Source organism: Primulina eburnea, chromosome 8 (assembly GCF_022965805.1).
Source record: "Primulina eburnea isolate SZY01 chromosome 8, ASM2296580v1, whole genome shotgun sequence".
Lineage (NCBI taxonomy): Eukaryota > Viridiplantae > Streptophyta > Magnoliopsida > Lamiales > Gesneriaceae > Primulina > Primulina eburnea.
In genome coordinates this window covers 36,937,911-37,082,089 of record NC_133108.1, presented here as the reverse complement: position 1 = coordinate 37,082,089, position 144,179 = coordinate 36,937,911, and the positions used below count along the sequence as shown (strand labels likewise).

The window sequence follows — 144,179 nt, the reverse complement described above, 5'->3', positions numbered from 1 at the left end:
AGCTGTCTCCGAGATTTATTGGTCCATTTGAAATATTGGAAAGCGTGGGAGATTTGGCTTACAGACTTGCATTGCCGCCATACCTATCAAGTATTCATGATGTATTCCACGTATCTTTGTTGAGACGATACGTAGCAGATGAGTCTCACATCTTGCATCCCTCTGAAGTTCAACTAAATTCGGATTTGTCTTACGTGGAACGACCAGTGCGGATTCTCGATCGCAAAGACAAGGTATTGCGGAATAAGATCATTCCTCTTGTCTTAGTTCAGTGGCAGCGTAGAGGCACTGAAGAAGCCACTTGGGAGCTAGAGAGTCGTATGCGTTCGGAGCATCCAGAGCTCTTTTGAGTTGTACTGTAGTTGTACTATGGATGTGTGTGTGTGTTTTCCGTTGCAATCCAAAGATCAGTTGTGTTCAACAACAATTGAGATATAATAACAATGTTGTTCTCCTTTTTGTTCATCCTATAAACCTGATTTCGAGGACGAAATCTTTTTAAGGGGGGGAGAATGTAGTATCCCGATTCCTAATTTGAGTTAATTATTGGATTAATTATTTTCGGTGGGATCGGAAGGACCGAACCGGGTTCGGATCGTCCGATCATGGTTCGGATCGTCCGAGCCAGATGTCGGATCGTCCGAGCCAGGTGGCTGGACCCGTGGCAGACATGCAGAATTCGGATCGTCCGAGCAAGGGTTCGGATCGTCCGAGACAGGTGGCTGGACACGTAGAACGCATGCAAGGTTCGGATCGTCCGAAGTGGGTTCGGATCGTCCGAAGTGTACCGGATCGGAGCTTCCGAAGTGGATCGGATCGTCCGAACATTGGCTATAAATAGAGGCGCGAGGCTTCATTTCTTACTCGCCATTTCAGAGCGTTCCAGAGCGTTTTAGTCGTTTCTGAGAGGTTTCTAGTCTTTCCCGAGGTTCAGGCACTAGCAGGGAGCTACTGGCTTTGTAGCGGAGCTGTGCTCTAGTTGGGAGCTAGCGGCATCAGCGGGCTAGCGACGGACGAAGGTTTGGAATTGTATCATTATTATTTCAGGATTATCTAGTTAAGTCTGGTAGATAAGTTTTAGTGATGGTTTTCACTTGATGAATAGGCTTGGAATAGATCTGTTGGTCTGGTTTTCCAGTGGATTAGGATTGCAGTGATAGAGGTACGAAAGTACTATCCGAGATATCCCGGTCGAGTATACATTCTTATATGTGTTGCATGATTATGTGGTGCATTGATATATGTCATATGATGCATGCTATTATGTCACGCTGTATGATTCATGTTGCATTTCATGTTGAGCCGTATCTCCTTCGAGATAGCCTTTACTGTTGAGCTGTATCTCTTTCGAGATAAGCTATATCTTGTGGGGCCGCTCAGCCCTGTCTTGTGTTGTGGACGCATGGACACCGAGAGTACACAGTGGCCGACGGGTCCGGAGGGCTTCGGTGATCCGGGACATTTTAGGTCCACGTCTGTTCTTGTAGTGGATGCAGTGACCCAGAGGAGTACCGCGCGGCACTATCCACTTGGCGCCTCTAGACTGAGCATATTGAGATCCTTTGTTACTCCTGTTTCTTGACTACCCTGGTATCATATCATAGCATGTGCATTTCATATAGGTTTGTATACTCATGCTTTTGTACTGGGCGTTCTTATCGCTCATGTCCTCGGTTTTGTTTATCTTGGACACCCCATTCCCACGGGGCAGGCCTCAGGTTGGACAGCTCAGGAGGAGGAGGAGGAGGACGTTGAGTAGCTGGTTGGTTTAGTTCTTCGGTATCTTTTTGATTCGATATGGTTGTATCGTATATTTCATTTCAGTTGAGTTGTCCTGGATTTCCGATTGGGTTGTATAACTATCTTTTGGTGACAGTTTTCCGCCTTTATTCCTGATTGTTTTTAATTAAGTTAATCGCATGCTTAGTTCTTGATTAGTAGGTGATTCTGGAACGGGTCACTACATGTTACTACTTGGGCGGATTTGGTTACAAAGTTCTTGTCAAAATATTTTCCTCCTGCTAAATCTGCTCAGCTGAAAATAGACATCACCAACTTCAGACAGAGAGAATTTGAGGTATTATATGAGGCGTGGGAGCGATACAAAGAGTTACTCAGGAAGTGTCCGAATCATGGATATGCAGATTGGGTACAAATCGAGCTATTTTACAATGGTTTGGATGGGCCGACTAGAGGAAATGTGGATGCTGCCGCCGGAGGTACTATTTTTTCTAAAACACCTGATGAGGCTTATGATTTGCTTGAACAGATGACCATCAACAGTTATCAGTGGCCGAGTGAAAGATCTGGATCAAAGAAACCTGCTGGAGTGTATGCCGTAGATCCGATTACATCACTTACTGCACAGGTTTCGGCATTGACTACACAAATTGCAGCGATGAACAAAGCAAGCCAAGCTACGTCTGAAGTAGCACTGGTGACTGCTGAGGAAGAGCCAGTTATGGAGGAAGCTCAGTACATCAACAACCGTGGCTTTGGAGGTTATCGAGGTAATCCTCCCCCTAATACTTATCATCCAGGTTTGAGGAATCACGAGAATTTCTCTTATGCGAACAACAAGAACGTGTTGAATCCTCCACCGGGGTTCAATACACAGAAAGGGGAAGGAAAGCCATCTTTTGAAGATCTAGTGGGCACATTCGTGACTGAGTCTGGAAAGAGGATGGCGAGAACTGAGTCTCGTCTTGATAACATGGAGACACACATGGGTAATATGGGTGCCACGATGAAGTCCTTGGAGACACAGATAGGGCAACTAGCCAATGCTTTGAAAGATCAGAATCGAGGACAGTTTCCCAGCAATACCGAGGTGAATCCTAGGGAACAGTGCAAGGCTGTCACACTGAGGAGTGGCAAAGAAATCGGTGTCCAAGAACCTGAGGAGGAGAGTGTAGAGATTCTTGTTGAGGAAGATGATGGAAAGTGTACAAGTGTTGGAGAAGAGAGAGTAGAAGAACCTGAGAAAGTACTTAAACAACAGCCTTTACCGAAGGTAAATCTTCCATATCCACAGAGGTTCAAGAAGAAAGGGTTAGACGATCAGTTTGCGAAGTTCCTGGAAATTTTCAAGAAAATTCACATCAACATCCCATTTGCAGATGCATTGGAGCAGATGCCCAATTATGCTAAGTTCATTAAGGATGTGATGTCCAAGAAGAGGAAACTTCAAGAATTCGAGACCGTAAAGCTGACTGAAGAGTGTAGTGCAATACTTCAAAGGAAACTACCCCAGAAACTCAAAGATCCAGGGAGTTTTACTATTCCTTGTGTTATTGGTGGTTCTAGAGTAAATAGAGCTTTATGTGATTTGGGTGCTAGTATAAATTTAATGCCTTTTTCTATTTACAGGACTTTGGAGCTTGGCGAGGTGAAACCTAGCACTATCACTTTGCAGCTGGCGGACAGATCACTTACATATCCACGAGGGATAGTAGAGGATGTGCTGGTAAAGGTAGACAAATTCATATTTCCTGCTGATTTTGTTATATTAGATATGGAAGAAGACCAGGAGACTCCGCTTATCTTTGGAAGGCCATTCCTAGCTACCGGGAAGGCATTGATTGATGTGCACAAAGGCGAGCTCACATTGAGAGTAGGTGGAGAAGAAGTCGTTTTCAACATCTACAACACCATCAAGGGACCCAATGAGGTAAGTACTTGTAATAGCATTGATATAATTGATTCATGTGTATCTCATGTTGGTGCAGGTAAGTTGACAAAGGACTCTTTGGAGCGATGCTTGTTGGAATCAGCTTCTACACTGGATGAAGATGATTGGGACGTGCAAGAGGAGTTACATGCTCTCAATACACTACCTAAGGAAAAGTGTGATAACCAACTTGAAGAGTTACTTGAGGATGCAAGTAAGGAGGTACCTAAAGCATCTCCTGTATTGAAAGATTTACCGAGTCACTTGTGCTATGCTTTCCTTGACGAGGGGTCATCACATCCGGTAATTATATCTTCTGCGCTTACTAGTGATGAGAAAGATAGGTTGTTGAGGGTGTTGAGAGAATTTAAATCTGCTTTGGGATGGACAATTGCTGATATAAAGGGAATTAGCCCTACTGTTTGTATGCATAAAATTTTGATGCAGGAGTCCTATTCCCCCTACGTTGATCATCAGAGGAGGCTTAATCCTGCCATGAAAGAAGTTGTGAGGGCTGAGGTATTAAAATTGCTAAATGCTGGTGTTATTTATGCTATATCTGACAGTTCATGGGTGTCACCAGTACAAGTAGTGCCCAATAAAGGGGGAATAACTGTAGTCAAAAATGAGAATAACGAATTGATTTCAACTCGTCCAGTGACTGGTTGGCGAGTGTGTATAGACTACAGAAAATTGAATGATGCGACTAGGAAAGATCACTTCCCCCTTCCCTTTATTGACCAGATGCTTGATAGAGTAGGTGGTTATCATTATTATTGCTTTCTAGATGGCTATTCAGGTTACAATCAGATTGTTATAGCACCGGAGGATCAAGAGAAGACTACCTTCACTTGTCCCTACGGTACATTTGCTTTCAGGAGAATGCCATTTGGTCTCTGCAATGCACCTGCTACTTTTCAGAGGTGTATGATGGCCATATTTTCTGACATGGTCGAAGAAATAATGGAAGTGTTTATGGATGATATTTCTGTGTTTGGCTCATCTTTTGATCATTGTTTGCAGAATCTAACGCTTGTGTTGCAGAGATGTCAAGCGAAGAATCTAGTGTTGAATTGGGAGAAATGCCATTTCATGGTCTCCGAAGGGATTGTGTTTGGGCATAAAATTTCAGCTAGAGGGATAGAAGTGGACAGAGCCAAAGTTATGGCAATCGAAAAGCTCCCACCGCCGAAAAATGTGAAAGGAATCAGAAGCTTCTTGGGACATGCCGGGTTCTATCGTCGTTATATTAAAGATTTTTCTAAAATTACTAGACCTTTATGTAATTTGTTAGAAAAGGATTCAACATTTATTTTTGACGATGATTGTTTGCAGGCGTTTAACAGGATCAAGGCAGCACTGATCTCTGCACCCATCATGATAGTGCCTGATTGGAAGGAGCCCTTTGAGCTCATGTGTGATGCTAGCGACTATGCTGTGGGAGCAGCATTGGGACAAAGGCGAGACAAGATGTTTAAAGCCATCTACTATGCGAGTCGTACACTCGATGCAGCCCAACAGAATTACACAACTACTGAGAAAGAGATGCTAGCAGTGGTGTTTGCCTTCGACAAATTTAGAACATATCTCATTGGCACAAAGGTAACGGTTTTTACTGACCATGCAGCTCTTCGTTACTTGTTTGCCAAAAAGGATGCAAAGCCCAGGTTGATACGATGGATACTCCTACTTCAAGAATTTGACTTTGAGGTCAAGGACAAGAAAGGTTGTGAGAACCAGGTGGCAGATCACTTGTCACGACTAGAGCTGGAAGAAAGAGCTGAAGGTGGAGCTATCAACGAGTCGTTCCCAGATGAACAACTTTTCAAGGTAAGTGTTTCACATCCGTGGTTTGCAGATATAGCTAATTTCCTTGCTGCAGGAGAATTACCTTCAGATTTAACTTATCATCAAAAGAAGAAATTTCTTCATGATGCCAAGTTTTATTTGTGGGACGACCCATTCTTGTTCAAGAGATGCGCTGATCAGATAATCAGACGATGTGTAGCAGAGGAAGAAGCGGGTATGATTCTAGAGCAGTGTCATTCCTCACCCTACGGCGGACACTTTGGAGCATCTAGAACAGCAGCTAAGGTATTACAGTCAGGTTTCTATTGGCCTAATTTGTTTAAAGACAGTTATACTTTAGTCAAGTCATGTGATAAATGCCAAAGAGTTGGCAATATTTCTAGACGACATGAATTACCACTAACAAATATTTTTGAGGTGGAACTTTTTGATGTCTGGGGTATTGATTTTATGGGCCCATTCCCATCCTCTTTTGGTCAGTCTTACATTTTACTCGCTGTTGATTATGTGTCAAAATGGGTGGAAGCAATCGCCACCAGTACTAATGATGCTCGAGTTGTTGTTAAGTTTGTCCACAGGAACATCTTCACCAGATTCGGAACGCCTAGAGCCATTATCAGTGATGAAGGTACGCATTTTTATAATAAAATTTTTAACTCACTATTGGCCAAGTATGATGTGAAGCACAGGGTGACACTGGCATACCACCCGCAAGCCAATGGACAAGCAGAGATATCCAACCGGGAGATCAAACAAATCTTGGAAAAGACAGTGAAGACTAACCGGAAGGATTGGGCGATCAAGCTAGACGATGCATTATGGGCGTACAGGACTGCATACAAGACACCTATCGGGATGTCCCCTTATAGGTTGGTCTTTGGAAAAGCTTGTCATCTCCCTATGGAACTGGAGCACAAAGCATATTGGGCGGTGAAAAAGCTAAATTTTGATAAGCGAGCATCGGGCGAACAGCGACTGCTGCAGCTGAATGAGATGGAGGAGTTTAGGAATGACGCATACGAAAATGCCAAGATATACAAGGAAAATACAAAGAGATGGCATGACAAGCAGATTCTTCGCCGACTTTTTGAACCAAGGCAACAGGTGTTACTATTCAATTCTCGACTGAAGCTGTTTCCTGGTAAGTTAAAATCACGATGGTCTGGACCGTTCACAGTGGAAGCAGTGTACCCATACGGGGCAATTGAGCTAAAATGCAAAAATGGTGAGAAATTCAAAGTCAATGGTCAGAGGGTCAAGCATTACTTTGGAAATGAAGTGAGGCACATGGAAAACATCCCACTGGGAGAACCAAAGTAGACTGAAGCAAGTCAGGCTGATGACGTTAAACCAAGAGCTGTGTGGGAGGCAACCCACATTTATTTATTTTTGCATTCAATTTGTTTAATTTTTATTTTGATTCCTTCGCTTAAATTTTAAATTTCTCGATTCAAGTATTAATTTGCATTTTATTATTCTTTTGCAGGTAAAAAAAAAAAAATTGCGAAGGATTGGCCGAGGGCTCAGCGCACATGCGCCATTCCGAGCGCGCACATGCGCGATTTTTCCAGTAGCTTCAGCGCATATGCGCCATTCCGAGCGCGCACATGCGCGAGATGTACAGAGAGTTTGGCGCATATGCGCCAACCCGGGCGCGCATATGCGCCACATGCCGCATGCCGGGACAGAAGCTTCCGCGCATATGCGCCGCTCATGGCGCGCATATGCGCGCGTCAAAGTATATAAAAAAAAAAAGCTCCATATCGCGATTTCAGAACTCAGAACACAGCAAACCCTCGCCGCAGCTCCTTGCACACCGCCTCACGCCGTCGCTCCCTCGGAACGCCACGCCGCCGCCGACTCCTTCAAAAAGCCGCCGCCGCCGTCAATCGCCGCCGTCAATCTCCAACCACACTCCAACTTTTGGTATTTTCTTTGTGTACTCAAGGGTTTATTCAGATTTTTGACTCAAATCTTTACATTGGTGTAAATCTATATGTGAAATTGGTGAGATTGTGTGTAGTGGATGCTCTAAATTGAAGTATTTTGTGAGTGGGTGTACGTGCATTGCTTGTTGGATTAGTGGTTAGTGAAATTATATTGTTTGAGTATTGGGGGTCCGATTAGCTTCGATTGTGGTTTCTGTTTGTTGGTTGAGTTATTGTGTTGTTGTGAGCATTTGATCATTGAATTGACATGGCACCAAAGAAGAAATCAAAGAAGGGTGCTTCGTCCTCTTTGAGCTTTGATTCGCACAAATTTTGGAGTGAAGAAGCTCAACAGGTGTACGAGAACTCGATGACTCGGTCGATTATCCCAGAGAGGGGATTTAATTTATCGACGTTACGTGGTTTTATTGAGCGAGAATTGGAAAGAAGACAGTGGGTTGAATTTGCTCAACCACCTTTTGACGCTGTGATTTCTGTCGTCAGAGAGTTCTATGCCAATCTGCGGATACGGCATGATGACTCAAAGGTACTTGTGAGAGGAAAATTGGTATCGTTTGATTCTCAGACGATAAATACGATATATCAGATGCCGAGCCTTGAAGAGGACGAGTACAGTGCATTCTTAGACGATGGGGTCGATTATTCAGAGGTAATCCGGACTGTATGTCAGGCAGGCGCCGTATGGAAGATGAGCGCGAGTGGTCCAATCTCACTGAAGAAATCCGAGATGACTCCTAATGCAAGTGCGTGGACGTCATTCGTGTTGGCTCGAGTGCTCCCATCCTCACATTACCACGACGTAACCAAAGACAAGGTCGCGCTTGTCTTTGCGATTTTGATGGGCAAATATGTGAACTTGGGAAGATTGATATATGGCTCGATCATGAGAGCAGGCACAGATTAGCCGCGGTCGCCCTCCCGTGCCCTCACATTGTCACCGACCTATGCAGACATGCCGGAGTTGCTTGGTCGCCCGATGAGCAAGTTCTCAAACCGAAGGCTCCCATCGTTGCGCCTTATATGCCCCCCGTTGATTCAGATGACGAGGACCTGCCACAGGCACCGCTTCAACCACTGCCACCACCACCTGAGGGGGGCCGACAGCGCAGGGGAGACACATTGAGACGACTAGAGCTTGAGATGCAGGATCAGAGGAGATTACTAGTTGAGCAGCGCCAGGTGCTGGATTCGCTTCAGTACCGCACAGACTATGCCATGGGTTATATGATGGACTTCACGTCCGTCCTTGCTCAGCGGTTCCCGCCTTTAGGTCCAGATGATCCCATGTTTCCCCAGACACCTGTTTGGCCACCACCGTATCCACCACCACAGTATCCAGGACCTCCACCGCAGGCCCCACCCCAGCACATGGATGAGGACGTTGATGATGATGACGGCGAGCACTGACGCTCGTCGTGTGAGGTATGATTGTCCCGTTTTTTCTTGATTATACATTGAGGACAATGCATGTTTTAAGTTTAGGGGGGTGATTTGATTATTTGATTTGAGATGAGTCGATCTGAGTTGATTTTTTTGAATTTCTGCTTTAATTTTTGGTTTTGATGTTCATTTATTTTTTTTTATGTTATAAAAAAAAAAAAACAAAATTGTTTTCATTACATGTTAGAATTGTTAGGACTAGTCATGGATAAGCTATTGTGAGGCCGATGATGAAAATAAAATCGAGAGTCTGAAGCATGAATGTATTCGTTATTACTTGGGAGTCACATTTTATTGCACTGTCATGTTTGTTGATATTGTTGGTGCTCAGAGATTATTTGCGTGCCTGTGATGCCAATTAAACAAGAGAAGTCTGATTTTAGTAACCCTTACATGACATTAACTGACACTTTTGCGACCACAGAAATGATCTAGGCATTCTTTCGCAATATCTTTGGGGCCTATATTCTTTGCTCATTATCAATTGTTAGCCCATCGAGCTTCGAATAAATTTTTGAGATGCTTAACTTTTCTTTGTGCACCTATAACATATATCCTTTTGATTGAAAATTGCATGTGACTGGTTTGTATGAGTTGACTAATGGATTGACGGAATCTAGAACTTGTTTGGACACTTTTCGAGGCGAAATACGGATAATATGTGACATAGGAATGATTTAGGCGATCTTTGGAACCGTTCAAGCATTCGAGCCTACCTAACGAACATGAAATATCCCTAGTGTCCCATTTTGAGCTTGCTAAAAATCAAGTGGTGTGTGTCAATGACACACAATTAGCCCCCACTTGTATTTATTCTACTTCCCAAAACAACTACCTAATGAAGCTTATACACTTATTATCCTACCTAAATTTTGAGAGAAATAAGTTCATTGGTGTTGGAATGATTCAAACACTCCTTGAAAAGAAAAAGAGAAAAATTGAATGTACAGAAAGGAGTTCAAAAAAAAAAAAAAAAAAACAATGAAAAGAATGAATCAAAAGTGGTGAGAGAGAAAACATTTGGGAAATGATGGATATGAATGAAAAGAAAACAATAAATGGGTGAAAGTGATGAATTCAAATATTTCTCTCAAATTTTGATCCCCATACCTTTATTGTAGCCATGAGCCGTAGCCTAACGTTACAAGCCTACAAGACCTATTAACCTTGTCACATTTATCCAATATACTAGTGGAGAAAAGTTGTTCAAATCAAGCCTATGGATACCTGATAAACATGGTTAATAAGTATAGACTTTAATCATTTGCCTGTAAGCATCTCATTGTGTGACTTTAGCTTTGGTATACTTGTGATGAATATCTTTTGAGCCAAACAATCACCAATAAAGTCCTTTGTGATCTGTGTAAGTAAATGTGTGTTTTAATGAAGTGTAAAGTGCACCGAACTGAGGACTTCTTAAGTTTATGAGGCGATTTGGCACTGTGAATCTATTTGAGCATTCGATGAGGTAGATAAACATTGACATACCACACACGCACGTGACTCTCAAGTAAATATGAATCACATAAAAATAAATGAATCTGAGGCCACTGTCATTTTTTGCATATCTATGACTATAGTTGTTAGTGCTTATTTCTTGCTTGAGTCTGCAGTCTTATTTTTAGTTTTATTTTTGCTCGGGACTAGCAAAAGTTTAAGTTTGGGGGGATTTGATAAGTGCATTTTATGCACTTATATTAGTCCTATATTTCATATAGATTGTTAGTCTTTCTGGGCGGAATTACGCGTTTTTTGTTATTTTTGGTGTGATCGCAGGAACCTAAGTGAAGCCACTGAAAGGGCGTGAAAAGGAGCGAAGATGGTGCCTAGTAGAAGAAATGTGAGCCAAGCGAGCAATGGAATGCAGAAGCACCCGCGCACATGCGCCGCCCAAAGCGCGCACATGCGCGAACCATACAGTGAGCAGCGCGCATATGCGCCGCTCATGGCGCGCATATGCGCGAGAAAGAGAACAGGCGAGTCCACAGCATCGCGCACATGCGCCACATGTGCGCGACCCATCCAGAGAGCAGCGCGCATATGCGCCACTCATGGCGCGCATATGCGCGCAAGAAGGAAGCCCACTCCAGGAGACCCGCGCATATGCGCGAGTCTGCGCCGCGCATATGCGCGCGGCGCGACGTCTGAAATTAAAATAGGTTTTCGCGCGGACTTAAAGGGCATTCTGAAATTTTAGATAGCAGCCGTCACAAAGAGCAGGAAAAGAACGAAAAGGTCAGAGAAAACGAAGGACAGAGCGCGAAGAACGGAGATTGAAGACGCTTAATCCGGACACGGAGACGCACTTCCATCTCTCGCCAACACGTTCTTAATTCGGTTTCTTACTTTTACGTTTTAATGACTACAAACAGGTTTTGTTGTGATCTACTTTTGAGTATGAACTAAATTTTATTTTCTAGAGATTGACGTAGTCGAAGTCGAACCTATGTTAACGACGTTTTGATATTGCATTGAATTATTTCATCGTGTTTATTTGTGATTGCCTTTATTAAATGCTTTTGGATTATTGGCCATAATTCGAATGATAAAATAATTGAGATCTAACACTCGAGAGAGGTGATCGAAATTAGGACAGGGGAAATCGCATCGTCAGATGTTTATAGCGTGCAAAAGATGTATAACTTTGGCGAAACCATAATAGAACCTTGTGTGCATTTATAACTGTTGCATGATTTTGAATAGACATATTAAAATCGGTAATAGGTAATACATTTCTATTTAGCACTCGACAGAGGGAATAGAAAATATTGTGAGTTCTTGGTTAATAAATATGGTGCAAGTTAATTTAATGTTAGTCCTGGTTAATTTAGCATAGGGGAGACTCGACGAAATCATATCTCTAGATTTATTTACTCATTGAAATTCGACTGTGTGCTAGAATTACAGGATTCGTTATTTTATTTGAATTGATTTTAAACCAACCATTCGATTTGTCTAAATAAAGTTGAGCTATGTCAATTATGGTAATTAATATACAACTTTGAATAATTACTCCTCGTGGGATCGATATCCGTACTCTAACCAGTACTAAAACTTGACACCGTATACTTGCGGTAGTGAAAACACGCAACACCAATCATTGTTACACCTCTAAAAAGTGCAACTCAATATAAGCTCACCAATGCTATGTTTATTTTCCTATGTGGGACATTTCCCACTTGCCATTAACTAGGCCTTGCTTGCTTATCCAATTTCCCATTCAAAGATAAGCCCAATAAGCCTCAAACTCCAACAATCCCCCACATGAATGGAAATTGAAAAGATATTCAACGATTTTCCGTGATAAAGTTCAACAGTCGAATCTTGCATACGATAGGTAGGTATTACCCTTTGAACCTTCCCTTGTGAAAGCATAATAATTCACTGGTTGACAGTAGACATGATGTCTTTGAACTGTACAGCCGTTTGTGTGAGTTAAGATATACTCCACACAAGATTCTTCCTAATACTATTCAGTTCTCATGATTGTGTTCGTTTTGGCCATGAACACACTCCTGATTCTGCAAGAGGGTCTAGAATTGAGCCCTGCAATTCTTTCGAAGCGGCCCCACTTCTCTCTCACATTGGTGATTCTATATTGCTTCTCATCAGAATCATTAAAAGCCGTAAGCTTATCCTCAACTTTCACTGTTTCATAATAGGAATAGACTAGGGATAACCTCCACAGTGATTCTCCAAATTAATGCGATTAGGTTGTCCCATTGAACCTAGTTCTTGGGATCTCCAGTCAGCGTAGGTTGGGTTTTCTTTCGCACCAATTTATTCTATAGGCTTGAGCCCCATTCCCCTTGACGATTTCGCAACTAACTCTCTGTTTAACCCTTTGGTCAGCGGATCCGCTATATTATCTTTTGACTTTACATAGTCAACAGAGATAACTCCAGTTGAGAGTAGTTGTCTAATGGTATTGTGTCTACGACGTATATGCCTAGACTTACCATTGTACATTGTATTTTGTGCCCTTCCAATTGCAGATTGGCTATCACAATGTATGCATGTAGCCGGCACTGGTTTTTCCCATCCTGGAACATCTTCTAAAAAGTGACGCAGCCATTCAGCCTCTTCACCACATTTGTCAAGAGCTATAAACTCAGATTCCATCGTGGATCTGGCTATTACAGTTTGTTTAGAAGATTTCCACGCAATTGCTGCACCTCCTAAAGTGAATACAAATCCACTTGTAGATTTTGAGTCTTTCATATCAGATATCCAATTTGCATCACTGTATCCTTCGATAACAGTAGGATATCTGGTATAGTGCAGCCCATGATCACGAGTGTACCTTAAGTATCTTAGCAATCTGATAATTGCTTTCCAGTGTTCAACTCCTGGATTACTCGTGAATCTACTCAATTTGCTCACTGCATAGGCTATGTCCGGTCTTGTAAAACTCATTAAGTACATCAGACTTCCAATGACTCGAGAGTATTCTAATTGAGACATACTCTTACCTCGATTCTTTGATAGATGCTGACTGGTGTCAATCGGGGTTCTAGCCAATGCAGAGTCATCATTATTGAATTTCTCAAGTATTTTGTCAACATAATGGGATTGAATTAGGACTATCCCTTCTGATGTTCTATGGATTTTAATTCCAAGGATCACATCGGCTAAGCCCAAATCTTTCATGTCAAATCTTGAGTTCAATAATTTCTTAGTGGATTTGATCATCTTATCATTACTATCAATGATAAGTATGTCATCTACGTAAAGACATAAAATGACATATCCAAATTCAGTGTTCTTTATGTATACACATTTGTCACATTCACTGAATTTAAATCCACTTTCCATCATGGCTTTATCAAATTTTTCGTGCCATTGCTTTGGTGCTTGTTTTAAGCCATACAGAGACTTCACCAGTTTACATACCTTATTTTCTTGCCCAGTCGCAGAAAATCCCTCAGGTTGTTCCATGTAAATTTCCTCTTCTAAATCCCCATTTAGAAAAGCAGTCCTTACGTCCATTTGGTGTACTTCAAGATTCCGCAAGGCAGCAATCGCAAGTATCACTCGAATAGAGGTTATTCTCGATACAGGAGAATATGTGTCAAAGTAATCAAGCCCTTCACGTTGATGGTAACCTTTAATTACCAATCTGGCTTTATACTTATCTATTGTTTCATCTGATTTCATTTTCCTTTTGAAAATCCATTTACAACCTAGTGGTTTGCTTCCCGGAGGAAGATTTACTAATTCCCACGTATGGTTTTGTAAAATTGATTCCATTTCGGAATTGATAGCCTCTTTCCATAGAGGTCCCTCAGATGAACTAATTGCTTCCTTGAAGCTTTGAGGTTCACTTTCCATCATGAAAGTGATGAAATCCGGACCAAAGGATTTCTCAGTCCTAGCTCTCTTGCTACGTCTAGGTTCAATGTCTTGATCAAGCGTTCTTCATCAATTGTTTCATATAATCTTTTGGATGAACTTGGTTCTTCCTTAGATTTACATGGAAACATGTGTTCAAAGAACGAAGCATTTCTTGATTCCATTATCGTATTCTTGTGAATATCAGGTATTTGAGATTCATATACAAGAAAACGATACGCACTACTGTTTTGAGCATATCCAATGAAAATGCAATCCACAGTTTTTGGTCCTATCTTTACTTTCTTTGGAGTGGGTACTGCTACCTTGGCAAGGCACCCCCACACTCGCAAATATTGGTAGGAAGGACTTCTACCTTTCCATAACTCATATGGACTTTTATCTTGCTTCTTTCGGGGCACCTTATTTAAAAGGTAATTTGCTGTTAGAACAGCTTCCCCCCACATGTTCTGTGGTAAACCAGAACTTAATAACAACGCATTCATCATTTCTTTTAAAGTGCGATTCTTTCTCTCTGCAATGCCATTTTGCTGAGGAGAATAAAATGCAGTTCTTTCGTGTTTGATACCATGTTGAGCACAAAATTCAGCAAACGGTGATTCATATTCACCTCCACGATCACTTCTTAGCACCTTAATTTTCTTGCTAAGTTGATTTTCAACTTCACTCTTATATTGGATAAATTTGTCAATAGCTTCATCCTTACTTTTGAGGAGATACACATAACAAAATTTTGTGCTATCGTCAACAAAAGTAATGAAGTATTTATTTCCACCACGAGTTTGTACACCTTTTAAATCACATACATCACTGTGAATTATATCAAGTGGTTCACTATTTCTTTCAATAGTTCGAAAAGATGATCTCGTTAGTTTTGCCTCAACACAAGTTTCACATTTGTGTTGTTTATCAATTTGGAATGCAGGAATGCTTTTCATGTTTATTAATCTACGAATTGTATCGTAATTAACGTGTCCAAGTCTACCATGCCATAAACAAGAAGACTCAAGAAAGTAAGCAAAAGTATTAACTTTATTGATCACGGGATTAATAGCCATTATATTTAGTTTGAACAAACCATTACAAACATAACTTTTGCCAACAAAAATTCCACTCTTAGACAAAACAACCTTATCTGACTCGAAGACAATGCGGAAACCATGCTTGTTAAGAAGCGACCCGGACACCAAGTTCTTGCGGATGTCAGGCACATACAGCACATTGTTCAACGTCAGTTCTTTTCCCGATGTCATCTTTAGGACAACTTTTCCTTGACCCTTGATTTCAGAAGTGGCGGAATTTCCCATGAACAGCTTTTCCCCATTCTCAGATTCCTCAAGAGTTGCAAACATCTCCTTATCCGAGCAAACATGGCGAGTGGCACCCGTGTCGATCCACCACTCCCTTGGATTCGAACCCACCAGATTAACCTCTGATATTACAGCACAGAGATTCATGTTCGAAACCTCTTGAGATATGTTCTCTACCACATTTGCCTCTCGGTTTCTCTTCGGCTTCTTACATTCCGATGCCTTGTGACCCATGCCATCACAGTTGTAGCATTTTCCCGAGAACTTCTTCTTTGAAACGCCTCCTTTGGGTCCCATGTTCAACTTTCTGTTGGAGGAGGAGAAGGTTCTCTTTTTCGAGCTTTGTCCATGCTCGACAACATTTGCCTTAGCAGCAACAAGAGAGAACAATCTTCTTTCCGAACTCTTGTTGTCTTCCTCAATACGAAGTCGAACAATAAGCTCTTCAACATTCATCTCCTTTCGTTTGTGCTTCAAGTAATTCTTGAAATCCTTCCAAGCTGGTGGTAGCTTCTCAACAATAGCAGCCACTTGGAATGATTCGCTCAAAGTCATCCCCTCACTGTGAATCTCGTGAAGAATCACTTGGAGTTCTTGAACTTGGCTGATAACCGGCTTTGAATCCACCATTTTAAAGTCCAGAAAACGACCAACAAGAAACTTCTTGGCCCCGGCATCCTCGGTTTTGTACTTTCTGTCGAGGGATTCCCACAGCTCTTTAGCCGTTTTCTTTTCGCAAAACACGTTGTAGAGCGAATCTGCCAATCCGTTTAGTACATAGTTTCGGCACAAGAAATCAGAATGATTTCATGCCTCAACCGCACTAACAGATTCAACATCTCCCTCACCCTCGTTGAGTTTAGGAGCATCCTCGGTGAGGAATCTAGCCAGGTTCAGCATCGTCAAGTAAAACAGCATCTTCTGCTGCCACCTTTCGAAGTCCACACCAGTAAACTTCTCGGGTTTTCACCGTGACTTGCTGGAACAGCAACCGCAGCAGCACGTGGGGTACCGTGAGGGACAACTTGAGGAGGAACAATATGAACAGTTTCCCTTTGCACACTGGATTCAGTAGCCATATCTGAAACAGCACGTAATGAGTAATCTGTTTTAAGATTGTTACTCAAAATGTATATGCGCACAAACCGAAAGGTGCACGTAAACAGACAAAATGTAGATGCACAAACAGAAATGTGCACTAAAACAAGCGATGTAGTATCGTTAAGAAACAGTAGTACAATGCAAAAATAAAGCAAACCGAGGCCTGTATGAAATACAGTGTCCTTAAAACAGATTCGTCCCCTCCGGTGTGTGCTGCGAGGATGAACATGGACGTCTGTTGCCCAGGGTACAACGGAACAACCAGCAGTACCGTATCACAAGGCACCACGACGGCGAACTGAACGGCTGGCCAGCTGAAAGGCCAAAGGTCAGCAGCTGGAGCACCAAAGGTCCTTTCAGTTTCAAGTCAGCTGAAGCACCAAAGGTTTCAGTTTCGAGTCAGCTGAAACACCAAAAGTCTTGGTCCATATTTTAATTTCCGAAAATAAAAATAGCAAAAGCCAGGTGAACCTCGGTGGGAAATTTTGCCTTGATCGGTCCGATAATTGACGCGCCTAGGTCGCGCACGTACGCCTGCACACAAGTCAAGCCTTTTTCCACTGCAAATCGGGCCCATGTGCGCGCGAGAGAGAGCCTCTTGACTAATCATTGTTACACCTCTACAAAGTGCAACTCAATATAAGCTCACCAATGCTATATTTATTTTCCTTTGTGGGACATTTCCCACTTGCCATTAACTAGGCCTTGCTTGCTTATCCAATTTCCCATTCAAAGATAAGCCCAATAAGCCTCAAACTCCAACAGATTTTGCTCATATTTCCAATAAAAAGTAATCTTTTTGGTATAAAAAATAATTTTTTTCTATGGGTGATCCAAATATAATATATATCTTATAAAATTGACATGTCCGTCTCGCACGAGTTTTTGTGTAAAACTAAAAATTTAAAAAAATGAGGTAAACATGTTTGAACTTGTATATATTATTATAATAATAAGGTTTTAGCATCGTAATAATAATAATAATAATAATAATAATAATAATTTGCTTTCACTTTTTAAAAGTCCCTCTTGATATTGATTGAAAGATATAGCTCAACTGTTTTTAAATTCATCATATCGTTCCAGTAGTCTGATGCATGTTAGATTTGTTTGGGCATAAAATTGTTCCATTAGTCGATCTCATGAGTCAATTTTGTGAAACAGATATCTTATTAGATCATACATGAAAAAATATTAATTTTTATACCAAAAATATTACTTATTATTGTAAATATAGACATTATTGATTCGTCTTATGGATAAAGATTCGTCAGATCGTCTCACAGAATGACCTACTATTGTTTGGGAGCTACAATTTATTTTTTTGTTTTTTTGAGTAGATATCATATGAGATGATCTCAAAAATATAGTTTTGTGGGTCATATATACATACCAAATTCATACATGAAATGAAAAATAATAATTTTGACATAATAATAATAAATGTTTATGGTAGGATTGGGTAGGACACTCATCTCATACAAATAACATGGGAGAAGATCTCATAGTAATTTTATGTTGTTTTTTGTTTGTATCTGTCTCTGAATTGGTGATTTCCTCTTCTTTAAAAAGTAAAAGTTAAAAAAAAAATACTTCTTTGATTGGTTTGTTCGACCCTACCTACATGGATAGTGCTCCAAAACCATTGAGGAGTTGACACTTGTCAAATTTTGACACGTGTCAACTCTTCATTGTATAGAGTTGACACGTGTCAACTTCACTATTGTTTGGGGCACTAGCCATCTGTTCTATATCTGGTTAAATGAGATGGACTAATCATCAATGTCGCGGGAAAAGTTGGGAGAATAATTTTGATCAAAATTCAATTTTTTTTTTTATAAACGATCCTCCCCACATGTATTTGATTGTTTTCGAACACATAGAATGTCATTTTCTTAATAAATAAAAAACTGACCAATTTTATTTTGCTGACTACCCCAAATCACTCTAATTCTTTAGTTTATGAAGTATTAGCCTATGATTTAAGTTAATGAATTAATTATTTACTTAAAAAAAGAAGTATATATTTGAAAATTAATGTTTTTAATTGGAAGTAAAAAGATGTGATATTTGGATAACGGATAAAAACTAGTTTGGTGTTGAAATAACTTAAACACTTGGTAATTACTAATTAATATTTTATTTTCTTTCATTTTTTTCAAAATTAAACAAAAATAATTAGTAAGACAATTTAGAAACTCAACAAATAAATTTTTTACCGATTATATATATATATATATTTATATATATATATAAGTAAAAATAATCGAACAAACAATATCAACAAATATATACTGAGAAAAAGTCTGAAAATTCATAATTTATTGATCATGTTGGCTTCAAAATAAATTTATTGAATGTGATGTATTAGAAAGAAAAACGAGACATAATATGAGGCAAAACTCCATTGATGGATGAACAATAATTTCTCAATACAGCGAAGCTATGTTTCTGTAATCAGAAATCTGAGATTCAACATCTACAAGTCAACCTATTTATACCAACAGTAAAGAAGAGAAAATGCGACTAATAAAACGTGTTTAAGTAAAATGACTTCTAATATTCTCCCTCAAGATGGGGAGTGAATGTTTTCGATTCCCATCTTGATCATCAGTGCTCGAAGCCTTGAAGGAAGAAGGGCCTTAGTGAATATATCTCCAAGTTGTAAGTGGGAGGCAACGTGCATTACTCGGATAATGCCTGACTGTATTCTTTCGCGCACAATGTGACAGTCAATTTCAATATGCTTTGTACGCTCATGAAATACAGGATTGGGTGCTATATGAATGGCTGCTTGATTGTCACAAAACAGCGTCACTGGGATATCAATCACCATGCACAAATCCTTGAGCAAAGAAATCATCCAGACGGCTTCACAAGTAGCATTCGCCATGGACCTGTACTCAGCTTCAGCGGAAGATTTAGACATAGTTTGTTGCTTCTTTGATTTCGATGAAACTAATGAACTGCCCAACATCAGACAAGATCCAATGACTAAGCGACGTGAATTAGGACATGCAGCCCAATCAGAGTCCGAGATATATGCAATTTGGCTTCGGTCTTTGAACTACAGAATAAACCATGTCCTGCTGTACCTTTTACATATCTCAGAACTGAATACACAGATTGCAAATGAGCAGATCATGTTGTTGAGACAAACTGACTAAGTTTGTTTACTGGATAAGCCAAATCCGGACGTGTGATAGTGAGATAAAGTATCTTCCTACAAGCTTACGATAAAGGGACGGGTCTTTTAATAACTCTCCATCATCTTGACTGAGTTTCGAATTGGCATCCATGGGAGTAGTGCGGGGTTTACCCCCAATGAGTCCAGCTTCAGTGACTAACTGGAGTGCATAGCGACGCTGGCATATGTATATGCCTCGTGAAGATCTTGCTACCTCTATGCCCAAGAAATACTTCAAATATCCCAAGTCCTTTAGCTTGAATTGCATGTTCAATAAAAGTTTCAAACTCTCGGCTTCAGCATCATTGTTTGTGGCAATTACTATGTCATCCACATACACCAACAAAGCCAAGAAAACATCACCGTGTGTACGAAAAAATAAGGAGTTGTCCGCATGAGATTGAACGAAACCAATATTAAGAAGAGTATAAGAGAACTTAGCAAACCATTGCCGAGAGGCTTGTTTGAGCCCGTATAAGGATTTTTGTAGCTTGCAAACGGAATTAGGTGGCAGAGATTCCCCCTTTCGTTCATATCCAGGAGGAAGTGACATGTAAACCTCCTCAAATAAGTCACCATGCAAAAATGCATTGTTCACATCAAGTTGGATCAAGGACCAACCTCGAATTGCTGCTAAAGCTAACAAAGTTCGGACTGTAGTTAACTTAGCAACAGGAGAAAAGGTCTCAAAATAATCTACCCCTTCTTGTTGCGTATACCTTTTTGCAACTAAACGGGCCTTATATCGTTCAAGAGTCCCATTTGCTAGAAACATGGCTTTGTAGACCCATTTGCAAACAACAACGTGCTTCCCAGGAGGTAAGGAAACAATGGTCCAAGTGTCATTGCTCTCTAAAGCACACAACTCATCAGTCATGGCCTGACACCATTCCGGGTGCTGAACATCTTGAGAAAATGTGCGAGGCTCGTGAATGGATGAAATATTGTTGACAAAAGCTCGGTAGGAAGGTGAAAGCCGATGGGTGCTAATGACCAATGACAGAGGGTGGGCTGTTGATGACTCGGGTGAGCTGGAGAAAGTAGCATAGCAATGACAGTCACGTAAGTGACTAGGTTTGGTGGATACTCTTTTAAAATGGGATTGCAGGGGTAGGTCAGCAGCTGTTGAAGGTAAAGTAATATGTGTGGGAAGGACACTTTCAGAAAAGAAATGAGAAGAGGAGTCGGGTGGAGATGATTGTTCTGCAAACGGAAAAGTTTTCTCATGAAAAACAACATCCCGAGATATAAAAACTTCACTGGTGTCAATATTGAGGAGTTTGTAGGCTTTATAACCCGAGGGATATCCAAGAAATATAGATTTGATGGCACGAGGAGAAAATTTGGAGCGTTGGCTCAAAAGTGTAGAGCCAAAGCAAAGACACCCGAATGATCTAAGGTGAGAGTAAGCTGGCAGCTTCTGAAATAGCAACTCAAAAGGACTTTTATCAGAAAGGCGTGGGGAAGGGGTTCTGTTGATAAGGTAGACAGCAGTAGACACACAATCACTCCAATAGACCAAAGGAACATGTGATTGAAACAATAAAGCTCGAGCTACATTTAAGATATGCTGATGTTTTTCGTTCCACAACAGAATTTTGTTGTGGTCGTTGAACACATGAGTGATAGGACACAATTCCCTCGGTTTTGAAAAAAATTAGAGAAATTCAATTCAGGAGCATTGTCGGAATCAACAGATTTGACTTTGGAACCAAATTGTGTATGGACCAACTTGCAAAAATCAGGAAAAATCTGCAAGACATCAGATTTGGTTTTCATCAAATATATCCAAGTGTATATGTGTGATCATCAACAATAGTAAGAAAATACTTGTATCCTTCAACACTCAAAGGATGAAATGGGCCCCAAACATCAATGTGAATTAATTCAAAAGGAATATCACAAGTTAGGTTGTTGGGAGAAAATGATAGTCTCTTTTGTTTAGCTAAGTGACAAAGTGAACAATCAAGTACATCATTTGGATTTATTGAATCATCATGAACTAACTGGCTTATTACAGATAACCTAGGTGAAGATGGATGACCCATTCTATAATGCCACAATTGGCTATAAACAAGAGAAACATTACAGAAAATAGGAAGAGAGTTGGATGGATTCAGAACATAAAGGTTACCAACACGGCTACCCATCCCAATCCTCCTTTCCTCCTTGGTGGTATCCTGAATGACACAAGAATTAGAAGAAAAGGACACAGAACACTTTAGATGTTCGGTCAGAGAACTAACCGAAACAAGATTGAAATGGAAGCTAATAACAAAGAGTACATTTTCTAGTATCAAATCAGGGGACAACCAAACAGACCCTATATGTGTTGCTGCCACTGTGGAATTGTCAGGTAGTGTGACTGTGGAATTTGTGGCTTTATAGGAGTGGAAATATGCAAGAGAACAAATGATGTGTAGCTCATGTGTCTAAGACCCAATGGTTATTAAGGATAGAAGAATCATAGAAGGATAATGAAGAGATACCACTGAGACACGATGCAGATGCCTCATGCCTTTTAGAATCCATGGTGGTGCCATAACCAAGCTGGAGTTGGGTACTCAAGAAGGCAATAAGCTGCTTGCATTGTTCGGAACTTAATGACTCAGGTGCACTGCTGATTGGTTGTGAATTGACTGGAGTATCATCAATTCTAAGATGATTTGCTCGAACTTTAGATGCATGATTGTTGGATACAGAATGGTGCTTCGGCTTGTATTTGGGGTGACTTGGTGGATATCCATGCAAATGGTAGCATTTATCAATTGTGTGACCCGGATAATGCCAGTGAGAACATGTTGGCAGATCCAACTTTCTACCTTTATCACTTTTACCATATGAGGATCCCTTGACAATTGCAGTGCTCGGATGAGTAAACGAGTGTGAAGAATGATCCAGTGACGATCCAGAAAAATCAGAATGTATGGATCGTTGACGTTCTTCCTGAACTACCAATGAGAATATCTTCGAAATTACAGGAATCGGATCCATCATCAGAACTTGAGCACGAATATGAGCATATGACTCATTGAGTCCCATCAAAAATTGCATAACACAGTCCTGATTTTGGTACGTCACCCACTCTTTCATAGAACCACAATTACACATCGATACCGGCTGGAAATCCTTCCATTCATCCCACAAAGTTCTCAAACGAGTATAATAAGTGCTAACATCCATTGAACCTTGTTGCAAACCAGTCAATAGCCTTTTGATACGAAAAATTCGAGGTGCATTACTTTGATGGAACCTTTCGCGGAGATCTATCCAAATCTCATGTGCGGTAGCCATATACATGAGGCTATCAGCTATTTCTCGACTCATAGCATTAAGCAGCCACGAAATCACCATGCTGTTGCATCTAATCCGGGCATCATACAACAAATCTTCGAGAGGAGGACGCATAACGTTCCATCAACGAAAACAAGCTTATTCTTAGCAGTAAGTGCCATAGACATCGCACGACTCCAGGTATTATAATTGTTACCTGTAAGGGAATGAGATACGAGCACTAAACCAGGATGATCACCATTTTGGAGAAAGTACGGGCTGCTCGAATCATCGCTAATTCTCCCATTTTTAAATATAATAAAATTTATTTATGAAACCTAATATATTTAAGGCATTGTTTGGTATCTTATAAGTTAAATTATTGACAATTTTGATAACTCTGATTATTAATTGATGTGATAGCTCAACAATATTAGGATTAAAACATGAAATTACCAAATGCCGATCTAAAGACTTTAATGCAGTAAAATAAATAAATTTATAATAAAATATTCAAAGATATTATGGTCATTTTGTAAAAGAGTTGGTCTCATGGATTCTAATATGTGCATGAGACGGGTCAATTTTACCGATATTAACAATAAAAGTAATACTCTTAGCATAAAAAATAATATTTTTTCATAGATGACCCAAATAAAGATCCGTCTCACAAAATACGACCTGTGAGACCGTCTCACACAAGTTTTTGTCTTTGTAAAATACACAAATTTTGTCATTAATATATATCCAAATCAAACATCATATATTTTATCACACAATATTAATAATATGCATATCTTAATTATCTTATCAATCTTTTAATTATCTTATCATACACGTCAAATGTGTCTTAGAGTTATAAAATAAAAGATATTAAAAAAAAACTATTCGCTTGGACTATGGTGGAGGAAAGAGCGCGTGCAGTGTAGAAGGAGGGTTTCAATTTTGATTGTGATTATTATTTGTTTTTATGATGTGTATGCTACATATGAATAGGAGATCGATAAAATAATGAATATGTTTTTTGTGAGACGATCTCAAAGAACTTTATTTGAGATATGTCGATTTTGCTCATATTTCTAATAAAAAGTAATCTTTTTGGTATAAAAATAAATTTTTTTGTCATGTGTGACTTAAATATAATATATGTCTTATAAAATTGACATGTCCGTGTAAAACTAAAAATTTTAAAAAATGAGGTAAACATGTTTGAACTTGTATTTATTATTATAATAATAAGGTTTTAGCATCGTAGTAGTAGTAATAATAATAATAATAATTTTAATTTGCTTTAACTTTTTTAAAGGTCCCCCATTGATATTGATTGAAAGTTATAGCCAACTGTTTTTAAATTCATCATATGGTTCCACTAGTATGATGCATGTTAGATTTGTTTGGGCATAAAATTATCTCATGAGTCGATCTCATGAGGCAATTTTGTGAAATAGATATTTTATTTGGACCATTTATGAAAAAATATTACTTTTTACACCAAAATATTATTTATTACTTATTGTAAATATAGACATGGCCGAATTGTCTCACAAATAAAGATTCGTGAGATCGTCTCACAAAAGACCAATTATTGTTTGAGAGCTATAATTTATTTATTTTTTGTTTTTTGAGTAGATATCATGTGGGATAAATATCTCAAAAATATAGTTTTGTGGGACATATATACCAAATCTATACCAGTGTTTTTATAACCGGACCGTTAATCGAACCGGTCAAGCCTTAAAAAATGGTTCAACCGGTTCAACCGGTTCGACCGGACGGTCGAACCGGATCAATAAAATTAATATTTTATTTATTTTATATAATAAATAAAATAGTAAAATATTGATTATTTATGTTTTTATAGTTTTTATTTAATTTTTAAGATGAAAATTACAATAAATATCAAAATAAAAATCATTTTTCAAATTCAAAAATCCAAATTACACATAACATGTAACCAAATAGGGATGACCAAGTTTAAGTGCCCAATTAAACATCAAGATTAATTATAAAAAAAGTAGCAAACATCAAAAACCGTCGCTATGTAGCGACGGTTTTAAACAAACCGTCGCTAAATTGCGACGGTTATTCTTTAACCGTCGCTATATAGCGACGGTTTTGAAATAACCGTCGCCGATCTCTGGGCAATTTTTTAATAATTTCACAGACCCGGCCGGTTCCTGAAGACCGGCCGGTTTCCGGTTTTTCCGGTTGAACCGGGTTTTAACCGGTTTTTTCCGGTTAAACCTGTTTTTCGGATTTTTATTTATGTCCGGACCGGTCTGGAGGCCGGTTCACGGTTGAACCGGTCCAACCGGCCGGTCCGGTCCGGTTTTGAAAACACTGATCTATACATAAATTGAAAAATAATAATTTTGACATAACAATAATAAATTTTTATGGGTAGAATTGGGTAGGAGACTGGTATCATAAAAATAACACGTGAGACAATCTCATAGTAATTTTTATGTTGTTTTTTGTTCGTATCTGTATCTAAATCGGTGATTTCTGCTTCTTTAAAAAGTAGAAAAAAATGCTTATTTGATTTTAGAAGATTGTAAACTTCTGGTGATCAAAATTTTATTATTGAACTTTTGTTTGTGTACCGTGAGTACTGAATTTAGGTTGATCATGCCTTAGAAATGGTCATCTGTTCTATATATAGTTAAATGAGGTGGACTGATCATCCATGTCGTGGGAAAATTTGGGAGAATAATTTTGATCAAACTTCATTTTTTTTTATAAATGATCCTCTCCAAATGTATTTGATTGTTTTCAAACACATAGAATGTCATTTTCTTTATAAAAAAAAATGACCAATTTTATTTTGCTCACTACCCCAAATCACTCTACTTCTTTAGTTTATGAAGTATTAGCCTATGATTTAAGTTAATGAATTAATTATTTACTTAAAACAAAGAAGTATATAATTGAAATTTAATTTTTTAAATTGGAAGGAAGAAGATGTGATATTTGGATAACGGATATACTTGTCAAATTGGGTTAGGCCCGTCGGGCCGGCCCGCCTCGCTATAAAAATTGAGCGGGTTGGGTTGATAAAATAGCAGCCCGTCTGGAGGCAGGCCAAATGGGTTGAGCCCGTTTGGGTTGCGGGCCAAGACGGGTTGGGCCCAAACGGGGCGGGCTGGCCCGCCAAAGCCCGCCAAATTAACGTAGAATTATACATTTTTAAGTTTTATATAAAAATTGGAATAAGTCTCATGCGCCCCCATCACTCTCTTATCTTATTTATTTTTTATTTTTCTCATGGGCCTCGCCACCATCACTCACTCTGGTAAAATCTGAATCTCTGTAAATTTTATTCATGAATCTAAAATAAATTTTAAGCATAGCAGGTGTTTGTGAACCCAAGAGCGGTTTCGTTTGAAATCCGACGAGTTGCAGTGAAATTTTTTGGATCCGATGGAGGTTTGCTAATTATGTGTATTGTTGAACACATAATATTTTATAAAATTTACAACTATCTCTTTCCTTGACTTTATGTTCTCTTCCATGTCTCAATCTTCATGTTTGGTTTAATCAGTTTGCTTTTTATGGATTATGTTGTATGCTTTCTTAATTTCTTATTTCAATGTTTTTAAGTATTTTATGAAACTATTTGATTGAAATATATTTTTCTTCTATGTTTACTGCGATAATTTTTAGCATTTTTTTATTTAAAAAAAAATAAACGGGTCGGCCCGCCTAACCCGCGGCCCAAGGTGGGTTGGGTTGGCCATTTAGAGGCCCGCCAAAATGCGGGCCAGCCCGCCCCGCCCCGCCTAATGGCGGGTTGCGGTGGGTGGCGGGGCGGGCCCGTTTTGACATATCTAATAACGGATAAAAACTAGTTTGGTGTTGAAATAACTTAAACACTTGGTAATTACTAATTAATATTTTATTTTCTTCATTTTTTTTTTCAAAAATTAAAAAAAAATAATTTGTAAGACAATTTAGAAACTCAACAAATAAAAATTATACTGATTATATTTATATATATATATATATATATATATATATATATATATATATATATATATATATATATATGTAAAAATAATCGAACAAACAATATCAACAAATATATCTGAGAAAAAGTCTGAAAATTCATAATTTATTGATCATGTTGGCTTCAAAATAAATTTATTGAATGTGATGTGATAATGGTGGGAAATAATCTTAAATAAATAATAATAATGGTAGGATAATTTTTGTACGAGTTATAGTGAAGACAAAATTAATTTGAGCTAAATCTTGTGATATGCTTTCTAGAGTAGAGATTATTGAAAATGATCATTGAAAAGAGCTGAAGGAATATATGATGAATTTTCACTTTTCGATCTTTATCAAAGACTTTTTAGATACTAATAATTATGGCCGAAATGGTGGTGATTGCCTCACTTTCTTCTCAATTATTTCTTTAGTGTCTTTTTTCGACATTCATGAATGGTAAATTTTAGTTATTGAATTACACTTTTAGGTCATAAATTCAAGAGAGGTATCATTTCAAAATGTTTGTTTAATATGTGATATAACTGGGGGTGGAGAAAATATCGAATTTTCGGTATGCTGGTATTATTGTATCGAAAATTATCAAATTTACCGAAATTTTGGGTATGCTAATTATACATATAAAAAATTTCTGTGTAATCGTTATGCTAATTATACATATAAAAAATTTCCTCTTTATAACAAAATTTTCAATACGGTATCAATATAAATATTTTTAATACCGTAATTTTCGGCATGATATAATATATGTATTTTCAGTACGATACGACATATCACCCATACACACACACACATATATATATATATTTATATATATATATATATATCCTCATGAGTTTATAAGTTACTATTTATTAGCTTTAATATTCAATGTGAGATATTTGTAACATTTTCGGCCCCTTGAGAACTGACATTCACGGTGACACACTCATATATATATATATATATATATATATATATATATATATATATATATATATATATATATCCTCATGAGTTTATAAGTTACTATTTATTAGCTTTAATATTCAATGTGAGATATTTGTAACATTTTCGGCCCCTTGAGAACTGACATTCACGGTGACACACTCATATATATATATATATATATATCCTCATGAGTTTATAAGTTACTATTTATTAGCTTTAATATTCAATGTGAGATATTTGTAACATTTTCGGCCCCTTGAGAACTGACATTCACGGTGACACACTCTAGACGGCTTTCACTCACATTTCAGTATTCAGTGCATGTATCATACGCTTTAATCCAACTTATAATTTTTATTATCAATGCTGATCCAATTATATCTCTTTTCTAGGTTGCTTATTCTGTTATGTCAAATATCAATGAGAATATCAATATTAGGTTACAAATCTCAACGAGAATATCAATGTTGGGAGAAATAAATTTTATTTGAATGAAGTTGTTTGATATGGGAGAATATCAGGCTGTATCATACATTTTTTGGGTTTGAGACGAATTATAAACGACACCTCTTAAATAATAAAATACGATCATTTATTTTATCAATCAGATATTTTTCTAAAACAAAACATTTAACATAAAAATGAAATATAAAATGTCAAATAACATATAAGATGCAAAATAAACATGACATGAACAAATAACAAAGGAATTTTTTTTGTGCAATCACTTAAATATTATAATTTGTGTCGTTTTGGTAGCAAAAATACGATATAAATTTCTTTTACAAAAGTTTATTTTTGAATGGAGCATATTATACTAAATTTTTTTAATACTCCAATTAAACAATTTTTTCATGAAATATTTAACAAATAATTAATAGATATGGTTGTTAATGTCTTACACAGCTAAATATGCTTATTAAAACAAAAATATAAGAAATTTTCATCCCTTGTGACATTGAAATAAATTCCTTACGACATTTTTCATATTTTTAATAACTTATTCAAAAGTTTCAAATCAAGATTCACCAATAGATATGGAATTCAAAATATCATAAATACTCATCGCGTGATTCCTATCTATCAACCGATTCGTTGCTTTCTTACTCAGAAGCAAACATTTCGACCAGGCACGTATAGAAGGATACAAATAAACGAATATGACCTTTGCTTTTATAGCATTCATAGTAGCACATCTTCTCACATTATGAAATTACTTGACCGGATCATAATCATGTGAAAAATCAATACATTGAAATTTCGTTGGCACTCAGTTACGCCACATTGTCATCATGACATTATTCTATCGTATCAGTATAGTCTGGATTTCTTAGATAATTGAATTAGCTACGACCCCATAAGAAGTCTAGTCCTGAGGCGGAGGCGGCCTCTCGAGCCTTTCCTCAGGCCCGGCCATGATAAAGATTTGAGGAATATATTTCAAATAACACTCATATTAGATATATTTGAAATTAGGTTACATTTTAATTATTGGATTTCAAATATATTGAAATTTAAATTTTGTAGTTTTAAAGAAATATAAATATGAACTTCAAATCCACCATTTGCATGCTTACATATTGTTTTATGTTAATTATGATGTATTTCAAGTTCACTCAATAATGAAAGTATTTGAAATACAATTTAATTTGTGTAACTAATGTGTAAATAATTAATATAAGAATTTTAAGATTTGATATATAGTTTGATTGTTTTTGTTTTTTGAAAGGTAAGCTTGTAATTATATTAAGATAAATCGTTCATTACAAACTCGACTAACCAATGAGGAAAATCGCCATTCAACCAAACAAAGGATGAAGGAGATGACAAAGAAAACTTAGCCAAATTATGAGCAACTATATTAGACAATCTAGGCTCATAAACTATTCCAGAGATAAACGGGGCTTGTACCAAAACATTGATATCAGACGCACATGCTCCAACATAACCGAGATCATCTTGTACGGCATTGACTGCTTGCACTGCCAGCACAGAATCAGAAACGACCAGAACATCTCGAAAATTCTTCTCATAAACCAATTTAACTCCTTCACGAATAGCCAGTAACTCACCGTGGGCAACAGACAGAGGATGAGAAATCTGCTTCCCAAATGCTAGCAACAATCTCCCTTGACAATCTCGAAGGACACCCGCTATGCTGTATTGACTGGAATTATCATTAACACAAGCATCAACATTGAGTTTAAAAGTACCTGCATCTGGTGCCCTCCATCTCCTGTCATCCCTTACACTATGAGCAGAAACCACCTGTTGATCAATAGCCTTAGTTTTCTGAAAGTCTGTAAGAAAGGATAAGCTCCAAGAGACGTCCCCTGCCATCCTGGTTCTGCTATCATCATGGATCAGATTCTGTCTTTCTTTCCAGATTGCCCAAGTTTGAATAGCAAACTTTTCAAACTCGGCCTTTGATAGTTTTTCCCTCATCAACAAACAAAAATTAATAGTGTTGCTCATTTTTCCCAAACGGATGACATGATAGAGATCAGACTTTATCCAAATTGCCTTAGATGTGTAGCAAAAAAATAAAGAGTGGCACGTTGTGTCTTGTGTATTGAAGCAAAGCACACATGCGCCAGAAGTCGGAACATGATGCCTTTGGAGATTGAGATTTGTTGGTATAATATCATATGAAATATGCCACCAGAAAATACGCACCTTTGGCGGAAGAGAGAGACCCCACAGGAATGTCCACCAAGATTGCAACATGTGGACCGATTGGTGTTCCGGTTGAGCAAATAGTCCTTGTTGTAGGCGATATCCATTACGTACCGAATATTTCCCTTTTTCATCAAATAACCAGAATCTCGTGTCAAAACAAAGACTTGACGGTAGAGGGATCTTGAGGATCTCACCAGCTATCCATGGATTAAAGGTATTAGAGACTAGATCCACATCCCAAGAGGTCCTTAATCAAGGTGTCCACAGTGGAGTCATTACGGTTTATCCCCTCCATCACCCCTAAATTTGAACCCACACTTGGTATCCATTTGTCATCAAATATTTTTATTGACTTACCATCACCAATCCTCCAAAACAGACCCCTCCCAAGAAGCCCTTTACTCCAGAAAATTGATCTCCAAATATAAGATGGGTTACTACCCAAACCCGCCTCCATCACATCACCATGTTTAAAGTACCTCCCTTTAAGTAGACGACAGGCTAAGGAATCTGGGAATCTAATCAATCTCCAAACTTGCTTGGCAAGAAGTGCCCGGTTAAAATCCTCCATTCTTCTGAAACCCATACCTCCCTGTACTTTAGGCCTGCATAGAGAGTCCCACGATTTCCAGTGTATTTTTCTCTTCCCATTGTCCATACCCCACCAGAAGTTGGCACATTCCCTCTCAATATCAGAACAAATAGCCTTGGGAATTCGGAAGCAACTCATTGCATATGTTGGTATAGCCTGTATAATAGATTTAATCAAAGTCTCTTTGCCCCCGCTAGAGAAATATTTGTGTCCCCATCCCTGAATCCTCCGAACAACTCTTTCCACAAGATACTGGAACTGTAAACGCTTGCTATGTAGAGATACAGTGGGTAGGCCCAAGTAGATCTCATGCCTTTGAACAATAGGAATCGTGAGGCAAGATTTAATTGTCTCCATTAACATCGGATGGGTATTGGGGCTAAAAGAGAGAGCCGACTTTTCATAGTTAATCATCTGGCCCGAAGCTCGTTCATAGAGGTATAAACATTCCTTAACCCGAGCCACATCCTCCAATGTGGCTCTGAAGAAAATAAGGCTGTCATCTGCAAAAAAGAGATGAGAAACTACCGGACAAATTGGAGCAATCCTAACTCCTCGAATCAGACCCCTAGACTCGTAAGAGGTGAAGAGTCTAGAGAGTCCATGTGCACATAAAACGAACAGGTAAGGTGACAGAGGGTCACCCTGCCTCAATCCACGGGTAGGAGTGATAGGTCCAACAACTTCTTGATTAATCCGGAAGAAATATCTCACTGTTCGCACACACCTCATTATCTTATCAATCCACTCCGTAGCAAAACCCAATCTAATCATCAGCGCCTGTAAGAAATCCCATTCCACTCGATCGTATGCCTTGCTCATATCAAGTTTAAGCGCTGCATAGCCAACCCGACCTGATTTTCTTGTACGCATCCAATGGATAACTTCATACCCCACAATGATATTATCTGAGATCATCCTGTCCGGGACAAAAGCACTCTGAAATTCGTCAATCAGTTTTGCCATAACAGGTCTAAGACGATTAGTAAGAGCACGAGACACGATCTTGTAACAGACGTTGCAAAGGCTTATTGGTCTGAATTCTTTCATAAGCACCGAATTAGATTTTTTTGGTATCAAAGTTACTATAGTATCATTCAACTGATCAATAGGAGCCCCTTCATTAAGAATATGGAGTACTGCACCTGTAACATCATCACCTACAATATTCCAAAATTTTTGGTAAAATAGAGGAGACATACCATCGATACCTGGTGCTTTGTCTTGGTGCATATCGAATAGAGCTTTTCGGACCTCCAAGGTCGTAAATGGAGCACAAAGGGCTGAGTTCATAAGTTCATCCACGACCGGAGATAAGGTGTTTAAGACAGGATTCATTTCTGCAGCAGTAGGTGAACTAGATGTGAATAGGTTGCTGAAATAATCGTGTACAATATCTGCCATTCCTTTACTATCTGAACACCAATCTCCATGAGAAGAAACCAATCCATTGATGGTGTTCTGATCCCGGCGCCTCGATGCAGAGATGTGGAAATAACGGGAATTCCGATCACCATCCTTAAGCCATAATGCTCTACTACGTTGCTTCCAGTACATCTCATCTTGGGTAGCAAGTTTTTCGACTTCAGATTCAAGTTCCTGAATCTGTGCAATAGATGACCTCCAATTCCAGCTTTGTCGAAGATTATGTAATTTCGATCGCTTGTCCAGAAGCAGCTTGGAGATGCACTTAAATCGGTCATTAGCCCAGTGTCGAAGTGCACTCTGGCAACTCAGAATGCGGCCCTGTAATGTTCCAGAGGCTGTATCTGCTCCCCAGCCGGCTTCAACTACCTCGCCACAATCTTCCTCACAAAGCCAATATTTCTCAAATCGAAAAGTAACCCGCTTCTTCCAATCCCGTTCCCGAGACTGAGAATGGATCCCATTCAGATGTAGGCATAGGGGGCGGTGATCCGAATGATAGAAATCAAGTGATAAAACTTGTGCGGCCGGATAAAGTAATCTCCAGCTAAGATTTCCCACGTATCTATCAAGTCGCTCAAAAATAATGTTGTCTAGTGATCGTCTATTCACCCAAGTAAATAAATCCCCATGGCAGTGCAGGTTTTGGAGATCACAAAGTTCAAGAGTATCCCGAAATGCTTGCATTCTGTGAGAGGCTCTTCTCATACCTCCCAAATTTTCACTGTCGAAGCAAATCTCGTTGAAGTCACCACCTACTAGCCATGGTAAATTAAGAAATTCATGCAAACCTTTGAGATGCAAAAGGAGGTCCCAAGAAAAATGTCGGAGGGCAGCTTCAGGCTGCCCATAGAAACCTGTAAATCTCCACTTTCTATCATCAGCAGTTATAACACAATCTATATGTCCAACAGAAAAGGACTTAATGGAGACATCAATGGGGTCCTTCCAGAGTAGAGCAAGACCTCCGCTTTTTCCATGACAATCCACCGCAAAACAACCTTTAAAACCCAATGGAGTCGACCATTGCTTGCATCGTGCCTCTAGTTTTTGTCTCACTCAAAAATAAGAGAGTTGGGCTCTTATCGGCTACAAGTCGCCGCAATTCCCGGAATTCTCGGGGGTTCCCAAGCCCTCGAACATTCCAAATTATAACATTCATAATGATCGGCGGGGTTGCTGAGCAACCGCCGCCAATTTATCCTTAGCACTAGGTTCAATCCATCCCAAATTTAACTTTTTTTTTCATTGGTCTTGTGTGCTCCTGTGATACACTGTCCTCCTCAGAGATATCTATATGTCTTTTAGCCATTCAGGGAGGAGTCTGTGTCTTGTCCATAATCCGATCCTTACCTACTTCTCGTGCCCTGCGTTTCCAGTGCTTTGCCCCACCAACTGCTAGGCTCGGCAATATTGTGTTCTCACCGTGTGGTTTTCCAAGGAGTGGGGCAGGCTCGTGGACCATCAATTGGGTTTGGTCCATATTACTCGCAGACTGTTTTGCCAATACTACAAGTGCTTGACTTTCTGATTCCATAATGTCCTTATCTGTTTGCTCATAGTTTTCGGTTTCAGCATTTGATGGACTATTCGGAGGTGTATAGGATGGTTTCTCAGCACCAGAAGAGCCTTTCCTGGACCCACCAATATGAGTGGATGCACGCAGCCAGATCCCAAAAGCAAGTGTGGTTCTATCAGCCTCCTTGTCATCACAGTCTCGGATCGTATGCCCAAGTCGCCCACAGGCTTAGCAGAAATCCGGCAATCTCTCATAAACCAGTAGAACAATAATGTCTTCCTCTTCTCCCTTGGCTTTAATCCGAATGAATTTCATCAAAGGCTTCGTAATGTTAATTCTTACCCGAAGTCGCGCATAGCGTCCCAAGAAGACGCCATTTTCCCCCGAATCCACTTCCTCTACTCTGCCAATGTGTCGCCCGACTTTGGTCAACAATTCTTCTTGCATAAAGGCTAGTGGCAGATTATGGCATTGAACCCAAATATCTATTTCATCAAAAACCATGTCAATAGGATTTTGCCAACCCATTGGTGCCTTGAAAATCACCATGCTTTTAAAGAAATTCCATGGCCCATCTGTAAGCGCTCTGTTTCTATCTCTCTGGGATACAAAATCACAAACAAATGTATTGTCTCCCATTGCCTCAATATGTACCTTCCTTGTCGCTTGGAGAATGCGTGGCATTTGCTGACGAAACGCTTCTCTGTTAATAGCTTTTGGTGATAGAATCTTTGCTACCAAACAATTGGCCAAGCGTTCCTGTCCAACTCGCGTTTCTGAACCATCAAAGAAGATGGTGTCGCTTTCCTTTGGAGCAGAGAGTTTCAACTCTGTAACCAGTCTAGAAATCTCATCTGGATCCATAGCCTAGGTAATAACCCAACGTTCAATTCGAGGACGGTTGAATGAACGGATCAATCCCGCACAGCGCAGGAACCCAGCCCTAAGAGTCAAAGAACCCTAGAGAATTCTTTATTGTTGATTGATTGTTTTTGTTAACAATTAAACTATTATCGAAATCCATAAATTTTAAATGCATCTTCCTAAATGCAACCTAAATTAATTTGATATATAATAAATTTGAAATTCATTTATATTTTGTCAATGCAAACAAATCAAAGAATTTGAAATCCAATTGCAACTTTACATTTGATATGAAAATGACAACAATATATTAGCCAAATGTTGATTTAAAATGGATACAAGAGGTAAGACTTCTTTTCTTGATGATACCATTCCTCCATATCGTGCTTATGGAAAATGCTAATCATCTTCAAATATACAATTTGATAAATAAATAAATAAATAATATATATACAGGTTTTAAGAACATGTGTGTGTGTGTGTGTGCCAGAAGGAAAATACAAGAGAAAAATTGTATATCTGTGTGCAATGGGATGACTCCCAAGACTCGTTACAGGTTTTAAGAACATGTACAATGACGTTAGAAAGTTGGTGTTACGAAGACGTTAACTCAGCGTTGATAAATTCATTGTATGTTTTTTCAATGATAAAATGATGTCGAAATATTAAATTTTTTTTATTCCATTTAATAACTTTTTTATTTTAAAAATCATAATATAATTGCACATGATACATATAATTAAAATTAAAACTTACAAGAATTTTAAAAATTAATACAATCAAATTAAAAATTACACATGATAAAAAGATTGGTAATTAAAATATGTCTGTTGATATTTTTAAAGATTTTTTTAAAAATTTTAATCATTTTTTAAATTTTTAAAATATTTATAACGGCCAGATGGATCTATCTGGCCGTCGATTCGTAATTAAAAAAAAAAGAAAAAAAAAAAAAGTTGGTGAGGGCTTCACCACCAACACCGCATGCAGATAATTCTGCGTGCCGTTTCCTGGCTCTTTGGCCATGCTCTAAGAGTCCAAATGAACATTCTAGAATGAATGCAAAATTTGGGACTCAATTAATACAAGTTGTTCGATTGCAAATGTTTATGAAGTTTTACATCCCCTTCTTCCATGTGAATATATCGATAATTCAATTCATTCGATCTTGATCCAATAATTCCGATCGCACCCATATGCTTCGCACCAAATACATATATTCGTCCTTCCAATCAAATCCGTCGCAACATTCGTAACAATCAACTTTATGAACTATTTACATGACATTATCGTCTTTGTTATCGTAAAGATTTCATGTTATTATTATAGTAAAAATCTTAGTAATCGACTCGCACATACATAGGTGGAATAACCAAAAACCGAGTGGGGATCAGATGTGATGAACATAACATTAAACTAGTATAATACACTGTGAATGTAACAGATACTCACATGCTACAAATTGTGTAATACTCATTGAGTAATGAGTACAGTATCCTAATGCAAGAAAGAGACTGGATACACATGGACAAGCTTTCGCTTGTTTCTAGCTTAATCCTAGCAACTCACACACCAACCAATGATAACTCAATTAGTTTGAAACCTCGGAGCTTCTCTAGTAAATCTTGAAACCTATTTACAAAAACTTCAAGTCAACCAAGGACTCGCCCCTGCAACAACAAAATCGCAAGAGCGAAGGAAAGTATTTATGTATGGACGAAAAGAGAAGTTAATGAACGAGTATGATAGATAGGTATTTTGCCACAATTCGAACTATTACACAAGTGATGGTTCGAAAAAGTACCTTGAAAATTATTCACTGCCAAAATCTTCGTAGCTTAAACCCTCTGATATGGTGTCCAACCTCCTTATGTCTGCCGAAAACCGAAATACAACTATTTGAATTGTTTCCTTTTCTTCTTCTTGTTTTTTTTTTCACTCAGGAACTATGCCTAAAGCGAAAAACGAAAATACGAAGGGGGGAAATAAGCTTACCTTGCTGGTCATCCCTGAGACGTTGGCCCATGAAATTTGCATCGTTTCCCAGAAATGGAGATTTCGAATAGTTTTCCAGTATATCTGCAGAATTTAGTAAAACATACAAGTCATGACACGATGTGAATTGCTCGACAAATTGGAGTTCATCATTGCAGAACGCTAACCAGTACTGTTAGAAAAATCAGCTGTCAGGTCCGATAAACTGAAGTTCCGGGGGATTTGCCCCAAGAATCCAAATGTATTCATCTCTGGGTCTAACATAGTCTCATTCAGAGCGTGTGAACTGGGCTCTACACCATCAAAGTGAGGAACCGATGCTTCTCCTATCACAGTGCGAGATTCAAGAAGATTGCTCTCCGAACCAAACATAAACGGGGAATCACCTCCATAGCCAACTTCTGATTTGATTATCCCCCCATTCATGCCTCGCAACATTACCGTGTTTGAGCCATGGATCGACATCGTGTTTGATGTCACATCAATTCTTCCAGTATCACCGATCATATTGACAGCAACTTGCATGCATGGTTGCATGGTTGGTGCCCCATTAGTGTAAGCATTAGGTACGACACTAATTGCTTGGAGCATGTTTTCTGGCTTTATAGATAATCCAGTAGGTTGTGGGGCTTGGTACACTTCAACATTGTTTGGTGCAAAACAAAATTTCAGAACAATTACTATGATCACTGATAAATATAATTACGCAGTCAACGCAAAGTTCCAATATAAGGGATATTATCACTAAAAAAGTATTCCATTCATGCAAAGGAAGTACCTTAGCTTTAGGCATGTGTGTGTGTATTATATGTATGCATGCATGTATAGATAAAGTTATAATTCAATTGTACACTTCAAACATAAAAGTAAACAACACATAAAATTCAAAATCTAACATTAACTATCAATATGTTTAATTTTTATAATCAATATGTTATGCACTAATTATTTAAATAGTGGCTTCAAATCTAAATTAGGAAGAGAGATATTTACAGTTTTGCTTGTAGATATTGTCAGCAAATTAAAATGCAGAATCTAAACTTGTTCTTTCCTCAATTCTAGTTATACCTAATTTTTAACGATTTTAATAAAAAAAATTAAATTTCCCAAAAAAAATTAAAAAATTAAAGTATCCGATGCAGACAACACATGGCGAGAATCCAGATTTTTCTAATTCAAAAACTTTAATAGAAGTATTTGATACACACCTACGAAGAATCTGTAGCATCCAACATGATGCTTTGCCATGTTTTAAACTATCCGTGCATCATACATCAAACTTATTGATTAAAAGCAGACTTACTTGATTGAACATGAGATCCATTAGATGGAGGAATACAAGGAGCTCCAGTTGCACAAATTTGGCTCATTAGTTCAACTTGTCTTTCCAGCAGTTGATTGAATCTTAATATCTGGTCCTTAATTATCAGCCTCATATGATATGCCTTGAAAAAATCCTGATTTTCTGCTTCAAGTTTCTGCCACACTGGAACATGGCCCAGATTTTATATCAATAACTTTGCACAATAAACATCCATTATGGAATGGTACAAGTGTGAACATACTGCTACAGAATCAAACATTTTTGCAAAGATTGTATTTCAATCAACAGAGAAGCTGCCTTTAGATAAAATAAAGTAGTGGTTTGTGATCTATTTGCTAGAAACAAGTCAAGGCTCCGTAACTCAAATATTTTTTCCTGCTTTTAAGACATAAGAATTGCTTTAAGGAGTAGCGTAGTTGAAGATTGAGCTTGTCTTCTCAAGTCTGAGACTCTATTGTGAAAGCTCTGACTTCGAGCTTTTCTTGTCTCAGTAGAACATCTAGATGGGATACCGGCCAACTGAAACTAAATACATAGGTCAATACTAAGTGCTACAAGCCCATCAGATGTTAGCTAAAACTTTGCGATATGAAGAACACATATATCACAAAGCTGGGATCCAGATAGTTTTAGACCATCATGAATGGGTTAAGGGATAAAGGAACTTTGGACCACGTCCCCAACATGTAAGCACTAATCCTTATGCTCTAATTAGTCTTAAATGAAAGAAAGATTGATTCCTTTCCCTGGAGTATTGGACTTTAATTCCTTTGTATGATCTTGAGATCAGCGAATGTCTTTAACTTTGAAAGTGATTGTAACATGTCGAGTTAACAACAATGTAAAAGACTGTTGCTGTGACGAGTTGACAAACTGAAGGGTGACGATAAAATGTGAAGATTCTTAGAAGATAGAAGATGAATCCAAAGAGTTGCAGAGAATAAATCATTGTAATATGTAGGCCTGGGACAGTTCAAAATTCAAAATATTCATACAGAAGGTCATATATGTTAAACATAAGCAGAAGAGGATAATTTTTCAAAATTTCTCAGAAGGTGAATAATTAAGTTATGATAAGAATATTTACTAATAACTAGATGTAGCTTGTGTAAAATTGATTCTTGAGCACAATGCATTACCTAAAACAAACATAAACCGGAGGAGGAAACAAATAACAAGAAGCGAAGAAATGTAAGTACCAAGTTCGGTGAAACCGGGCTCAATTTTTGCCTGCTGTAGCAGGGTACTCACAACTTCACCCTGATTCATGTACAGCTGAAGGCACCTTTCTATGAGATTTTGAACCTGTTATCATAGAGAGAACATAAGGTTTGCAAAAATGAGTACGCTTTTTAGTATCAACTAATAGAGCTTTAAATTCGATGATCAAACCTAACTGGACAAAAACCATTCTACATCACACACCAGAGCAGGTAAAAATCCACAAGTCAACTTATCAAAACAATTTTATGAAGCTCAAAACAAATAATCCATTCTGTAATCAAGTGTCTACCCGTCACAGTATCTGAAAAACTACTAAAATTCTTTCATATGTAATTTGCATATAGTCATTGTCTTGATAAAACAAACCAAAATTTCTGCACAAACAATTCCTCTACCTTCCATTTCAGAATATATGTTTCAGATTGTTCGTGCACTAGCTTCGGCTACTCATTAGAGAAAATGCATTATTCTGTGTAGCAACACTTTAACATTCTCAATTTCAGAAATTTCGGATCTCATTAACATTGGTTACAAACTACTATATCATAAAGAAAGGTTTTTTAAAAGTACAACAACGATATGCTTGTCCGGTCATTTTCAAGGTTATTTAATTTGTAGTCTTGGCTCCAATTTCCAATCTCAGTCATAGGGATCTATCCTATATCAAATATCCCTAGATTGCAATGGTTCAAGAATTCATCTTGTATTAGGACTACCAAACAAATTATATGAATCACAATACAGTTGACAGTGTAGCACAAATATTTGTATCGGAATTTCAGGTGAAATATAGGACAAATATTCACTTCTAGAGTTACAACCATAATCTTTTTAGTAATAATTGATGTCCAGATCATCCACATGCTACCCAGCTATTGTACTTCCACGCTCATGTTTATCTTTAACATAATAAACGAAAGCACATGCCGGAACATATTTATCCATCTTTTCCACAAGAATGAGAACAAATCATAATTGCAATATAGTTATACAAATGTAATAGAACCTTACAAGCTGTATATCCTGTACTGAAACTCTTCTTACATCTCCATTAGACATCTTGTAAGTTCACCGATACAATGAAATTAGGAAGCCTGTATATCATGTCACAACAGCTCCGCCACAGAGTAATATAACTTTGAATTTGTTTATTGATCGAAATGTGCAATCTATAAAGCCTGGAACCATTGTTCAAGATGTTAGGAGATTCAAGTACAGTAAACCTATGAACAATAACATGGTAACAAGGGGCAATCACAATAAACAATGCATGAGCGGAAGGTCCCGTGAGCTCGAGCTTGTGCCTTGTAGGATAAATGATAAATAACATAGTGTCAATCAAGTGTATAATAGCTTAAAACTCTTGGTATGCAAACCCTTTATATTCTATTATGTCGGTAATGTGTACTCGTGTGTTTGCTCATGTTGTCCAATCATACTCCTGGGACATCAATTCCAAACATATGTATCTCGTCATCCAGCGTACATATGAAGGAGTATTTTAAAGTATAACATTATTATTGGTCATCATCCACATAAACTAGATCTTTAAAAAAAAACTGATTTTTACCAAAATATCAACACTGTTGGAAATCCTGGCTAATTATTGTTGCGGTAAGAATGTAGGACTTAGCGAATTCCAACAAAGCAACGATCATCTGGTTCAAACTAATTCCTAGCGCATGCCACAATTTTATCTGGGTATATTTCAAAGTTCTTTCTTAGTTGTTTCCACCTTTTATCTCTCTTTATATTAAAAAGCTTTCAAAAAAATTTCTTCAAAACAAACCAAGAAAAACACTCATTTCCCAATAGCCATTCCATTATTACCTGTATCGCATGACCAATATGAGAATCATTCAAATTTTCAAATAAGAATGCATTCAACAAAATAAGCGTTCACCCTCTAAAACTAAAACTAGAGAGAAAAAATTATCACCATAAACTTCGTAAAAGCTCAACACCGCCATCATAAAAAATCAAATTTAAACCAAGATTATAGCATCCTTTTGAACTCAGCCATGATCCCGCACACGATAAACGCAAAAAAAATAAACTCTACGAGAAAAAAGATCATAAAAAACACAAACAGAATCACACATGCAAATCACACGAGAAAGGGAGTGGAAAAACAAAGATTAAACCCTCACAAACACGTGAAAGCACAAATATTTACAAATTGGGAAACTCAATTCACCTGAAAATTGTTGGGTTTTTACACTTTTTTTAACCTCAAACAGCAACATCGGTTGCAAGAGAATATTTTCGGAGGAGAGGAAGTGATGGGCTTTGCTCAAATAGGTCGCGTTTCGGATGTATTTTTTAATATATTTTTTCACGAATATTAATGCCCAACGAACGTACAACTCTTTCTCCACAACGTACAATAATAGGACAAAAGCGAATGGCACACACTTGCATTAAAAGATCCCTTGGCGTTATCCATTGCAAACGAAATATATATTTAATATGGATGCGCTTGCTTAGTCAAAACACACTTTCACACAAACCTTTTTCTAAATTGGCACGTTCGTTTTTTATTTTATAAATTAAATATATAAATAAAATTGACCAAAAAATTTTATTTTTTGTAGCTAATGTTGAACGTTGAGGTCAAGTTTGTACGTATGTGTCGTGGTACACTAAACGTTTATAAATTCCGAGATTTCCGAAAAGTTATATTAAATTTAACCGTTAGTTACAATCTTTTTTCGAGATTCCAATAACGTAGGAAGTGAATTATGTGAATTGAAATGAGCCCAAATCTCATTTATAGCTCAATTGAGGGCAAAATGTGATCCATCCTAAACATAACAATCAACTTGTAAAAATCATGTCTAAAAGGACAAAATCAATAAATGCTTGGGCTGTTCAGTCCGCTACATGATGCTGAGATTTTGGGCTGTAAAGCTAAAAGTTGAAGGCCCAAATTATTTCTGGGCCCAACTACACCTCACTGTCTATGACGCAACAGATAAATTAAGGGGACTTCGTAACATGAATAAATAAATAAATAAATAAACCGAAATTATTTTGTAGAATTTTAATTTTAAATAATTGTGATCCAAATTTTAAAACGAGAAATTAGCCTTCAATCTCCAGCCGTCGCTTTTTTTTGTGTTCAGTCCCTGGGTACCTTTTTAGTACCATATTTCCACATGAAGTGTACCACATTTTCACATTAAGTGTACCACATTTTGTATGACATAGTACCACAATTTTGTGGGTAGGGAGTGAACTCAAAGAAATGTTTTGATTGAGCATTTTTCACCAACTTCTCCATTTTAAAACCCTTGACCTCTAGTCTAATTAAATGATATCTTTTAATCAATTTAAAATAATTAATAAAAAAATGAAATCCTAATATATCTAATACAAATACAATTCAACGTGCTTCGGCCTTGAGAAAAATGAATCTTATTGTTTGTAGATGTCAGTATTGTTTTCCCACAACTAAACAATAACAGAAATTTAAAATTTTTTGTTTTTGACATTCAAAATATTTTTTAGGCAATTTTTTTGAGCTTTATATGATTTAAACTATTCATAAGGTGTTTTAGAATATTTTTAACTTTGTGTATATAATAACGGCTCCCACTATTAAAGATTTTAAACAAGCCCCTTGATGTAAATCCCGAAAAATGGATTTTTCTCATTCTTCAATCGTCTAATAAATTCTATGATCATAATCTGGATTCATCGTATAGATCGCAATATATATCTAAACGAAATTTATGTCGAGATTTGATCGCCGGAATTTCAGAAATCCGGGGAGATGGCGGCGTCACGGCTGTGATGCGGTGGAAGGTGGTCGGCCGAATCTTTTTGTGAGGGAGAAGGGAAAGTGTTTGTGTTGTCAGATTTTGGAATAAAAAATTATGAACAAAAACTTGTGTGTAAAAGTTAAGCGTATATTTTAACTATTGATTATATATATAAAATTATCTTCGTGATCTAATCAGGACTATAATTTTATCGGGATATTGTATTTTTATTATTCAAAAACTCTAATGTACATATTTTTAACTATTGAAAAACCATGTATAATTAAATTATTATCAAATTTTGATAATAAAAGTATATATACAAATATACATATACATGCTATATATGCATATATATTTATTTATGATTTAAACTAAATAACTTTTATTTAATTTCTTAATTAATTAATTAATCTATTCTATACTCTTCTAGAATGTTTCATGAGAATTTTGTACTTTGTAGCCACTACTAGTGTATTCTAAATTTACTAAATAAATAATTGTGAATTCATTATAACTCCGATCTATTATCGAACAACAACAATATATTGAAGGTACATATTACATAATGAAAAATGAAAATTTAGAAGGACAAAATTGTCTACTAATCCATTTTTGTCAGTTTCCAGTTTTGTGTACTCCTTCACTAAAATTGGTAATTCCTCTCTCTTCACTTAAGTAGCAGTTAAGCTAAATTTCACAATTTCTATTACATGGAATCGAATTATAAACTTCTTTATAAGCAATCTAATTGATCTCCATCAAATTATAGTATCCAAATTAAACTCTATGAATTTGATTATCTCAACGGAAACACATAATTCGATATTTGTGTGACCCTTAATGGTTCAGCGATGTATCAAGTCACGAGTTCACAACTCATGTGATTTAGAACAATATTTATTCCTATTCGGGGTTAGCCTAATCAACCACATTCTTTTCATCAACCTTTTGATCAAGAACGTCGGAACTCAAACCTGATTACACCCTTTATATCATGGTAAGAGTGTTTAGTAGTATCGCCCTATGATCTCCTAGTTATCACTGATAGTGTCTGCAAGAACCTTATGTTACGGTTAACGTACAATATGGTATCTTCAACTCATATATACCGGTCGAACCTGCAGCCATTAATAATCGAGAGTTGTAAATATATTCGACAACTACGTGATGTATCTTTGATTAATAATAGTGACAAGGTATGTGAAATTGAGGAAATGCCTTTCCAAAATGCAAATGTATTACTCTAGCAGATATTCATTGCATCATTAACTCATCGGATCATATATGACATCTTTACCTATAAATACTCGACTACAACGCATTGTCCCCTATGTATTTCATAAACGCATTCAAACTCATCACCTAATGGCCCTAAATGAAGTCGGTAAACGGATCAAAGAGCATGCTATTATGTAGAGCCTCCACATTGTCTAGGGTCAAAGACTAATAATGTACAACTATAACTGTTGACTATTCCACTCGATAAATGAAAACTATTTGGAAAGTCTGAGGAAACGTTGTTTAGTGTATCATAAAATAATAACTCATTTGTATGAATGTTATCTTCATGCTCTTATTAATTAAACATGATGTTTAAATTACAGATGTTAGTCTCAAGCTCAAGCGACATTTATCCTTATTTAGGTTGTTGAATTGACTAATAACCAGTTTAGAATATAAAATATGTTTCCTAATGAGTTATGAACTTATGTTGAAAGACAGATCTCATGATACCTATTGTATATTCAAGGACTTTATCTATGGAGTTTTCATGGGTATATAGATAAAGTATTATTAAAATAAAGTTCAAGTCACAAGTTGGCTCGCTGGACATATACTCTAACAATCTCCATTTGTTTTATATCCAACTACCTATAGATCTCAAACTCATTGTTTCACGATGCTTCTTAAACAATTGTCCTGGAAGGGATTCAGCTGTGGATCAATAACATTATCTACATAGACGACTCCCTTTACTTGTATGTCTCTGCTTCCCACAATATCCGGGATTATGTGGAACTTCCTAATTATATTTTTGGATATTTTATGAGATATCAATTCCTTATCTTGTGCAACGACATCGCTGCTATCTCAAGTAGATCGAGACTGGATCAAATCTTTGAGGAATGACACCAAACTCTAGAACTAAATTCCTCATCCAAACAACCTCATTTGCTGCAACTAAGTATTCGGTCTTAGTGGTTAAATTCGTTTTGGTGTATTGCTTAGAACTTTTCCAAGAGACACCACCACCATTGAGCTTAAATACAAATCCAAATGTTGGTTTCAAATCATCCACATCTGACTAAATGTAACACCCAGACATTCGTATGTTTATGATATAAGGTAATGATTATGATCTTCCATTAGAAAGATAAGATATAAAGCTGTAACTTACATGTTTTGAGTTTTGTTCAAATCATTGGGGAACACGAGCCAAAAGCGCCCCAAAGTGTGTCGTGTGTTTCATTGTTCCTGTACTGACACATGTTGATAGATTGAGCATAACCTTTTGCTCAGACCTTCAAATGACATGAGGCCAATTGGAGATGCAAGCCAAGACATATAGCTACAACTTTCATGTTTACCACTTTTCTTAATTCTGAAGGGAAGAGGCGTTTCGGAAGCAATCTTTGACGTAGCTGTGCGCAGAGCGCGCCCGAGCGGAAAAAGATGTCCGCCCGGCCGTGCCTAGTTTGAATTTTTTTTGTTTATGGAAAAGAGGTCTGCGCTAGGCGGTAAAAGGCGTCCGTCCGGGCGCCCAGCAAAGTTTAAAAACATGTTTTGGGTATTTTAAGGCATATAATCAATCGAAACTTCATTTTTTCTCATTTCCCTTCTCCTCCTTTCTCTTCTCCAACGATTCCAAGCTATGGTTCTTCATTTTCTTCTTACCCTTTCTTTCAATTAAGCAATTAATCTTCAATCCGGAGTTGGAACTTCATTTTTTAGTGAAAGGGACAAAGGTAAGTGGTTTTTCTTCTTGTTCTTGAGTTATTGAAGATGGTGGAGTTAGGGCATGATAGTTGTGATTGATGTATTGGATTAAATGGTCATCTAATGTTGTTATTTGAGTGTTGATGGTTAGTTATTGGGTTTATTATTGTAGGATCAACATCAAGGTTTAGGAAACCAAGTGATCCAAGTGTAGTAAGTGGAATCATTTCTTAAATGCATCACATGATCCTATATGTATGTGTTTTGATGATTTTATGATGCTAACTCCTATGTATTTATGGTAGTGCAATTATATGCATTTTTTATTGAAAGGAGTTAAACTATATATGATGCCTCAAAGATGTTCGATAAAATGTCTGAATGAAATTTTATATGATTGAATGATTGGATTGATAGTGATAGTAGTGGTGTTGCCTCTGGCAATTCTAAATCCGCAATGTAATTGGCCAATTAACGATGAAAACACGTGCTCTCTTATAAGATGCATTTTATGCAGAGGTACGTGTCCCTCCTATAAGATTCATTTTTACGAAGAGGGTTAGCAATGAATGAACTATCTTATAAGAACAATCAATTCTTCAGTTAATCAATTAAATGAATATCATCCCTATGTGTTGTTGTATTATGATTCTTGATTGATGATATTAATGATGATTCAACGTTTATGAAATGAGAAGGATAATGTTTTCAACAAAATGAAATTGAGGCTATACATTTCATGTTTTACAATAAAATGATATATATGTATCTTGTTAGTATTGATTCCATTTGTTGAGTTTTATACTCATTCCAGTTATGTTCATGTGATGCAGGCATCGGTAAGAAAGACTGATCATCCCTGAGTTGTCGAAGCGAGAGAAGAGCATATGACAAACTTTGGAGATAGTGGTTGAATGATATTTTGATGTGTTGAACTTTTGGTTATTTTGGAAAATATTGAAAATGTGGTTTTGGTATTTGAATTTAAAATATGTGTAGATACTATATTAAATGGTATATGATGTGTATGAAAATCTTTTGCATGTTTTTATGTGTTGCTTGAGGCGGTTGGCATGTCCTATTTACGGAGAAATGCTGCCCAAATTTTTAAAAGTACACGTTTTCTCCAAATTATATTTTAAATCTTCCGCTCTAATTATGTATTTTAGTCACGAGTGTTACATTAAAAGTTAGAATCATTATAGCATTCTAATTTAAATTATCCACTCTCGTAAAATATGAATAAATTCGTAGTTCTTCTTAATACTTGAGAATATCTTTCACGACTTTCCAATTTAATGGCCAAGATTCGATTGATATCTGCTTGCAACACTTAGTGCAAATGCAATATCAGGCCGAGTAGATATTATATGATACATAATAATGCCAACGGCAGATGCATATGGAATGCGATTCATGATTTCTATCTCTTCATCAGTCTTAGGGCACATAGATTTGGATAGAGTCACATCATAACACATTGAGAGATATTATATCCTAGACTCCTCCATAGAGAATCTCCCCAGTGTGTGATCAATATAATTGGATTGGGTGAGCTCTAACACCATGTTTGATTTATCCTTATAGATATGTATTCTTAATACATATGATGCTTCACTCATGTCTTTCATGGAAAATTTATTTGCTAACCACACTTTAGTTTATTGCATCATCCTTACATCATTTTCGACAATTAGCATGTCATCATAAAGTACAATGAATGTTACTGCACTCCTACTAAACTTTTTGTATACACAAGGTTCATCAAATTTTTCACAAATTCAAACTCTTTGATAGTGTTATCAAATATGAGATTTCAACTCCTCGATGTCTGCTTGAATCCATAGATGGATCTCTAAAATTTGCATACTTTTTGCTAGCTTCATACTGATGTGAAATCTTCGGGTTGAGAGATATAAATCTATTCCTTAATGTCATCCCTAAGGAATGTTGTCTTCACATCTATATATCATATTTTATAGTCGTATCATGTTTTTATTGATAGCAGTATCCTAATGGACTTGAAAATTGCCACTTGAGAAAATGTTTCCTCATAGTCAATACATTGTCTTTGAGTATATCATTTTGCTACCAATATTGCTTTCAAGTTCATTACCTTCCCATCTGCTCCAAGTTTCTTTTTGTAAATCCATTTGCTTCCTATAAGAACAATTCCCTCATACGGATCTACTAAGGATCATATTTGGTTTGAATATATGGAGTTCATCCCGGACTGCATGGCTTCAAGCCATTTGGATGAATCAGCATCTAATAATACTTCTTTGAAGTTTCTTGGATCACATCCAGGAACTGACTCATTTTGGCCCTCTTCAAGAAGCAGACTCATTCTCTTAGGTGGCCTTGAAACTTTTTCAAATCTCTTAGGAGCTTGTATTACTTCAACTCATTGTTGGGTTGTGGGTTATACTATTCAGGTGTGGGTGTTTCTCGTATTTCCTTGAGTCCTATCATCCCATCTTCCCTATCTAATAGAAACTGGTTCTCCAAGAATGTGGCATTCCTTGAAATAAACATTTTTGTTTCATTTGAATCATAGAGGTAATATCCAACATAATTATTTGGATAACCCACAATATATAACCAATTGGCTCTAATATCTAATTTGTCTCTTACAATCTGCTTCACATAAGCAGGACATCCTCATATTCTTAAAAAAGAATATTTGGGAGGCTTTTTCATCTATAACTCATATGGACTTTTATCCACTTCTTTCGTATGAATTTTGTTCAACAACATTATTGCAGTCTCAATTGCAAATCCTCAAAAGGTTGGCGTCAATTCAATGAATCTTATCATAGATCGAGCATTTTCATCAATGTCCGATTATGATATTCTGACACATCATTCAACTGGGATGTGGCAGGTGTGGCCCACTGTGAGATAATCTCGTTCTTTATAAGGTAGTCTTGAAATTCAATACTCAAGTATTTTATACCTCTATCAGATCGAAGTGTTATAATATCTTTTCCTAATTATATCTATATTTCAACTTTGAATTTTTTGAACCTTTCAAATATTTCAGACTTGTATTTTATCAAATACACATTCTCATACCTCGATAAGTCGTCAGTAAATGTAAAAGTAAGAATGCTCATATTTTATGCTATCACTCAGTGGCTCACACACATTTGTATGGATTAAATCTAATAGATCATGTGCATGTTCCACTTTACCTAAAAAAAGGGTTTGATTAAGACTATCTTGTTTTGTTTGTTCTTTAAATCATTTGGACATTATTAGTGGAATATTACCATATTGTTTGACAGAACACTTCGGGTCTAGATACTTTCAAATGTCAAAACTTCTTGAAATGGAGACAAACATGTTCTCATTTATCGGGTTTTGTGGGACTTTTAACATCCTTCAAAGCTTGCCTCTTATAAGGTTTGTTTTTTTTATTGTGAGGGGCAAAACACTTCTTTCCTTTATCATGTGAGCTCCTTTTCATCCCAGACAAGAAGTCTACTAAGAAAAAAACTTTTTCTTTCTTTATAATGGTCTCGTATGCGGTAAGCATATTGACTAACTTTTTCAGAGCTAACCTATATATTGTTCATATTGAAGTTCAACATAAACCCGTTAAATGAGGAAAGGAGTGACAACAAGGCATTGTCACCATCAAACTTCTTGGGAATCATCAATTTCACACCTACCACCTTCTCAATAAGCTCAATCATTTGTACACCACACTCATGGGCTAGAACCTCATCTTGCATGCGTGTAGTCATGAGTTCTTTGATATTAATGTGTCTCACTATACGAGTTTGATCACTAAACAATTCTTGTATGTGCTTGTGAATGTCAACATCATTCATTATTTCATCAAACTGTCTATACAATTCAATTAACACAAAAGTGAACAATAAGATCCAACCATCTCTCATGCTTCTACGAGTTCAACGAGAATGACATTAGTGTGTATGTCATTTTATCCGGATTCGGAACAATTTTAATTTTTTTAGCCAATATTGAAAATTAGGGTCCGATTAGTTTGTTTTAATTGATAATAATATAAATAGATCATGTGACCAAATTGTGAATATACTGAATATTAAACAAATAATCATTGTCGACTATTTTAAAATATTTATAAGACATAAAATATGGTAATTTCTTTTCTGAATTACCTCCCACTTTTGACATTTTCAGCAACGGGAAATCCAATTTCCTTTGTGAGTACGCAAAGCCCAAATGCTAAATTATGATCTCGAATAATATCAATCAATCATAATTTCAAAAAGATAGAGCTCAATTGCAACCCCTTGAAACCCTTACATATTTTGTCATACATATTATGATAGCACAATAATGTGATGTCATTTCTCTTCACGTGTCGTGTAACGCCCCGAAAATTTAAAGGTCCACGCGAACCACATGCATGCAATTATTAAATTCTCTTGTATTTTAATTATTTGTTTTAATTGCATTAATTAATTATGTGGTGCATATTGACATGTTTAAAATATATTTTCTACATGATTGCATTAAAATATATTTTTAAAGGTTATTCAAGTTGCGATCGAGGAATGGAGACCGAGGGCTGAAAGATAGAAAATGTTTTTATTGGGTAATTGTTTTTAATTATTTAAAATAAGGGTGATGTGTTCTCTTTTTTTTAAAATATGAGGTTTTGAGGTGATTTTATACGCCGGGACGTAAATTTTATCAGTGTTGGTTTTTAACAAAAATACAAACTTTTTAGCAACCCGGCCATTTAATTCACAAACTTTTGTAACAAAAATTATTTTAAGATTCTAATTAAACTTTAATCAAGCACTATAGGGCCTAAACTTTGTTTATTAGGCCTAAGCCTTAATTGGTGATTTAATTAGTGTTTAGATATATGTAAACCCTCCCCTAAAACCCTACACTACACGCCACTTTTCTGAATTGCTCTCCCAAACTCATAAAAGTACACGTCACACACACATAAATATTGACGCAAATTTTCGGGAATAGCTTAAGGAAAACTCAAGCAAAGGTTCTTGTCCGTTCTTCGTAAATCGTCGACGGTTTTTCGTGCGTTAAATACGCAAAGGCACGCCATATTCTTCCTTTACTCATTATCACACCATATTTTATATTTATGTTTTAAATTGCATGAAAAACAAGAGCACCATGTTATATTTTCGTTTGTGCATCCAAGGTGATTTTTAAAGCTTGATCTTTGTTCCAAAAACATGATTTTTATGTGTTCGAAGGGGATACCATGATTAGGACTTGTTAGGGGCATGTTTTATATGATTTTAAATGGGCCTAGAATGCACTAATAAGCTGCAAACGTGAATAACAAAGCTAGAAAAAAAGACGTAGGCATCAAAAGAAGGAACCGAAGGTGTGTTGGCAAGTAAGTGTCGTGTAGGCTCGGTTCTGTGCATGAGCTGGTGTGGGCTCGGCCAGGGCTGGGTCAGGGTAGTCTCAGTCTAGGGTCTGGTAGGGTCCTAGCATGGCTAGGAGGTTAGGAAGAGCCCATGATCACATGGACTCTTCCCTCGCATGATTTTGGTGCAGCCGAGAGCTGCAATTTTCGAGGGGTTAGGGGCTTGGCTAGGGTGGTTCAGGCGATGGCTAGGGTGGTCCAAGTGATTGCTCATGGTGGTCCAAAGTGGGTCAGGGAGGCTAGGGCTTGTTGGTGGCTGCTGCAAAGAGTCCCACGCAAGTAGGACTCTCGCACATAAGGGGACGCGCAGGTGTTGTCCATGTACAACACCTTGCTGCTTGGTTCAGGGGCTCCGGCTGGGGGTGCCTCAGGTCTGGGACTGGTCTAGGGTCAGTAAGGGTCATGGGTGCTCAATGGTGAAGGGCTGGTAGAGTCCTAAGGTGGCTAGGAGTCTTGGTGAGGGGAAGGGGATTCACGCACACACAGCACATGCAATTGGGTTGGTTTCCAGGAGGTTTGTGCGTGGTTTAGATTCATGTTCCTTAGGCTGGGCTTGGTCAGTAGGGTCCCTAGATGGGTTGGCTAGGTTTTGGCTCAAGGTGGCTCGGGCGTGGGTCGAGTAAATCGGGAGATGGCTCGGCGTGTTCTTCGATGTGTCAAAAACAAAATTAAAGAAGAAAAAATGAATCCCACGAGGGTGGCTCATGACTTTTAAGGGTAGAATAAATCATAAAAAGGTTATGTTAAAAATTTGGGATCAAAATAACGAGTTTTGGATTTATCCGGGATTTAATCGCCGCACGAAACGCTAATTAACGAGTTAATTGAAACACCTAGTTTAAGCTTCAGAAAATTATGGAAAATTAAGTTTAAGCTTAAATGATTATTATAAGTCTAATTTTTTAATTTGAAAGTTTTATATTAAGATTTGGTTTAATTCGTGATTAAAACGAATTAATACGTCACATTTAAAGATTAAATTAATAGTCATCGATTTAAGCCAAATAAAAATATAGAAAAAATCTTGTAGGCTTAAATAATTATTTGGGATATGTTAGAGTCGATAAAATTAAGAAAAAGTCAAAAAAGTGAAATTTTACGTCCAGGGGTAAAAAGGTCATTTTACACCTAGAAATTAATAAACGTCATGGCAGTGTCCTGAATGCTGTTTTATGTGCTAGTATGATTATTTTCAATGATTATGGATGTTTATGAATTTTTAAGATGTTAATATGTTTATTTTTAATGTTTATGGATGTTTTTATGATTTAATATGTCAAAACATTTATTTTAAATGTTGATGTTAAAATGTTTATTTTAAAACATTTATGTTTTTTTTTTTAATTTTTATATGTTAAAACATTTATTTTAAATGTTCATGGATTTTTATGGGTTAATCTTTGACATTTAAAAGACATGTTGCATGCTTGTTTTCAAAATAAAACGATATTATTATGCATGTTTTATTAAGTGATGAAAATACGAAATGTTGAAGGACGTCAGGTATTGTGACTAAATATGTTGGAGATATCGTGAGGGTTATGGTCCCAGTAAGAGCCCGGCGATCGTGTTTCTTTGGATACGGATACGAATACGAATACGTGATACGAATACGAATATGTTAATACGTTGGCCAAGGACCAGTTGACGGGTGAGAGTGTTGCTGGTGTCCCCGCCGCCCAGTACTGTGGTTACATGTAGATGGATCCATCGTCCAATACATTTAAGAATACGAGTCACAATCAACGATCTGAATTCAACATACACGAACATGAATATGAATATGAATATGAGGACATGAATATGTTGATATGAATATGAATATGTTTATGTTTATATGAAAATGTTTATGCATAAGATTGTGAAAATGTTTTTATTTAAAATTTTTATGTATCATGAAAATTTTTACGAAAATGTTTATGTTTATGCATCTTCATGAAAACGATATTTTAAGTACAAGTATTTTTCACTGTTATATGTTAACTGTATTACGTATTATTCGTTATCAAGAATATGACGTGTTGAGTCTTTAGACTCACTAAGTGTGATTTGATGCAGGCGATATTGATTATGAATATGATAATGGAGGTCTTGATGGTTGACTTGACTGGACTGAAGGTGCACATAACTCGAGGACCGACGCTAGTGTTACGCACTAGTTATTATTTATGATTTTAAGTAATGTTAAAGATATTTTACGCCTTTTATTTATGTTATGACAGATTTTTGAGAGGTTATAGTATAAGCTATACATTTTGAAAAAAAAATTTAGGTTAGTAAAATGTTTGACGATTTTATGCTTTAAAATATTTTCCTTTGGATTTTTAAATGGTAGTTGGATGTTTATTTTTAAAATGATGTCAAAAATATTTTATGGTTCGGCCGATGCTAAGTGAGGTTTTTAAAAAAAAAAAATTCTAGCACGTTTTAAGAAAACGAATAGCAGACGTTTCATGTCGAGCTTGACCCATCAATGTAGAACCTTAGTGAACGGTCACCATGAGATCCCCCAATAATATGAGCCGCGATCATGGGAGTTTCATGTAGTTCACTTCAAGTATATCGGTGGAAGTTACAACTTTCTGGCGTCTAGGTATCTCCAATAATATGAGCCAGACACTAATCACAGGAAACGTTTATCTTGCAACCATCGTTGATAGAAGGCAAAGAAAATTTAAGCTTCGTTTAATTTTTCTTTTATGGGTTTGATTTTAATTTTGAATCATATTTAAAATGATGGATTTTAATTTTGAAACTTCTTCTCATCGTTAATTTTAAAATAGCATGTCATGTTTATTTGTATGTTTTCTACATTCATGCAAATCTTGTTATTATATTAACAAAAACTCTTATACTCATTATTTATTAGGGGTGTGCAATCGGTCAGAACCAAACCGACCGAACCGAACTTTTCGAAAATCGAACCGACCGATTTTTTTTGGAAAACCGAACCGACCGAATTTTGAAAAGAAAACAGAGGAAACCGAACCGATAAAATTTCGGTTATTTCGGTTTTCGACCGAAATAACCGATTTTTTTATTAAATAAACTTTTTAAACATATTTACACAAAACTACAACTGAATTTAATACATGATTCAAATATACAGAGATAAGCAATTCACCAATGGCCAAAAAAGAAGCAGAACAAATATTACATCCCTGCATTGAAACAAGTAAAACAACCCACGCTTCCAAAATCAGCTATATTGAATGACATTGATGCAGAATTGGACTTTGAATCAGAATCATACCATGACCCAATTTTACCATTAGATTCAAAATGGTCCATGTACTAGAAACAAGCAACAATCAACAATCAACAATCTGCTGGTAGGAACCAGCTAGGAAACATTTTGAATCAAAATACAATTCACAAAACAGAAAGAGATAAAATAACCACATCATCTCAAGATCAAATGAGATGAGCTGAAGGAGATTTAGCAGAACCAGAAGCTTTTAGAATCTCCATTGTTACAGCCCACATATGGAGCAAACCTCGTTCCTCTCAAAACCAGAACCAACCAATCTGCTAGAATGAAGCTGAACAAGTAAGTAAGTACACTTCCAAGTTAGATAAAACATTCACAACATATCATTGATAATTAATGTAATTTACCATCCCTTTATGTGGTCGCCGACGACGAATCCAATGTTATTTTCAAGAATTCTGGAGAAAAAAATGATATACAAGTTAAATAAGTCACTAAATACACATTTTAGAATGAGAAAGAAAAAAATAATATGTTATTTTAAAAGAAATAACTAACCGATATCAAGTTTCTCTACATCTTCTAAAATTTCTTCAACATTGATTGGGTTTGGACGTAAACGAAGCCAATCTTCAGTACAAATAAGGCTTTCTACTACCTTAGGAGTCAATGAACTCCTAAAACAATCAAGTATCCGACCACCGGTGCTAAAAGCGGATTCTGAAGCAACTGTTGATATTGGAATGGCTAACACATCACGTGCAATTTGAGCAAGTATAGGAAATTTATGATGGTTTTGCTTCCACCATGCCAAAATGTCAAAAGTTTCACAATATTCCTCAACCATTTCATTAAGATACTTGTCTAGTTCCGACATGCTGCCATCACCATGAAGTTGAGCTTTTTGCCTCTTGTATTTTGCAAGGATTGATTGTCTTCTCAAATCCATTTGACTCACATTTTTTGGCTCCATGTCACCTGATTCTTGAGTAGAATACTCTTTCAAGATACCACATTTAGGCTCCATCTTCTCCTTGTAATTTTTGAACAAAGCAAGCAACATGTCCTTTACCATCTTTGCTACTCTTGCACCCTTTTCATTTCCATACAATTCAGCCAACATAAATTCAACGAAATCCAATTTATGCCTTGGATCAAGCACCACCGCAATATAAAGCAACTTATTCACCTTCTCAGGTTCTCCCCAATACTTGTCAAATTTCTTCCTCATTCTCATCCCCATTGCATATACATCTAAATCATCACTTTCTTGCCACTCCTTCAATATAGTATGAATAGAACTAATCTCGTGTGCAAAAGTATTAGAAGTGACATACAAGGAACCTGAAACTTTTAATGTTAGATCATAAAAAACTTGCAATAAAGATGCAAAAATCCTAACATTGTTCCAATCTACACTTGTTGGCCTTCCATCACAAATTGTAATCTCTTTTTTTGGTTTGCCATCTGGCCCAAGTATCACACCTCCATCATCATCAACAATATCACTCCACTCTTTATATTGAAGATCTAACTTGAAGCATACATCTTGTTCATCAAGTCTATCAAAAGCTCTTTCAAATTTTTGAGCTACATTCAACATCAAGAAAGTTGAATTCTATCTAGTAGATACATCCAAACACAAAGAATTCTTGCTTTCAATTTTTTCAATCTCTACACATTCTTTGAACTTGATTAATCTGGAGGGGGATTGTCTAACATATTTAACTGCATTCCTGACCCTCGACACAGATTCATTTATCTCTTTTAATCCATCAACAACAATCAAATTGATTATATGAGCTACACACCTCATATGAATGTATTCTCCCTTCAACATAGTAGAATCCCAATTAGCCATATTCTTTTTTAAATTATTTATAGCCACATCATTTGAACTTGCATTATCAACTGTAATTGTGAAAACTCTGTCAATTTCCCAACCCCTCAAACAATTTTCAATTGCTAAACTAATTGCCTCACCTTTATGACTTGTAATTGGACAAAAATTGATAATTCTTTTGTGTAACTTCCAATCTTTATCAATAAAGTGGGCTGTTAGACACATATAGTTGATGTTTTGAATTGAGGTCCATGAATCAGTGGTCAAACAAACTCTCTGTGACAAAGTATTCAACAAACATTTCAAATTTTCTCTTTCAATTCTATATAATTCAACACAGTCACGTGCAACACTCCATCTTGAAGGAATTCGAAACTTTGGACATGTAGTGGCCATAAATAATTTAAAGCCATCTCTCTCTACAAATTTGAAAGGCAATTCATCCATTATAATCATTTTAGTCAAAGCTTTTCTACATGCATCCTGATCAAATTTCCAAGAACTCAAGCTAACCTCACCCTCTATTGCACCTGCCTGTAAACACAATTGTGCTTGATTCATTCAATGGCATGAGGATGTTTCTTACATGAATTCAAATGAGATTTCAAGCTTGTAGTTCCATTCTTGTACGGGTCAGAAAAAAATTCCTTTTCACAATAATTGCATTTGGCTTTCTTTTCATCATCTTCATTAGTAAATTTTGTGAAATGATTCCATACCTCACTTCTTGATTGGACAGGTTTTCGTTTGGTTGCCTTTACTTTTGAATCAGCACATGTTTTTGTCCCCATTGAAGGTTGTCGTACTGAACAACTACCATCAACGTCCATATTTGAAATATTTTCTTGCATTGATACCTACTGGCCATATCAATATATCATCCTATGTCAGTTTATAGAACAACAAAGATTCAGTCAGAAAATAACTGTACACAAAATCTCCAAAATAAAATTACACCAAACAAAATAAACTAAGTTACCAAACAACACACACATCGATCAGCCTTAATTCTCCAACAGTTAATTAAATCTCCAAATTCCAACAAGTAAATTTCCAACTAATAATCCCATGTAGAGGAAAGGATGCGTACAGCCCCTATATATATACGAGCCCAAGAGCCTGCGTACAGCCCCTATTCCAAACCCGACCAAAACGTGCCCTATGCTCTATGAAAAATCATAACCATGACTCAATCAGTTCTCATCTGTTCCAGGGCTCCTCTCATGACTCAAACCCTCTTAAAACCTTCTAGACTTCATCCCAAAGAGCCCTAAGTACAACAGCTAGCCTCTACCCTTTGAACCCTCCAAAAATGTGACCACTAAGCCTCACAAAACCATAGCCTAGGCCCATACCAACCTGAACCAGTTGACTCATGGCCATGTTAGCATTCATAAAACACTTCTTATAGCCTCTGGAAATCACTCCTAAACTCCCTTAATGGCAGCAACATCCTTCGGCAATCACAACACTTCAAAACATTCAAGTTATCTCCAATTAATATAATAATCCCATGTAGAATTTTAATCCATAATTCTCCCATAGCCATCCCCCATGATTTAACGTTCTAAATCAGCAAAAACTTTCGTTAAATACCAAAAGCGAGAGTTCAGAAAATGAAAGAAGAAGACATGAAAATACCAAAAGCTAGACTGAGCTCGTCACGGCACACGGCTTATGCCCTCACTCCGACGACGCGGCTTAAGTTCGTGGTCAGAGATGGACGTAGCTCGGCTTCGTAGCAGTGGCTGAACTTATTCGATGGAAGTTTTCAAGAGAGGTTGAGGTCTTGAGGATGATGGCTGAGCGACTGAGAATGATGAGCGGTTGCGTTTGAGTTAGGGCAGCCAATAGAAATAAAAAGCCCAGTAGAATTGGATTTATTTCAATAGGCCCAACATATATTATATATATATATGTATATATATTCGGTTTTATCGGTCTAACCGATTTTTTTTCAAAGAAAACCGATCCGAACCGAATAAACCGATTAAACCGAATTTCTAAACCGAATAACCCGATTAAGCCAATTAAACCGAACCGAATTTCTAAATTTTTTCGGTTTTTTCGGTTTTCTCGGTTTGACCGATATTTTGCTCACTCCTATTATTTATAATATATCACATATATTATAAATAATAAAATATTATCGATAACCGAGAGCTAATTGATCCATATGAGCCAAATATGGATCCAAGTCCAAAATATAGGTAACTTCAGGGATAAAAATTTAATATTACATCAGTTTCCAATATTTTATGTGTCTTTGTTGCGCGTTTTCCTACCGCAAGTGTACGGTGTCAAGTTTTAGTACTGGTCAGAGTACAGATATCGATCCCACGAGGAGTGTGTGTAAAATTGTATATCAATTCTTGTAATTAAAATAGTCTCAACTTTATTTAGAGAAATTGAATAAACGGGTGGTTTGGTTGAATGAATTAGCTGAAAACAATGAATTAAATAAGTCACCGAATTGAGAGATAATAATGAGAGAAAGTATCTAGAGAAATGATTTCACAAAGTTTCCACGATAATTATTCACAGTTTAATTTATATTCCTGAATTCCAATCAATTAATGGCCAAGAACACTTAGATTGTTTTATTCCCCCTTTCCCAAGTGACGAATAAAGTGTATCTATCAACTTCGATTCAATTATTCCTAATTAGAATCTACGTTTCATAGATAAATGCTAACAATGTTCTTACTAAGCCTCGCTAAAGTTATACGCCTTCCGAACGCTACAAACATTTAACGATGTGTCTCTAATGATCTATAATCCTAGTCCCTCTCCCGAGTTATAAGATTAATCAAACAACAACAATTTATGGCCAGTAAATTGCAGTGCAGTAAACACAGAGAACACAATTAAACGAAAGCGGAATTCAATCAAATAAACAACGGTGTCAAATCATCGTTTCAACAGAGTTACGTCATTCTCTAGAATGGAAGTTTAGTTCATCACGAAATCCAAGAGAACCCAAGACATATTTGTAATTCTAGGCATCGATACACAATAGAATAGAGAAACAAAGGAAAAGATAACAAATCCGAAGCGTCGTCTCTGTCCCCAGATCCGTCGTTCTTCGTAGTTGTGATCGATCTTCGCGTGCCGTGCCTTCGTCTCGCCTTCACTCCAAGTCTCCGAGGTGTTTTCTCTACCAAAACGGCTGCCTCCATTTCTGACCTAAGAATCGCGCTTTTATAATTTTCTGGAACGCGGCGCGCGCGCGGTGGCACATGAACTCGCGCGGTGGCGCGGACCGTTCTGCCATGTGGTGCGTTTGCTCGTGCGCGGTTGCGCGTGAAATCGCGCTTGCGCGCGTTGCTCTCGGATCTGTGCGTGCGGGTGCACATGAGTTGGCGCGTTGGCGCGCATGCCACTGTCGATCATCTGCACATCATTGCGCGCGGCTGCGCGTGATCTCGCGCAGGCGCGCACAAGGCTCTGTCCGAGGGTTTGAGTGAACGTGCGCGCGATTGCGCGTGAAGTGGCGCGATGGCGCGCGCACTTCTGTCCCATGGCATATCTTTGCGCGCGCGGTAGCACAAGAACTCGCGCAGCAGCGCGCATACTTCTGGTCTTGGCAATAGTTGAGCTCTCGATTCGGTTCTGTTTTATCGATTCACTTGGTTGCGTATCCACTATCTTCTCCATTCCTGAAATGACAACAAAAACAACCAAAAACGCATAATTCTGTTCGAAACAAGCATAATTCAAAATGGATTCTAATATAAATTAAGTGCAAATCTTGCACTTATCAAACCCCCCAAACTTGAACTTTTGCTAGTCCCGAGCAAAATGAGATAAAAACAGGAAGTTAATTAACAAGAAAAGAAACTCTTAAAAGTCATGGATTCGCAAGAAGTGATATTGGCCTCAGATTTTATCCATTTAATGTAATTCACGATTTCCCAAGAGTCACGTGTGTGTGTGATATGTCAATGTTTATTTACCCAATCGAATGCTCAAATAAAGTTGTCATACCCATTCGCCTTACAAACTCAAGAAATCATCAGCTCAGTGCAGCTCACATTTCATTAAAATACAAATTCACATTCATAAATCACAAAGGTCTTTATCGGTGTTCAATTGGCTCAATAAATATTCAACAGAAGTATACCAAAGATGAAATCACACCATGAGATGCTTGCATGCAAGTGATTAAAGTCTATACTCGTTGACAATGTTTTTCAGGTATCCATAGGCTTGACTTGAACAACTTTTCTCCACTAGTATATTGAATAAATGTGACAAGGTTAATAGGTCTTGTAGGCTTGTAACGTTAGGCCACGGCTCATGGCCACAATAAAAGGTATGGAATTCAAAATTTGAGAGAAATAATCGAATCTTTGTCAGGTTCGCTAGCATTTCATTCACCATCTCTTTATTGTTTTCTTCCCAATCATATCCTCTATTTTCCACTTTTTTCTTTTTCACCACTTTTGTGTGATCCTTTTCATTGTTTTTTTTTTTATTCCTCTTTTCTTTGCCAACTCTTTTTCGCACACTTTACTTTTTCTTTTTCTTTTCAAAGAGCATCTGAATCATTACAACACCAATGAATTTATTTCTCTCAAAAGCAGGCAGGAAATTAAGTGTATAAGCTTCATTTGGTAGTTGCTGTGGGATATAGAATAGATACAAGTGGGAGCTAATTGTATGTCATTGACACACACCACTTGATTTTTTAGTAGGCTCAAAATGGGACACTAGGGATATTTCATGTTCATTTGGTAGGCTCGAAGGCTCAACGGTTTCAAAGATCGCCTAAATCATTCCTATGTCACATATTATCCGTATTTCGCCTCGAAAAGTGTTCAAACAAGTTCTAGCTTACCGTCAATTCATTAGTCAACTCATACAAACCAGTCACATGCAAATTTCAATAAAAATGGTAGATGAAATAGGTGCACGAAGAAAATTTAAGCATCGCAATTAACTTGAAGCTCAAAGGGCTACAACTGACAGTAAACAAAGAACACAGGCCCAAAGATATTGTGAAAGACTGCCTAGATCATTTCTATGTTTGTGAAAGTGTCAATCAATGTCATGCAAGAATTACCAAGAATCAGATATATGTCGTCTATTTAGCATCACAGGCATACAACTTATCTCTAAGCAACAATAGTATCAATAAACACGACAGTGCAAAATATTTGTGACTCCTAGGTTCTCATGAACACATATAAATCTCATGACCACAATTCAATTTTCATCATCGGCCACACGGTTTACTTATCCATGACTTTTCCTATCAAATCTAGCATGCAATAAAAAAATCAAACTAACTACTGATCGATAAAACAAAAAATTAAAAAAATTTGCAGAAAAATTCTAACAAGCAATGAGCAACGCAATTTTACCCTCCCCCAAACTTAAAGTATGCATTGTCCTCGATGTATAGAAATAAAGAACACAACACATACCTCGCGCACGAGTGTCAAAACTCGGGCGCTCGAGTTGTTGTCCGCAGCATCTGAGTCATCCATTTCCATGGGCTGCGGAGGTGATAGATCTGGTGGTGGGTAAAATTAACAACTAATGACGTAAAATAAAATAAAATAATAAAAAAAATGAATGCTAAAGAAAATAAATTGTGGGTTGCCTCCCACACAGCGCTTGGTTTAACGTCATCAGCCCGACTATACCAATCCTGTTCATGGTGGATCGTATGATATCTTGGATGCCTTTATTTCCACCAGCTGACCTTCAACTTCCATGGTCATCTTTCCTCGTTTCACGTCAATAATAGCTCCAACAGCAGCCAATAATGGTCGTCCTAGAATGACATGAACGTTTTGACTGTTCTGAATATCAAGTACCACAAAATCTGCTAGAAGCCTTATTTTATCAATCTTAAGTTCAACATCTTCCACAACACCCAGCGGTGTCCTGACCGATTTATCTGCCATTTGCAAGCTTAGTCCTGTGGGCTTTATCCTGCTCAATCCAAGTTTCTCGTAAAGAGAACTTGGCATTATATTCACGCTCGCTCCTGAATCACAGATAGCATTTTCCACCAATTTACCCCCTATTTCACATGGTACTACAAATTCTCCGGGGTCTTGTAGCTTCTGAGGGAGATTTCCTTGCTTCTCCTTATAATCTCCTCCATTAAATGCCACATCTTCCTGCTCTGCGGACTGAATATTAGAATGTAGGGTCTTGAGATCTTCAAGACTTTTTTTCTTTTTAAATTCAGCTTGTAATTGTAAAAATCTTTGAGGGTAGGGAAGTAAGGAAATATCAATGCATTGATTTAAATCATACCTCTCAGATTTCTTACCTCGGGTTCTTTTGCTTGGAGTTGGCTTCTCATTCTGAACATGTGTGAGTTCAACCTCTTTCTCTTCGCTGCCTACCACACCAATCTCCTCATGCTGCATAAAAATGGCATTCACCTCTCTTAGATTTGGATCTGCAGTCTTTTGTACTGCGCCCGACGGTTGAGACGTGAGTTGCTTCGTTATCTGCCCAACTTGCGACTCTAGGATTTTCAACGAAGCTCCAATATTTGTCATGTGTGTCTCGAGGTTGTCAAGTCTAGACTCAGTCCTAGCCATCCTCTTGCCAGATTCAGAAACGAATGTCCCAACTAAATCCTCAAATGACGGCTTCCCTTCCCCATTTGATGTATTGAACCCCGGTGGAGGATTCAACACATTCTTATTGTTTGCATATGAAAAATTCTCATTGTTCCTCAAATCAGGATGATAAGTGTTAGGGGGAGGGTTACCTCGATATCCTCCATAGCTTCCAAAGTTTTTGTTGTTGATGTATTGGACTTCTTCAAGAAAATGTGGTTCTTCAACAACAAGCGGTGGTCCCTCAGTGTTAGATGTACTCACTTTATTCATGGTTGCTATCTGTGTAGTCAACGCTGAGACTTGCGCAGTGAGTGATGTGATAGGATCCACAGCATAAACTCCAGCTGTCCTCTGTAATCCTGACCTCTCAGACGGCCATTGGTAGCTATTAATAGTCATCTGCTCAAGTAAGTCATAGGCTTGAGCAGGAGACTTGGCAAAGATCGTGCCACCTGCCGCTGCATCCACAGTTGTACGCGTCTGACCATTCAATCCATTATAGAAAAGCTCGATTTGTACCCAGTCTTCAAAACCATGATTTGGGCACCTCCTCAACAACTCCTTATACCTTTCCCAAGCTTCATACAATTGCTCGAAGTCAGTCTGTCTAAAAGTGCTGATCTCAATCTTTAATTGTGCAGACTTCGCAGGTGGAAAATATTTAGAAAGGAACTTCGTCGCCAGCTCCCGCCATGTCGTGATGCTCCCTAATGGCAGTGATTGGAGCCATCCTCTTGCTTGATCCCTGAGAGAAAAAGGAAACAAGCGTAGTCGAATAATATCATCAGAAACACCATTTATTTTTACCGTGTCCGTAATCTCCAAGAATGTTCTGAGATGTAGATGAGGATCTGCAGTAGTGGCTCCCCCAAACTGGTTCTGTTGAACCATGTTTATCAATGCGGGCTTAAGCACGAAATTGTTGGCGTTGATGGTTCCTCGAGCAATGCCAGAATAGTGCGTGTTGATCACTGGTCGAAAATGATCTCTGATTGGTATAGCCTCAGGCGGCATCTGTCTGTCGTTTTCTCTGTTATCAGCCATCGCTTTGATTTCTTCCCTTCTCGCTTTTCTCATTCTTCTCGCAGTTTGTTCGATCTCCGGATCAAAAATAAGCAAATCAGGGCTGTGCGATCTTAGCATACACTGTCAAACAGAGAAAGTGAATAAGTCAAAAATGAAATAAAATAAAAGCTCTAAATTAAAATCTAGACTAATTGGTAACAATATTGATATAAATTCAAATATGACACTCCCCGGCAACGGCGCCAAAAACTTGTTGCGCGTTTTCCAACCGCAAGTGTACGGTGTCAAGTTTTAGTACTGGTCAGAGTACAGATATCGATCCCACGAGGAGTGTGTGTAAAATTGTATATCAATTCTTGTAATTAAAATAATCTCAACTTTATTTAGAGAAATTGAATAAACGGGTGGTTTGGTTGAATGAATTAGCTGAAAACAATGAATTAAATAAGTCACCGAATTGAGAGATAATAATGAGAGAAAGTATCTAGAGAAATGATTTCACAAAGTTTCCACGATAATTATTCACAGTTTAATTTATATTCCTGAATTCCAATCAATTAATGGCCAAGAACACTTAGATTGTTTTATTCCCCCTTTCCCAAGTGACGAATAAAGTGTATCTATCAACTTCGATTCAATTATTCCTAATTAGAATCTACGTTTCATAGATAAATGCTAACAATGTTCTTACTAAGCCTCGCTAAAGTTATACGCCTTCCGAACGCTACAAACATTTAACGATGTGTCTCTAATGATCTATAATCCTAGTCCCTCTCCCGAGTTATAAGATTAATCAAACAACAACAATTTATGGCCAGTAAATTGCAGTGCAGTAAACACAGAGAACACAATTAAACGAAAGCGGAATTCAATCAAATAAACAACGGTGTCAAATCATCGTTTCAACAGAGTTACGTCATTCTCTAGAATGGAAGTTTAGTTCATCACGAAATCCAAGAGAACCCAAGACATATTTGTAATTCTAGGCATCGATACACAATAGAATAGAGAAACAAAGGAAAAGATAACAAATCCGAAGCGTCGTCTCTGTCCCCAGATCCGTCGTTCTTCGTAGTTGTGATCGATCTTCGCGTGCCGTGCCTTCGTCTCGCCTTCACTCCAAGTCTCCGAGGTGTTTTCTCTACCAAAACGGCTGCCTCCATTTCTGACCTAAGAATCGCGCTTTTATAATTTTCTGGAACGCGGCGCGCGCGCGGTGGCGCATGAACTCGCGCGGTGGCGCGGACCAGTTCTGCCGTGTGGTGCGTTTGCTCGTGCGCGGTTGCGCGTGAAATCGCGCTTGCGCGCGTTGCTCTCGGATCTGTGCGCACGGGTGCGCATGAGTTGGCGCGTTGGCGCGCATGCCACTGTCGATCATCTGCACATCATTGCGCGCGGCTGCGCGTGATCTCGCGCAGGCGCGCGCAAGGCTCTGTCCGAGGGTTTGAGTGAACGTGCGCACGACTGCGCGTGAAGTGGCGCGACGGCGCGCGCACTTCTGTCCCATGGCATATCTTTGCGCGCGCGGTAGCGCAAGAACTCGCGCAGCAGCGCGCATACTTCTGGTCTTGGCAATAGTTGAGCTCTCGATTCGGTTCTGTTTTCTCGATTCACTTGGTTGCGTATCCACTATCTTCTCCATTCCTGAAATGACAACAAAAACAACCAAAAACGCATAATTCTGTTCGAAACAAGCATAATTCAAAATGGATTCTAATATAAATTAAGTGCAAATCTTGCACTTATCAGTCTTCGATCTTCAAAACTCTTGAGAATCTAGGGGATCACCATCTCCAAATTTTGATATCTCATTAAATCTAATATTTACATTAAATATCAATTGCACATTTGGATACAAATTTAAAGTTATGAGTGAGCCATAAACCATACTCACTTTAAATAATTAAAAATTATAATGTGTAAAATATCCTAACATACTTCTATCAAGTTGTTCATGACTTTCGATATTTATTTTACCATATAATATCACATATTATTAACAAACATGTCTCTTGCAAATTTACCACTAACCATCATAACTATAAATAATTTAATAATTATGATGGACTGTTAATCCATGTTGGCAAGGGTTCGAGTCTCGGCTCCCCCTTTATGGTGAATTGCTCCAGCCAACCTCTCCTCTGGGTACCTGCTGCCGGTGCATAACCCTGATTTACCTCCCTTCATGCCGGGGCTTGGGGCGGCTCTGTGTGGGGTCCTCGGGGGTGGGGTTCACCCTTTTTTTATAAATAATTTAATAAATTAAATAAACAAATTTATTTAACTTCAATTTATTCATTAATGATAAAATTTCTTTTAAAACATTTTTTTATCATAAATAATCAAAATCCAATTTTAATTATTTATTCTCCAAGAATATATTCCATAATTTTATCAAAATTTATTTTCAAATGTTAATTTGATTAAAAATTTTAAAATATCAATTTGACGCAATATTTTGAAAGATCGGAAAATCGTCTCGAACCCAATTGAACTCGAGTCCGCAGACAACAAGCCTCAGGCACCTTACCAACTGTTTGCCCATTCCCTGAATAGCTCAGGCAGCAGCTGAAGGTATGTTGCCCATCTAGTACCCTAGGCAGAAAAAAAAAATTATTTAAAACCTTTTGGGCAGTCATGTTGTACATGTGTGTTTCGAGAAGTGCGCAAATTTTTTTGTTTCGAAAAATAAAATTTTCAAGAGGTGCATTTTTCTGAAAAATCTCTTATGCGGTTAAAAATAATTAAACTCAACACATTTTAAAACTAAACAACAGAAAATCATATGATTAAGACAAATTGTGAAAGGATCGGTTACAAAGGTGATAAGTGTTTAGAAGGGGGTTGAATAAACAATCACTGATTATGTATTCTTTCCGAATAAATGGTTCAGTTTAGTTACAAACTGACACTCGGTATCTCGTCAGTCGATAACAATCAGTTTAACTAGTTAACAGTTGCAGAATTAAACTGACTGAAAGATATAATAACTGAAAGTAACTGAAATGAGAAATACACGATATGTTTCTGGATGTTCGGAGAATAGAATAACTCTTATGTCACCCCTTCGATCACGAAGATAATATATTCACTAAAAGACTTTGATCGAATACAAACGTTGTACTGACCCACTTCAGTTTGGTCTTAACACTGCCAAACTGAAACTCTTAGTTCAAAAAAGCTTTTACAGTGCGTGACTGAATACAACACAACTGAATAAATTTAACAAAAATTTCAAGGTGCTAGTAAGCTCGTAAGGTAGCCTTGATTGCTACTGATAATTCTTATAAGAGTGAGCTTTGATAACTGAATGCGAGTTGTGATTTTAGCAGAGTAACAACAAGCTTGAATAGAATAGTAATTCGCGTGTTGTTTTCTCAGCTGCTCTCTTCACCTATTTTTAGGCTTTTCTCAAATGGAGAGTGGTGGAACGAGGAAGCGGCAAAATGATCATTTTTCCCTTGGAAACCTTCCCTCTCAACGGTAATATTAAATATCATTTGAATCTTTATATCCGTTGATAGCCATGTCGATATTCTTTTAAAATCGTACACTGCAATCTCTGAAATGCGGCGTCCCACTACTAGTTGCAGTCTATTGTACTATTAGTCGGTTGTCGTTCTCAACTGATGATGTGTACAGTTGAGGGACCGGCTGAAGGATACTCTGCTGAAAACTGATGTGTTTCAACTGATTAGTTCCCAACTGATCAGTCAGTTACATATCTGCTTCAACTGATGACGTGTATAATATATAGCTGGTACGCATTAATCTTCAGGTAGTGGCAACTATCAGTTGTATTAATTGAATCAGTTAAGCTCGTTGCCTTTGATCAGTTATTCAAATTCGTTTTGAAGCTTAGTTTGTCAAATCACTGAAATTAAGTTTCCAACAATTTCTCCCTTTTTGGTGATTGACAAAACTCAGAATATAATAAGCTGATCATTGTAGTAAAAGAATCCTTTGAATCATTGTAGATAAAATAATTTCTAATGTACATATTGGCACAAAAAAAATAACTGATAAAAGAATGTCTCTTCAGCTGTATCCTCTCTTATTCTTTCATTAACCTAGCTGCTTTCCCCTTTTTGTCAAGCACATCGACCTTGAGAGAAAGAATCCTAACATCAGCTGCAAAAAATCCTAACATCAGCTGCAATGTCTTTGACAGCAGTCAATACGGTAGACTGCAGCAAATCGATTTTCTTAGAAACAGTAGCTCCATGGATTCAACTCTCTTGCTGATTGAGTCTTGAGTAACAGAAAGACTTTCAGCTATGCCTCTGCTCTTCTTGAGCTCGTCGATTGCAAAGATGATGGAAGTCACAGCTGTTTGAATGGATTTCAGTTTACCTAAATTAAATTCACTAGATGGGTTCAACTTCAGAGAATGAGAAAGCTGTGTGCTTTGAATCGCCTTTATTTCTTGCATTATTTTGGACATGTTGAGTTGTATGTCCTGAATTTCTTCAAGGACCAAATCCATGTCTGATGATGGATGAGGAGATACTGGTCCAGACATCCCTGGTTCTTGTTCCTTGGTAGATTGATCAAATACCACCAAAGTTCGGTCAGAAACCTCTGTTAACTCATGTGTCGTCTCTGGCACGTCTTCCTCATTGAATTCTTGTTGGACTGGAGGAGAAGATTGATTCGGAGCAGTAGATGGACTTTCCTGCTCATTCAGTTGTGTATCAGCGGTAGTTTCAGTTGGAGGGTCAGTGACTGATGGTTCTGACTGTTGGTCAACTGAATCTTGATGCGGTTCTTCAACATGCAACTGAGCTTCCTCAGTGACAACATTTTCTTCAGTTGGCTCAACATTTGGTTGAATGGGCACATCAAGTTGAACCTCTTGTTCAGCAGAGACAGGGATAAGAGTGTCTGTAACTGCTTGTTGGGCGATCAACTGATTCTGTGGAAGGCGCAATTGCTTCAAAATCTTCTAAAAACTGGTTGTGGCATAAGAGATTAAACCACATGAACTTCAAATATATTGCATATCTGAGTAATCACGATATTGCCCAAAATGGATTTTACCAAAGATAAAATTTGTTCAGCATGTCAGTTTGGTAAACAAGTTAAATCTTCTTTTAAGAACAAGGGCAGTAAATCTTCTTCCCGATGCTTAGAGCTGTTACATATAAATCTATTTGGTCCAATACCAGTCATGAGCTTAGGGGGAATGAAATACACCTTGGTGGTTGTAGATGATTTTTCAAGATTTACTTGGGTTATTTTTCTCAAATCAAAAGACCAAACTGAAGAAATACAGGGAACGCTTGCACATAGCTCATACGGTGAACATTTTCGAACAAGACAATATCTACCAGCTGATACTTTACAAGGAAAGGAGGATCCTAGAGCTCATAGCTGAGTCTGACAGCTTCCTCAAGACTTCCACTAGAGATTTAAGACAGTGGATGGCTAAGTGGAGGGCTTTTGTTCAGGAGGAATTGTACGATGTAATTCGCACCAATTTCTTCAAGTAAATAAAATGATATTTCAGTTTACTTTGCATTTTATTTTCCTACATTACTTAATTTCATCAGTTGACAAGTAAATTCTGAAAAAAATTAACTGACAAGTGATTAACTGACATCAGTTGAGATTAAAATGGATGAAAAACTAACTGAATGAACAGTAACTGACAAATTAACAACTGATATATCAACAACAAAAACTTATTAGGATAAATCAATTAATCCTAGTATATTGCGAAAGTGAGAAAACTTAGTCTCGGGCAATGGTTTGGTGAAGATATCAGCTGCTTGCTGTTCAGTTGAGACGTATTCCAGTATGGTGTCCTTCTTCAAGGCATGATCTCTGATAAAGTGATGCCTGACATCTATGTGCTTGGTCCTGGAGTGAAGAACTGGATTGTAGGTAATAGCAATCATACTTGTATTATCACAGAATATGTGCGATTCTTTAACATCTACTCCATAATCTCTCAATTGTTGCTGAACCCAGAGCAGTTGAGCAGCAGCTTCCAGCAGCAAGGTATTCTGTTTCAGTTGTGGAAGTTGCTATGGATGTTTGTTTATTGTTGAACCAATAGATCAATCTGTCTCCTAGAAACTGACATGATTCACTTGTACTTTTACGATCAAGCTTACATCCTGCATAATCTGCATCTAAATATCAAACTAGATTGAAAGATGAGTCTTTAGAATACCATAACCTAACATTTTGTGTGCCCTTAAGATATTTTAAAATACGCTTGGCAGAAAAAAATGTGATTGCATAGGATTTGCTTGAAATCTAGCACACATACAGACAGCAAATACAATATCAGGACGACTAACAATTAGGTACAATAATGAACCTATTGTACCTATTGTAGGACCGAGCGTTTGCCGCTTTACCATAAGCTATAGCTAGTAGTAATGGTGTAACTCAAATATTTTAAACCGCACAGCAGCTCAAGCATCACGGTTCGACCGCTCTACCAAGCATGGATAATTATTGCACCCAACAATCTCTCTCTCAATAATTGCACTCCTTGCAATCAATAGGAATCGAACCCGTGACCTTGGCTGTGATACCACTTGAAATGATCGGTTACAAAGGTGAGAAGTGTTTAGAATGGGGGTTGAATAAACACTCACTGATTATGTATTCTTTTCGAATAAATGGTTCAGTTTAGTTACAAACTGACTCTCGGTGACTCGTCAGTCGATAACAATCAGTTTAACTGGTTAACAGTTGCGGACGTAAACTGACTGAAAGATAGAATAACTGAAAGTAACTGAAATGAAAAACACACGATATGTTTCTGAATGTTCGGAGAATAGAATAACTCCTACGTCACCCTTTTTATCACGAAGATATGATATTCACTAAAAGACTTTGATCGAATACAAAATTTGTACTGACCCAATTCAGTTTGGTCTTAACACTGCCAAACGAAACTCTTAGTTCACAAAAGCTTTTACAGTGTGTGTCTGAATACAACACAATAGAATAAATCTAACAAAGATTTCAAGGTGCTAGTAAGCTCGTAAGGTAGCCTTGATTGCTACTGATAATTCTTATAAGAGTGAGCTTTGATAACTGAATGCGAGTTGTGGTTTTAGCAGAGTAACAGCAAGCTTGAATAGAATAGTAATTCGCGTGTTGTTTTCTCATCTGCTCTCTTCACCTATTGATAGGCTTCCCTCTCAACGGTAATATTAAATATCATTTGAATCTTTATATCCGTTGATAGCATGTCGATATTCTCTGATAATCGTACACTGCAATCTCTGAAATGCGGCGTCCCACTACTAGTTGCAGTCTGTTGTACTATTTGTCGGTTGTCGTTCTCAAATGATAATGTGTACAGGGACCGACTGAAGGATACTCTGCTGAAAACTGATTTGTTTCAACTGATCAGTTCCCAACTGATCAGTCAGTTACATTTCTGCTTCAACTGATGACGTGTATAATATATAGCTGGTACGCATTAATCTTCAGCTAATGGCAACTATCAGTTGTATTAATTGAATCAGTTAAGCTCGTTGCCTTTGATCAGTTATTCAAATTCGTTTCGAAGCTTAGTTTGTCAAATCACTGAAAAATTAAGTTTCCAACAAATTGGCACTGATATCATATATAAGATATTGTTTTATCACACCCAAAAAGCAACGAAAGTTTAAAAAAAAATTATTTTGACATTCAAAACATTCATTTAACATCGTATGATTTAAACCATTCATATTGTATTTTAGAATAATTTACCTTTGCTTATATAACACCGGCTCCAACTATTCCGAATTGTAAGCGAACATAGTCTTTTTTATAAATCTTTACGAACAGATTTTTCTCCATCTTCAATCATCTAATCATGTCTATTATCAGAAACTGAATTTCTCGTATAGATTGTACTAGAGATCTAAACGAAATTTGCGCGAGATTTGATCGCCAGAATTTCAGATATCCGAGGAGATGGCAGTGGTGCTGCGGCGGTTGGGCAGAAGCGTCACGACAATGATGTGATGGAAGGTGGTCGGCCGGATCTTTTGTGAGGCAGAAAAGAGAGTGTTTTTGTGTGACAAATTTGGTTAACAAAACTTGTATGTAAAATGTGCGTAATTCTAATATTAATTACATACATAAAAATTAATTACATACATAAAATTATCTTCCTGATCTAATCATGATTCTCCTTTTTCATGTTTTTTCATTATTCAAAAAATATATTTATTTTCAACTCATGAAAATATCATGTATAATTAAATTATTATCAAAATTTGGTAATAAAAAATTTATAAATATATATACATACATACATATACAAGCATATGTATACATATATATTTATTTATGCTTTAAATTAAATAAATTTTATTCTATTACTCAATTAATTAATCTATTCTAGAATGTTTTGTGAGAATTTTGTACTTAGTAGTTACTGCTACTAATTTATTATTTAATTAGTATATTTTAAATTTAATAAAATAAATAATTGTGTACTCATAATCATGATCGATGATTAGACAATATCGATGTATCGAGGGTACAAATCTCGTTCACATAATGAAAAATGAAAACTTCAAAGGACAAAATTTTCCACAGATCCATTTTGGTAGTTGTCAGTTTTTGAAATTCTTCACTAAAATAGACAGTTCAACTCTCCTCATTTAGTTAGTAGTTAAGATAAATTTCACAACTTCCAGTACATGTAATCAACATATAAACCCTTTTATAAACAATATGGTTGATCTTCATCAAACTACAGTAGTCAAATTCATCTCCTTGAATTTGAAATCCATAATTCAATATTTTTGTGACCCTCAATAGTTCAGAGATACAGTTAGCCGTGAATTTACAACTTCACGTGATTCATAACAATATTTGTTCATATTCGTACTTATTCTAATTAAACTCATTATTTTTATCAACCCTTTGATCAAGAATGTCACAAATCAAGTCTGATTACACCATTCGGATCATGGTAAGAGCATCTAGTAGCATCGCTTTATGATCCCCTAGATATAACTGATAGTGTCTGCAAGAACCTTAAGTTATGGCTAACATACACTACGGTCCTTTCAACACATATATCCCGGTCGAATCTGCAATCATTGGTATATCGAGAGTTGCAAATGAATTCAAAAATGATGTGATGTATCTTTTAGTAAAAATATTGACATGATATTTGCAATTGAGGAAACAACTTTCCAAAATACACATGTCTTATTGTGGCCAGATATTGCTTGCATTATTAATTCATCATATCATATAGGATAACTTCATCCGTAGGTGAGCAGTGAATTCTCGACTATAATGCATTGACTTCTACGTATTTTGAAATTACACTCGAACTAACCACCCGATAGTCCCCAATGGAGTCTATAAACGGATCAAAGTTCATGCTAATACGTAGAGCTTTCACGTTGTCCTGGATCACAAGACTAATGTTGTACAACTATAACCGCAAACTATTCCACTCTATAAGTGATAACCACTTATAAAGTTCGATGAAGGGTTGTTCTGTGTATCATCAAATGATCACTCATCTATATGAATGGATAAAACAATGGTAAATATTATTAAAATAAATATTTTTTTACCCAATATTCAATAAAATCTAAGCCACAAATTGGTTCGTTGGACACATACTCTGACCATGAAATCTATCAAGCTTAACATAATTTTAACTCTGGTGCACTATGGCAAGGCCACAAAAGATCGATGGAGGAGATGGACAGCGTCTATCTTTTCTTGAAATATTTATATATGCTTATATATGTATACATGCAGGCGCACAGACACAAGTTCACCTGCGCGCGCACACATATTTGAAGAATCATATATATATATATATATATATATATATATATATCACTCTTCTAGTATTGCACATGATACCGAAAATGAACCCCTTTATTGATCATCCTCGTCTAGTTCTCCATGTACACATATCACCAAAACCTCAGCCAAAAATTAAGAAACACAGAGAAAACAGCAGAGATAATAACAAAGTCTTTACGGTGAAACCACTGTATTTTTGCCTCAATCTGTCTAGTAAAAGCTCTTTATGTTTACTAGATTTCCTTATGATGTTAATTTTATTTAATCGAACTTTTTGTTGTTTCTGTGCTTGGATTCCAGATTCTACCTCTTTCGACATTTTTGTTTCTTGATTTCCCATAATATTCTTGAATTTGGTTCTGATCAAATGGGGTTTGAGTTTATTTACATCTGACAACCTCACAGGCTTGAGGAAGAACTCTTCTGCTCCTTCTTCTAAGCATCTGTTAATTGCGATTAACTATTAAATATTAACACTTAATTCTTACATTAAAAACACGAGCAGATCATGAAATAATGAAAATTTAACTTACCTGTTGATTCTTGAGGGCACATGCTAAGAAGACATTGTTAGAATTATTTTATCCGACAGATATCAAAAATAATGAATATATCAGAATAGGATTTAAAATAGTGAATTTGTGTTTTGTCAGAATTAGGTGTTGTGCCAGATGTTACAACATCTCGGACAACATCTATTCGCAGCGGAAAATAGATAACACAAATTGACTTGAAACAAATAGATGGACAAGGTTAAATATGCACAAGTATAAATACTTGTGCGGTGCCTTATGACAAAAATTAATCACTAGAAAAACCACAATGTTTACACAAAAAACTTATCACTAGTGATTGTACCAAGATCAATTTCCTCAAGAAGTTGAGAAAACAAATGCTTTCTAAAACCAAATAACTAGAATAAAACTAAAACAAGAAAGAAAAAAGAAACGTGTTGCCAAACAGTAGATCCAAGAGAAGCAATCTTCGGCCAACTTCTTCCCAGATGTTGTCTGAAGATGTTCCCAACACTTAAGGCAATTTTCACTATCGGCAGTCTACACAGCAGCAGCAACGTTGACACCTTTTACTCCCTGAGATTTTGCGTGCTAAGTGCGTGTATTATATTTAGTCGTGAACGGCCGCTCTTTAACGTCCTAGGTCATCTTTTTTATATATGGGAGCCTTATCTCACAAGGAAACCTATTAATCAAGGAAAGTAAGAGTTTTATTAGAAATAAACTCTATTAAACATTAATATCATATCTTATCAAATCATCCACATAAATATAAGATCTCAACTATGTGCTCAAATATATTTTCACAATTATCTCGTTATCTCAAGAAAGGCAAAACCACATAATAGAATCATACTCAATTTTAAATCAAACGATATAGTTAGGGAAATAATTTAGTTCTATAATTCTTTTATATTTGACAATATTATTTCCCTTCAGACATGATGACCACTTGTATGTTTCTCAAATATGAAGACTCCTGTGAAATGAAATCAAATCTCATTTTTGTCTATTACGCATCATTTCATTCCTTCGTTAGATTAGATGATAAATAATATAATTACTTGTAAAACTTGAGTAAAACGATAGATGAAACAAATATACATAATCGTCTCATGGTTCGCACCAAACAATGACTAACTAATAAAATTATTGGTAAATAAAAAGAAAGAAAGAAAAGTAAAACAAAGATATTATGCAAGAAGATCAGTTATTAATTGAATTCATCGACGATCTAAGTAGGTTACCAGATATCTACGTAGCCCACTAGTTCATACGTAAGGATAAATGTACCATGAGGGACTGATCTAGAAGTTCAAGAGTGTTATATAGAGGATTTGGATAGTTTGTTGTTGCTGAAAATACAGCATACGATACCGTATTTTTTACACGAGATGATCAGCTGATCATTTGATACATTCAAAAGTAGCAGTCTCATCCATGATTTTAAGACAATAATACATAATAATTTTGATATAAAAAATAATAATTTTTTTTATTAATGCTCCAAATAAAAAATTAATCTCACCAAATAAACCATTTTGTTTTTTCTAAAATGCAAAAATTTCCTACAAAAGATAAGTAAATATACCTTTATTTTCTTGAGTAAATCATATCCTGTCATTCCAGGCATACAATAGTGTTAGACATGAATTGTATTGTGGCGATGATAACTAAAACCAGTAGACCAGCAGACCAGATCAAACGTCTAATTTATTAGTAGCTGCTGATCTAGTAAAACTAAATCAGTAGAAGAGATAGTTATACAAAACCAGTAGAAGACGTTGCCTAACGTTACTTCTTTAATGTTACCGTTAAGGGTTCCAAGTACTAGTATTAATTGCGGCATTAATTGCTATACTGAATCATTTAATGCACCTTACCCATTTTGGTATAAAACAGAACTGATTGTTCTACAGTCTTGTTGCAGGAACTTCTTTTGGCAATATAGCTGACTCTATCAGACTATCTGAAGACTATTCTGATTTATGAACGTTGAACTCAGCTGCTCTTATATAAGGGTAACAAACCTTACTCAAAAGCAAGGTTACAAAAACAGATTTTCAAGGATCAAAGCTTTTACATCGAAATCACTCTTAAAGTTCAACAAAAAGAAAAGTAGCACACGCTTCATAGCAACTATCTGATCATTTGAAGATCATCTTGTGCTACTGATCATCACACTCTTCACTATCACTACACTATCTATACTTCATCAAGAAAAGTTTGTAATCTGAAAAGAGTCTTTTCAGAACCTTGTGTTACGCACATTTGTGAGTTGAGAAACTAAGAGTTTCAGTAGGCTGAAGTGTAAGTCCTTCTGAAGTGGGTGTGTAGAAGAGTTGTACTGTAATATCCAAAGTCTTTTAGTTATACCTTCTGGAAACAGAAGAAGGGGAGACGTAGAAGAGTTTATCTTCGAACTTCCATAAACAACTGCTGCCTACTGTTTTACTGTTTTTCTACTACTTCATCAGATTGTTTCCGCACATTTTCATTGTAATCAGGTGAAAGTACACGCACAAGATCAACTACTATTCTTAACAGGATTCTAGTACTTCATCAGAACGAAAAAACGAGTAGAGTTTATTCATCCCTCCCCCCTCTAAACTCAACTTCGATCCTCAACAATTGGTATCAGAGCAGGTTATTCTTGTTTGTGAAAAACTACAACAAATGGCACATTTCAGCAAGATCCCTATGTTCTCTAAGGAAGATTTTGATGACTGGAAGATAAGAATGCAAGCACATCTTGCAGCACAAGACGATGACATGTGGTATGTCATCACAGATGGTCCACTGAGAATCTTAAAGCTTAATACAGCTATTGCTGTCACTGACGGAGCACCACAGATGGTCGAAAAATCAAGAAGTGAATGGACCAGTGAAGATAAGAAAAAGGCCAATCTTGATAATGTGGCGAAAGATATATTGTATAAAACTCTAGACAAGAACACCTTCAGCAAGATAAAGATGTGTTCTACTGCAAAGGATATTTGGGAAAAGCTCATCCAGATATGCGAAGGGAATGAGCAAACAAAAGAAAACAAACTGTCTGTAGCTATGCAGAAGTTTGAAAATCTAAAAATGAAAGCTGGTGAAACTCTAAACGAGTTCGATGAAAGATTCAGTAGCCTGGTCAATGAGCTAGCTGCTCTGGGTAAAGAGCATAGCAACAGGGAAATAGCCCTCAAGGTGATGAGAGCATTACCTAGAGAATGGGATGTTAAAACAATGGCTATGAGAGTATCCAAAGACTTGAACAAATTGGAGCTGCACGATTTATTTGCAGATCTGAAAGCCTACGAGTTCGAATTGGAAGTGAGAAGTGGAGAAGAGCCTTCAAGCCTACCAACCAAGGCTCTTGCTGCTACTGCTACTGCTTTTACTGCTACTGCCTCTACCTCTTCTACTACTGCTGCAGTTGTACCTCAGGCATTACCGACTGTGATCACTGACAATACTCTGGAGAAGACTGCTGAACAAATCAGTAGTGATTCTATGTCTCTGTTTGTAAAGAAATTCTCCAGGTTCATGAAGAAGAACCATCAAACTTATCAGGGTCCCAATCGCAACTTCAAGAAAGACTCACCATCTGGTGATATGGGATGCTTTAACTGTGGAAAGATAGGTCATTTCATTGCAGATTGTCCTAAACCAAAGAAGGATGACCAAAAGAGAAAGGATCACAAAAGGAATGACAAAAAGTCCAGAAGAGATCGAAAAGCGATGATTACAGAAGAAAGCAAATCCAAGTGGGCGGACTCTAGCTCTGAGTCATCTGACTCAGAAAGCCATTCCAGTGACAGTGATTCATAAGAAGTAAAATGTCTCATGGCAGACACTGACTCAACCTCGACATCTGGAGAGGTATTTGATTTTGACTCCGACGAATTTACACGAACTAATCTGATTAATGCTTTACATGACATGGTAGAAGAGTATTCTAGACTTTCTCAATCATTCGAGGAAGTTAAGATCGAAAATCAGGACTTAAAGAATCAGAACAGTAAGTTAACTTGCGTGCAAGTAAACAGCTGTAATGATTTACAAGTTGAGATGAGTAAATTGATAACTGAGAATGAAAGAGCCAAAGCAGATTACCAGAAGGTGCTTTCTGAGAACCAGAAGTTGTCGCTACTGGTAAATGCTTGGAATAAGTCTTCTGTTTCATTGGAAAAGATGCAAGAATTACAAAAACAGCCTGGAGACAGGAGTGGTCTCGGATTTTGTAATGATGAAGGATCTTCTGAAACGAATACCAAGCCAAAACTGGATATGTGCAAAGGGAAATATATTCATTTTGTGAAATCCAGCATCTTACAGGAACCAGTAGTACCTACTGCTTCAGTTGAAAGGAATGTAAATCTAACGAACAGAAGAACGCACTATGGTCTGGGTTACGTTAAACCTAAGGAAAAAGTTGACCAGAGTTACAGATTCAGAAGAGAATTCAACTCTGGAAGACAACATCCTATGAAGGTTAAAAACTACCAGTACTACAACTCTAAGCCTGTTCAGAAGAGATACAGACTGGAAAACAGAAACAGAAGGGAAGAACGCCATTTTGATATGCATACCGTTAGAAATAACAGATCTTCTGTTGCACACACATCTTTGGATATCCGAAGTACAAAGTCCCCAAGAGTTGTACAAATGTGGGTTCCCAAAGGACTGATAAGGCTTGGACCCAAATAGATTTGGGTACCAGTTACTAAAATTTGTGTTTGCAGGAACAGAAGAAGGAAGCAGAAATCAGTAACTCTACATGGTATCTGGATAGTGGATGTTCCAGACACATGACTGGACAGAAAAACCTACTCTCTGAGATAGTGAGTTGTACTGGATCAAAGATAACTTTTGGAGACAACTCAAAAGCTTGGGAAACAGATAAGATCCAGCTTCAAGACCAAAGATAGCAAATCAACTTCAAGATGTCTGGAACTACTGCATATGGATCTATTTGGCCCAATTCCCATCATGAGCTTAGGGGGAATGAAGTATACTCTTGTTGTTATTGATGATTTTTCTAGATTTACTTGGGTAATCTTTCTCGCAGGAAAAGATCAGACCAGTAGTCTCTTGATCAAGCTTCTGAAAAGGATTCAAAATGAAAAATCTACCACCATCATTAAAATCAGAAGTGATCGGGGCACTGAATTCACTAACAAGTATCTTGAGCTATATTTGAATGAACAAGAAATTCATCATGAATATTCAGCTGCCAGAACTCCTCAACAAAACGGAGTAGCTGAGAGGAGAAATAGAACTCTAAAAGAAGCAGCTAGAACAATGCTAGCAGATGCAGACATCTCTCAGCGCTTCTGGGCTGAAGCTATCAATACTGCTTGTTACACGCAAAACAGATCGATGGTCAACAAAAGACACAACCAGACTCCGTATGAAATATGGAAAGGGAAGAAGCCTAACGTATCTTACTTTCATGTATTTGGTTGCAAATGTTTTGTACTAAATAATGGCAAAAATCATTTGACTGCATTTGATTCTAAATCAGATGCTGGGATATTCCTTGGTTACTCTGCTGTAAGCAGAGCTTTTAGAATCTTCAACAATAGAACTCTTAATGTTGAAGAATCGATTCATGTTGTCTTCGATGAAGACAGCAGTGCTGAAATCTCTAACATATCTGATTTAAGTAACAGGTTAGACAGGATTCATCTGGAAATTGACAGCGAAGATGATGTAGAAGCGAATACCAAGGATCTTCAAAATCCAGAACCAGACATTCCATTAGTGGAACCAGAAGTACAGACTTTGGATCTACCAATACCAGCAGAAGATGTTCTAGAGCCTACTACTGATTTTGTGGAAAACAATCTTAATGTATCAAATCAGGAAGATGCTCAGTTAAAATCGTTTATCTTGAGAAAGTCCCATCCTCCATCATTGGTTATTGGTAATCCAGCAGCGCCTTTAAGAACCAGAAGGCAAATGTTTAATGAATATATGCATGCTGCTTTTATATCTCAGGATGAACCAAAGAAAATTGAAGAAGCTCTTCTGGATCCTAGTTGGATTGAAGCCATGCAAGAAGAGCTGAATCAATTCAAGCATAATGATGTTTGGTTTCTAGTACCTAGACCATCTCACCAAGCTGTCATTGGAACTCGGTGGATATTTAGAAACAAACTTAATGAAGAAGGCACATTGGTCAGAAACAAAGCTAGATTGGTGGCTCAAGGCTTCAGACAAGAAGAAGGCATAGACTTTGATGAGACTTATGCACCAGTAGCAAGGCTCGAAGCAATCAGAATATTCTTAGCCTTTGCTGCTTTCAAAAATTTCAAAGTATATCAAATGGATGTGAAAAGTGCATTTCTCAATGGTCTTTTACAAGAAGAAGTTTACGTGGAACAACCTCCAGGTTTTATCGATCATTTCTCTCCTCATCATATATTTAAATTACACAAAGCACTATATGGTCTAAAACAAGCACCTAGAGCTTGGTATGACACTCTATCACAGTTTCTTATTGATCATGATTTTACCATTGGAGCAGTAGATAAAACCTTGTTTACTTTAGTCAAGAATAAGCATACTCTTTTAGTACAGATCTATGTTGATGATATCATTTTTGGGTCAACTAACCCCAAATTATGTGCAAAGTTTGGAAAATTGATGCAGGATAAATTTGAGATGATTATGATGGGAGAATTAACATTCTTCCTAGGACTACAAATCAAGCAATCAGAAACTGGAATCTTTATAAATCAAGCCAAATATACCAAGGAGCTTCTGAAAAAATTTGGAATGGAAGCATGTTCTGCTGCTTCTACTCCAATGAGCTCATCTATTAAGCTTGATAAAGATGAAAGTGGTATTCCAGTAGAGGTAACTCAGTATCGAGGTCTTATTGGTTCATTATTATATTTAACTGCCAGTAGACCAGATATCATGTTTGCTGTTTGCATTTGTGCTAGATTTCAATCTAACCCCAAACAATCTCATTATATTGCTGCTAAACGTATTTTGAAGTACTTAAAAAGAACTCAAAATGTTGGTTTATGGTATCCCAATGACTCATCGTTAAATCTTATTGGATATTCAGATGCTGATTATGCAGGTTGCAAACTAGATCGAAAAAGCACAAGTGGTTTTTGTCAATTTCTTGTTGATAGGCTGATATCCTGGTTTAGCAAGAAACAGACTTCCATAGCCACATCTACTGCAGAAGCAGAATATCTGGCTGCTGGGAGCTGCTGCTCTCAGATACTGTGGATTCAACAACAGTTGAGAGATTATGGGATTCAAGCCTCCGAATCACCTATATTCTGTGACAATACCAGTGCAATTGCAATCACTCAAAATCCAGTACTTCATTCCAGAACGAAGCACATAGACATCAGACATCATTTTATCAGAGATCACGTGCAGAAGAAGAACATTAGTCTGGAATATGTCTCTACTGATCAACAAACAGCAGATATCTTCACGAAACCCTTACCAGAGAATAAGTTTTCTTACTTTCGTAACTCTCTTGGTTTAATAGATTTAACTTAATTACTTTCTGATTATCTTGGTTAACTTTTATTATTCGCTTATTCATCGTACTGAACTTGAAGAAAAGCAGTAGAGTATAGTCAAGTGCTGAAAATGAAATTTTGTTAGAAACCATTCCAGTACATTACATCATGCAAAAGTAAAAACAGTAGATCTTAAATGCTATTTATCCAGTAGCGTTATCTTTAGCTTTTGACTTCAGTAGTTCTCTGGAATTTGCTTAATAAGCACTTCAACACGAACAAGACTTTCTAAGCAAAGAAAGGCCTAGAAAGAATGTAGTAGCCCGAATTCCAAATTGGGTAATTAACGGAGTAATGGTGATTAAGAAGGTTTAAGGTGTAATTTTGGCTATGGTCATGATTGGACGGACCGAAGAGGGTTCGGAAGCACCGAAGAGTTCGGACGATCCGAAGTGTAGTTCGGTGAATCCGATCATAGGTGTCGAGTGTTGTTCGACACGTCATTTTTCCATGCATGTTCGGACGGTCCGAAGTGTATAATCGGAGGATCCGATCATGAGCTGTCAAGAGCCAATGGACACGTAGCGTTCGGACGTTCCGAAGTGTTGTTCGGAGGATCCGAACATGGCCTATAAATAGTGCTCGGATTTCTCATTTTTGACTTGCCAATTTCTTGAGTTTTCTCTCATTTTGGAGAGTTTGGAAGGTTTCTAGGGTTAGTTGTTGGTCGAGCGATAGCCAAGAGCTGCCAGGAGTAGTAGCGTAGCGGCGCCTGAGTTACGAGGCAATCGACATCAAAGGGCTGTCGACGGACGAAGGTAAACCCTAAACCTTTGGTAGTACTAGGGAGTACTGGTTTTGCTAGTCGAGCATGGTAGTATTGATTGAGTATGCTTTTGATGCGTAGGCTTGTTCTAGACCTGATTAGCGGTGTTGCGTAAGGCTAGGCTTGCTGTGATAGAGGTACGAAAGTACTATCCGAGATATCCTGGTTGAGTATACATTCTTATATGTGTTGCATGATTATGTGGTGCATTGATATATGTCATATGATGCATGCTATTATGTCACGTTTATTACTGCACGTTGCATTTCATGTTGAGCCGTACCTCCTTCGAGATAGCCTTTACTGTTGAGCTGTATCTCTTTCGAGATAAGCTATATCTTGGGGCCGCTCAGCCCTGTCTTGTGGACGCATGGACACCGAGAGTACACAGTGGCCGACGGGTCGGGAGGGCTTCGGTGGTCCGGGACATTTTAGGTCCACGTCTGTCTTGTAGTGGATGCAGTGACCCAGAGGTGTACCGCGCGGCACTATCCACTTGGCGCCTCTAGACTGAGCATTGTTGAGATCCTTTTGTGACTCCTGTTTCTTGACTACCCCGGTATCATGATCATAGCATGTGCATTTCATATAGGTCTGTATACTCATACTTTTGTACTGGGCGTTCTTATCGCTCACGTCCTCGGTTTTGTTTATTCTTGGACACCCCATTCCCTCGGGGCAGGCCTCAGGTTGGACAGCTCAGGAGGAGCAGGAGGAGGACGTGAGTATCTGGTTGGTTTAGTTTATCGGTATTGTTTTGATTCGATATGGTTGTATTGGGTATTTTTATTTTGAGTTATTCTAGACTTCGATTGGGTTGTATAACCATTATTTTGTTGACTTTTTCCGCTGTTAGCTCTGATTATTGTTTATTAGGTTAATTGCATGCTTAGTTTTTGATTAGTAGGTGATTCTGGAACGGGTCACTACATTTATGGTATCAGAGCATGCGTACGATTTTGGGATATAGATTTCTGTTTTGGGATTTCCGTTGACCAATTTACTAGTTTCCCCATTCTATGTTGTAGCGATGGCTGACCACTTTGGTGATGAGAGTAGTCAGGGGAGTGTAGGTCGATGGGGTGACCAGGACGATCATAGACGTCATTCTTTCTGTTTCTACTCCGATGGGTCATTCGGTGTTAGCTAAGCGTCTAGTGATGGGTTGTCCTTTAGATTTTGAGGGTAACGATGTTGTTATTTCGTTTTGTTCATTCTCTTGCCTAGATTTCGAGGACGAAATCTTTTTAAGGGGGGGAGAATGTAGTAGCCCGAATTCCAAATTGGGTAATTAACGGAGTAATGGTGATTAAGAAGGTTTAAGGTGTAATTTTGGCTATGGTCATGATTGGACGGACCGAAGAGGGTTCGGAAGCACCGAAGAGTTCGGACGATCCGAAGTGTAGTTCGGTGAATCCGATCATAGGTGTCGAGTGTTGATCGACACGTCATTTTTCCATGCATGTTCGGACGGTCCGAAGTGTATAATCGGAGGATCCGATCATGAGCTGTCAAGAGCCAATGGACACGTAGCGTTCGGACGTTCCGAAGTGTTGTTCGGAGGATCCGAACATGGCCTATAAATAGTGCTCGGATTTCTCATTTTTGACTTGCCAATTTCTTGAGTTTTCTCTCATTTTGGAGAGTTTGGAAGGTTTCTAGGGTTAGTTGTTGGTCGAGCGATAGCCAAGAGCTGCCAGGAGTAGTAGCGTAGCGGCGCCTGAGTTACGAGGCAATCGACATCAAAGGGCTGTCGACGGACGAAGGTAAACCCTAAACCTTTGGTAGTACTAGGGAGTACTGGTTTTGCTAGTCGAGCATGGTAGTATTGATTGAGTATGCTTTTGATGCGTAGGCTTGTTCTAGACCTGATTAGCGGTGTTGCGTAAGGCTAGGCTTGCTGTGATAGAGGTACGAAAGTACTATCCGAGATATCCTGGTTGAGTATACATTCTTATATGTGTTGCATGATTATGTGGTGCATTGATATATGTCATATGATGCATGCTATTATGTCACGTTTATTACTGCACGTTGCATTTCATGTTGAGCCGTACCTCCTTCGAGATAGCCTTTACTGTTGAGCTGTATCTCTTTCGAGATAAGCTATATCTTGGGGCCGCTCAGCCCTGTCTTGTGGACGCATGGACACCGAGAGTACACAGTGGCCGACGGGTCGGGAGGGCTTCGGTGGTCCGGGACATTTTAGGTCCACGTCTGTCTTGTAGTGGATGCAGTGACCCAGAGGTGTACCGCGCGGCACTATCCACTTGGCGCCTCTAGACTGAGCATTGTTGAGATCCTTTTGTGACTCCTGTTTCTTGACTACCCCGGTATCATGATCATAGCATGTGCATTTCATATAGGTCTGTATACTCATACTTTTGTACTGGGCGTTCTTATCGCTCACGTCCTCGGTTTTGTTTATTCTTGGACACCCCATTCCCTCGGGGCAGGCCTCAGGTTGGACAGCTCAGGAGGAGCAGGAGGAGGACGTGAGTATCTGGTTGGTTTAGTTTATCGGTATTGTTTTGATTCGATATGGTTGTATTGGGTATTTTTATTTTGAGTTATTCTAGACTTCGATTGGGTTGTATAACCATTATTTTGTTGACTTTTTCCGCTGTTAGCTCTGATTATTGTTTATTAGGTTAATTGCATGCTTAGTTTTTGATTAGTAGGTGATTCTGGAACGGGTCACTACAAAGAATCTAACAAGCTTGGGTCTTGTTAGAACTAATCTATTTTTTTAGATGCCTTACTGGGCATCAGAGGGGATTTCATCATCATCAATCCACCAGCACTCTCTAATTGCATCAGCATGCTTCTGGAAGAAATGGATGCAACATATCCATATTAATGAAAGCATCAAATCCGTCTGGTGGTGGATACTGGAAATCCAGGAGTGTATTTCAAGGATCATTACGTGAAGAATGACATCTTCAAACTCCTCTCTGAACAGCCTTGCTTCGACTCCTGAATCTAACCCTAAGTCTTTCTTTACTTGAGTTTTCATTTTACATTCATCTGTTTAGCTTCGTTCAAGATATGCAGGTATTTATAGAGGGAACAAAGACTCTTGTGAATCGCAAGATTGCGACTGTTCAGTTTCAACGGCTCAGATTGAAAGATGGCCAAGCGTCACTTATCGCAATTATGACCATTTATTAATTGCAGTTACCGAGGGGGAACAGTCTCTCAGTCAGATTGAGAGTTTGACGTCTTTTCAGAAAACAGATAGGATGTTTGTCTTTTCGATAAAACTTCGAGTCTGTTGTTTTTTTTTTGTCGAAGTGCTGAAATATTCTCAGCACCCTGAAACTTCCAGCAGACGTTATCATAAAATGACAAATCCCCTTCTGATTTTCAGTAACCAACTGGACAGCCCGCTCATTTTCAAAATTTTCAAATTATTTGAATATCTGACAGTTTCTGCAAAATTTTCGAACACTCAACCAAGAACATACTGACACGTGTCTTTATGTTTATCTGACGGCTGTATATATTCATTTAGATTTAACCTTTTTACCTTTACTGTTTCATATCTATCGCTATTCAGCTACTGTTTTCTCTACTTTCACTAACTACTGCAAATTTGTCTGATCTCATCTGCATACAGGAATGGCTAACGCTTACACTCTTAACGCGTATCAAGTTAACTTTGCTTCGGTTCTCAACCTCAAGGATGAGAATCTCTTGAAAATATTTCAGGATCTTGAGCAATCGGGACTCCGCAAATTCCTGGAAGCACCAGCAGTCATCTACAAAAATGCCTTACTGGAATTTTATGCTAAAGCCATAGTGCATGAAGGCAAGATTGTTTATACTCAAGGAGATGCTTCTATCTCCATTGATGCCGCTCATCTAGGAGCAGTCTTGTAGTAGCCCGAATTCCAAATTGGGTAATTAACGGAGTAATGGTGATTAAGAAGGTTTAAGGTGTAATTTTGGCTATGGTCATGATTGGACGGACCGAAGAGGGTTCGGAAGCACCGAAGAGTTCGGACGATCCGAAGTGTAGTTCGGTGAATCCGATCATAGGTGTCGAGTGTTGATCGACACGTCATTTTTCCATGCATGTTCGGACGGTCCGAAGTGTATAATCGGAGGATCCGATCATGAGCTGTCAAGAGCCAATGGACACGTAGCGTTCGGACGTTCCGAAGTGTTGTTCGGAGGATCCGAACATGGCCTATAAATAGTACTCGGATTTCTCATTTTTGACTTGCCAATTTCTTGAGTTTTCTCTCATTTTGGAGAGTTTGGAAGGTTTCTAGGGTTAGTTGTTGGTCGAGCGATAGCCAAGAGCTGCCAGGAGTAGTAGCGTAGCGGCGCCTGAGTTACGAGGCAATCGACATCAAAGGGCTGTCGACGGACGAAGGTAAACCCTAAACCTTTGGTAGTACTAGGGAGTACTGGTTTTGCTAGTCGAGCATGGTAGTATTGATTGAGTATGCTTTTGATGCGTAGGCTTGTTCTAGACCTGATTAGCGGTGTTGCGTAAGGCTAGGCTTGCTGTGATAGAGGTACGAAAGTACTATCCGAGATATCCTGGTTGAGTATACATTCTTATATGTGTTGCATGATTATGTGGTGCATTGATATATGTCATATGATGCATGCTATTATGTCACGTTTATTACTGCACGTTGCATTTCATGTTGAGCCGTACCTCCTTCGAGATAGCCTTTACTGTTGAGCTGTATCTCTTTCGAGATAAGCTATATCTTGGGGCCGCTCAGCCCTGTCTTGTGGACGCATGGACACCGAGAGTACACAGTGGCCGACGGGTCGGGAGGGCTTCGGTGGTCCGGGACATTTTAGGTCCACGTCTGTCTTGTAGTGGATGCAGTGACCCAGAGGTGTACCGCGCGGCACTATCCACTTGGCGCCTCTAGACTGAGCATTGTTGAGATCCTTTTGTGACTCCTGTTTCTTGACTACCCCGGTATCATGATCATAGCATGTGCATTTCATATAGGTCTGTATACTCATACTTTTGTACTGGGCGTTCTTATCGCTCACGTCCTCGGTTTTGTTTATTCTTGGACACCCCATTCCCTCGGGGCAGGCCTCAGGTTGGACAGCTCAGGAGGAGCAGGAGGAGGACGTGAGTATCTGGTTGGTTTAGTTTATCGGTATTGTTTTGATTCGATATGGTTGTATTGGGTATTTTTATTTTGAGTTATTCTAGACTTCGATTGGGTTGTATAACCATTATTTTGTTGACTTTTTCCGCTGTTAGCTCTGATTATTGTTAATTAGGTTAATTGCATGCTTAGTTCTTGCCTAGTAGGTGATTCTGGAACGGGTCACTACAAGTCTTCCTCCTTCCACTTGCAGGTGTTTCTGAACTCTCTGACATTTCTAAGCTGGATATGTCTATTGCGCTTAGTTCTTTCTCAGCCTCTGGAGAAGAACTGTCTCCTTCCTGTCACAAGAAATTGCTAAAAATCGAGTATCAGATTCTGGCCGATATTGTGGCCAAAGCTATTTTGATCAAGGCTGGAACATTCGACAAGTTGACTAAGGAAAATGTTCAAGTTATGACTGCCATCACCAAGGGGATTAAGGTAGATTGGAGTCATTTTATTTTCAGAATCATGAAGGACATGGTTGTCAGGCGAAGTTCTGGTTTCGCGGTTCAAATTAGCGTTTTGCTCAAGGATGCTGGCTTTGCATCCACCAGTGATCTAGATGCGACTCCCATCACCATGATTGATGCAGCGAATGTGTTGGCTTTAAGGCCTAAGCCAACAGTGGCAGAATTTGTGGCGATGAAGAAGGAAATTGGGGACACTGCTTCTGAGGCTCCAAAACCTCAGAAGAAAATATCAAAGAAACGATTGATCATTTCGTTGGATTCAGATGACACAGCACCAGAAGAGTCTGCTGCTGGTGTTCAAACAGCAGTGCCAACCCTAGCTAAGAAGAAATCTCGCACAATTCTTAAGATTAAGAAGACAGCAGCACTGTCTGAGATTGAGAAAGTACCTATTCGACAGGTCTTTCCAGAAGCGGTCCCTTCTGCTAGGACCACTGCTTCTTCAACTGCACTTGCTACTACGTCCGTTTCAGCACCTCCTTCTGCTCCAGTTTTTAAGCCAACATCTGGAATTGTTTTTCGGGAACCAGCAAGCGGGTCTTCTGCTTTCCGACCAATCGTGCCTGTGTCATCTTCTGACAAAGGCAAGGGAAAAATGGTGGAAGAACCACCTGTTATTAGTCACAAAACCACTGTGGCTACTGGCGTTGATCTTCATCTCGCAGAGATTGAGAGCTCTGCTAATGATGACATGAATTTTTTTGATGAATGGCATCATGTGAGACTATTCCATTCCTTGAGTTACTTCAAGACAAAAGGAAATTTTGCCAAAATGATGAATGCAGAAAGGAAGGTTTTTCAGCTGGCCAAAACAGAAAATATCATCGAGGCCTTGCGAAGAAGGGATTTTGTCTTCGCTCAGCTGAAATGTCAGAAGTTAGAATCAGTTCTGCAAATTCTTCAATCCAATTTTGATCATGCTGTTCCTACCGCTGTTCAGGATCAAAATGTTATCATGATTCTCTCTGACAAATTGAAGCAGATGAATGAGCAACTTCTTGCTCAAGAACAAGGCTTTGGAGAGCCCACTGTTTATCATGTCGGTCTTATTCCAGTATTTCAACAGTCAGTTGAGGAAAGGACTACAGCCTCCCCAAAGGCTTCTGCTCTCAGTACTCCTGCATCTCCTACTCGACACATCCCGACATCATCACTGCTGTTCGTGCATGAATTGGCTTCGGTTGAAGAAGTCATTGAATCTATTATACCTTCAGTCTCAACCACTCAAGAAGCAGCACCGGCTACTTCGTTGCCACCTTCTGACTTTCCTACTCCAGGGCAACAATTGGCAGATTCAGATGCTCCCTCTTTGCTACCGAATTTAGAGGTATTCTCTGCTGCTCATCAAGTCGAGATGACAGCTCTTCTGAATCAGCAGCTTGCTCCTTCTACTGAAGGTCCCTCAGTCTCACAGGATGTTTCCATACCACCGGAAGAAGTGTTGGCCTCTGTCTTGGCCGTTTCTACTGCAGAATTTACTCATCTGGTTGCTGTTGCTCCTCTTTTTTCTGCAACTCCAGCAGAAAGCACAGCAGACCCTGCTCCTACTACTGCTTTGTTGGAACCTGCTCCGACTACTGCTTTGTTGGATGATGCTCCCATTTCTACTGCGTTGAATGTCTCTGAAATCAAACAACGCATAGTTGCACGCACTCCCTCCCCGGAATTCGATGCATTCAATCTCGAACATCAAATTCTATGTCTGCAAAACGATCTCAACAACATCTCTGAGTTAGTGAAGCGTATGTCTTGTGAAAACCTTGCGGAATTCACTGGTGCTAAATCCTTCCGAGAAACAATGGGTAAACACCTCTATCTCACTAAGGAGACCACAGACAAGATGTATGCTGAAACTTCCATTTTCAGACAAGCTATATCGAGATCTTACGCCACCCTCATCAGTGATCAAAATAATATTCTTACTCGACTCACTGAGCATGATGATCACTTTCGATCTCTATCTACTTCTGTGGAACTTTTGGATGCCAAGATTGATTCTCAAAATCAATCTATCGCTACACTGGATAATCGCATTTCTTCTCAGACCCCGTATCTGGAAATGCTAACCGATGGCATTCACAATATCTCAGGCCGATTGAATGACCTCTTTGCTCATGTCGTTGCCGCTGATGCCAAAAAGGGGGAAGATAGGGCAGATAGAGGAAATCAAGGAGAATAGGGCAGATAGAGGAGATCAAGGAGGAAATCAAGAAGAAGATGAGGCTGAACCTACTGACAGAAGAGATCAAGAGCCTCCGTCTGAAGAAATTATTTTCAGGGATATTGGAATCAATTGATACTTTTAAATCCTTATTGACAATTATCATTCAGTTTATATGATTATCTGTTTTATTTAACAACTTTCTACTGATTAGGTTTTGGCATCACCACAAAGGGGGAAATTGTTAGACATGAATTGTACTGTGGCGATGATAACTAAAACCAGTAGACCAGCAGACCAGATCAAACGTCTAATTTATTAGTAGCTGCTGATCTAGTAAAACTAAATCAGTAGAAGAGATAGTTATACAAAACCAGTAGAAGACGTTGCCTAACGTTACTTCTTTAATGTTACCGTTAAGGGTTCCAAGTACTAGTATTAATTGCGGCATTAATTGCTATACTGAATCATTTAATGCACCTTACCCATTTTGGTATAAAACAGAACTGATTGTTCTACAGTCTTGTTGCAGGAACTTCTTTTGGCAATATAGCTGACTCTATCAGACTATCTGAAGACTATTCTGATTTATGAACGTTGAACTCAGCTGCTCTTATATAAGGGTAACAAACCTTACTCAAAGGCAAGGTTACAAAAACAGATTTTCAAGGATCAAAGCTTTTACATCGAAATCACTCTTAAAGTTCAACAAAAAGAAAAGTAGCACACGCTTCATAGCAATTATCTGATCATTTGAAGATCATCTTGTGCTACTGATCATCACACTCTTCACTATCACTACACTATCTATACTTCATCAAGAAGAGTTTGTAATCTGAAAAGAGTCTTTTCAGAACCTTGTGTTACGCACATTTGTGAGTTGAGAAACTAAGAGTTTCAGTAGGCTGAAGTGTAAGTCCTTCTGAAGTTGGTGTGTACAAGAGTTGTACTGTAATATCCAAAGTCTTTTAGTTATACCTTCTGGAAACAGAAGAAGGGGAGACGTAGAAGAGTTTATCTTCGAACTTCCATAAACAACTGATGCCTACTGTTTTACTGTTTTTCTACTACTTCATCATATTGTTTCCGCACATTTTCACTGTAATCAGGTGAAAGTACACGCACAAGATCAACTACTATTCTTAACAGGATTCTAGTACTTCATCAGAACGAAAAACGAGTAGAGTTTATTCACTCCCCTCTAAACTCAACTTCGATCCTCAACAAATAGTCTGTAATAACAAGGTTTATTCCCACTTCCTGCAAGAAACATCAGACTTCGAATAAGAAATATTTTTGGACTCAAATAAAAATGTTTTTCAAGTCTCATTTATAAATTTGATCGTTTTTAAAGAAAGAAAATGAACCTGATGAAAGTTGGGAGGAATAGAAGTTTCAGTTGGATTGCTTCTTTCTTCTTCAGACCAACCAAGAAACTCCAAACTCCAAAGCTTTGCAGGCGGAATCAACTGCAGTGACTGCCAAAAGCAATATAATTTCAAATTCTAATTAGTATAGTGCATTTAACATCCAAGCTCGATTAAATTAATCCCATATATTAATCATTTCAAGAAGGACAAAAAAAACCATTTGGAAATCCTTGCTTCGAATTCAAGAAACCAGAATCTGGCTGTACCATGGTAAGAAGAAGTTTTAAGCAATTTCTGGATCAATTTTCTGTCAATTAAGCTATCATCAACAGCCAAAACATGAAACTGAGACTTCGTTGCAGCTGCAGCCATACCCATGGCCACCAATATTCTCAAGTAATAATTAAATGACAAAAAGAAAAATAAATTGTGCTTTTTTAAAATTATATTATGAGTGGGGTTTTGATTTGGTTTTTTGAATACGGTGAAGGGAGAGAGATGAATGGAGAATCTCAGAGAGGCCCACCAAAATCTGCAACACAAAAAGCAAGATCTGACTAGATTTGCTCCAAAGATTTTCTCAAACTTTTCCCAACTTGGAATCGAATTTACGCTTTTCAATTATTACCACGGTAACTTCGTTACATCGGATACAACATATTTGATAAAGAATATTGACTATATTTGTATTAGTATCAGATTTGGTATATACGCATCTAATTACTACAACTGCACCTGAAGTGTCCCATGAAGTCAATGACATGGGGTCGCTTTGCCATTGATGTGGAGCTATCTACTCTTTAATGACATGAGTTGCATGCAGGTGTTATTTTTTATGTGTATTTTGTAAAATTTTAGACTAACGTAATAATTTGTAAATCATGTAATAACGTGACTCTAGCAAATGATTGATATATTAAAATAAATAAAATTTATGATATACAAAATATAATCCTAATTTTTTTTTATGGATGGTAGTTATTTAAATAAATATTGATATGAAAAGGTGGCGTTTCTTAATTACTTTTATTTAATAACTTTATTCTCGAAATTTTTGGACACGATCGGAGGTTTTCGCAATTTTAAAATAAAAACGAATAAAGTAAACCAAGTCATCATTAGGAATGATATTCTAGAAAAAAATTAGAACGATAAATATATAAATAATAAAGAGCGAATTTTTTCCTGAGTCAATTATTTTAGTTTTAATGAAATATGTAATTTATTGAATAAAAAATAAAATTAGAAAGAAGAAAGGAATTAAAGAAATATACATTGGACTTTGATTTAGGTACCCGAATAAAATCTCTAGAATTTGATACTATAATTTGTTGACCAATATTGTTGATCTACCTAGCTAAAGTATTATTCAAGTAATACAAAGAATGAGAATCATTCATGACTTTGTAAAATTCATATTCAAATCATGATTTCTACTTCACTTATAATATTATTGTTTACAAAAAAATTATTTTTAGCCCAAAAAATTATATATGGACATTACACACAACATTTTTGCGGTTTACAAATAGTTCCTAGTATTTTGTAGTTATATAATCAGAAACTGCATTTCCTCGATATGCAATATTGTCACGCCCCGGGACGGGGGTTAGTTGACACCGGCGTTGCTATCCAATATTCATTCGAAAACAACAAGCCTCAGAAGTACAGAATTTCAGAAACCAGTCTTTTATTCATAATACCGAATATTCAATGTCTGATACAACTCAATTAATAATATTTTACAGCGGAAATGTAAAACCAAATATTACAGTATCTTAACAGATGCAGCGGAATATAATAAACATAAACTGAGAACAACAGTCTTCTTCACCAGCCCCAGAACTGGATCTGCTCTTCTTCTTCTAACATTTCTTCAGTACTCTTATCTGAGATGGGTTTGGTGGGTGAGTGATATGATTGTCACTCAGTAAGCAGGGGCGGGATTAACTCCCAGTTTCGAAATCATTTTCAACAAAAACAGTAATACAATAATATACAGAAACTCATCTTTTCAGAACAGAAATCAGATTATAGGTTTCAGAACAATAATCAGAATTAGTAAGCACTGAGCACGTTAGTGAATTTCATGGCTAAACTGATATCAGTCCCCTATATGTTCTCTCCTCTAAGGGGTGAGGCCAGAATCAGAATCAAAATTCAGAAATGTTCAGAATATATATTTCTACCATTAGTTCACTAGGGAGTTTTCAGTGCTTCAAAATCATATATCAGAAATCATACAGAAACTGAACTTTAAAATAGAATTATCAAACAGATTTCAAGATATTTATACATAAGCCCACTTACCGTAATTTGCTTAAAGAATTTCGGTTGAAGTCTGGAAATCTGCTTGCCTTGCTTCTGGGTTTTACAGCTTCGAAAATGTACTCTCTTAGCTCTAATTTCAAGTGATAGCCCAAGATTTTGGTAAACTAATTCAGAGGTTTGAGGGTGATATATATAAGTGAAATTCTGACTGTTAGCCTCCCAATTAAGAGCCATAATCTGACATTAACAATCTTTATTTCGTATTAAATGCTTCAGTTACAAGTTATGGTCTGAATTAGTAACTGTCTGCTGGAATTTCGTGCTGCTGCTGCTGCTGGATTTTATCTGTTGTCTGCTGCTGGATTCCAATCTGCTGGAAAAATACTAGCTTCTGAAATATTAGCTTCTGCTGAAATTTTTAGCTCCTGCTGAAATTTGCTAGCTGCTGGAATTTCAGATTCTCACATCCCTCCCTCCTTATGAGAAGTTTCGTCCTCGAAACTTGGCTATACTTGATCTTCAAAGAGATAGGGATATTGTGCTCGCATCTTTTCTTCCAACTCCCAAGTAGCTTCTCTTTCGGTGTGGTTGGACCATTGTACCTTGACATATGAATAGTTCGTCGCCTCAGTACTTGGTCTTTTTGATCCACAATTCGAATCGGAATTTCTTCATATTTCAGATTTTCGTTTAAATTTCCCTCAACCAACAGTGGTCTATCTTCAAGGATATGACTAGGGTCAGAAACATATCTTCTCAGCTGCGAAACGTGGAATACATTGTGAGTTCTTGTCATGTCGGGTGGAGGTGCTAATCTATAAGCAAGTGTTCCCACTTTCTCAAGAATTTCAAATGGTCCGACGTATCTGGGATTCAGTTTCCCAGCCTTATTGAATCGGATTACACCCTTCATGGGTGACACTTTCACATATGCCTTCTCTTCGACTTCGAATCCCACGGGTCTTCTTTTAAGGTCAGCCCAGCTTTTCTGTCGATCTTGTGCAGCTTTTAATCTCTCCTTGATCACGGCAACTTTATCCACTGTTTCTTGGATCATTTCGGGTCCAACAATGGCTTTTTCCCCTACCTCATTCCAATACAGTGGTGATCGACACTTTTTCCCATACAGAGCTTCGTATGGTGCCATTCCAATGCTGCTGTGGTAACTATTATTGTACGCGAACTCGATTAAGGGCAGATGTTCGCTCCAATTACCACTGAAGTCTAGAGCACATGCTCTCAGCATATCTTCTAGAGTTTGAATTTTCCTCTCTGTTTGGCCATCGGTCTGAGGATGATAGGCCGTGCTAAGAGTAATTTTGGTTCCCATAGCTTGTTGAAAGCTCTTCCAAAAGCGGGATGTAAACCTCGGATCTCTGTCTGACAGTATGCTAGCTGGAACTCCATGCAATCGTACGATCTCATTCATGTACAATGTGGCTAGCTTGTCCAAATTATAATTCATGCGGACAGGTAAAAAATGTGCAGATTTTGTGAGTCTATCTACGATTACCCATATTCCGTCATGACTTTGTCTCGACTTTGGTAAACCAACTACAAAATCCATGGAAATATGTTCCCATTTCCATTCCGGGATTTTTAATGGTTGAAGAAGTCCACCAGGTCTTTGGTGCTCTGCCTTGACTTGCTGGCACACGTGACACTTGGAAACAAAAATTGCCACGTATTTCTTCATTCCACTCCACCAAAAATTTTCTTCAAATCTCTGTACATCTTGGTACTGCCAGGATGGACTGAAAATTTCGACTTATGTGCCTCAGACATTACTTCTTGTCGAAGGTTATCAATGTCTGGTACGCACAATAGACCTTTCATCCACAAGATTCCTTTGTTATCCGTCTCGAAATCTTGTGATTTCCCTTCTTTAACTTGCTCTTTTAGTTTCACCAAAGCGGAATCCCTATCTTGACTCATCATGATTGTCTCTCGAAGACATGGTTGTGCTGAAAGTGTTGTCAGGATCACCTTACTCATATTCTTTCGTACTTAAAGCATCTGCTACCTTGTTGGCTTTGCCTGGATGGTAGCTTATTGTCAAGTCATAATCCTTCATAAGTTCGATCCATCGTCTTTGTCTCATATTTAGTTCCTTTTGTGTGAACAAATATTTGAGACTTTGGTGATCGGTGAAAATCTCACACTTGGCTCCATAAAGATAATGTCTCCAAATCTTTAGTGCGAATACCACTGCAGCTAGTTCGAGGTCATGCGTTGGGTAATTTTGTTCATACGGCTTCAACTGCCTTAATGCGTACGCAATCACCCTTCCCTCTTGCATGAGTAAACATCCTAAACCTTCTTTAGATGCATCACTGTAGATTGTGTAGTCCTTACCTTCCATAGGTAATACAAGCACTGGTGTGGATGTAAGCTTCTTCTTCAAAGTCTTGAAGCTTTGCTCACATTTTTCACTCCATTGAAACTTAGAGTTCTTCTTTGTGAGATTGGTGAGGGGTATGGCTATTGAAGAAAATCCTTCAACAAATTTTCGATAATAGCCTGCTAATCTCAAGAAGCTTCGAATTTCTGTCACATTCTTTGGTCTAGACCAATCTGAGATTGCCTCTACTTTCTTAGGGTCCACTGATACTCCTGCTGCTGATATTATGTGTCTCAAGAATGCGACGCTCTCTAGCCAAAATTCGTATTTCTTGAACTTGGCGTACAGTTCCTTCTCTCTCAGCGTCTGGAGTGTGATACGAAGATGTTCTTTGTGGTCTTCCTCATTTGACGAATACACTAGAATGTCGTCGATGAATACCACAACAAACTTGTCAAGAAACGGCTTGAACACCCTATTCATGAGATCCATGAATACTGCTGGAGCGTTGGTTAATCCGAACGGCATCACCATGAACTCATAATGTCCATATATTGTTCTGAAGGCTGTCTTCGGAATATCGTCTGTCTTGACCTTGAGTTGATGGTAGCCTGACCTTAAGTCGAGCTTGTAAAAGACAGAAGCTCTTTTGAGCTGGTCAAACAAGTCATCTATCCTTGGAAGCGGATACTTGTTTTTGATTGTGTTCTTGTTCAGCTCTCTGTAATTGATACACATCCTCATACTTCCGTCCTTCTTCTTTACAAATAGGACAGGAGCTCTCCACATAGATGCGCTTGGTCGGATTTTCTTCTTGTCCAACAACTCTTGAAGTTGCTCTTTGAGTTCTTTCAACTCTGCTGGAGCCATTCGGTATGCTGCTTTTGAGATTGGTGCAGCATTTGGCACTAATTTAATCTCAAATTCCACTTCGCGATCTGGAATTATGCCAGGCAATTCTTCAGGGAAAACATCCGGAAACTCTTGTACAACCGGAATCTCTTCTAGTGCAAGTGCGGATTCTTGTTTTACCTCGCTTAATATGGCCAGGTAAACTTATTCTCCGCTTTTCATGGCTTTCCAAGTTTGAGAAGCAGAAAGAAGAGTCTTTCGTTCTCTTGTCTTACCATGAAATAAAATTTTCTCTTGGTGTGGAGCTTGGATGGTTACCGTCTTTTCATGACAGTCTACTAAAGCATGATTCTTGGCTAACCAATCCATTCCAAGAATTCCATCGAATTCCACCATGTTTAGTTGAATTAGGTTCGTCTTGAAATTCTGATCTTCTATTAAAACACCAATATTCCGATATAGAGTGCGAGTTTCTAAAATTCGATTTGCAGGGGTTGCTACTCTATATGGTTCTTCTAAGTTATCAGGCTTAGCTCCTAGCTTCTTGGCAAATCTCTTAGACATGAATGAATGCGTAGCACCACAATCAAATAACACATAAGCAGGTATATTATTGATTAGAATGGTACCGGCTACTACATCATTTGAGTTGTCCGTCTCTTCTTGAGTGATAGCATAGACTCGAGCATTGGGCTTGTTCTCCTTAGGCTTATTTGGAGTTGTTCCACTAGCTGGACCATTCCTTGGATCTGGAATAGGACATTGAGCAATGCGATGGTCCATCTTCCCACAACGGAAACAAGCTCCAGAATTCCTACGACATTCACCAGTGTGTGTGAATCCGCAAGTTTGGCACTTGACTCCTTCTTTGTTTGATTGAGAAGAAGTGGTTCCTTTGGATGGAGCACTAAATTGGTTGTTTGAAAACCTAGGCCTCTTGAATTGCTGGCCCGATTGGTACTGGCTTGGTTGAGGACGTTTGAGTTTGTTCTCGCCTTCACGCCTCTTAATATCATTTTCAGCCCTGATGGCGGCTCCCATCAATTCATCAAAACTATTGGGCTCGATAACGGCGAGGGCAGATTGAATACGGCTGTTCAATCCCTTCTTCAAGCGATGCATCTTCAAGGCTTCGTCTCCCATGATGGTTGGGGAGTAAGTTCCCAACGAGTGGAACTTGGATGAATACTCCACCACTATCATGTTTGGTTCTTGAACCAAGCTTTCAAATTCTGACAGCTTCTGCACTCGAATTGTTGTTGGAAAGTACTGCCTCAGGAATGCCTCTCGGAACCTTTGCCAATATCCACAAGAAAAGGTGTAATCACCTCTACTCTGATCCTTTGGGGAACCTCAAGTAGTCGAAGATGATTTTCCACCTCTTTCATCCAATTCTGTCCGATCTCTGGATCGGTGCTTCCATCGAAGTTAGGGACTCTTGCTCTTCGGAGAGCCTCGTAGTGCTGCTTAGTCCCGTTCTGAGCTGGAGGTGGTGGCGGTGGTTGATTAACATTAGGGTTCACTAACCCTTGTAGCGTAGTTGCCACGATTGTGGCTATAGCCATCAAGTCCACCTGACTGAGGTCAATTGCTGGTGGTGGTTGTGGTGGTTGTTGTTGTTGTGCTTCCTCATCGTTGCGGTTGCCGTAGCGAGAATTGCGATTGTTTCTAACTGGTCATCCGTCCATTTTCTACAATTAAGAATGTTCTAAGGTTGATGGCAGAATAAAGACTAAATAATTGAAGCACGATGATAGAGTAATTTCTCAAAGTTTAAATATGAAATCAATGGATTGAAATAAATTTTATTGATTCCTCAAGAAGTGCAATTACAACTAAACATCGAAATTGAGAACATGAATGCAATTGGAACACATGGTAATACAAAGGAGTACTACTGAATGTCTAATCTATCACTTCTCCTAATCCAAACTCCATAGGATCCTCTTCCATTTCTTCTTCCTCTTTTGGTTCCTCTTCAGGTTCATCTTGGTTGGCTATTATTGCTTGTAGATGTTCAATATGGCCATGCAGAACTGCATTCTGGTCACTAAGAACTTCAACAGTACTCTGCAACTCATGAATATGTGCATCAGTCTGTTCACTATACTGATTATGTTGGTGCACGAGTTGGTGATTCTGATCCTTGAGTATTTGGATCTTGTCAACTAGTGTATCACGTAGCTCGATGAATTCTGTCACAGTCTCTTGGGATATTTCAAACTCCTCCTGAGTCTTCCTATTCCTCTCTTCTGCTTCATGCAGATAGTGAGCATAACGTTGAACATCACCCTCTAAGTGCTCTGCCCGACGCTCTACCTCATCTTTGTCCAACTTTAGGCAGTAGTTATTCTCCTTGAGTTTTTCTAGTTTCCTCTCTAAGCTCTTAATGTAGCTAATTTGGTCAGCCATATCCTACATCCAAAACATGAGAGTGAAGGTTCAGAAACGATATCAAGAATACAAGTCGAACTACAGACAATTACTGGAATGAACAGAATCAGTATGCCTATACAATTAACAGAAGAAATAGCCCAAAATTTTCAGGTCTAAGAATTCCGTGAAAATTTATTAAAAATCCTTCACATCAAGTACATGAATGATACCAAGTTTGGTGTAAAAATACTGAGCCATTTGGAAATGAAAATTCTCAAAGTTTCGAAAAGTTGGAAAATTTTACGGAAATGATGATATCCCTATCTAAACGAAGGATTTTGGGGTTCGTCGGTGGTGCTAGAATGGTGAATGGTTCTAGGTTAGGTTCTCCTCGTCGAGAGCTTTCCAACGCCTACTCTTAATAGTAAAAATTCCTCCTGGATCAAAAGTTATGGCCGTTTGAAGTTTGCGCGAAAAACACCTCAACTTCCATGCCATTAACAAGGTCTACTTGCATTCACTTGCTGGAATACACTGTCTACTGCAACTCTGATGCTTCTGCAATCAGTCTTTTGCTTTTCCAGCATTGTCTGCTACTTTCCAGCAGTATTAGAACCAATCTGCTACATTCCGAGTCTACTGGCCCAGTCTTCTGCATTCAGATCTACTGGTTTCCTTCTGCTGGTTCTGGTTTCGGATACTGGTTTTGGGTCTACTGTTTTTTTTTAACATGCTACTGTATTCTGATTTGCTTTCCTACTGATTTTCCTAACTGTTCGTAGTTAGTCTATCATTTCGGTAGTCTATTACAGTAGCTTATTTTTAGTAGTCTATTCCCGAAATTTTCAGAACTTATTTTCAGAACTTAGTTTTTATAATTTTTCAGAACTTAGTTTTTATAATTTTTCAGAACTTATTATTTCTAGTTCCTCCTCCCCAGATTATGAAACCCGGTTCTGCTCTGATACCACTTCAATGTCACGCCCCGGGACGGGGGTTAGTTGACAGCAGTCTTCTTCACCAGCCCCAGAACTGGATCTGCTCTTCTTTTTCTAACATTTCTTCAGTACTCTTATCTGAGATGGGTTTGGTGGGTGAGTGATATGATTTTCACTCAGTAAGCAGGGGCGGGATTAACTCCCAGTTTCGAAATCATTTTCAACAAAAATAGTAATACAATAATATACAGAAACTCATCTTTTCAGAACAGAAATCAGATCACAGGTTTCAGAACAGAAATCAGAATTAGTAAGCACTGAGCACGTTAGTGAATTTCATGGCTAAACTGATATCTGTTCCCTATATGTTCTCTCCTCTAAGGGGTGAGGCCAGAATCAGAATCAAAATTCAGAAATGTTCAGAATATATATTCTACCATTAGTTCACTAGGGAGTTTTCAGTGCTTCAAAATCATATATCAGAAATCATACAGAAACTGAACTTTAAAACAGAATTATCAAACAGATTTCAAGATATTTATACATAAGCCCACTTACCGTAATTTGCTTAAAGAATTTCGGTTGAAGTCTGGAAATCTGCTTGCCTTGCTTCTGGGTTTTATAGCTTCGAAAATGTACTCTCTTAGCTCTAATTTCAAGTGATAGCCCAAGATTTTGGTAAACTAATTCAGAGGTTTGAGGGTGATATATATAAGTGAAATTCTGACTGTTAGCCTCCCAATTAAGGGCCATAATCTGACATTAACAATCTTTATTTCGTGTTAAATGCTTCAGTTACAAGTTATGGTCTGAATTAGTAACTGTCTGCTGGAATTTCGTGTTGCTGTTGCTGCTGGATTTTATCTGTTGTCTGCTGCTGGATTCCAATCTGCTGGAAAAATACTAGCTTCTGAAATATTAGCTTCTGCTGAAAGTTTTAGCTCCTGCTGAAATTTGCTAGCTGCTGGAATTTCAGGTTCTCACAAATATGATACGATATACCACTTTTAATTTAATTTATTACTATTTATTAAGAATATTGATAATAAAGCCAAAATATTGTCTCATGGTCTGGTATTTTGTCATTTTTTTAATTTCATTATTTGAAATTATATTTTAGTCCATTTGTCTTTTTTCTTTCTTTTTCATTATTTAAAATTGCATTTTAGTCTATCTTCAGTTTTTACAATTATGATTTGACTCATTTAAATATAATGATTTCAAAGTCTAATATGACCCTTAATTAGCTACTTTTTACCACTATGATATTATCCAGATTTTATCATATGGAATTGTCTTAAAAAAAAACTATAAAATCACATAAAACGTACGCCTGTGCTCTGGTACTGCCCTCCCAAACCCACAATATTAATGATATTAAACCATATAATAACTCAAATACTATTTCTCATCCACTGAGTCTGAATGAATTATTACTGCTCTCAGTAAATTAATTATCTGTGGATCACATGGTAGGTAGCAGGAGAAAACAAATGGGGTAATTGTTTCCTTCAGTTTATATTTGTGAAATCGGTCGACTGACAACACCAAAATACTCTGTGTATCTATTTTTTTATTAGCTAGCAATTAGATAATAAATGAATTGAGCTCTACTCATACTTGAATTGGTTGAATTTGAGTTTCCGATTTGTAGCACGATCAAATTCAAACTTAAAATTTTAAAAAAAATTACATAGAAAGTGATGATTTTAGTGAAATTTTTAATATCATGATATATAATAAAAAATAAAACCCAGATGAAGAAATCTATATAAAAAAAAGGGCAGCAAAAATCAGTGCAAATATATTCAACTTACCTCGAACTTAAAAGGAATATATACAAGACCACAGATCATCATGAGACATTTTTAGGAAATGCAGCTTGGTTCAGGTATGTTATGTTAGACTTCAAGAATTTTGGGCCAATTAGGCATTGATAAGTAGATGAGAATATGTCATATTGGAAAATAATAATAGCATGCATGAGTGATAAAAGTTCTATATATATAGAGACATCCTCAAGTCATTTAAGTACACACAACACACTCTCCTATATTTTCGTTCTTTATACTCTTTTCTTCGTTTCGGCTTCTGCTGCTTAGTACTGCCTCATGTTAGAGTTCAGATAATTTTTCAGTCTCCATAGTAATGCCTCATGCTAGGTTATTGCTAGTTGTTCGGTTGTATCCTAGGAAAACGTGACGTCCCAGTTGATCATCCAAAGACATACGGAGGGGACGAATCTTGTAAGGACGGTACTTCGTACAGGCCTCAGTTTGCTTGTTTTATGCTTTGGTCTGATGTGTTTCTTTTTTATTGTTAACTAGTTTCTCAAAGAAAGTTTTAGTACTTATTTTTATATTTTTTGCAACATCTTAAACAGTTTATCATTGGTGTTCTTTCAATAGGATGCTAAACAACGTCAAAGGAAACTGGGCATTTTCCTCTATGGTCAACTTCAGTTCATGTGCAGTATGGTATGTACCAGCAGTACACTGAAAAGAATCACTGGGTGGGCTCAAGAAGTGGTAGCAAAAATGTTTTACTGAGTCACGAACTGGCCAATTCCTTCGAGTGCTCCTAAACTGAAAAGGTGAGGAGATTTGAATCCGTCGCACTGGAGCGTGATCATTCTATTCTTTGCCGAATTATGTATTGATGATTGCTGTTCGCTTTCAGTGTATTGCGAAAGAAAACACAAAGACATGAATCCTGCAAAGTAAAACCGAGATGTCGGGCAGAAGTGTTCTTATAGCCGCTTTTGATTAAAATGGTGGATTCTAAGCCGATACCAGTCAGTTCAAGAAATCCAAGTGACTCACGAGATTTACCCGAGGAATGACAGAGGAATCTTCCACTGCTTGGAGAACTACCCCAGATTAAAATTTCAAAAATTTGAACAGAGCGAAGGAGTTGCGAAGAACATTGTCGACTTCGCAGACAAAAGATTCGAAGCCTGTTTTTCTTACGCCAGGCAAATGTTGTCGAGCAGTTAACTGAAAGGAGACTTTACTTCGTCACAAAAGATGAACTCCAAGGAGCTTTCAAAAAACAACTGGAAAATGATGGATGGTATGAGCTACAGGTATGAGGATGCTCTATAATATATATACAGAGACAATGTGTTATATGTGCCAGACATCTGTAAGAACTTGGTGTCTGGGTCGCTTCTTTACAAGCATGGTCTCCGTATTTTCTTTGAGTAAGGTTGTTTTGTCAAAAAGTGAAATGTTTGTAGGCAAAGGTTATGTTAGCAATGGTTTGTTCAAACTCAATGTAATGACTATTAATTTTGTGATTACTAAAGTTAATATTTTTTCTTACTTGCTTGAGTCTTCTTGTTTATGGCATGATGGACTTGGACACATTAATTATGACACAATATGTAGAATAATTTCCATGAAAAGAATTCATGCAGTCCAAATTGATAAACACCACAAATGTGAAACTTGTGTTGAGGCAAAACTAACGAGATCATCTTTTCGAACAATTAAAAGAAATAGTGAACCACTTGATCTAATTCACAATGATGTACGTGATTTAAAAGGTATGCAAACACGTGGTGATAATAAATACTTTATTACTTTTGTTGACGATAGCACAAAATTTTGTATGTCTATCTTCTTAAAGGTAAAGATGAAGCAATTGAAAAATTTGTCCACTACAAGAGTGAAGTTGAAAACCAACTTAGCAAAAAAATTAAGGTGTTAAGAAGTGATCGTGGAGGTGAATATGAATCATCATTTGCTGAGTTTTGTGCTCAACGTGGTATCAAACATGAAAGAACCGCACATTATTCTCCTCAGCAAAATGACAGTGCAGAAAGAAATAATCGAACCTGAATGAAATGATGAATGCGATGTTATTAAGTTCTGGGTTACCACAGAACATATTGGGAGAAGTTGTTCTAACAGCAAATTACCTTTTAAATAAGTTGTCCCGAAAGAAGCAAGATAAAAGCCCATACGAGTTATGGAAAAGTAGAAGTCATTCCTACCAATACTTGCGAGTGTGGGGTGTCTTGCCAAGGTAGCAGCACCCACTCCGAATAAAGTAAAAATAGGACCAAAAACTGTTGATTGAATTTTCATTGGATATGCTCAAAACAGCAGCGCTTATCAATTTCTTGTACATGAATCTCTAATACATGTTCTTCCAAAATATGATAATGGAATCTAGAAATTTCACGTTCTTTGAACACATGTTTCCATGTAAATCTAAGGAAGAACCAAGTTCATCCAAAAGATTATATGAGACAATTAAAAAAAACAAGAGCTTAACCAAGATATTGAACCTAGACGTAGTAAGAGAGCTAGGACTGAAAAATCTTTTGGTTCGGATTTCATCACTTTCATGATGGAAAGTGAGTTTTAAAGCTTGAAGAAACCAATGAGTTCATCTGAGAGGCCTCCATGGAAAGAGACTATCAATTCCGAATAGAATCCATTTTACAAAACCATACATGAGAATTAGTTAATCTTCTTCCAGAAAGCAACCACTAGGCTGTAAATGGATTTTTGAACGAAAAATGAAATCAAATGGAACCATAGATAAGTATAAAGTCAGATTGATAATCAGAGTTTACTATCATCGTGAAGGACTTGATTACTTTGACACATATTATCTTGTATCGAGAATAACCTCTATTTGTGTGATACTTACGACTGCCACCTTGCGAAATCTTGAAGTACACCGAATGGATGTAAAGACAACCTTTGTAAATGGATATTTGGAAGATGAAATTTACATGGAACAATCAGAGAGATTTTTTGTGAATTGGCAATAAAATAAGGTTTGTAAACTGGTGAAGTCTTTATATGGTTTAAAACAAGCACCAAAGCAATGAGACCAAAAATTTGATAAAGTCATGATAAAAAGTAGATTTAAATTCAATGAATGTGACAAATGTGTATACGTAAAGAACATTGAAAATGGATATATCATTTTATGTCTTTACATAGATGACACACTTATCATTGGTAGTAATGATAAGATGATCAAACCAACCAAGAAGTTATTGAACTCAAGATTTGACATGAAAAATTTGGGCTTAGCTAATGTGATCCTTGGAATTAAAATTCATAGAACTTCAGAAGGACTAGTTCTAAGTTAGTCACATTACGTGGACAAAATCCTTGAGAAATTCAATAAGGATGACTCTGCATTGGCTATAACCCCAATAGATACCAGTCAACATCTATCAAAGAATCGAAGTGAGAGTATATCTCAATTAAAACTCTCAAGTCATTGGAAGTTTGATGTACTTAATGAGTTGTACAAGACCAGACTTAGCTTATTCAGTAAGCAAATTGAGTAGTTCACGAGTAACCCAGAATTTGAACGCTGGAAAGCAATTATCAGATTGCTAAAGTACTTAAGGTACACTCGTGACCTTGGACTATGCTATACAAGATATCATGTTGTTATTGAAGGATACAGTGATGCTAACTGGATATCTGATATGAAAAACTCAAAATTTACAAGTGGATTTATATTCACTTTAGGAGGTGCAGCACTTGCATAGAAATCTTCTAAACAGACTGTAATAGTCAGATCCACGATGGAATCTGAGTTTATATCTCTCGACATATGCGTTGAAGAGGCTGAATGGCTCCGTCAATTCTTAGAAGTTGTTCCAGGATGGAAAAAACATGTGCCGGCTATATGCATAGATTGTGATAGTCAATATGCGATTGGAATGGTACAAAATAATATGTATAATGGTCAGTCTAGGCATATATGTCGTAGACACAATACCACTAGACAACTACTCTCAACTGGAGTTATCTATGTTGATTATATAAAGTCAAAGGATAATATAGAGGATCCGCTAACCAAGAGATTAAACAGAGAGTTAGTTGCGAAGTCGTCAAAGGGAATGGGCCTTAAGCCTATAGAATAAATTGGTGCGAAGAAAAACCCAATCTAGGCTGATTGGAGATCCCAAGAACTAGGTTTAATGGAACAACTTAATCACACTAATTTGGAGAATCACTGTGGGGGTTATCCTTAGTCCATTCCTATTATGAAACAGTGAATGTTTAGGATAAGCTTACAGCTTTTAATGATTATGATGCGAAGCAATATAGAATCATCTATGTGGGGGAGAAATGTGGCCGATTCGAAGGAATTGCGGGCTCAATTCTAGACCATCTTGCAGAACTAGGAATGTGTTCATGGCCAAAACGAACACAATCATGAGAACTGAATAGCATCAGAAAGAGTCATGTGTGAAATATATCTTAATTCACACAAACGGCTGTACAGTTCAAAGACATCACGTCTACTATCAATCAGTGAATTATTATGCTTTCACAAGGGAAGATTCAAAGGGTATACCTACATATCCTATGCAAGATTTAATGGTGAAACTTTATCACGAAAATCGTCAAATATCTTTCAATTTCCATTCATGTGGGGGATTGTTGGACTTAAAGCATTTTAGGCCAATTGGACTTGTTCATTCGAATGGAATATTGGACAAGTAAGGCATTGACAATTAGATGGGAATGCGTCACATAGGAATTAATAATAGCGTGAGTGATAAAAGTTCTATATATATAGAGACCTTCTCAAGTCCTTCAAGTACACACAACACACTCTCCTATATTTTCGTTTTTTATACTCTCATCTTCGTTTCAGCTTTTGCTACTCAATTCTGTCTCGTGATAAAGTTAAGATATTTTTTCAGTTCGCCGTAGTAGTGTCTCGTGATAGGTTATTATTGGTTGTTATGTTGTATCTCAGGAAACAGACGTCCAAGTTGATCCTCGGAGCACATATCAGAGGGGATGAATATGTTTTAAAGATATTGTACTTCGTACAGACCTCGGTTTGGTTTGTTTTATGCTTTGGTCTGTTATGTTTTCTTTTTCATATTGTTAACTGGTTTCTCAAATAAAATTTTATTACTTTATGATTCGATATTTTGCAACATGTTACAATTAGTCCTTCACTGATTCCACAATCAATGGCAGAATTGATAGTTAAGGTTTGGATGTTTTCTGACCTCATAAATTAATCTCTCGAGTTGAGCTAGCTCATATTTTAAAAAACCGTTGTAAATTTAGGGAAGGTTTTAGAAAGGTGGATAATATTAAACATCTCATGTCAACCGTAGATTACAACAGTACAGAGACATATTGGTGTGCCGACTTTTTAAAACAAGATTCATCCTTCGTGTTTTATCGATCAGAGAGAGAGTTTTTAGGTAGCATTAATCCGATCTTGAATATTGAAAGCTTCATCTTGTTAGTGTCAATAGTGTGGACCATGCTCCCGTTACAGGTTAGTTAAGTGCATTTGTCAAATATGAAGGCATACAGATTATGTCGACTTCACAATGGTAGAAACTATTAGATTTGTTTTGACGATCTTTTGGGATGAACTTTTTTAAGTTTTGAATAATATGGAGACATTGTACTGCGTTTTCCTAAATATCATGATCCATCCTCTGTGTTTTACCGATCAGATTCTCAGTTAATTAGGGACTGAAACCCTTAATTATCTTGTTTATTAACATCTAGAAGATCATTTAAAAAGTGGCAATATTCCAAATTTTTGTTATTTATTATCTTGAGTTACACTAGTATTTGATGCATGCTGAAATGTACTTTTTATAGTTTTATTTGTAAGATTTCATTTGAAAAATAGATTTATATGCTTGTACTGAAGGACATTCAATCCAGCAATGGACAGGCCATTGGGACTACGGTTTCATACGAAAACCGGAGATCTTTATAGGGCAGGTGCTTACTTGGGACTCCAAGTAGTTGGGCGGACTTGGGCCACATGGAGGAATGACTTCACCGTTAGTGACAGCTAACAGAAGTGGCCAGCCTTTACGCTTCACCCATTACATGGATATCGACGAAGATCAAGATGTGATTTACTTCACGGATACTAGCCCAGGGTTATACAGAAGGTATTTGGATTTAAAACTCCAAATTATTGGCTTATACTAAGATTAAGAAATAATCCTTTTCTTTTGTAACATGAGATACTAATTTGACAGCTAGTAATATGGATTGACATTGGATAATTAATGACGGTAGATGAGATCTTATTTATGTGGGCACTATCTTCACTTCATTTCAACGAGTAAGATATTGCCACACATATAATTTCAAAAAAAAAGTGGGTCTTATATATACATAGGCAAATCTTGATCATCCATCCTATCATGAGACAATACCCACATAAATAAGATGAATAACAGTCAACTGGGTAGTCTTTCTTGTGTCCAAAATCGTAGAATTGGTAATGTTTTGAAAAGTATTAATACACGTGTAAAGAGGAGAAAGCACCACCCCGCCTTATTAAAATATGTGGGTTGGTTGGCAATATCCCGACCTGTCTAATCTAACTTAAAGTTGGCTAGCCCACCACATAAAATAGGGGTGCCGAATTAGTAATTTTTTGTCCCACTTTTAGTCCATTTTGACATATTTTTAAAAATCAGTAGGAATAAATGTCATGTCATCATGAGAATTAGTCCATTTTTTAATGACGACGGAAAAGGGTGAGTTCATGAGAATTTTCTTTTGTATTTCCAATTGGTTTTCGATATATATACCTTCACCTGAACTTAAGAGGTGAAGACTTATAGATTTGGATCACGTTCAGGACAGTTCCATCAGGAGGAAGAGATCAACCTTCTCCCATGCAAAAAATTTGAAATTTCATGTGATTTTTGTTAACAAGCTTTTTATGTTTGATGTGAGACAATTTGTATCCTCAATCTTAAACCCCAAGAAAGACCGACAAGCTGATGAAGTACAATATATCAAGCAAATAAGCCACAGTTTTACTTGCTTTTGCCAATGGCGTGACCCTGAGTAAAGACCGTTGTTCCTCCTAGTAGCTGAAACAACGACATGCAGAACACTGAGATTCTGGATTCGTGGCCCTGATGCAGGAAAACACGAGACGTTTGCCGAACTCCTAGGTTTCAAGACAATGTAGATAGGTGAGTTTTGGGTTGCTTTCCACTAAAAAGCTGGGGTTCTTTTCTAAATGGGCAATTTCTTATTCGTGATTCGGAAATACGCTTTTGGAACTCCCCCTCACTACACTACTTGTTAGATGGAGGCAAGCCTCACGTTGTTGCGGTAGAGTTAAGTAACGAAGGAGACGTTCTGCGCATTTTAGAAGACATTGAAGTTTATGAGTGAAGTAGAGAGAAGAATGGTGAGTTAGGAATCGGTTCTGTGCTTATGCCATACGTACATCGGGATCTATACACCTGAGTTCGGTTGAATCAAAATGAAATGAGTATAATTGACATGAAAATATGAAAGAGTTGATTCATCTCACTAATAAAAATCGTGAGACTCTCTCACAAAAAACTTACTCTAAAAATTAAATAAATATTTAATGAATGAGACGGGGGCCTTTAGTTAAATGATGATATACGAATGGCTTGGAATTTCAGCAGCTCTATTCTCAAGACAAATAATAATATCTCTACAACAATTTCAGGCACTTTAATTTTGGAAATAATAAAGTCCACATCATAAAAATAAGTATTTCAGAAAGACAAGAAGTGGCACGCCATGCATATTTATTTGTTTGGACGTTTCATAATTTGTATACATGCGCATTGTTCTTTTTCCAAGTTAAAAAATAAGCCACATACAAAGAATATATATATCTCCCTTCATAAATATCTCTTACCCATTCTACGTACCCTACTGGCGCCGCTGTATCTGTACTCCAAATTGTAATCATTCTTGATCCGGGCCCCATATATTACCAAGAAAGTAAAATTTGACCAATTCATTTCATGTAAATTTCCAGCATTATGAGGCTGCAGAAACAATTATCTCAAAGCTCGGTCTAACACAGGCTCCAAATTTCTTTTATATATTAATTAATTGATCCATCGTTGTTAAATAAAATAATGTTAGCCGATATTGTTGTTTGTTCATTAATGTTAATTGTCAATTGAAAAAAATATCTCTTCTCTTCACACATCTTCTTTTTTTTTCCAATTTTTTTCTTCAATCATTTTCGGTACATTTGATCGGTTTTAGCGTGTAGTCAAAAATTAAAAGCAACCATATTTTCGGAAAATTTTTGACATATTATATGTTATGACACCATATTAAAGTGTTTCTCAAAATTTTATGATGAAACTGCCGCTCCTTTGATAGATATCTCTATTAGTGGTGGCCAAAATTTCAAATTGGGTCCATATTTGGAAATCTCACGATGAGTGCTATCTTTTCATATCAATTTTGTGAAGTTCTGGCACAATCGGAAAATAGGCGACGCTAGTTTTTTTCGGCTTACTGCCGGTCTTCCGAATATGGAGTAATTTAGGTTTGATTTTTAGCTTCCCTTGGACCAAATTTTGTAGATGTGCGTATCGACACTATAGCTATGGTCATATCACAGACGTGGATATCGACACAATTTAATTGTGGTCGGTACCACATAATGAGTAATTTTCAACGACATCTCGTCATTTTTCAGTGTCATGTTAAATGAAAATTTACTAAAACTAAAAAAATTTCAAATTACTGTAATAAAACCGTGAATTGACTTAGTTAACAAGATCAATAATTGAAAATTATGAAACTTACAATACAAAATTGTAATTTTTCCAATTTTATATATGGATTTCAATAACATATCGATTAAATTTAAAAAAAAAATTAATTTCAGAAAGCAATTGCTGATGGATGTTCAGGCTTACTTACTCATAACCCTACATATATAACTACGTGCCAATTAATTGAAGATGACTGGAAATTTATTGTGTGCCACATTTTCAAGAGATGCTAGGCCAGCTTAGAGACACGACGACGTTTAAAGAGCCCCCATATCTTAGCCTTGCCAACTCACTAGGCTTAACTCACGTTTCAAGTTAACGTAAACAACTCCACTACATTCCTGTCTCGTACTATGTTTGTATATATATATGGATACTATGGCAAGAATCCCACCAATTTTTTTTAGCCAAAGCAATGACCTTAATGGCCAGAATCCAACCAAATTTTTTACCCAAACCAATGACCTTAAAGCTCCATTCAATTGCAACGGCGGTTGTGTTTGTAGCAACCCTTTTAGTGTCATTCGACAATGTTAAGATTTGGACCAAAAATTCTTTCAAGAACGAAACCTTAGTACCGTCGGGAAATGAACACGAGTTGATATGGCTACCCGATGGAGCCGTTGGGCCGGAGAGCTTCGCGTTCGACGTCACCGGAAGCGGACCCTACACCGGAGTTTCTGATGGGAGGATTATCCGGTGGCAAGCAAACGAAAGCCGCTGGGTGGATTTCGCCGTGACCTCGCCCGAGAGGTGAGTACGTGATCCTGGTGATATTATTCCATACGTGTTCTGTTGTATGTTCAGTTTTGCATTTCGTGAAGATATGGTATATCCATACGTGCAATAATTTGCTTATATTATGTCCTTGTTTATACAAAAATTAACACACAGTGAAGAAAAGTGGATAAGGGGTCGATGGCGGTTTTAGGATTCTCCATCGATTTCGGTTTTTCTTTTTTTACAAGGGATTCATGTATAAATTAAAAAATTTGTTGAAACATAATATGTTAAAGGGAGGAAGAAAGGAAAGAAGGGAGAAGAGTTGAATAACTGAGAGACAAGAAAGAAGAGATTTCTTACAACCAACCAGTACTATATCTAGTCTTCTGTCTCTTCTTACCTTCACGCCTTATCAGAAATTTAAAAGAAAAACTGATATTTCTTATTGAAAAAGTTAGCTGCATGAAAACGAAACTAAATGGGCATATAATAATAATATAGTGAGTGGAATTCCATGTCGCATTAAAAAATGGTGGGAACCTAATTTCATTGCAGTTATGAGTTGATTGGTAAGTTTGGAATTTTCGAAATTTTAGTTCTTGGGCAAAATCCATGACTCAATCACATGAGACATAATTCAAGTGTTAAATTGAGTTTGTAGCTTTATGGAATGGAAGGGAAGAGGTCAGAATTTTCTATTTCTTGGTTTGGACGAGAGGAGTTTGATTTGAACATGCATTGATCTGAAGTATGAATTTCAACACGCATTTAATTTGTTCACATCAATTTAATTAAGGTGATTTCTGATTTCCCTTCTATCGACATTTGAACACATGAAAAATCCATTAGTATTTTTGTTTTTTTTTTGTGAACAATTTAAATGCATTCGAAATAATTTCAAACACCCACTCGCAGTGACGGAGCCACGTACATGAAGCCCCGTAGCCCAATTTTTTTTAAAAAAAAAATTATACATAAATTCTGTGTAATTTTAAAATAATATCATGTTAGTTCGGATAGATCAATTTAAAATATTAAAAAAATTAAAATTTAAAATTTCATTTCTATATTTTTGACTCTCCCACTCCCCACTCGAAAATTATTTATTTATAAAAATATTTTGAAAAAAGAAGATATCTCGGAGTTTCTTTTATCAGTCTCTAATTTTGGTCCATGTGGCGTTATTTCTGGTAAATAATGAGGCCACATTTCCAGATCTTTAAATATAGTGAGAGAAGATTTATTTATAGAAAAATAAAGCAGTCAGTAGTCCTCTTTTGTTGATTTTTATTTATTATTTATTTGAAGTTTCTATATTCATCCAATCATGACAGAACTTTATATTAGATTTTAAGTTATTTAAATATTTATTAAAATCTATTGGTTTACCATCCCAACATTTAGGCTTGGTTTGGAAGTCCGGAGAAAAAAGAAGAGAAAATAAACTTTTTAGTTTTCGTTTAATTTATATAACATTTTATAAGAAACTTTTCTTTAAAATCTACACATATTTTCCTTTTATTAAATTATCCAAACAATTATCATCCTAACTCCCAAACAAAACCTGAAAATTTGAAGATTTAATATCCATATGTGCTAGGGACGGCGCCAGAAAACTCAATTGGGAGACTGTTTTATTTAATAGTTAATTAAATTATCATAAAAATATAAATTTGAATATAGTAATATAAAAGTGTACAAAAAAATAGTAATTATTGTTATTTTGGTAAATATATATTCTAACAAAGAAGTTATTATAAAAATAATATGAATTCATATATAAAAATAATATGAATTCATATAATAGAATATAATAAAAATAAATAAATTTATAATTTTGAAATAAATCAATTACATAAACATGAGTAGCAAGGTACAATACAAAAGTCTTGAATGGTTAATCTATGACATATTTCATGCTAAAATTAATTTAATCATTGTAATCCAAATAAAAATGTAGGAGTTGATAGTCAAAATTTGTTCAATTTTATTTTAAAATATATATATTAGTGATTAGATACTTTCATAAATTCAAGAAAAAAATTTATGTGGGACGGTCTCACGAGTTGTATTTTGTAAACGGATATCTTATTTGGGTTATCCATAAAAAAAGTATTACTTTTTATTGTGAATATCGATGGGCTTGACACGTCTCATAGATAAAGATTGGTGAGACCGTCTCACCAAAGACCTACACTAAATTCAATACCAAAAATGTGAATTAAAATGTAAAAATAAAACGTAGACATTTAAAAAGTCGAAAGGTAGGAATTAAAAAATGTCTGTCGTGGAGAGAAGAGATTTGAAAATCAAATTTTTAAAAAAAGGTACGAGAATGGAATTAAATTGGTTTATGATCTATATTATATTTTTCTTAATTTTATAATTTATTTATTTTATAATTGTTTTTATATTAAATGAAAATTTATTAAACCCTTATATTATAGAAAATATTAAACAATTCGACGGCGGTCCAGCGTGTGCCCGCCACGCCGACCATTAAATCAACGCCACCCAACCAATACCTAATGGTAAAAATTTGAAAGGGTCCACGGGTCAGTGCATCTTTTATTATCAGACCGCGGTAGGGAACACAATTCTACTTGTGGGGAGAGTAGATGCTACCTGTGGGGTCAGTGCCCTCACAGAATCTCAGCCATTGATTTTACATGGTGATTAAATCTGGGCCTTTGATCACTTCATGGGGTGTATGTGTGTTTAAATCTGGGCCTTTGATCACCTCATGGGGGCAGTGCCTCAAAAGGTAGGGTGAAATAAACCTTACTTGTGGGTCATGCGGTGAACACTACTTGAAATGGGACGGGTTTGAGTACTAGTTTTTGGGTTTGAGTTCAATTTTTTTTTTTCGAAATAGTTTGAGATAAATATGAGAATACTATCTTCATCTCCGAATTCGCTCCGATAATAATAAGGTCAGGTTCAAGGATTCCCCGAACTAGCCCCTGCCCTGACCCTTTCTCATTACTATTTTTGAAACAGAGATGGATATTAGATCCTGGCGAATTTGGATTTGAGGTTTTCCGAACCTGAAAGATGTGGGGATGAGAAAAAGTATGGGGCGGTGATACAATTTGGAAGAATGGATAGGGATGACAAATCCGATTCCGTCTCGTCCCGTTGTCATCCGTGATGATTGAGCCATTGTTAAAAAAAAAAATTTAATGTATATATTAAAACAAAGATAAAACAATTAGAATGATAAAATGATTAAGAAGACAATACAAAATGTGAACCAATTCATCCGAATTCTTCTACTTCTCTTTCTTTAATTTCGACTCTTCTCTATGTCACAACGTCATATGACTTATAGTTGGTCGGCAACTCTAATTTCTATGTTACAACACTAATTGAATAAAATGTATGTTGTTTGTTATTTATTTTTTAGACTTGAATGCTATTTTTTTAATAACGGCAAAAAGTTGTGTGAAACGGTTTCACGGGTCGTATTTTGTGAGACGAATATCTTATTTGAGTCATCCATAAAAAAAATTACTTTTTATGGTAAGAGTATTACTTTTATTGTGCATATCGGTAGGGCCGACATGTCTAATAGATAAATATTCATGAGACCGTCTCACAAGAGACCTACTCATGATTAAAAATGTATCTTTTTCGGCGTATTTTGATTTTCGGGCTTCGTCCCTGATAATCAAACAATTGTCAATTTGAGTCACAAATCCTAATATTGTGATCTTTTAAACCCCAGCGTTTAATTAATTTTTTTAGATTACAACTAATTTATTAAGTTTTCATGATAGGTATGGATGTGAAGGTCCTCATGACCACTCTTATATGGAGCACATTTGTGGGAGGCCATTGGGCCTGCGCTTTAACGAACAAACAGGCCATCTCTATGTAGCCGATGCTTATATGGGCCTAATTGAAGTGGGCCCAAATGGTGGGCTGGGTACTCCACTTGCAAAACAAGTGGACGGAGTTAGTTTTGGGTTCGCAAATTCATTGGACATTGATCAGACTAATGGGCTCGTGTATTTTACAGACAGCAGCACGCGTTTTTCACGAAGGTAAGCCAATATAATAATCATTATTGTTTTTAAATCTTAATTAGATTGAAATATTTCACAAAATTGTATGTGTGATTTTTTTTATAGTGTTTTGCAAAATTTTGCATATGAAAGTATAAGGCATGCACAAAAACTCTTGTGAGAAGATGAATCTTCGACCCGACCCAACTCATGAAAAAAAGTATTATTTTTCGCGGTAGTAATGGATCGAGTTGACACATCTCACGGATATAAACTCGTGAAACTGTATAACAAGATATCAACTTTGAGATATGAGCTATAAACTATCAACGTCTGATTTTTTTACTTCCACACTAAAGTTATCATTATTGTTCCTCATTCCAAATCTTTAGGAACCATATTTCCGTGATTTTAAGTGGTGACAACACCGGGAGATTGATGAAATTTGATCCCAAAACCAAGGAAACGACTCTACTATTGAGCAATCTCATGTTTCCTAATGGAGTGGCATTGAGCAAAAATGGTGAATTCCTACTCTTGGTAGAGACAACTACTTGCAAATTATTCAAATTTTGGCTCAAAACATGGAAGGTGGGGACTCTTGAGGTCTTGACTCAGTTCCCCGGGTTCCCAGATAACATCAAAAGGAATGAAAAGGGCGGGTTTTGGGTAGGAATCAATTCACGGAGAACTAAATTCTTGGATTTGGTCATAACAAATCCTTGGATTGGAAAGCTCCTGGTAAAATTTTCCGTGGATTTGACAAAATTACACTTGCTTTTGGGTCGGTTTGTTAGGAGCCCTGGAATGGGAATAAGGTTGGATGAAGATGGGAATGTGGTGGAGGTATTCGATGGCACAAAGGGAAGCAAATGGAAACATGTTAGTGAAGTTGAGGAAGAAAATGGGAATCTGTGGATTGGATCGGTAACAACACCTTTTGTTGTTAAACAAAAGATCTCGAGGGCTTCTTCAGATAAATATCAATTTCTTTAGACTTTAAAGTTTGTTCATTATTAAGTATATATTTTGTTAGTTGTGTTTGGGTTCGATTTATATTATTTCATACTATATTTAAAAACAGTGAAAATATATATATAGTCGGAAAAATCGCTTGTTATTATGTTTTAATAAGAGTTTATCGATATTTTACGGTGAAAAATAATAAACGAGTTTCGAGGTTAAAATCGAAATTTCTTGGAGCTTTATTACATTAAAAAGATTAGTTTTTATACTAATTTGTTATTCTATTTACGGACTAAAATCACATTGTGAAGTTCAATGGACATAATCATTTAACTGTTATGAAAAATTTCAGGGTGGTTTTAACTTTTAAGGGGGCAAAATCAAGATTGTGCAATGTTTGAAAGGTTTCAATAATCAAGTTAATGGAGGATGTAAAAATTTGAATTTCAAGAAGAGTAGATTTTTTGTTAGACGATCTCACGAATCTTCATCGGTGAGCCAGGTCAATCTTATCGATATTCACAATAAAAAGTAATGTTTTTAGCATAAAAAGTAATACTTTTTCATTAATGACCCAAATAAGATATATGTCTCACAAAATACGATCTGTGAGACCGTCTTATACAAGTTTTTGCCTTTCAAAAAATGAAACCCTTGTTTTTTGAACAGCTTTGTGTGGGACAGTTTTATAGGTTTTTATTCGTGAGACGTGTTAGTTCATATTAACAATAAATAGTATTTTTTTTTTGGCATAAAAAGTTATATTTTTTTATGAGCGACCTAAATATAATATCCGTGTGTATGTTTATCTTCGAGTATATGTAGATATACATGTATTTTGATTGGAGGGAAGGGAATTCAATGTTGTAATAAAAAAGAAGGGGGGGTCCCTATGAACATGTACCACGAATTTGGGCAGCCTTTCGTCCACAAATCAATTTTGACTTAGTTCCTCTGAAAATCTTGTGGCCTTCTTTTGAACATACCCAATTTGGACCACCGGAAAAATAAATCATTTACTGATTTATTCAAATTTTATCATCATGTTTGTTCAGCACATAATTATAATAAATTTACTCTAAATGTAAAATTGGTTTATTTTTTTTTATTTCAAATGTACATCAAATAATATTATTATTTATATAAATTTTAAATATGTCGTATGCATATTATGTGCGCCAAAAATGTCACTATGATATTAGATGGCAAAAGAATTGTATATGGATATCATATTTGTCTTTAATCGTCGTCTTTGAATTGAATAATTGCTAATTTTTTTGGATTATAGTAATTTTTTTCTTAAGAAAACAAGACTCTGTACAAAAACACCACCATCACACAACAACAACTACTTATTATTATTATTTTATTTTTTAAAGTTTGTGAATAAATTCGTTATAATTGAATCTCAAACATGCTATCACGTTCGAATCTATTGATTTATAGTATGTTTTTTATGAGACGGTTTAACGAGTCTTTATCTATGAGACATGTCAACTCTACCGATATTCACAATAAAAAGTAATACTCCTTGTATAAAAAAGTAATATTTTTTCATAGATGACTCAAATAAGAGATCTGTCTCACAAAATACAGTCCGTAAAACCGTTTCACATACGTTTTTACCATTGATTGAATGTGAAATAAAATATAACCTATGAGTCATCAACAATTGATTAATAGCTTGGATCTGGGAACTTCCTTAAAATAAAAATAAATCATATTAAATTAATTTGAAAGAACATATATGAAAATATATTATATTGAATCCGTCGCATCGAGTGTTGGAATCATTCTTTTAAAAAGTCGAGAACAACTGTTGCAGTCCGCATTGCCTTTTGCTCCATTCATTTTTGTCTTTTTTGCACCACAAGAATTTTTATTTTTTTCCTCCCCCAAATTAAATGACAATAAATATTTTTCTTGACTCTTTAATAACTATGCTATTTTTAATAATAATAATAATAAATATATATATATATTGTTGGGTGCAATAATTGTCCCTGCTTGATAGAGCGATCGAACCGTGGTGCTTAAGCTGCTGTGCGGTTTAAAAGATTTGAATTGCACACCATTACTAATAGTTATAGCTTTTGGTAAAGCGACAAGCGCTCGGTCCTACATATATGTTTATATATATTTGTGGTGTATAGTTTAATATAACATGGAGCCATATTTTTCATTTTAATTGAGCCATATTTACAATAAATTAACAAGTCCTATACTCGAAAAAAGGTTGTACATTGTGTTTGAGACGGCAGGCAAAAATGAAAACATTTGAAAATTTTATATAAACGTATCCACATGAGTATTTGTGGGCTTTTTTAATTCTCTTCTAATATATTATTATAAATCTTTACTTTTTCATATATATTATTTTTTATGATGTGAGAACTCGCAGTAACTATCATTCGATGCATATTAATAAATTTACGGACTAACACAATATCACACAAACTACGTTAGTCATATGAACTAAATGAGAAAACATTGTCTGACAAACTCATCCGAGAAAAATATTGATCGAGGAATCGAATTTCTGTTCATTTATGTCTGACCAATTTTTATAAATAAAATTGTAAAAAGCACCAAAATATGAACATGACAAAATTCTATAATAAAAAAAAGTTCACGTGGATACATAAAAAATATGTCCGTTGTTTTAAAAGTTAACGTTAATATTTTTCAATAAGATATTTAATTTATTTTTGAGTAACAATATATTTTTAATTTTTGATAGAACAAAAATAATTATGGCTGGGAAAGGTGAAAAACACAGGCGTCCCTTGAATTGTTCGAATAGCCACAAATGACCAAATGTGTGATTATGATTGGTCGTTTATTTCCCATCACATGTTTTTCCCAGTTGTCCTGCACACACACACACACACACACACACACACACACACACATTTATTTATATTCATAAATTGTTTAAAATAAACTATTTTTCCATTTTCTTGATAATATTTAGAAGTGTTGGTTTATAAAAATAATATTTTGTTTGATTGCTTTAATATTGTCATGTCGAAAAACATGCATGCATGCAAGGGCAAACTAAATTAATAATTTTTTTTAAAAAAAACCCACTGAAAATTTTTATGTTTATTATTTTTATTTTATTTCTTTGCATCGAAACTGAATTATTGATTCGATATGCACAAACTAAATGATCGTATCCATTAGAAAGTCTTGGCGTAATAATTAATTATATCACTTTAGACACTCGAACCAAAACGTTAATTGAACTTCTTATCCAAATTTTAAATATATATCTAATGTATGCCAATCATGAGAATATATATATTTTTATATTAAATGACAATGAAAAGCATTAATTCAAAATTTTCTAACTTTAGATGATAAATTTATAATTTAAGTGGGTGAATTTAAATGTATGTTGAATACATTAAATATTAAAACAATTGGATAAGTGATAACGTATGAATGATCTCTTGTTGCTTTACCAAAAATTATTGTTGACGGTAACGGTGCAATTCAAATGTTTTAAGTCATGTATCAGCTCAAGCAGCATGTTTCGACTGTTTTACTCAACATGGACAATTATGTAACTTATAGTAATTTGGATTAGTCGGTTTTTTGTGGTTGAAGGAGATAAATTTGTGTAAATTAAAAGTTCCAGTAGATTAATATATGAACTAGTTTATAAAGTTTGAGAAGTACTATTTGTATTCAATGTAATTGTTATTTGCACTCCAATGCGTCCTTTATATGATTTTTTTTAAATATAATTTCAAAAAAAAAGAAGACAAATTTTATTAATGGAATTGGATTATTTAAAATAATTAAATCTCATAACTTGTTTTGTTGTATTTTATGTACTAATTATTTATTAGACGTCAATAAAATCATTAATTATTTATCACATATCAATCATAGCATTTGATTATTTCTTTAACCTTCATATATACAACTTTCATAATATAAAATTCTGTGTCGTCGGGGAACGAAAAGAAGTTTAATTTAATGTAAAGAATCATTTAATACGCTGAGCAAACAACATTATATTGGTCATGTCCTAATTAATTTGGTCCTATTTTAAAATCACAAAAACTCAAACATTTTGTGTATTTTATTCATGTCACTCATAAAAAAATATTATTTTTATTTAAAAAATATTAATTTTTATTATAAACATGTAAATGATTCATGTCACGCCTCGAGCCCAAACCACGTCTGCGTGACTGCACTATGGACCCCTACGTTTTACGAAAAAGATCAACTCAAGTTGTTATAGAAGTTCATTGTAGCTCATTATAAACTCATTTTAAATTTTTAATTTTTAATATGTGGGACAAATGTATCACAATCACCCCTCCTTCAGAACGTGACGTCCTCGTACAGCCTGACTATTAGATCCACCAGCGCCGAGAATCTAGACGTGGATCCTAGAGATTCAAGAAGTTGCTCCCGTCATGTAGCACTTTGCCGTGCAGGTTCAAGAGGTGGTTTCCATGCACGTAGCACTTTGCTCCGTATAGCACTTATTTCTCGGTGTTCCATGCCTGTGACTGGCTCTGATACAATTCTGTCACGCCCTGAGCTCGGGCCACGCCCGCGTGACTGCACAATGGACCTCTATAACAACTATTTCGTATTCGACCATGCTTTACGAAAATGAGTAACCTAAGTTGTTATAGAAGTCCATTCTAATTTATTAAAAACTCATTTTAAATCTTTAATTTTTAAGATGTGATATAAAAATAATAATACCTAAGATCATCTCAATTCTAAATTATACAATATTTTTTATAGCAAATCGTAATTCCAATAAATAACCTGGATGTCTCTGCCTCATTTCAGCAATATGAAATGGACTGTTTGCTTTACAACTTTTCTTCTGAAATTTCATTTTATGGATAAATATTAATGCATGGCTAAAAAATTCAATAGTTAAGAAACTAAATTGGACATAATTTAACTGTAACGTGAAAATAAATAAGTGAATTATTTAATTAACTTTTATTTCAAATTACGATTTTGGATATTTTTTGAATTAAAAGAAAATAAAGTAAATTCAACATTTGTTACATGGCATTGGTTCCATGTAATAATAATTTAAAAAATTATTCTACAACGACATAAAGCAGGGGCAATAAGGTAATTTGACACTTTAACCATCTTTGTAAATTTATCCTACTCCATCACTGTCTAGCATACAGAGACAGACCCATTCTCCTTGCGCACAGCTCAATGTAGGATCATTTTCGAATCGATTGCAAGGAATATGGCTTCGTCAGCAAGAACCAAGATCAGCAAACTCTTCCGTATCCCCTCTGGCGCGCGGCGTTTTCAGCTGTCATGGGAGGCCCGATCGTCGTCTTTCTCGACCTCCGCGGCCGCTCTCGCGGTGGATCCGCGGCCGCTACCGCCTCCGGTGGAGGAGTTGAATGGGTCGAGGATACTGGGGCTGGTTAAGGAGTACGAGGATTATCGGAGGAATCTCTATGATGGGCTGACGCATAAAGCTTTGCTTGTTGATGCTGTGGGAACTCTTCTTGTTCCTTCTCAACCCATGGCCCAGGTTCTTTCTTTCTTTCTTTTTTTTTTTGGCTTGATTCTCGCAATTTTAGGTGACTTGTGTACTCATTTTTTGGTGGGGATGTGATTTGTAATTCATTTAATGGTTTATAATCTAGGAAATATAATCTCGTGGTATGGGAGTTTCAGTTTTGCTTTGTGTGCGAGTCGACATGCATGAGATGCTTGAGCAAATAAACTATTTGTATGCATGAGTTATGGTTATGATTGGGGTTCAGGGCTAAAAGATAAAAACTTTCTCCTATATGAAGTTTTTAGATATCAACTTTACATGGCAACGGGCCATTTCCGCCTTCCTTAATTCCTTGCAGCACCGTTGTACAAATTTATGCACGTGATTTACTTTTGATGTTTTGGGCAGATTTTTTGTTCAATCCTTCGTACCTACTAATTCATGAATAATTTCTTCTGGGTATTTTGCATATTCAGTATAGAGTGGACCTTGTGCCTCCTCCATCTGTTTTATTGACATTTAAGTTCCATATTTTTGCTGAAATTTCTTGTTGCGATCCAGATCTATAGAGAGATTGGTGAAAAGTATGGAGTGGATTGCTCAGAAGTTGAGATACTAAACAGATATAGGCGTGCTTATGGTCAGCCTTGGGGTAAATCTCGCCTCAGGTCTTATTCTCTTCTCCATAGATTTTAATGAAGTTTCAATATTTAGCAATTTTCCCTTGTAAGCGAAACAGCGGCCACGCCTTAAGGTTGTACTGTTGATTAGCTCCTGTTGTCTTGTTTGAACTAAACATTGCAGCTTTTTTATTATCATAATTCGGGGTGAATTCAAGAACTGTTTTAGGTATAGGGGGAGAGTCGGGGATAGCCTTTGATTTTTAGAAAAAATATTTGTAAATTTCAAAATTTTTTAATCTGAGAAAGGTGATCCTCTCTCGCTCCCTGTCAGGTTCACCCTGGCTACTATCTTATTTATGGCCTTGTTGTTTGCTAACAAAAGGAATAAGAGTTTTAAAGTAATGAGGAAAACTTAGTTACAGGAGGATTGAAGGCATACTTCTAATGAGACTAAATATCAAGAATCAAACTGAATCCTTTTCACTCTTCGATTCATTTCCTCTGTCTTTTGTTCTCCTATTCATTTAAGCTTCTATTTCCACGCTAAACTTTCCGAGCCTTGCACATGGATCTTGCTATCATTTGTTGCATAATTTAGCTTACTTATGCTAGTTTTAAACATTTCATAGCCCATTGAGTCCAATTTCATTTCGTTTATCATAACATCAATGGATACCCTTAATGAGTACTCTTGCTTTGATTTGGTAGTGTATGAAGATATTTACTTGTGCTTGCAGATATGTTGATGATGGGAGACCATTTTGGCAGTTCATAGTAAGTTATTCAACCGGTTGTTCAGATTTGCAGTATTTCGAGGAGCTATATGATTATTATACCACTGAAAAGGTTCGTCGATGAACTGCAAATGTTGTTTTTGTTTTTAGTTCAATAATCTTATTTCGTTCTGTAAACAGCGCCGATTATTTTTCTCAGTAGATGATGATAATTTGGTGTTCTTTTTTCTTGGACAGGCTTGGCACTTTTGTGATCCAAATGCTGAGAAAGTTTTCTATTCTCTTCGAAAATGTGGAATAAAAGTGGCTGTAGTTTCTAATTTTGATACCCGGTTAAGGCCGTTATTGAGAGCTCTCAAATGTGATCACTGGTTTGATGCTGTGGCCGTGTCAGCTGAAGTAAGTGGAAGTGACCCTTTTTTGCATTTCCATATTTTAAGGCTCCTAATATATGAAATAACCTCATTCCTATCCAAATCAGGTCGAAGCCGAGAAGCCAAACCCCATGATATTTTTGAAAGCTTGCGAGTTACTGGGTGTACAACCTGAGGATGCTGTACATGTTGGTGATGATCGTAGAAATGACATATGGGGTGCTAGAGATGCTGGTTGCGATGCTTGGCTTTGGGGAAGTGATGTTAACTCCTTTGAAGAGGTATATATGTTAATTATTTTTCAACCATTGTTTATCTTTCTAGTCTTGGACAAGCGTTTTTGGAACATGTTAATTTCAAAGATAGTGGTGTTTGGTTGGCTTTTGTTTGAAAGAAACTCTTCGAAAGCCGAAAATAAAGAAACAGATTATGGTTATTAGGATTTCTGCTTTGGCTTCTTTTCAAAAAAATAAAATAAAAAATGGAGACATACAATATGATATAGGTCTTTAGGTTCGATTTCTGTTTGGGAAAGATAAGAAAATCTCGTTTTTACTCACATACAATCAATAAACTGCTTTGTTTTTTTTTTTTAAAGGTTAGGCATTTCTGTTTCCAAATTCACCGATCTAGCATACTTACTAGATATTGCACATTTTACGCCAAAGTTTTGAAGACTTTGATAACACAATTTGATTTATATATAACCTTGTTCTTATGAGATTTCTACGACGAAATATATCGACGAATAACATGACTTGGTGTTTTGGGATATACAGGTTGCTCAGAGGATAGGAGTTCCGGTCTGAAACTGGTTTCTTGGTTCACCAGAAACTCGTGGATATGCAGTTGCTGGTAGTGTGAATTATTGATCCTTGGAATAGTTTTATTGTAAATATTTTGGTGACTTCGTTACTTTTTTCATGTGTAAAAAGGGAAAAATGTGGTCAGAGAGGTCACTTTTGTGTAATATATGCAAGTGGAATTGTGGCGGAATCAGAGGGAAATCTAGCAGTGGATAAAGGATGACATTATCCAATAAAAAAGAATCAAATTTTGCATTATCCAACATAAATCAAATTTTGCATTATCCAACATTAAGAATCAAATTTTATGCGTAATTGAAATTGTTTCTTATATTTTGTGTGCAGACAAATCGTTTTTCCCTTTCCCCTCTCTATTTGAAAATGCAGAGCCCGATGAACTTGGACTATTCAGCTACAATTTTTCTTGAAAATGATATTAGTTTCATATGGTGAAGATAAATTGATTAAGTTTGGTCTCTCTGCGAAATGCTTCCACTCGAAGAAACGTTAAAATTAATATGGACATGGGTGCAAATGAATCAAGCTGAATCGAATACAATTTATTTTATATTGTTGAGTCCAAGTTTGAATTTGTGTCATTGAAAACAAGTTGTTAAGAGCATATAGTTGTATGTAAAAACAGCGAGCAATATACTACTTGCATCCAAGGTCGATCCTAACAATATTTAGGCGTGAGTCTAACTTTTAAAAAAAGGCCTCTAAATCATAATGTGTGTTCATATTTTTTTTTTAGTTCCATAGCAATTTTTCAAATTAAATCAATACGTCAAAGACAACATAAAAAACTAAAGGAATAAAAATATAAATATGTCTAAAATGATCACTAAAAAGCAACCCGCCTCATAGTTTTAGAGCTAAAATACTAATCAAGTCTGTATAATCATGTTGTTCAGTAATTTTTTTTATCAATCGATAACATAGTCAATCCATTCAATTTTTCTCGTGACATGGCTGATCGGAGAAAAATTTTTATGAGCTTTATCTTTGAGAAACTTCGCTCTGCACTTGCTACTGTGACCGGGACAGTCAACAAGATTTTATAAGCAATATGAGCATTTGAAAGCCGGATAAGCTTTACATCCACCAAAATTTCAGTCAAAAAGCGTAAATTATAGATATCATATAAAGCACCGAAGAAAGTAAAAAACTACAATAAAAAATTAGAAGCCCGAACAAAGCAAATACAAGAAAATAGATTTACAGCTCCTCACGGGTCTTTCAATCAAACCTAGAGACGATGCAACGACTGGAGTCGATTAAGGCTTGTCTGCAGATGAATATCGGGGAAAATTGGGGAATAAATCGATAACATGCTAAACAAGTTTCATTTAATAAATACTTGGTTTTGGGTTATCTAATAACTAGTATTATATGTAATAATTTTTTTTAAATATTTGGGCCCCAAAAAAGAGATGTGCTTGAGTCGTTGGACTCATTTGCCTCTTAATAGGCACGGCCCTACTTGCATCAAGATAGTTTATAAATTGGTGATTGATATTCGGGTTTGGTAAAAACTTGTGTGAGACGGTCTCACGGGTCGTATTTGTGAGACGGATCTCTTATTTGGGTCACCCATGAAAAAGTATTACTTTTCATGCTAAGAGTATTATTTTTTATTGTGAATATGGGTAAATTTGACCCGTCTCACGGATTATGATCCGTGAGACGGTCTCACATGAGACTTACTCTTCGGGTTTTTGTTTCGTCAAGAGAGATGATGAAATTTCTGTGTTCGGATCGAAAAAATTGAAGTAATGGATATCAAATTCATTTGTTTGTTTGGAATTTGGATAAACATACGTTGATCGAATTTCAAAACCACTCATTTGTTAATTTACGTAAATACAATGGTTTTTGTAATGAATTTCAAATTAATACACTCAAAATAAAGCGTAACTTCAAATAAATTATGAAATCCTCTTCGAACTAAATAATTACATCCTAATGCAAATCAATTTTGTAATTAATTTTTTGGCTACCACTCCATTGGCCAACTAGTAGAAGAGACTCATTGGCCTATAGTCGTGCTTAATAATGTCAAGTTCGAGGGTTTTGAGATTCTCAATGACAATTTTATTCTAGCTATTTATTTATTTGTGTCGAGAGAATTTTGTTTCGTCTTAAATTTGAGATTTTGATGTTAGATCGTTTTATTTTATTTTCTTCAAATATTTTTATGGAGTGATATAAACATGATATATATCCCCAACATTTTTAATGATTTCTCTTTCGATTTCTAAATTCGCGGAAAATATGAAAAATGAGTAAAATTAATTTTGTTACATAAATTATTGATAAATTGACAAATTAATACATGATCAAGTTAAAAAAATTAAATAAAACCATTAACCTAAATTGCTTTTAAACTCAATTATTATTAATAAATTCAATTATGTACATACTTTTATTTCAAGATTATTTTATTTATTTTAAAAAAATTATATATTTTGAAAAGTGATATTATGATAAATAATTATCAACTAAAATATAGAGCTAAAAATATTTTATTATTTTGATATTAAAATAATAAAATAAATATATGTTATCGGATCCGGAGTTACTTGTTTTCGGAGAACGAAACAAACATAATAATTGTTTTATTTTTTTTCAAAATCTGATATTGATTTGTTGGAATTTGGAAAAACGTTCAACATAAAAGTTATAGATCATTAAAATTAAAAAAAAATTTGGAAAAAAAGTTATCGGCCCATGGAGGGCTGAAGCTCCTAAATGAAAGATCATGAAAAATCTCACTCATTATCCCGATTTACCTGATCCCGATAGTTAAAAGTTTTTGCATTTGATTAAAGAATCCATTATTAGTTTTGTAACTTTTTAATTTTTAATTTAATTTGAATATATATAAAATATCTATTTTTTATTTTTTTATTATTGTATTATATATATTATAGATTATATATTATTATATTATAGTTTTATATATAATTTATTTATTGAGCTGTAATTTTAATATATATATAATTATAATAATGTAATATAGATTGAGGAAAATGTTATTTTATTATATATTTTGAAAATGTATTATATTTTAATATCTAACTTATCAATTGATATATAATTGTATTAATTAATAATTATATTTTTTATACAAAGAGTATGAAACTTATTTATTAAGATTTAATTTTTAAATAAATATAAACTTAAATTTACAATTTTAATCAACAAAATAATCTTTAAAATAAAATTTATATTTATTCAAATTTAATAATAATTGGACTTAAATGTAATTTTATTTAAGAGTAAAGTTGGCTTTTTAGTTGGATAATGTACCAATTACCCATTTACAATATTTCATAAATTAATTTGCTAATTTATCAATATTCATATATCAAAATAGGTTTGATGGCCTATAATGAATTTAGCCTCTGTAATGGATAATGACATTGTGTGCTACAAGTTACATTTCCAACTAATCACATTCCCATGATATTTGAACACATATCCAGTTAGAGATATCCTCGAATAGAGACAATCAACGTAATCTGCATCCATAAAGTTATTTATTACTCATGTATTTTCTCTCTTTCTTTTATACAACAATCCCATTTTAGACGTTCTCCTGAGATACCTAAAGATCCAATTCACAACTTCCAGTGTGACAAAAAATTTCTCATCCAGAACTCCATGTAAGAATTTTAACATCGAGTTACTCCAACTCCAAGAGTTGACAAGTAAATGATGATACAATTGAATCTCTCATCGAAATGATTCAGAGATTATTCGGGATTCATTTTGATATTCTCACATTTCTACACTGCTTCTATGAGTTTATTTTCCTTTGTTTGATAATTACTCATACAGAGCTGAGTCAGATTTTTCCCAAATTTCTTTTGTAGTAGCACATATCTTAATCTTACTAAATGTGTTTTCTTCTAAAGCTTTGTATGATATATACTTTGCCTCATTATCCAAGTTCGTCTTCTTTTTATAATCAGAAGTTCACTTTGATCGATGCTTCTCTATAATTTGTGGAGCTCCATCAGTAATGGCTACTGTAGTGTTGGCCTTCAAGATCTCGATAGAACACAGTAATGAGTCCGCATTATGATCATTTAATCATCGAAATCATCTTTGGAGAACATGCGAATCTTGCTGAAGGTTGCCATTGATGTATATAGATTCAGAGGTCAAGAAAACCTTATCCGATACCATTGGTTATGATCGGTGGAGGTGTTTATAGAGGGTGAATAAACACTTCACAAATTTTCTTTCTTGATCTGACTGTTGATAAAGTCAACCGGTATTAGCAACTGAAATCGTATCTTTACTTTCAATGTTCACCAGATAATTGATAACCGAATATGTCTACCGAAACTTTCTGAACAAAAGAAAAATATAGCCTAAAATGAAATGCACAAAAGTTGTCTCTCGAAGTTTGAATGTTAAAATCTCTCTACGTGGTCCCCTCTTCTTCTGTTTCCATAATGTATTCACTAAAAGACGTTGATATTTATGTCTGATGCAAACATCCACTTCATTAGGTCTTAAATACTGACTTTTTAAATTCTTAGTATTAACTTTTCAAGATTTTATACAAACTTCTTAACAGAAAGACTCTTTCTGTCAATTAAAATAACTCACTCAAATGATAAAATGAATACTGAGATAATTAGTGAGTATGAAACAACACAATATGATCTCTAAGAAGATCTGATAAAGCTTTGAGAGTGTGCTTCAAATGTTTTCAAAAAGACTCGTGAATGTTTTAGAAGTTAGTAGCAAGCAAGTTAATATCGAATGTCTAGCATTTTCTGAATCTTGGAATGATAGAATTGAACGGCTATAAATAAGTTGTACTTAAACATTCTTATGAATATTTGACTTTTGTGAATTCATTCTTCATTAATAAGCAAATAAGTTTGAGCTCATAAATGTAAAAATTAAAGTAAACATTCAATGAAGGATTGCCCATTTATTTTGCAAACCTTAGATAGTTTTCAGAAAAGTACGCGATCTTTTGAACTTAGTGGTTACTAAATTTACTCGATGTGCTGAATTTTAATGTTTCTAAGTTTAATTCCTTATAAATAACACATCATTAAAACTTAAAATTACTAAACATACCATAACACTATAATTTATAATTTCTATAAACCTCTGCATATAGATACTATCAATAATAAAAATTAATTTCTTTTTAATTAAAATTGATGATTGTTAAGATATGATAAAGCATAACTAGTGCTTCTTTCAATCCCAAGAATATTACCTACGATATCTATATATTATTATAAAAACACACACATTCATTAGGTACTATGAATCCACCCCAACCTTTGACATAACTTTTCTTTCTGGTATACCGACGTGTCGCTTTGACAAAAACATACCCAGCCTTAAAATCCCAACCCCGAACATCCCCCAGTATACCGAGTAACATTGTAAAATTTGTTACGTGTTAAAGTTAAATATTTAATATATTATAAGATAAATATATTTTAAATATAAATATTACAATTTTGAAATGAAAAGAGCCACATCAAATATATAACAAGAATATTTATTCTATACAGCTCTTGCTTAATTAATTATGTAGAAAACGAGAATCAATAGATGAAAGAAATTATGTATTCTTTTATATAAACAAAATGATATTGAAAGAATATTTGTTAATTACATAGTATATATAAAATTAATATATGAGTTACAGATATTATATAATCCCTTGTTGAGATTATTTTATCAATGATATGTTTCATAAATATATAAAAATAGAAATTGGCAAGGAAAAATGGAATGATTTGGAATTGAATATTAAATGGAAAGCAGACAATGAATCTAGACTCGACCTTTGTAATGACAAAGTCACGAGTATGCATGCATTTAGAAAACGAATTGAAAGATTTTATCCGGTTAATATACAATCATATATCATGTTTATATTTGAATTTTACTTTTCAAAATGCTTTATTTCTAGAACACTTGTATGATGATGATGATGATGATGATGATGTATATATATATATATATATATATATATATATATATATATATATATATATATATATATATATATATATATATATATATATATATATATAGGTAAAAATTTGTGTGAGACGGTTTCACGAGTCGTATTTTGTGAGACGGATCTATTATTTGGGTCCTCTATGAAAAAATATTATTTTTTATTCTATGTGTTTGGTTGAGTGAATTAAATAATGATAGATTAATAGTCAAATATTTATCGTTAAAATTTTAAGATGTTTTAATAATCATTTTGACCCGGTTTAAGATCCAATTTTATTAATCAAATAGTTATCCATAAAATTGGATCTTAAACCGGGTCAAAATGATTATTAAAACATCTTAAAATTTTAACGATAAATATTTGACTATTAATCTATCCTTACTTAATCCACCCAACCAAACACACAGAGTAATATTTTTTATTGTGAATATCGGTAGGGTTGACCCGTCTCACAAATAAAGATTCGTGAGATCGTCTCACAAGAGACCTACTGGTATATATATATATATATATATATATATATATATATATATATATATATCCAAATTGATCAAAAAGTAGCCGACTATACTCATTGATCAAATAGTAAATATTGTTAGATAATATTTAGGATATTAGAGAATTTTGTATCTTCTAAGATTTCAATTTCTCTTTTTAGGTAAAAATTTTCATTAAAATAAGAGAAGAAAATAACTTGTATTCTTTTTTATTTTTGTTTATTTTCTACAATATGAAAGAAGAGACTCGAACTTGAGTAATTACCATGGAGAATGGAGGCATAAAGTGAGATTTTTAACCGGTCCCAAACACAACAATGCCTTTTATTTTTCTTCCTTGCAGCTAAATTTCATGAGTAGGTAAATTTCATAAAGATTCCATGTGACATTTTAATATGCTCAAGCCCATGCACAAAAATCAAAAGGCTGAGACTTTCACGTGTTTTGAAGTTTATAGCTAAAAAAATCAGGGGTGTTAATTCGGTCGGATTGAAGTATTACAAAAAAAATTTCAACCCGAATTCAAATCAACTCGGAAACTAGGAATCCGAACCAATTCGCCCAACCCGATTTTTTTTTAAAAAAATAATAATGATTTTTTTTAATATGCAAGTGTGCAAACATTTTTATTTATTATTTTTAAAAAATATTTTAAAAAATTCAAAACACCTAATAAATGTTTTAATTTAAAACATAATAACAAATTAATGCCTAAATATATGATAATTATGTTTCGTTGATTTAAATATTTACATTTAAGAGTATAAGTTTTGTAAACTATTAATTATTTCATAAAATAAGCAATTGTTTATGAAATATAAATATTTCACAAAATAATTATTATATGATACAAATTAATGAGTTCAATAACAATAAAAAAAAATTCCATGCATGTCAAAATAAATTTCAATTAAAAAATCAATATTTTACAAAATAATAGCATCCTCATTTAGAAAACCTCAAACCCTAACATGATTATTTTCGAGTCGGGTTTGTTTTTGATACCCCTATAAAAAATCATCTTATTAACTTTTCTTGTGGAACATTGATCTCACCAGAGCGTCTTCTACTTTTAATGTGCCATTAACTAAATCCGAATCATTCTCAACGAATCCATAAGAAGTGATTCTATTTTTTTCATCGGTCTGGGTAGAGACCAAAGATCTTGGATGAAATCTTTAATAATTATTATTTAACTAATAATATATAATAATATCATTTTATTGTGTACGTGTGCATGAATCTAATATATATTAGGTGTCTTCAAAATTTTGAAATAATATTGGTGTTAGCATAACGTCTTTGCAAAATATTTAAAATTTTGTGATGTTTAAATATAAGAGATACAAAAGAACATATTTCTTTTAAATTATTTTTTAATTTGTCGATAAGAAAGGAATTAACTAGATATAAACTTAAAAATTTAAGTTATAAAGTTATTTATTTCTCATATAAGATTTTATCCAATTTAAAATAATACACATTATTATTATGCAATTTAACTTAAATATTTTCACGTCAAAATTGACCCTATATATATATATATATATATATATATATATATATATATATATATATATATATATATATATATATATATATATATATATATATATATATATATATATATTAGGTGTATTTGACAAGTTCGGTTTATAAATGTTATGCAGATAAACTCACCCCCGACGAATACAATCATCTCTCCACAGGAAAACTTGGGAGCTTTAATGGAGGAGGATGATGATTTACAAAATAGAAAAGGTTAAAAGTGAATCTACGTGCCAAGGGCAGCCGCCATCGAAGACTTTGATGCTCAGATGGTCGATTGTTTTAATGGTGGTGTTGACGATGTTTCTCTTGTTTCTGCCGCTTGTTCTGCCGTCCCTTCCACCGCCTCCGATGGTGTTCCTCCTCACACCCGTGGCCATCATGGGCTTTCTCGTGCTCCTAGCATTCGCGCCGCCACGTCCGCCGAATGAGCTTCCATGATAAGTGAATTAACATATATATACATATATCGCAAGCGAGCGTGAGATTCAATTCATGGCGGTGATTGTAGTAGTATTCTCAGCCTAGGCGTCGTCGCAACGCTCCCACGGTGCTTTCTGTCCTTATTTGACTGTGATGATGAAGGAATATTACGAGAAATAAATCATATAAATTTTTTTTTGGCTCTTTTTCTTTCCTCCCGTGGCAGCGGCGGCTTATGATCTTCCTCGTCCCGGCGCTACGACGGCGCATGGTGTTTGCATACTTAGCCATAGCTCCGCCATGAATTCCCAACTTTGCAATTCTCTGAGTTTGTTTGTTGAATGATTAGTAGATGTATAAATTTGGATTCTAACGAGTTTTTCGAAATTTGACTCATTTATTCAAATTAATGTATAATATTATATTATGACGTGAGAATATTCAATTCAATTAATTACGTAAACTCACGAGCTTTGAAATCATTATAATTAAATCAAATACATTAAAAATAAAATGTTTACTAAACTTCTCACATCTTCGATAATCTTATATTCCGTTTTTTTATTGTATTAAATGTTATTTTATATACAAATTAAACGAGCCGAATAAGATCTCCATTTAACAAGTAAAACATCGGGTTAGCATATGGCCTTAATTATAAGTAGAACAATCTGGGAAAAAAAATTCCTAGGAAAAATAATTTTTTGCTCCAATAGTTTGGGTGATTTAGGGTTTTAGTCAGTTAACTTGTCAAACTTTGATTTAGGTATTGAAAAATGGAATTTTAGGAATTAAATTTGAATGAAAATTTGTGGTTCATGTGAAAGTGTATTTAGGCTCTCTACATTTTTGAGTTAATTATAAAATTAAATTGGTTTTTAATTGCAAATTAAATTAATCTTGCATGACAAAGTGTGACTTTTGGAACGTATAAAGATTATGTTTATTTCCACAATATTTCACGCTTTCAAAATTTCATGCGAACATTTTCTTACATTTTATATTGTTAGTTTTTCACTTGATCTGTTAGAATTTTGGTGATAAAGTAAAGTTACGATTCGAGTTTGCCATACTAAATATTTAAGCCACAATTTTAGAATTCAAACACAACTTTGACAAATATTAAAGCACATGTTTGAGTTAGTCAAATTTAATGAGTTTGATTATGTAAGCAATGATTTATTATTTTTGTTTGTTTCATAAACCTCACCTATAAATACATATCCAATATTCATTCTAAAATCATATTAAAACACAAAATCTTCTTTTCTACAAAACACAAATGTAGAAGTGAAATAAAGGACTTAGTGAGAGATATATTTTCTTGAGGAGTGTTTATCCTTGGAAAAAATATTATTAGCAGTGAGAAAATGAGTGTTAAAAACCATAGTGTTCTGAAAAAAAAAATTTAATATTCTCAATTATCTTTTCTTTTGTTCTATTAATAAAGAAGTCATATTCTTGAGTGTTTTGAATGGATATGTACTCAATATTGGAAGAACCACTGGACATGTTGATTTCATTGTTAATTATATTCTTACAAAAAATATTTCTTTGGTAAAATAAAAAAATAAACATTGATATAAATTTAATTTTATGTGTCAATTAAAGATTTGATGTTGCAGGCTCCAAATGATCCTTTAATTATCTTATTCGATGGCAATTTCTATAATGGAATTTCAATTTCTTTAGTGTTTGATATTTGTGGGAGTTGATTTGATATTAAATAACATCAATATGATGATTTAACACTCTGATATCAAATTAAGCTCCCAAATTTGAAGAGGTATGTGATGAATGTCTTAAATCGCGCTTTCAACTTCGTCGATTTTCTGGAATTTGATGAAGTTGAATTGAAAAGTTTATGCCTTGAAATTCTTCTCCACTTTACTAATTTTCTCTTGATCTTCTGCCCATATTTATACTTGAATGATGCAAATTCTTGACATACTCTTTTGATGAGGTGTCGCAATTTGATTGACTCCTTATTATTCTTTGGTGATTATTTCTTAATCATAAGATTTGATTTCAAATGCTAAAAAATATCAGTATTTTCTTCAATATATTCAAGATGTAATCTTGATTTGCCCACAATATTTATTATAATATCAATTAATTAAATATTTTATTAAAATTTCTAATAAATAGAAAATTGTCCTTGCAATGCCTTGGCTTTCTTTTTCTTATTCTTTTTCTCTCTTTGGCCATTCAAAATTTATGACAACAAAATTCAACTCACTTTGTTCGTACCATTGTATTGTTAATACACAAATTCTTATTCCAAAATTGCAGATTTAATCTTTTCGACGTTTCTTTTTCTTCAACTATTTTCCTTTCACCTAGTTTATTTTCTTCAACAAGTAAAAGATGGATTATTTTTTTAAAAAAATTCAATTGCATACACACTGCTAAAATTACTTTCCCCACCCCTGTTGGTTTATAATTCTGTTTTCATTTGAATGTATATTCTATTTTACGTTGCAACAATTTTTTGGTTGGTCTTTTTGTTTGCCTATATTTCTTTGCAGCGGGTTCTGAAATAACAAGCTTTGTTTGGAGTGTGGTGTTCATCTATTTCATTTAAAATTTATTCAATTCATCATCGATTTACTTTGTTTTGTTATGATACAACATATTGTGTTTAATGCTATTGATTATGTTATAAAATTTGTTTTACGAATAATAACATTTATTTCTTTTATGTTGGATTTCATTTCATAATCTGATCCAACATTGGAGCACTATATTTTAATTTAATGATATTTTTTTCAAACTTTTGATGTGATACAGGACATGTCAGCAATTTTTGGTTCACGTCAATACTCCTACAAAATATGACTAACACAAAAAAGATTGTCAAAGTTATTGTCCAAAACCAAAATTTGAAAACTTAATGTATCAAAGTTTAAAATCGAACAAGTTAGTAGACAAAAAATTATTTTCCATAAATTTAGATGTCTTTTTTTCATTCTCATGTAAAATAACTTTTTTGGGTCTCTAACTTTTCCTATTTTGAGATTGGTCCCCTAAGTTATGAAATCTTGGTTTCGATGCACTGACTTTGAGCTTATTTGGTTTTTAGTCACATTTTGTAGGAGTGCTGACGTAACACTAGAAAATTCTGATGTAGTACCAAATATGATGATATGACATAAGAAATTGCTGACTTGTACAATACCAAGCCAGCAATTGAACAAAAATAGACAAAAGTTAAAATTTGGTGTACTAAAACAAAACTTTGAAAATTTAACGAATCAAACCCAAAGTTTGAACAAATTATATTTAAAAAAAAATATTTTTCCTCGTTCTCATAGCCTATATATATATATATATATATATATATATATATATATATATATATATATATATATATATATATATATATATATATAGATATATATAGGGAATTGATACCCTGGGCGCCCTTGGTGATCTCCCATTGGGCGACAATACGTCGCAAATGGCGACGGATTTTAACAAACCGTCGCGAAGCCCACATGTGCAGTTTATTTTTTTTAAAAATTTGACGTTTTGCGACGGTTTAACAAACCGTCGCAAAACGTCAAATTTTTTTTATAAAAAGAAAAGAGGGGACAGAGGGGCGTTCCCAAATTTCGTGTCCCACCTTCGCCCAACAGCCCTTCTCCCACCTACGCTCAAATCTTTACGTTAAGAAGATTGAGCGAACTTCTGGAGCTCTCGTGCGGGGAAATATTCCGACGACATCAGAAGGTAAATCGATGTAGTTCTAAATTTCATATTCCGAAGAAATTTCCAATTTATGATTTTGAAGGTTTCCGGTGTATTGGCATACATGTTCTTTAATGTTTGTGAAGTGTAAGTCTGCATATTTAATTAATTGCACTAGGAAATGGTGTTGATGATCTAGTTATTTATGTATCTGGAGTATTTATAAATTTATTCATTTCTAGTATGTTTTGTTAAAATATATTTTATACTTGATGTTGTTTCTCATATGATTATATTGTTACCGTCGCTAATCGTGCTCGGTTAATCCCCAGACAATCCTCGCCAGCACCTTACCGCCCGCAAAGATTTTCGAGCACCACCCCACGTCTGCCTAGCGCCACTGTAGATGAAATGGATCAATATAGTGGAGATGAACAATCGTACATCCTCCAAGTCGGTGATGATCAGAAACCCCATATTGGTATGAGATTTGATTCGTTAGAGGATGCATTCTCATTCTACAACCAATATGCCCGAGAATCCGGTTTTAGCGCGAGAATGAGTAATAGCAAGAAAAGTAAGAAAACAAACGAAATTGTATGGAAGAAATTTGTATGCTTTAAAGAAGGGCATACAGATGATATTCGATGGAGCAAACAGACAAAAAAAGATCAACCAAGAAAAGAAAGAGCCCGTGGTGAGACTAGAACCGGATGTTTGTCCAAGATTTCAGTTGTCAAGGAACAAACAGGTCCGGGTTGGGTTGTCAGTACTTTCGTTGAAAGTCATAATCATTCATTATCGACTCCGTCGAAGGTGCATTTGTTACGCTCGCATCGCGGTATTTCTGCATCAAAAAAAATGTTGAGTCAACAATTTGCAGAAGCCAATGTGCCAACTTGTCAACAAATGAGATTATTTGAGATAGAGTCTGGTGGGCCTGAACATGTAGGTTTCATAGAAAGAGATATCAGAAACTACGAGCAAAGTGTTAGGGATGAGCATAAGGGTATTGATGCAGAAACATTGGTCGATTTCTTCGAATCTGAGAAAGAGAAGAATTCATTGTTCTTTTTTGATTATGAGACTGACTCGGACAACAGATTTACCAGGTGTTTTTGGACTGATCATGTGTCAAGAAGGGCATACACTGCTTTTGGTGACGTGGTTGTGTTTGATACTACATACAACACCAACAAATATGGGATGATTTTCGCACCATTTGTAGGAGTTAATCATCATCATCAGACCATTCTTTTTGGTTGTGGATTGTTGAGTGACGAAAAAACAGATTCTTTTGTTTGGTTGCTTAATAAATTCCTAGAAGCCATGTGTCAAGGTGCCCCAAACTTGATTATCACTGACCAAGATCCGGCTCTGACGAAAGCCATATCACAAGTTTTTCCTCGAACAACACATCGATATTGTTTGTGGCATATACTGAACAAATTCTCTGAGAAATTAAACCCAATGACTTTCCGTGATCACTACGAAAGCATAAGGAATGCCATTCTACATTCCTCCACAGATGAGGAATTTGAGAGTTCCTGGGAAGCTGCTATGTCTAATGCTAACTTGGAACAACATGATTGGCTGTCGTTGATGTTTGATTTGCGACATAAATGGGTGCCAGCATATTTTAATCATGTATTTTCTGCGGGTATGTCAAGTAGTCAGCGGTCCGAAAGTTCACATGCTTTTTTCAAGAGATATATATCTAGCAAGAACTCATTGATGGATTTTATCATTCGTTTCAATAAGGCACTCCGGCACCAAAGACACAATGAGTTAGTTGCAGATCATGTCGATATGAATGAGCGTCCCAAGCTACAGTCCAAATGGCCAATGGAATCTCAGATGGTGACGGTTTACACGAAAAAGAAATGGTTGGAGTTTCTAGAAGAAATGAGTCAGAGTCATGGTTATTACGTGCAAACAGAATCTGTGGGAAATGAGTTTGGGATTTACAAGGTAATGAATTTTCAAGCTTCTTCTTCTTCGAAACCAAGAGTGCTTACACATGTCATACAAGGGGATGATATATTGTGCAGTTGTATGAAATTTCAGTTTGAGGGCATTCCATGCAGGCATATGTTAGCATTTTTTCGTATAAACCAAGTCTTTCATTTGCCTGATAAATATATACTGAAACGTTGGACGCAAGCAGCAAAGAATGTAGAATTTTTTCCTACAGATGAGCCAAATGTGGTTGAAGCTCCAGAAAGATGTTTGATGTCAAGACATTTGAGGTTATCCTATAAAGCTTCTGCATTAGTTGATATTGCATCATTGACTGTTGAGGGAACAAATTTCTTGAATGCACAGTTTGATTATATTGGCAACAAAATGAAAGATTTGAATATGACTACAACAGTAAGCGGTGGAAGTCAATGTAGAAGAGCCACAGATAGGGCTGTTGATATCGTTGATCCTCAAAAAATTAGAACAAAGGGATGTGGGAAGAGATTAAAGTCATCAAAGGAGAAGGCAACCACACAGGGAAGAAAATGTCGTGGGTGTGGACGCCGAGGTGTGCAGCATGACAAGCGTAACTGTCCAAATTTGCAAGACGGGTATGTGTTTATCAACAATGTAAATTTTTAGTATTTTTGTATATATTTGGTTAATCATCAAAATTAATATATGGTGGCATACTCAACGTTCTTCAGGTCAACTATTAATAATAAAAACGAAGAAGAAAGCTCAGATGACGAAGATTTTGGATCGATAGATGGTAATTTAAATCTCTAAATATATGTTGTTAATCATCAATATTTTTTTTTATTCATAACTGTTTTGAATTTTACAGGTTCTAACAACTGGATTTGATAAAGGTTATTATTTTATCAAGTTGAATATGTGCGATGTGGTAACCATTTTATAGTGCTTTATCAAACCTCTGTCGTGGATGAAACATCGAGCTTTGAGGTTTCTGTCACCATGAGAAGGATCCTCTGCTTAATTCAAGAATTAGCATTGTAGAATTTTCAAATTCAATATGATAACCATTCTCTGTCAAGAAATCTTGGTGTTTTAATTTTCCTGCTGTCATATTGTTGTATCGTTCTCTTTCATATGACTTATGGAACATGTATAAAAACCCGCTGTGGTCGACGTAAAACATCATGTTTGTGTCGCGTAGTAAATTATTTCTAATTTCCACCTGTCTAATGCATTTGTGGGCTGTTGGGCGAAGGTGGGACACGAAATTTGGGAACGCCCCTCTGTCCCCTCTTTTCTTTTTATAAAAAAAATTTGACGTTTTGCGACGGTTTGTTAAAATCCGTCGCCATTTGCGACGGATTTTTAAACCGTCGCAAAACGTCAAATTTTTAAAAAAAATAAACTGCACATGTGGGCTTCGCGACGGTTTGTTAAAATCCGTCGCCAGTTGCGACGGATTTTTAAAACCGTCGCGAAACGTCAAATTTTTAAAAAAAAATAAACTGCACATGAGCTGTCGCCCACTGAGCGCTCACCAAAAGGCGCCCAGGGTATCAATTCCCATATATATATATTAAAAATACTATCTTTGTGCTCAAAATGCTAGGACTGCATTATAGTAATTTTTTCGTTTGTTTTGAAGAGCACCAATGAAACATAAAAAATATCAATACTGAAATAAAAAAAAATTGATTCTTTGAGTTAAAAAAATAAGCAATATTTAGTTATAAACAAATCCATGAAATTATATTTTTTGTGCAATAGCTCCCGCGTTTTTTTTTTAAATATTTTTGATCTAGTTATAATTCAATTTACGGTCTCACTTAGGCACTAACTTGAATTTTTTCCAATTTTAATATTTTTTTACTAGTGTGACATTAAATATATCAACAAAATCTGACGTCATATCAGTATTTTCTAGTGCTTCATTACAACTTCGGTAAAAAAAAATAACATTAAAAAGTACAAATTAATGGACTACTTCGAATTGATTGACAACATAAAAAAAACAGAAACTTCCAAATTTTTAGGATCAGAAATATAAATTCCCTAGCTAAAAAAATTTAAAATGTCAAGTGCCAATTAATTAGGTGCTAGTTTATTTCAACATTATCAACAAATAAGTAAAATTGAATAGATTGATTGCATATGCTCTGAATTTTTAATTTTACTTAGATATCAAAGTAAAATATTTTACCTAAAAATCACTGTCATGATTGAAGATAAAATTCGTTTGGAACAGATCTTGAAGTGAGATCCCCCAGTTTCGGGGTACTGAATTCTCGCAAAGTTAACAAATTATTATACAAAAATATAATCGGGCAACAACTATCTGCACACCAATTTTTATCGATTACACTTCCATTCGAGCCACCAGAGATTACGAACATAGAAATTCTGCATTTGTGCAAGTCCCATGCACACACTTGACCAGAACCCACATAATATATTGGTACAATTTTACCAATATATTACCTGTATTTCAAACGAAAACTCTTTGGTTACCAAGTGTTATTACCAATAACACTTGGTAACCAAAACTCTTTGGTTTTACCTGTATTTCGCCGAAGCTGGAATCCATACTAGCAGACTGAGCAAGTCGACAGGTTCAGTGAAATATTTATTACCTTCGCAAGCTGCTGGACTACTTTCATCGTTCACTACTTCAAGATTAGATTCTTAATCCTCGAAACTACGAGTACTTTTAATTTGACGTGCTACATTTTTCGGAGATTAGCCATTGGATTGAGGAGGTAAAACGTATCTTCCATGCAGTAAAAGATCACAAACCATGCTTGTACCGAAAATACTTCATATACTTGAGAGGATAAACCACAGCAGGGAAAGTCAAGAGTTGTATTTTTTTGCTTAATAATATTCATATTAATAAGATTAGCTATTGATTTATTTCGTCTGTTCAAATACTCATGATTACGGAATTGGACTAGGCTCACTTATCCAAATACATAAAAGTTATTAATATAATTATTATATATACTTTCAAAAACTACATTTTAAATTGGTAATAATTAAATGAATTGACGGAAACATTTTTGTTTAATAATAACTACTCAATTATATTGTCGGATAAGATATCATCTTGAAAGAAAAAATAATCTTGAATTTTAAGATATAATTTATTCCTTGAAATAATATCTTATTTAAATTTAATTTCTTTCTTGATAAGATTATGTGGAATATTGGGTTTTGCCTTTCTAGATATTATATTTATGATAAAGATGTTGATGATATGATATTATTGATTTAAAAGAATTTTTGAGGCTGCATATCGTGTACACTTTGCACGTCGTGGTTTTCAGAGATAAATAATTCTCAAGGACATAGCTGTTTTGAAGAGTGTTGTCGCACGTGTTGCCGTGATTGTTGGAGACATCTACAGACAACATGCATGCAAGTGTTGGCTGAAGATCGTGTTTTGTTGCTCCAAGTTTTTGGCATCACGTTTTTGCTTTCATATTTTTGTTTTAGTGTTCTTGGTTGATTTAGAAAGTTATTTATTTTCTCAAACGTGTTGAGGAAATTGATTGTCATTAAGATTACTAGTGGTTGGTTTTTGTAAACGTAACAGTTGTTTTTTAGTGATTAATTTTGCCCCGAGTCACCGCAAAATACTTGTGCAAATTTAATATTGTTCATCGTATTTATTTAAAGTCAATTTGTGTTACAAACTTTAATATTTCGCTGCATGTTATCTTAAATATTGTAACATTTAGTACAACACTAATTCTGATAAAACACAAATCTACAATCTTACACTGCTATTATTATATACACTCACACTTGTCAATTTAGCAATAATCTTTACAGTTGATATATGTTAAAACCTAGTAACATATTTTCCCATAATTATTCGTGTAAATGTCTTTCTTCATTCTCGTGATACTTCTTGTTTCATTAAATGGCCCAATCAATTTTCTTATAAACATTTTAACTCAAATCGAAAACAAAAAATGTATACAAATAAGAATTATTTACAAATAAATAATATGGATTTTTTTGGATAACTTTAATAGCAATTTGGTATACTCGATAACTTTAATACCAATTCGGCATAAAAATGGTCATATCACCTCTTTCTCCGACCAAAACCTCCTTTGTTCTACAAAATTGTTGTTCCATGTAAGACGACTCTAATTGCTCAACGTATGAAAATAAAGAAGATGAAGAGAAAATAAATTTCGGATATATGTTTAAATTTTGTGAAGGTAATTTTTGGTGGGAGGAGTATGTATCAGTAGGTGCAATCTGTGTTGTGAAGGTAATTTTTGGTGGGAGGAGTATGTCTAAGTAAGTGCAATCTATGTTACAATTCTGACTAAAATAGTGATTGTGGTGGAAAATTATGTCTTCGTGGTTTTTATTCATATGTTTCTTTTGTTTTAAGAATATTTGGTGGGAGGAGTATGTCTAAGCACACTACAAAAAAAAAAAAAAATTAGCGACGGATAAAACCGTCGCTAAAAGGGTAAAGCGACGGTTTTAACGACGGTTTGGCAGTCCGTAACAGAAGTGCGCGTCGCCTTCTCAAAGAGACTGTTTTTTAACACCCGTCGCTTAGTAGCGACGGTTAAATTGAAGAAGACCGTCGCTTTTAAACCGTCGCTACAAAAAGCGACGGTTATGCGAACATTGTCGCTATATTTAGCGACGGTTTTTTAAAACCGTCGCTGTAGTAAGCGATGGTACGTCAACAACCGTCGCTATTTTAATCGACAATTTTTTTAAAAAAACCGTCTTGCAATGGTCGTATATGCAGGGTTCACAACCGTATAAACAC

General features: G+C 36.1%; 7 protein-coding genes and 1 pseudogene across 8 annotated transcripts; 4 read left to right on the top strand and 4 right to left on the bottom strand.

The window, feature by feature from the left end:
• Nucleotides 1-29,775: 29,775 nt before the first annotated feature.
• On the bottom strand, nucleotides 29,776-30,812 carry LOC140839238 (uncharacterized). The gene is made up of 2 exons (XM_073205876.1): nucleotides 30,706-30,812; nucleotides 29,776-30,469 (listed from the first exon to the last, which is right to left on the bottom strand). The coding sequence occupies exons 1-2, from the start codon at nucleotides 30,810-30,812 to the stop codon at nucleotides 29,776-29,778; spliced, it is 801 nt and encodes a 266-aa protein (XP_073061977.1).
• A 5,691-nt stretch (nucleotides 30,813-36,503) lies between these two features.
• LOC140839505 (uncharacterized) lies at nucleotides 36,504-41,996 on the bottom strand. 2 transcript variants are annotated; one of them, XM_073206255.1, is made up of 8 exons: nucleotides 41,883-41,996; nucleotides 40,663-40,829; nucleotides 39,627-39,732; nucleotides 38,407-38,589; nucleotides 37,271-37,741; nucleotides 37,104-37,187; nucleotides 36,913-36,982; nucleotides 36,504-36,778 (listed from the first exon to the last, which is right to left on the bottom strand). In XM_073206255.1, the coding sequence occupies exons 2-7, from the start codon at nucleotides 40,708-40,710 to the stop codon at nucleotides 36,921-36,923; spliced, it is 954 nt and encodes a 317-aa protein (XP_073062356.1). In that variant the 5' UTR covers nucleotides 40,711-40,829; nucleotides 41,883-41,996; the 3' UTR covers nucleotides 36,504-36,778; nucleotides 36,913-36,920. The 2 variants fall into 2 exon arrangements, with proteins under 2 accessions (XP_073062356.1, XP_073062355.1); XM_073206254.1 differs by having other exon boundaries at nucleotides 41,849-41,963.
• A 14,589-nt stretch (nucleotides 41,997-56,585) lies between these two features.
• On the bottom strand, nucleotides 56,586-57,640 carry LOC140839237 (zinc finger BED domain-containing protein RICESLEEPER 2-like). The gene is made up of 2 exons (XM_073205874.1): nucleotides 57,530-57,640; nucleotides 56,586-57,344 (listed from the first exon to the last, which is right to left on the bottom strand). The coding sequence occupies exons 1-2, from the start codon at nucleotides 57,638-57,640 to the stop codon at nucleotides 56,586-56,588; spliced, it is 870 nt and encodes a 289-aa protein (XP_073061975.1).
• A 16,862-nt stretch (nucleotides 57,641-74,502) lies between these two features.
• Nucleotides 74,503-92,793, bottom strand: LOC140839504 (two-component response regulator ORR10-like). Its single transcript, XM_073206253.1, is given in 7 exon segments — nucleotides 74,503-74,700; nucleotides 75,681-75,718; nucleotides 76,331-76,380; nucleotides 92,048-92,075; nucleotides 92,183-92,263; nucleotides 92,265-92,293; nucleotides 92,452-92,793. Coding segments are annotated over 7 exon segments (351 nt in total). The 5' UTR covers nucleotides 92,564-92,793; the 3' UTR covers nucleotides 74,503-74,687.
• Nucleotides 92,794-106,523: 13,730 nt separating this feature from the next.
• On the top strand, nucleotides 106,524-110,136 carry LOC140839236 (protein STRICTOSIDINE SYNTHASE-LIKE 10-like; annotated as a pseudogene).
• A 1,679-nt stretch (nucleotides 110,137-111,815) lies between these two features.
• LOC140839503 (protein STRICTOSIDINE SYNTHASE-LIKE 2-like) lies at nucleotides 111,816-117,443 on the top strand. Its single transcript, XM_073206252.1, has 3 exons — nucleotides 111,816-112,271; nucleotides 116,021-116,287; nucleotides 116,641-117,443. The coding sequence occupies exons 1-3, from the start codon at nucleotides 111,934-111,936 to the stop codon at nucleotides 117,242-117,244; spliced, it is 1,209 nt and encodes a 402-aa protein (XP_073062353.1). The 5' UTR covers nucleotides 111,816-111,933; the 3' UTR covers nucleotides 117,245-117,443.
• A 4,940-nt stretch (nucleotides 117,444-122,383) lies between these two features.
• On the top strand, nucleotides 122,384-125,456 carry LOC140839502 (uncharacterized). Its single transcript, XM_073206250.1, has 6 exons — nucleotides 122,384-122,759; nucleotides 123,291-123,397; nucleotides 124,090-124,198; nucleotides 124,324-124,485; nucleotides 124,568-124,741; nucleotides 125,240-125,456. Exons 1-6 carry the CDS (start codon nucleotides 122,463-122,465, stop codon nucleotides 125,267-125,269), a joined length of 879 nt encoding a protein of 292 aa, XP_073062351.1. The 5' UTR covers nucleotides 122,384-122,462; the 3' UTR covers nucleotides 125,270-125,456.
• A 12,475-nt stretch (nucleotides 125,457-137,931) lies between these two features.
• On the top strand, nucleotides 137,932-140,649 carry LOC140837931 (protein FAR1-RELATED SEQUENCE 5-like). Its single transcript, XM_073204011.1, has 3 exons — nucleotides 137,932-140,010; nucleotides 140,107-140,171; nucleotides 140,247-140,649. Exons 1-3 carry the CDS (start codon nucleotides 137,996-137,998, stop codon nucleotides 140,264-140,266), a joined length of 2,100 nt encoding a protein of 699 aa, XP_073060112.1. The 5' UTR covers nucleotides 137,932-137,995; the 3' UTR covers nucleotides 140,267-140,649.
• Nucleotides 140,650-144,179: the final 3,530 nt, after the last annotated feature.

Excerpts from the sequence above, each read along its gene's own strand:
- LOC140839502 (XM_073206250.1), top strand. The coding sequence starts at position 122,463 with ATGGCTTCGTCAGCAAGAACCAAGATCAGCAAACTCTTCCGTATCCCC. Across the intron at positions 122,760-123,290 it reads CTTCTCAACCCATGGCCCAG|ATCTATAGAGAGATTGGTGA; the intron begins GTTCTTTCTTTC and ends GTTGCGATCCAG. Across the intron at positions 124,742-125,239 it reads ATGTTAACTCCTTTGAAGAG|GTTGCTCAGAGGATAGGAGT; the intron begins GTATATATGTTA and ends TGGGATATACAG.
- LOC140837931 (XM_073204011.1), top strand. The coding sequence starts at position 137,996 with ATGAGTAATAGCAAGAAAAGTAAGAAAACAAACGAAATTGTATGGAAG. Across the intron at positions 140,011-140,106 it reads TGTCCAAATTTGCAAGACGG|GTCAACTATTAATAATAAAA; the intron begins GTATGTGTTTAT and ends AACGTTCTTCAG. Across the intron at positions 140,172-140,246 it reads AGATTTTGGATCGATAGATG|GTTCTAACAACTGGATTTGA; the intron begins GTAATTTAAATC and ends TGAATTTTACAG.
- LOC140839237 (XM_073205874.1), bottom strand. The coding sequence starts at position 57,640 with ATGGACGTTGATGGTAGTTGTTCAGTACGACAACCTTCAATGGGGACA. Across the intron at positions 57,345-57,529 it reads CTGTCCAATCAAGAAGTGAG|GCAGGTGCAATAGAGGGTGA; the intron begins GTATGGAATCAT and ends TTGTGTTTACAG.
- LOC140839238 (XM_073205876.1), bottom strand. The coding sequence starts at position 30,812 with ATGGATATCGCCTACAACAAGGACTATTTGCTCAACCGGAACACCAAT. Across the intron at positions 30,470-30,705 it reads GTCTCTCTCTTCCGCCAAAG|GGAAAAACTATCAAAGGCCG; the intron begins GTGCGTATTTTC and ends TTTGTTGATGAG.
- LOC140839505 (XM_073206255.1), bottom strand. The coding sequence starts at position 40,710 with ATGTCTAATGGAGATGTAAGAAGAGTTTCAGTACAGGATATACAGCTT. Across the intron at positions 39,733-40,662 it reads CAGTACAGGATATACAGCTT|GTTCAAAATCTCATAGAAAG; the intron begins GTAAGGTTCTAT and ends CTATGATAACAG. Across the intron at positions 37,188-37,270 it reads TGATTTTTCTAACAGTACTG|ATATACTGGAAAACTATTCG; the intron begins GTTAGCGTTCTG and ends TAAATTCTGCAG.
- LOC140839503 (XM_073206252.1), top strand. The coding sequence starts at position 111,934 with ATGACCTTAATGGCCAGAATCCAACCAAATTTTTTACCCAAACCAATG. Across the intron at positions 112,272-116,020 it reads GCCGTGACCTCGCCCGAGAG|GTATGGATGTGAAGGTCCTC; the intron begins GTGAGTACGTGA and ends TTTTCATGATAG. Across the intron at positions 116,288-116,640 it reads AGCACGCGTTTTTCACGAAG|GAACCATATTTCCGTGATTT; the intron begins GTAAGCCAATAT and ends CCAAATCTTTAG.